The sequence below is a fragment of the Molothrus aeneus genome, chromosome 29 (assembly GCF_037042795.1).
Source record: "Molothrus aeneus isolate 106 chromosome 29, BPBGC_Maene_1.0, whole genome shotgun sequence".
Lineage (NCBI taxonomy): Eukaryota > Metazoa > Chordata > Aves > Passeriformes > Icteridae > Molothrus > Molothrus aeneus.
In genome coordinates this window covers 394247-516142 of record NC_089674.1, presented here as the reverse complement: position 1 = coordinate 516142, position 121896 = coordinate 394247, and the positions used below count along the sequence as shown (strand labels likewise).

The 121896-nt window shown below is 53.1% G+C and overlaps 4 protein-coding genes across 10 annotated transcripts; 2 read left to right on the top strand and 2 right to left on the bottom strand.

Annotated features, from left to right (window-relative positions):
• Positions 1-961: 961 nt before the first annotated feature.
• On the bottom strand, positions 962-59366 carry AAK1 (AP2 associated kinase 1). 4 transcript variants are annotated; one of them, XM_066567355.1, is made up of 21 exons: positions 59238-59366; positions 58848-59149; positions 39385-39503; positions 37590-37698; positions 34336-34478; positions 31010-31131; positions 29537-29618; positions 27773-27905; positions 26621-26724; positions 25651-25730; positions 24814-24968; positions 24455-24735; positions 24072-24275; positions 23316-23524; positions 22386-22543; positions 21650-21757; positions 20042-20137; positions 16030-16131; positions 15065-15166; positions 14225-14335; positions 962-5318 (listed from the first exon to the last, which is right to left on the bottom strand). In XM_066567355.1, the coding sequence occupies exons 2-21, from the start codon at positions 59008-59010 to the stop codon at positions 4243-4245; spliced, it is 3657 nt and encodes a 1218-aa protein (XP_066423452.1). In that variant the 5' UTR covers positions 59011-59149; positions 59238-59366; the 3' UTR covers positions 962-4242. The 4 variants fall into 4 exon arrangements, with proteins under 4 accessions (XP_066423452.1, XP_066423449.1, XP_066423450.1 ...); XM_066567352.1 differs by lacking the exons at positions 962-5318; positions 59238-59366 and adding exons at positions 9624-11663; positions 12713-12817 and having other exon boundaries at positions 58848-59145; XM_066567353.1 differs by lacking the exons at positions 962-5318; positions 15065-15166; positions 59238-59366 and adding exons at positions 9624-11663; positions 12713-12817.
• A 7487-nt stretch (positions 59367-66853) lies between these two features.
• Positions 66854-78134, top strand: ANXA4 (annexin A4). 2 transcript variants are annotated; one of them, XM_066567357.1, is made up of 13 exons: positions 66854-66936; positions 70215-70268; positions 71367-71442; positions 71819-71913; positions 72172-72285; positions 72431-72521; positions 73166-73245; positions 73715-73771; positions 74172-74265; positions 74731-74826; positions 75263-75321; positions 76284-76406; positions 76663-78134. In XM_066567357.1, exons 2-13 carry the CDS (start codon positions 70266-70268, stop codon positions 76720-76722), a joined length of 948 nt encoding a protein of 315 aa, XP_066423454.1. In that variant the 5' UTR covers positions 66854-66936; positions 70215-70265; the 3' UTR covers positions 76723-78134. The 2 variants fall into 2 exon arrangements, with proteins under 2 accessions (XP_066423454.1, XP_066423455.1); XM_066567358.1 differs by having other exon boundaries at positions 66888-66940.
• Positions 78135-79083: 949 nt separating this feature from the next.
• On the top strand, positions 79084-94955 carry GMCL1 (germ cell-less 1, spermatogenesis associated). Of its 2 annotated transcripts, XM_066567314.1 has the most exons (14): positions 79084-79275; positions 79651-79774; positions 82967-83063; positions 83773-83870; positions 84353-84465; positions 84942-85007; positions 85173-85257; positions 85432-85522; positions 85731-85871; positions 88295-88364; positions 91467-91542; positions 92217-92362; positions 92497-92584; positions 93654-94955. In XM_066567314.1, exons 1-14 carry the CDS (start codon positions 79100-79102, stop codon positions 93780-93782), a joined length of 1500 nt encoding a protein of 499 aa, XP_066423411.1. In that variant the 5' UTR covers positions 79084-79099; the 3' UTR covers positions 93783-94955. The 2 variants fall into 2 exon arrangements, with proteins under 2 accessions (XP_066423411.1, XP_066423412.1); XM_066567315.1 differs by lacking the exons at positions 79084-79275; positions 79651-79774 and adding an exon at positions 82371-82479.
• Positions 94956-95590: 635 nt separating this feature from the next.
• On the bottom strand, positions 95591-120879 carry LOC136567763 (hexokinase-2). Of its 2 annotated transcripts, XM_066567470.1 has the most exons (18): positions 120713-120879; positions 112946-113108; positions 107576-107724; positions 107348-107467; positions 106303-106398; positions 106088-106187; positions 105587-105770; positions 105161-105316; positions 104833-105066; positions 104154-104458; positions 103459-103607; positions 102657-102776; positions 102473-102568; positions 101599-101698; positions 101282-101465; positions 100878-101033; positions 100230-100463; positions 95591-99431 (listed from the first exon to the last, which is right to left on the bottom strand). In XM_066567470.1, exons 1-18 carry the CDS (start codon positions 120773-120775, stop codon positions 99287-99289), a joined length of 2754 nt encoding a protein of 917 aa, XP_066423567.1. In that variant the 5' UTR covers positions 120776-120879; the 3' UTR covers positions 95591-99286. The 2 variants fall into 2 exon arrangements, with proteins under 2 accessions (XP_066423567.1, XP_066423568.1); XM_066567471.1 differs by lacking the exons at positions 104833-105066; positions 105161-105316; positions 105587-105770; ... (4 more) ...; positions 112946-113108; positions 120713-120879 and adding an exon at positions 104741-104783.
• Positions 120880-121896: the final 1017 nt, after the last annotated feature.

Here is a 121896-nt window from a genome sequence, read left to right as displayed (position 1 = left end):
TGTGCCCGGGCACGGCGCTTCCGCCGCCACCGGGTCCGTACACGGCAGCACAGCAGGGGAAAACTGCAGCGCCTTGCGTGTATCCTTAACCGACAGCTGGTATCCCTCCGTGTTTTCGTCTTCCGCACCCCTAGCACCGAGTGGGACTACTTTGTGTCACGATTCGTCTGCACAGCCACATCCATGCACACAAACCGTGCGACGAGGAGGAGGAGGAGGTTGGAATATGACAGCTGCTTTAATTAATACAGGACAGAGAGAGAATTATTTTGCCCCTGCAAATGCCAGCCCTTTGATCCCAGCACAAAAGAATTTCCAAAAAGAACTGTTCCCAAATAGCTCCAGAGTCCCCCCAGTGTCTGGGACAGATTTCTCGACCCAAAATGAGACACCAAACCCTGAAAATTCCCCAGCATTAATCCCAAAATTAGAAAACTCACAAATATCTTTTGATAATTTTCAACTAAGAGACTGGGATGAAGTCAGAGGCCAGATTTGCAAAGAAGAAAGTCTAAATCCTTTAGCTATGCCTGTGCCATTCAGCCAGCGAGCCCCTGGTCCCAGAACACGGGTGGCTACCCCACCTCATGAGACGTGACATTTACACCAAGAGAGAAATTAAATTAACAAGTGTAGCAAAGCCCAATTAATATTTTGCACTTAAGAGAGTCTTGGCAGCTGAATGAGACCAAAAACCACGTTTAACCAGCACACAGCAAGGGCTCAGGGCTCTGTCCTGCCCTTGATGGGAAGGGTTCTCTCTGAAATATAAACTGGATACAAACTGAAATATCCTCTGCTTAAAGCAGCAAGATCAGTTTGACTTCACAGCTGCCAGGTTAAACATCCAAACCCAGTTCAGCACTTAGGTAGGAAGAACTCATTAAAACCCAGCTTCCCTGTGTCCAGCAGAAATATTTTCCCCGGGGAGGGGAGAAGGAAGGCACAGTGGAGATGGTGCTTGTCATCAGATATAGTTTTAATAAAATGTACATAAGTTTACAAGCGGAACATTTCTTCATGATTACCAGGAACAGACGATCCCAACCAGAGTGCAAAATTGGAGCCCGGGGATCTGCCAGGCATGGGGGGAACAGAGGGGACTGGGGGACACAAGTGTCTCATTGTGGGTCACTGTGGGGACCACGGACACCCCCAGCTCCTCCTGGACACAAAGGAGTTTTTCCAAAGCCAGCCTCAGCGTTTGGGATGCTCCACCAGCTGCATCCCACACCACAGCAAGCCCCCTGCCCTCCCAGCCCATCCCTTTGGAGGCGAGGGATCAGGAACGCTGATTAGCCTCATCCCTCTGACTGCACAGGGGGATTTCTGGGGGTGTGTGAGGGTATTCACCCACCGACAGCAGAAACTGCAGGCTGGGGTTATTTCTAGAAACGCTAATGCAGCTGATCATCAGGAATGTGTTTCAGAACTGGAGCAGGGTTTCAGTGTCATGACACTACTGTAAAAGTGCTTTGGGGTCTGTCAGTGTGCTCCAAGGCATTGATTTAACACTGTGAGGAAAGGAACAAAAACCCACAAAAATTCAACTCCCCAACACAAGAGTCTTTGGTGGAAGCTGAGTTAAAGTAACCGATTAGCACTTTGGAGTGGTGGAGCCCAGCACTTAAGGAGATCTCACCCGGTTTTGCTGCTGTGTCACACGGGGTCGGGGTCACAGCAGGAGAGGGGACACGGGGACAGTCCCCAAGTCCTGCAGCATTCACAGCAGTGAGCACAGAGCCAGCTGCTCGTTCTACTCACGCAGAAACTCTGATTGATCACTTGGAACAGAGACTTTAGTGCATTCTGTGGGTGAGAACCAGGAGCCAGCCCCTCTCCCAGGAGGAATCCAGGATTGTCACAGGGATGTGATAACCAGAGGACCCAGGGCAGTGAACACCTTTTACTACAGCATCCAAAAAGATGTGAAACCAGTGATTCTTTTCATAAAACTGATTTCAAAACACCCCATTGAGTCTGTATAAGTCTCACTTCATTAAGATCACTGATTGTGTGGCAAATAATTAGCATGATTCTTCCACATTCATTAAAACAGTAAGCTTCAGATGCTATGGAAATTAAATTTCCACTTACAACTCATCACGCTGAGGCTGCAGCAGTGGTAGTGCAGGATTAGGAGGAACACAGGCTGGAAATGAGACCGGTGTTAGCGTTAACAGGCATTGAAATTGAGTTTTCTGGCCATCACCAGAAGTCCCATTACCTTATGAGTCACATGCAGAGATACAAAGGAGCTGCCTCCACTCCCAGAAGAGATTTCAAACCGTTTAAGCACTGGATGTGTCTGCAGGATCAGGAGCTCTGGGCCACAGTCAGCCTGCTCCTGGTGTAAAGTGCATTCCAAAATGCCAGCTGGGAGCTGAGCCTGCCCTGGGCCCAGCAGGGCTGCAGAGGAGCCCGCACAGCTCCGGGCACCTTCCCTTTCCAGCAGGAAGGGTCAGGCTGAGGCTCCTCCAGCTGAGGCACCTGCACGCGGCGCCGGCAGAAGCTGCACTGAATCATTCAGAGGCAATTTTTCAAGTAAAAATGAAGAGAAGGAAGGAGAAGCTGCAGTGAGCAGAGGCAACACCTTGAACCCCCGTGGCTCACGCAGGAGCAAAGCATCTCCCTGTTGCACAGGCTCATCCCACAGCACCAAGGCCTGGCCTCCCTTCAGCAGCTTCTGAGCACATCCCAGAGCTCAAGGGCAGCTCCTGGCTCAGTGTGCCTGTGACCCTCACACTCGCTGTCCTTGAATTCACAGTTTGCTGTCACAGTCATTCTCTGTCTCTCTCGCTGATTCCAGCAACAACCGACTCGGGGGAGCACATAATTAGAACTAAAACCACCTTTCGGGTGTATATTTAAACAGAAAACTAAACAACAAAACAGAATAAAAGCGTCAGCTTTGCTGAAGAAACATCTCAAGGGAAACCCAGAAAGTTCTCTACAGTACTTCTGTTTTCAGGAGGTGGTGATGGAGGGCAGAGAGCCCCACAGCCACCACGATGCACCAAAACCACTGAAGTCATCAAGTGCTTTGACTTGAGGATTTGGTCTTACAGAAGTGGCAATGTGTGTCACAGTGAGAGTTACCATCTAAGGAAATACTGTATCTTGAAGAAGGGTATAAAAAGAGTTTGCCTTTCCTAATAAATGCCTCAGTTTCCGTGCCAGGCTGAGTCCATGCCTCAGTCATCACAGTCCTGCTCTTGGGAACAGGATAGGAAACATCACTTCAGAAGGAGAGCAAATGGATTCTGTTAGGGTTCATCCTTAACCAACAGCAAAGCAACAGGCAGAATTGACTTTGAAGCTCTCTGCCAGTATAAACCAGTCTAAGGGGGCCGTGGCCTCTGCTGAGCCACAGCACATGAGGTACATCAGGACAGTTATGGAGCTGTTTACATCACAAATGTCCCCGTAAGGTCTACTTTTAATACTGTAAATACACATTTCTTCTTCACCATAAGTAGATTTCCATGTCCTACACTTTGGCTTAGACCAGACAGGAAATACAAGTGTAAAAGTGAAAGCTCTGCCTGATTGTTTGCACGACCCTTTGATTTTCCAGCAACAGTAACAGCCTGATTGCTTCACTGGCTTCACAACACCCTCCCTGCCTCCAGCCCCGGGCAGCAGCACTGCCTGCTGTTCCCGTCCTGGGGGAGCAAAGCTGTGCTGCTGCCCTGGCTCTGCTCCGCCAGCACTGCCCAGACTGGCACCAGACCTCCCAGCACGGCTCTGGCTCTGTGGGCACGGCACCCACCTGCACACCCAGAGCTGCAGCAGGAATATCTCTGGGAGCAAAGGTCACAACAACCCTTTCACCTGTGAAATCATGTCCTTTCCAGAGCATTAGCAAGTCCTGCTTGACTCGCTCTGTAATTAATAAACCTTTGTAATTTATCTTGTAGTGCATTTCTCCACCCGGGACCAGAAAATATGGAATACTGCTGGTTTGAGAAAAGCATCTAAAAAAAAAGAAATAAATGGAGTGAAGACAGTGAGAGGAGGAAGGTGAGAAGCAACTGGAAAGGATACGAGGATCCTGAGAGCCAGGCATTCGGACAAACATAACTTAAATGCTTCACCTATGTATCACTGCAAATAGAGTTCTGACCAAAAATAATAATTACTTTATATATATATATGTATATATTGCTATGTCATTCAGTCCAGCTCAGAGGTGTGAGGTCCTCACGGGGTGCTCCTGCAGCCAGCACAGCCCCCAGCACGTCAAGGCTTCTGCTTGGCTGCTTTGGAAGGGAAGGGCGCCGAGGCGAAGGGATCCGCGCCGGGCAGCTCCGTAGTCCTGGCAGACAGAGGGACAAGAGGGACAGAGCCCGCTATGGCCTGCCTGTTGGTCTGAGACACCACTTTGTAAGCAGCTATGGGCTGGGCCTCGGGCCCGGGCCCATCCTCGGGGCTGTAGTGCCGGGAATACTTGGACAGGGCCTGCGGACGGAAGGGCTGGCTGGCCACGCAGCCCAGCGCGTCGCCCTGCTCCGGCAGCGCCGCCTTGCCGGGGCTGCCCTCCTGGGCCTCCACGGCTCTGGCGGGGCAGGGCTGGACATTGCCTGGCTGAGCAAAGCCAGCACAAGCGTGCGGGGATCTCCCAGGGGCCACGGGGCCGTGTGCTGCCGGGTCCAGGCCTGGGAACGTGGGCTGAGCTCGGCCGTCGCCCCCCTGGCTCAGGAAAGCGGGCGCTGAGAACGGCTCCTTGTGGGGACTCAGCTCCTCCACGCTCTTCTTCTTGGTGAAAGGGGCCCTCAGAAACACATCTGCTTCCTCTGGGTGCCGCAGAGCTGCGTTGCCCTTACAGATAAAAGGAGCTTTGGTAAAGACATCCACTTCATCGGGGACCTTCCTGGAGCTCCGGAAAGGAGCCGTGGCAAACACGTCGGGTTCGTTGAAAACCTCCCCGCTGTGGGACTGGAAGGCCGGGAACAGCGGCTCCCCTGCCCTGGCCTGGGGCTGGGGATCCTCTTTGGAGGCCTCGTGCCTGGGCACAGGCTGCAGGAGCCCTGGGCACAACCTGCTCGTCTCCTCCTCCTCCTCCGAATCCATCAGCAAAGGCCTGGAGCCGCTGCAGTCCAGGATATCTCCCTCGTGGTCTGTCCCCTCCCCTTCGCTGCTGTAGAAGGAGCTGTTGCTTGAAGGACCATCCCTGGCCAGGTACTCGGAGTTGTGCTGCACTTTCACCTCCAGCATCTCGGGCTGGCCCTTGTACGAGGTGAGTCCATCAGCGCCAGGATCTGCTTTGCAGAGCTCGAGAGCCACGGCTGGGAACCGGCCCGGATCCCTCTGCACACCTACAGACACAAGAGAAGGGAGTTACTGAAGCAGCTCAGCAGCCACAGCAAGGTACCCTGCACAGGAACGTCACGCTGCTCAGATGGAAACCACCACCATGAATGGAAAATGGGCAGGAGAGGGAGGGCAAATCAATGTAAAAACAATGCCAGGGAAGTGTTGGCAACAGGGGTACCACTGCAGAGAGGATGGGAGATGTCTGACACACGCATGGGCACACACAGCACCCTCAGCACCATCCCACCAGGTTTCTCTCCCACCCACCCCTGACAACAGCCACCAGCACGGAGTTTTTCCCTTCCCAATGCTGCTGCCCGAGGGAAGCTCCAGCAGACAGACAGGTCCTGTCCTTCCATCCTGCACTGCTGCTCCCCAAGCACATCTACTGCTTGGCCTGGCCTCTCTTCCTGTGGGCCAGCCCACAGATACGTGGAATTGCTGGTGGGGATGCCCCAAAACCTGCTGAAACAACAGCCCCATTTCAAGGACTGAAGGTCAGCTCACAGCTTTCAGTGAATCCTAAGAAGCAGCTGTTTTAGTAGCAGCTACTCTTTTTAACCACTGCCAGACAAATGGTTTTTAAGCACTCCATAGCATGACTTCAAATCAAGGATCAGAGCTCCCATGACCTGGCTGGTTTCTGCATTGGCATAACCAGGCAGTGCAGGGAGAGGCTGCCCTGCCCTTCCCCAGCTCCAGGAGCCACCAGGAGGCCGGGTTTGCCTTAGGACTCACACAGACAAAACAGAAGATCTCTTACCTTCACAGAACTACTGGCAGCTTAGAAGTGTCATTGGACTCGTTAGCAAGAGGATAGGAGAAAATCACATGAAAACTAAAACAGCAGGAATTGCAGGAAGAACGAGGAGGGTGAGGAGGCTGGTTGGTACCCAGGGTCAGCAAGGCACCAACCAGGACACCCTGCAGTGCCAGAACCTCACCCAGGGAAACCTGCCCGGGTTAACTGTGCATGTTTACACCCCCACGACAGCCCTCGGGCACCACAGACACCAAACATCCCCTCCTCCATGGCTGCTCACAAGGAAAGACACAGCAGGCACTCGTGAGGCATCAGAACCAGCATTTATTGGGCACTCTTCACCCGGTACAGCACACTGCTAAGGAAAGGCAGCGCAGGTACGAGCACATTGGGCCAGTCACTGCCCAGAATCCCCGCTCTCTCTCCTGCAGCCCTGCTCTCCACACTGCTTTTCCCCCAGGGGCCACTCGGATTCCAGGAGCAGCACAGCTGCCAGCCTGGCCAGGGGTCACTGGGACACCCTGAGAGCCAGGCTGAGCCAGAGCAGCACCAGCTGCCCCTGATGACAGCAGGGCAGCCAGGGCCCGCGCTGCACAAGAACGGCACAGCTGGCTGCAACCTCCTGACTGTGCCAAAGCAGCCCTTTGGGACAGAGCAGGAGAGGCAGGACAGCATCTGAACCCATCTGCTGAGCAGCAACAGCTCTCAATGTGGGGACACTGCACAAGAAGCAGAATGCCCTGTTCTGGGAAAAATCCCTTTTTCTGATGTTCTCTCTGCCCACTGATGTGAAAAGGGCACCAAATGCTCACAGCAGTTTTCTCCTGCACAACACCAGTGTGTGTAATATTTGATTCCAGGGTCAGATATACACACTAAAGAAGATTCCAAACTACACCCAGGCTCTTTCTCAAGAGGGAGAACCTTTAAAACCCTCTGATCACTCAGTACCCCGGGAACACACTCTGCAGGCATCCAGACAGCAACCTGAAAGAGCTTCACCCCAGGAAACCTGGAGTTTCCCCAGCTCCCAAGGAAAACAGTGCCCTGAAGTGGCAGAGCACTGAAATAGCCAAGAGGAAAACTAGAAAATATTCACTCCCTGTTAACAAGAGGCAGAGCAGTCACCACAATGGTGATGATCTCACTTCTGGAGCAGAGCCGAAAAGAAAAGGTCAGGGGAGACAGAGAAACTCCCAGAGTCCAAAGCTCCCCTTCCACCAGGAAACTCCCCTGATTTCATCAAGGCAGGGTCAGGCAGGACTCAGCATCCGGGAAAGGGCAGCTCAAGACCAGCACAGTTACCAGCAGCAGAATTACTAGTTTGGAATTTTAAAGGGTCAAAGGCTCATCACTCCTGCATCCCCGCACTGTGCAGGTTTTCTTTCTACTCCAATTCCCAGAGCAACCTGTTCCAGTTTCTAGAAGCAATCCCATTAAACAAGAGCCCAGAACTGTCCCCAGCCAGCACAAGGAGGAACAGCACAGCCCCAGAGGTCGGGGACACCTGTGGCCCTGCACAATTGGCAGGATCAGGTGTCTGCTCAAAGCCACTCACAGTGGGACACCTGGAGGCAGATCCAGAGCCTGCAGTCCCAGAGGATGGGGAATTTAATGCTGCAGTTCTGGCAGGAGTTCAGCACACCAACCCACAGCCCAGCAGGGATGAGCTGCCCTGACCCTGCACACCAGGAGCAGCTTCACTCTGGGACACGGCCCCAGAGCAGGGATGTCCCCAGAGCAGGGATGGCCCCAGAGCAGGGATGGCCCCAGAGCAGGGATGTCCCCAGAGCAGGGATGGCCCCAGAGCAGGGATGGCCCCAGAGCAGGGATGGCCCCAGCACAGGGATGTCCCCAGAGCAGGGATGGCCCCAGAGCAGGGATGGCCCCAGCACAGGGATGTCCCCAGCACAGGGATGTCCCCAGAGCAGGGATGGCCCCAGCACAGGGATGGCCCCAGCACAGGGATGGCCCCAGCACAGGGATGTCCCCAGAGCAGGGATGGCCCCAGAGCAGGGATGTCCCCAGAGCAGGGATGGCCCCAGAGCAGGGATGGCCCCAGAGCAGGGACGGCCCCAGAGCAGGGACGGCCCCAGCACAGGGATGGCCCCAGCACAGGGATGGCCCCAGCACAGGGATGTCCCCAGCACAGGGATGTCCCCAGAGCAGGGATGTCCCCAGCACAGGGATGTCCCCAGAGCAGGGACGTCCCCAGCACAGGGATGGCCCCAGAGCAGGGATGTCCCCAGCACAGGGATGTCCCCAGAGCAGGGATGTCCCCAGCACAGGGATGTCCCCAGAGCAGGGATGGCCCCAGAGCAGGGATGGCCCCAGAGCAGGGATGGCCCCAGAGCAGGGATGGCCCCAGCACAGGGATGGCCCCAGAGCAGGGATGGCCCCAGCACAGGGATGTCCCCAGCACAGGGATGGCCCCAGAGCAGGGACATCCCCAGCACAGGGATGTCCCCAGCACAGGGATGTCCCCAGCACAGGGATGGCCCCAGAGCAGGGATGGCCCCAGAGCAGGGACGTCCCCAGCACAGGGATGTCCCCAGCACAAGCCCAGCCAGCAGCCCCTCCTGGTTCCCCAGGGCCAGCACAGTGAGTGAATTTTTAAATAAGGTGGTTTTGCACAGCTTTTAGGCCAAAGAACACCATTATGGCTCCTTTACAAGATGCTCCCTCTAAAAATGATTTTGCTCCACACAGATTGGCTCCAGCTGCCCTGGCCTGTGATGAGGAGGCTGGAGGAGGATGAAGATCTGTCACAAAGCCAAGACTCTCCCACCCACTGTCCCAGGACGTTGCACAGCACCTGAAGCCCTGGCCAAGGAGGCCCCAGGGATCCTGAGAAGACTTGGACAGTGCAGAGCCAGGGAGCTGCAGCTCCTGTTTTGGGACAGGTGCTCCCAGCACAGTGGGTGGTGTCAGAAATGAGGAGGCTGACTGAACTCATCTGGTTAAAAATGAGCAGGAGGATTCCAAAGGCAGGGGCCCTTCCCAGCCTGAGCCCCTCAGAGTGACCAACACCAAAATTCCAAGCATCCCTTTGAACCTCTGCCACCCAAACCCAGAGCTTGCTCCTGCACCCAGAGCACGACCCTGAGGCGAAGGGAAATGGCTGCAGGTGCTGTGGCTGTGTGTGACCCTGTCAGGAGAGCACCAGAACAGTCCCTGCCATGGGCAGAGCAGAACAGCCCTGAGCCCTTCAGAGGGGCCAGGAGAGCTCCCCTGGCTCCAGCCAAGGCTCCAACCAAGCCGCAGCACTGATCCTCCCCAGGGACACCAAACCTGTCCCATGGGACAGGGGCGAGGCTCTCACACAAACTCCTCAGCTCTGAGCAGCACCAGCACCAGCCCAGAGCCACAGGACACTCACGGTTTCTGGAGTTAAAATGAATCCCCAGTCTCCACTCATCTCTCAATTCCATTCGCTCTGCAAGCACATGGTGAGTATTTGCTGATGAAGGAGGTCTAAGAACAGTCTCTAAAATATCAGATTTCCACCCACACCCAGGAACAGCTACTTGAAAAAGCAATAAAATAAACATTCACATCTGCTTATTTAATAGCATTATTAACAACCCAGTGCATTTGTCATTTTTTCCAGAACCCTTGAACAAGCGCCATTAGATTTAAAATCTTAAACATTCTTTAAAAGTACTTTAATTCACAGAAATCTTTGTTTCTAATATACAGTAGATGGTTACTTTTTAAAATCCATTCTCTTTTCATATAATCTCAGTATCTGACTATACAATAACTTTCTATCTATAGCATCTTCGTGTTTTCCAGTCCAGCTCGCCTGTGCTTTAGGAATATAAAACAAAAAAATAATAAAGTTCTATCCACAATTTTACTAAGGTCATTTCCATAGTTCTCATGTAAAGCTTCTCTTGGAAAGTGCAGTATACACATGTAATGATACAACACACGTAAGCAATACTTTTATTATTAAGTGTAGGTTTTAAAAGAAGAGTAATGTAGAGACACAACCGATGGGAGCTCTATGTACAGAATTTGTTCAACTAAGTGTTGGGCTGGGGGAGGAGATGGAGAGAGGAGAGGAGGAGTCACAAACGTGGGGTTCTTCCCTTCCCAGCGAGGTCAGCACAGACACATTCAGTCGCTCGCACTTTCGCACGGGGGAACTGCACCGCTACTAATACAGCTACAAACACAAACACGGGGAGCAGGAAGCTGGGGAGAATTCCACTACAGAGAGAGTCCTTCTGCTCAGAGAGGGCTTTCAAACACGAGATAGAAATTCCAGACTCGGCGGGAAGCCAAGGAGAACGAGCTGAGCGGATCCAGCTACGGACAAACCAAGCAAGGGGGGAGGAAAAGGGAGAACCCATCGAGTTGTAGCAGCACTGATTTCAAACCACCTGAACCCAGGGCATGCGTGGTCACAGAGACTGGGGTGGAGAGAGGCCCACAGGAATCTTTGTCTACTGAAACAATGGCTCCATACTGAACTGGGGGCACTATAGCGGTTACAAGAGAAAATGGAGAACCCAGAACAGATACCAGATGCTTGACTAAAACCAGGATTAAAAATAGACAAACAGCCGTAGGACAATTTGTTTCATACACCATTTACAGTAGGTTGAGGGGAGTTTCTTTTTTTCCAGTCAAACACAGAAAAGAAGTCACAGAAAATACATCTGCTGCTGCCACAGCGCCCTTTTCACCCCAAAAAAGGTCAGTGAAACACTGGTCACAGCCATACTCACATGGATTTGCTTCAAAACCTCGTCACGCTTCACTTAGGGTCATTTCTGCAGCTTTAACAATCTGGGTTTTTTTTCTTTTTCCTTTTCTCTTTTTTTTCCCCTTTTCTCTGTTTTCCCTCCCCCAGGAGGAGCAGTTTGATCCCAGCAGGATTGTCAAACAGCAAACCATGAGCTGGGGGCAGCTGGAAAACTCTTCATGTGCACCATCACCAGAGTACGGCCGGGAGGAACCTGGGGCTTCCCCCTCCTCTGAAGCAATTCAGAGCCACCAGCTCTCCTGCCCCGTGTCCTGCAGCTCAGGATGGCCCTGCCACTGTCCCCTGCCCCTGCCCAGCCGTGGGGACCAGAACCAGAACCAGAGCCCAAAGCACAAAGCAAAGGTGGGGCTGCCCTGCTCACGCCCTGCTCGGGGACAGGAGGCTGGGGCAGGGTCACAGAGCAGCCCCAGCTCCCTGAGCAGGGCCAGGGGGGCTCTCAGGGGGCTCCCCTGGCCACGGGACAAGGCAGAGGGAACCCACAGGGCCCCACCAGGCTGCCTGGAGAGCTGAGCCAGAACCTTCCCCAGGCCACGGGAGGACAGGCAGAGAGCTGGGTCACTGTCTCCTGTTGGCAGATTTTCCTCTTAATTAAAGGAGAAAAAAAGAAAAGAAAAGAAAAGAAAAAAAAAGCCCCAAAGAAGCACAAGGAAGGAAACTCTTCTGGCAAGGAAACCGGAGGTGTGGGTACGTTACAGAAACTGCTACTGTGTCACTGCTACAGGTCTATGAGCTGATCCACCAGCAGCAGAGACCTGGCTATGTTGGGAAGACTGGACTCAGAGCTTCCACTGTTGTTTCTAGAATGCCCACCTGAAAGTGTGAGAGATAGGAATTCAGTATTGAGCAGGACACACACACACACACATGACAGTTTCAGAAGTTCAAGATCAAGAAAGAAAGAAAAAAGTCAAAGCAAAACAGAGAATTTGCTCAAGCTCTTCTCGTTATTTGTACCAGCACAGCAATGAATCCCCTGCTTGCTGCTCACCCTCTCCCCCCAAACCAAAGCAGAACAGCAAATCCCTACAAACCCATTCTTTCCACAAAGCTTATCCAGAACCCTGTCCTTGCTAAGGGATCTCTAAAACAAATTCAAGGACTCCCACAGCCCACAGAAAGGACAGGCCAGAATTTTAAATCCTGAAATCTATTTTAGGAGCACCTTTGGGCGCTTTGAGCTGCTCCCAGGAGAACTGGGCTATCGTGGGACTGGGACTCGGGTACTAAAGGAGAGACCCAGGGAATGCTTTGGGTTGGAAAGGACCTTAAAGTCCATCTGGTTCCAGCCCCCCAGGAGGGGCCTGTCTTGGCCCAGAACTGGGAGAAATCCCTGACTTCCAGAGGAGTTGGTAATGTCTGAACTGTTCCTAACAAGTGTCAGCCTCTGAAAGCCAAGACTGGTGCAGAGCAGGGTTCAGCACATTCCTGCTGAGACCAAAAATGGGACTTAGGGAAGCCAAAAGGTTCTGTGACCAAACTGACAAAAAAAAAAAAAAAAAAAAAGGCAAAAAAGCCTTTAAAAAAAAAACACAAAAAAAGTCGTGGATTTGTCTTTACACCTCCCCAGGTACATCAAAGGCTGAAATCACAAAATCCTTCCAGAGGGGTGACTGCAGAGAGGGGACCCAGCCCAGTGATCCTTCCCTGGGGAATGAGGGCTGCTCTGTCAGCCCAGCAGCGCCCACTCCCTGCCCCACAGGCCCTGCCCGCCCAGAGCTCCTCAGGGAGGTGGGACAGGGACCAGACTCCCATTTCACAGACTGGAACCATCTGCTGCAGCACCACTGCCCCAAAACTAATTCATAGATCCACTGCTTGCCTTTTTTCCTTCCCTTTTTCACTCCCACATCCTGGCTTACCTTGTGAATTTTTGGATATCAACACTGGAATTGGGTCAAACTCATCTTCTGTCACTTTTTCAGAGCCCTCAGGAGCATCAAAGCCTGATATCAGGTTAGTATCTTCTGCAGCATAGGAGAGAAATAAGGGTAAAGAAGCAAAGACAGCAGAGAGGCTGGTTAGAATTGCAGAAGTGTTAGAACACCTTAATGTTTTCAGAGACAGCGTTTAGAAGCAGGAGTTCAATTTAAAAAGTGGAATGAAGTTGGTAAGGCTGGGCAGGAAAGAAGAGAGGCGATGAAACACAGACGTGGAGGGGATCAAAGCAAACCAGGCAGGACCCAGAACAGAACCTGAGCAGTCCGAGGGCTCCGCTGGAAGCTGTGGCAGAGGCCTGGGTAAGCTGCCAGAGACTGAAGGTGCTCTTGGTCATGGGCATGGCGAGAGCTCAGGCTGGCTCTCATGCACAGGGAGAGGAAAAGGGCTGGGGAACAGAACAAACCACAGAGGAAACCCCAGTCATCTACCTGAGACAAACCCGAGCAATGAAACAAGAAGGGCAACATGAAGGCAGATTTCCAAGGAGCTGACCTGCCTGGAGAGTGCCCAGATGCTGTGAGAGGCCTTCCAGAGGCCCCTAGGGCAGTTCTGGGAGATAATTCCACTGATTCAAACCACATCAGCTGCAGTTCAACACGTGGGAGAGGCACTGCCAACCATCTCCAGAGATGAGATGATTTATGCACCTCATCAGGCAATTACGTGTTTTCAGAGCCTCTCACACTCCCTGGGCATCACTCCTTGTTCCTTCAGACACCTCAAATACCCTCCCAGATCTGCTCCTCAGCTCCTGCATGAAATGTTCCTGAAAGCCCAGCAAGGACACATCAACCCAACAGTTTCCATGAACAGAACATTCCTGTCTGACCAAGACTGAACAGGTCTGGGGAGAGGTGAGGCAACAAAGGACTTGTGGAGCTGCTCTGGGGGATCAGAGCCAGGGAAAACAACCCTGAGGGAACCCCCTGGCCTTCCCCTTTAGGCTCCCATTCACATTTGCTGTGACACCACAGCTGGACTCAAGAACTTCTCCTGATAAGGACAACGTCCTCTAGGGCTGGAAGAGCTCATCAGCCTGGGATGCCAACTCCAAAAACCACAGAAAAATTCCTTTTGTTCCAAAACCTTGTGCCAGATGATTATCAGGCTCCCTTCTGGAATGAATAATGCAGAAAAACCCACCAGTCTCAAATGGCACGTGGAAAAAGCAAACCCAGAGTGCACTCAGTGAGGAAGGGCTGCACACAGAGCCCACCCCCATGGAAAACAACACCACTTTGCACAAACTCTGTCTTTACAGTCAAGCTGAATAATTGATTTTTTTCCCCTCCCTTAGTACATCAGTGCACATGCCAAGTTTGAGCAGCTTGGGAAGAAAACAAAGCAGTGCCTTGGGGACAATAAAGCACCAGAACGGGTCAGAGCAGCTGTCCCTGTGAAGCAGGAGGGCCAGGGCTGAGAGCAGAGTTTACCTTTGTGAGGCTGAGCTGTGAAAGCTACAGGAGCAAACTCATCCAGGAGGTCAGCAGCAGGGTTAGAGAGCAGAGAACAGTCAAGCAGAGAGTCTTCCCCAGTGAGAGAGTCTGCATCCAGGTGAGCATCCCAGGGTGGCATTGGACAGGACACAAACAGTGTTAAGCTCTCGTTGTTGCCACATTCCCCTCACCCACAGGCGGGGTGGGAGCAAAGCCAGCACAGAAAGTGCCCTGCTCGTGATGGAGGAGATCCCACTGCTCCCAGGGAGGGCACAGAGCCCCCCCAGCAGGGCTCTCTGTCCCTCTGGAGCTGAGCAGGGGAATCCCACAGAGCCAGGACAGGGCAGAGAGGGGCTGCAGGCCCAGGGCACTCCCAGCAGACACCTCTGGGCAGAGCTCGAGTCCTCCTGCTGTGGGAAGGGGCCCAACCCAGGCTGCACAAGGAGAAAGGGCCAGGGGCTGTTTTGCTCCCCCCTGGGACAAACCAGGGACTGCTCCTGAGCTCTGAACCACTTCATGGAGCACGGCACCAGCACCTCCAGCTCTGGGAGGGTGGGCTCAGGGAACACCACCACAGAATCTCCTGAGTGGGAAGGGACCCACAGGCATCAGAGCCCAGCCCTGGCCCTGCACAGACACCCCAAATCCCCACCCTGGGCATCCCTGGGAGCGCTGCCCAAAGGCTCCTGGAGCTCTGGCAGCCCCTGGCAGCCCGGGCAGTGCCAGCACCCTCTGGGGAAGAACCTTCTCCATCCCCACAGGAGAGGAGGAAGCCCAGAGCAGCCCCAGTGGCAGAGCAGCCCCGAGGGGGCAGCCCCAGCCCCAGGCCTGACCAACCTGTCCTGTTGGAGGCCACGGAGTCGCTGTGGGACACGAGGCGCTGGGCCAGGGGGGCCTCCAGCCCCGGGATCAGGCTCTCCACAGCCACGGCAGCTTGGCCTTCCCACGGGCACAGCAGCCAGAGGTTGGTTTGCAAGGAAAAGCACAAGGAGGAAACTGAGGCAGGAGTTGTCTGAATCCATTACTGACCTGCAGCGAGTGTCAGCTCAAGGGTTTGGTTGGTTTTGAAGCCTGGTTTCGGCTTTTGCTTGTTTTGATTTGTACAAGCCCAATTTGAAATACCCAGAGAGTGGAACAGCAGGTGCTAACACCTGCCCTGCAGCCGAACAGGAAGGAAATATCCACAAGATCCTTGGCCAGCAAAAGGAAAGCAGTGACCACTGGAGTCCCCTTGCATTCAGAGGAGCTGATCATTAAAATTCAGACAACTGCCAGAAACTGCCAAAGCAGAAGTTTTACTGTTACAGGAGTCATGTCCTTCCTTTCTGTCAGAGCCCCAGGTCGCACCTACCCCACAGCAGCAGCTGATGGCCACGAGCTGCAGCCTGCACTCCCTGTCTGCAGGGCACCAGGCAAGTAAAACCAATTCTGCAGCACCCAGAGCCCTGCCCTGCCTGGAGCTGCTGCTGCCCACCTCCACCCCCAGCACTCCCAGCTCCAGGGAACCCTCCCCTTCCTCCTCATCCTGCTGAGAACCAAGGGCACAGCCCAGCTCAGTGCCTGGGCCATGCTTAAACACCAACTCCTGAGCACATAAAGGCGTTTTTGCCATCCTCAACCAGCAATCACCTTCTCCTCCCAAGAGAACACCCAAGACCCAGCAGAGCAGAGCAGCCACAAACTCCCCCTGCTCAGTGCCCACCCCAGAGGGAAAAGGCAGCTCGGGCCCAGCACCAGCCAGGGGCTGCTCTGGGAGCCAGGGGAGCATGCAGGGGGCACGGGGGGCACAGGGGGGCAGTTACCATTGGCAGGGTCTGCCGTGCTGCCGAAGGGGTCAGCCAGAGGCAGCAGCTCGGGCAGCAGCAGCGCAGGCTCGGGAGATTTGAGGCCCTCAATCAGTTTTTCTGGGGCAAGCAGGAAAAAGGAGGAAAGGAGGCAACAGTGAGAAAAGCAGAAGAAAGAAGAAGACACCATTAATGAGGGCTGGCAGTGCTGTGTGTGAGCCCCAAAGCAGGACCTGCACCACGGGTGGGAAATGGCTGCAGCACAGAGCCCTGAGTGTCCTGGGCTGCAGAATCAGAGCTCTGAACCCTGAGTGCCCTGGGCTGAGCAGAACCCTGAGTGCCCTGGGCTGAGCAGAGCCCTGAGTGCCCTGGGCTGAGCAGAGCCCTGAGTGCCCTGGGCTGAGCAGAGCCCTGAGTGCCCTGGGCTGCGGAATCAGAGCTCTGAACAGAGCCCTGAGTGCCCTGGGCTGCAGAGTCAGAGCTCTGAGCAGAGCCCTGAGTGCCCTGGGCTGCGGAATCAGAGCTCTGAACAGAGCCCTGAGTGCCCTGGGCTGCAGAGTCAGAGCTCAGCCACCCCTGCCATGCCAGGGTCACCTCCCTCGAGCCTCCCTGGCCTTGGGCACTGCCAGGGATCCAGGGCAGCCACAGCTGCTCTGTGCCAGGGCCTCACCTGGTTCACTGCAAAGATTCTCTTTAACCCAATCCCCAGCTCCTTCAGCTCAGCTTTTCCTTCAGACCCTTTTCCAGCACATGCACACACCTGATGGAGTTTACTCAGTCAGTTTGCTCAGACTTTGCACCTGCAGCCTCCAGTGCCACAGACTCTGCTGCCATGCTGCTTTTACTGCTGCCCACACACCCCTCCAGCCACACACACTCAGGAAGCAGTTTAGGAAACACCAGAGTTAGGGAAAAACACCAATCAAGGTAATATCAGTAATATCAACATCAGAAATACCAATCAAGAGATGAGAGAGGCAAAGGGGCTTGGGGTTAGAGCAGGCTATTAGAAAGAACTCCTGACCACGTTAAAAGGGAGCAGAGGGCAGAGCTGTGTGCCAAGGGGAGGACGCAGTGCCCAGCAGGCACGGGGGGCACACACAGGGCTGTACTCACTGCAGGGCTGGCACCCACTGCAGGGCTGCCCTGGGCAGCACGCCCAGCTCAGCAGAGCACACAGCAGAGTCCTTTCCTCTGGGGGCCGGCTGGGAGAGAGAGACACAGCTGTGAAAATCCTGCCAGGGCAGGGCATCGCCGCTGGGCAGGGACCTGGCACTGCCCAGGGCTTCTGCCACGGACTGATGGAGTCTGAGCAGGGAAAACGGCCCTGCCTGGTGTCCAGCCCATGGCCCAGGCCAGGGAAGGCACTGCACCCCCTCTGGCCTGGGAAACAGGGCAGGGACAGAAGGGGAGCAAAGGGAAATGGAATCACAGAGCTTACAGGACAGCACTCAGCAGCTGTGCATGTGGCAGCCTGCTCAGAGAGTGAGAAAAGTTTCCCAGAACTGGCCTGGGAGACTTCAGGGAGCTGGAGATAAACAATGATAGCAAATTCTGATAACCTGCAGGTGTTGTTTTCCTAATATCTGTTTTCTTGTTATTCTCAAAGATTGTTTACAAATGGGCATCTTGTAACTTCTTCAATCAGGTGAAATGCATTGAGTAAATGACCAATCATACTGTTAATTATTCTTTCAGGTGAAATGCATTGATTAAATGACCAATCATACTGTTAATTATTCTTTCAGGTGAAATGCATTGATTAAATGACCAGTCAGGCCCACCTGTGCAGGCCAGTGTACCAAAGGAGCAGTTCAGTGCAGACTGAGGCCCTTAGGCCACTCAGCCTTCTGATGGCTCTGTGTCACTGCTTTTTAAACAGTGACAAACAGTGGCTCCTTAAGAGAGCAAAACAAGCAATTTCAGGTTCACGTTCAAGACCTCAAATATTTGTAAAACAGTAAATTCTCCCCTAAGATCAAGCTGAAAGCCCAGGCAGAAGAACACTGGATGCTCTTTACACTCATTTAGCTGGATTCTCATGGTCTGCTGGCTTTGTGGCTTTAAATCATCACACCCCCACCTTGTGCTCCCAGTGAACACAGCAATAAATCCACCAGGCTCCCACATGAGCAGCTGCCCTTCTGCATCTTCCCAACTCGAGATGCAAACTCAGATCATTAGTGCACACCCACAGCTGCTGTGCATGCCCAATGGAGCATGTGCAATCACTTTATCTCAATGTGTCATCTTGGTGCAAATAAATCCTCAGCAGCAATAGTTGTTTATTACAGCTCTTCTAAACACCCAGGCAGAGCTGGGCACCCAGTTATCCACTCAGAATTTATGGGCCTGGAGCAGAGTTATGGTCATTACAAACATCTCATCCAGTGTTGTGTTCCCAAAAAAGTAAAATACCCTCCCTCCATCAGTCAGTGACCCAGAGAGAGCTCCCCTGACCAAGCCCAGGATCAGTCAGAGCTGAAGCCTGAAATCAGCTCATTAAGAACAACTTGGCTCATTGTCCTGCACATACACAAGGAAATATGTTTTCAGCATGAATATTTAATTCTCCCTTGTTTTAACAGATGTTTTGCCATATTCTTACATCCCTCTTGCCAGCTCCTCTTCCTAGTTACAGTTCCATGAAGAGCTGCAGCCATGACACAGGGGAGGAAGAGGAGGGACACAGTGACACCAGCCCTGCAGCTGTGCCTCTGCAAGGCCTGACAGGCACTCAGGTGATGCCACCTGCACCTCCAGCTGCCAAGGGGAGGAGGTTGGTGGCCTGAGCTGAGCTTTGGCCAGGTGAAAACCTGAGCCCAAACCCAGGAGTTTGGTCCTTTCTGCTGAATTTACAAGCAGACCCAGAGCAGTTCCCAAGCCAAGGACTGCTCTGTAGCCCCAGTCCTTGGAAATATTCATGAGACCTCAGGTTTTCCTTTAAAAAGAACAAACAAACGAAATTGTCTCTTTTGGGTCCTCCAAGACCCAGGGCTGGGCTAAGGATGAGGATGGGAGCTGCAGTTGTGCTCTGGGGCTCACACGTGGGACCTGCCTCACACCTTCACAGAGAGAGGCTGCAGGATAAAAACATCCCCACATTCCCAATCCCACTGATTTGCAAATAAGCTCCTAAGCACTTACATAATCTGTGCTAAAAAGTGTTGGCTGCTGCAGTCAGAAATGTGCACAGAAAAGGCTCAGAAGCAGCACTGCAAAGTAAATGAAATAGCACCAACTGCACTGGAAAACCTTGCCAAATCAGAAAAGGTCACATGTAACTTGTGCTTCTCAAGATGCTCAGATTTGCAACAGACTTTGGAAGCCAAAGAAACACTGACTCTTAGAGGAAAGAAAGATTAACAGTAATAAAACCTACAATTCCACGGTTGGAAGCCATTTGAAAACAGCTTAAGTCAGAGGCAGGTAATTAATCACCTGGGGATCATTTCTCCCAGGGTCCTGGAATGGTTTGTGTTGGGAGGGACCTTAAGGCCCATCTCACCATCATTCCATCCCACCCCAGCCATGGCAGGGACCCCTTCCACCATCCCAGGTGCTCCCAGCCCCAGTGCCCAGCCTGGCCTTGGCCACTCCAGGATCCAGGGGCAGCCCCAGCTGCTCTGGGCACCCTCAGGGCACAATTCCCAATTCCCAGGCTCCCACCCAGCCCTGCCCTCTGGCACTGGGAGCCATTCCCTGGGTCCTGTCCCTCCATGCCTTGTCCCCAGCTCTCCTGGACCCCTTTAGGCTCTGAGGCGTCCCTGGAGCCTCCTCTGCTCCAGACTGAACAACTCCAGCTCTCAGCCTTCCCTCCAGGAGAGGTGCTCCAGCCCTCCCACCCCTTTTGGGATGCTGAGCCCCTGAAGGGACCCACCCCCAATTCTGAGATCAGCCCAGGCCCTGCCGTGCAAAGCCCCAGTGCAGTGAGGCCGGCAGAGCCTGGCAGTGCCCAGGGGTGCCCAAGAGAAGCAGGAGCTCCAGAGGGCAGAACAAAGGGCAGGACTGTGCCCCCAGCTCGGGTTACCTGGGGTGTCGGATAACGGGAGAGGAGTGAAAGGATCAGGCACAGTCAGCAGAGGAGGGCTAGAGTCCAGACTCAGAATGTCTTTCGTTTTCTCAGCTGGGAGAGAAGAGGGAAGGAAAAGAAAAGAAAAGAAAAGAAAAGGCAGAGTGAACAGAGAAAAGGAGAAGGCACAGAACAAACCCCAGCACAGGCACAGCCACACACAGGCACACTCTGACCAAGTGTGCCACTAAAAAGAATAAAAACCCAAACAAAACTCCTGTTACCATGCAGCTGTCCAGCACAGCTTGACCCACAGATCTCAGAACATTTCCTGGCAGGGAAGAACTGTTATCTGCCTTCACAGCAGCACAAAAGGTGAAAGGTTTCACAAAGGACACACAGTCTGCAATAAAATCTGCAGCAAAATTGTGCAGCAGCCAGGCTGGGACAGGCTCCTGTCTCTGAGGAAAGAAAGAGAAGGGCTGGAAGTGCCCAGCCCCAAAATTCCCAAGGTTCCTTCCTATGCCAAGCCCCAGGACTGGGAAGCCAAGGGGCACTGCAGGAACTGACCATGGTACAGCAACCACAGAGCACACAGATGCTCCTCAGGCTTTGCAGAAGGTGCCTTACAGCTCAACGTGGAGCTGCTGCAGCTCAGCATCACCCACACAGGCTGATGGAACACCAGAAACTGCTCACAGCTGGACAAACCCAGAAAGCAACTCCCCAGGACTTCAACTCCCTCATTCTCTGGTAAGAACCAACACACCAGGCTCAGTTATGAGCTCCCCTGAATCTCCTTTCTTAAACAGAAATAAGCACAAATGGATTTGTCACCCCTTGCCCCACAAAGGATTCTTCAGCCTTTTCCCAGGCTCCTCTCACCAAGAGTTGTTTTGTTTCAGTGGGGAGGCATCAGCCAGGAGTATTTGTCACCAGGGGAGGATCCCTGGCTTCTGGAGCTCCTGGAAGCAGCTTTCCACCTGTGCTTGGCAGGTCTGAGCTGCCCCCAGCGAGAACTGAAGCTGAAGCAGTAGAAATGAGCAGCACTCACCAAGGGTGTTTGGCATAGAAGGGGCTGCTCACAGCAAACCCTGAGACACAAGGGCCAAAGGAGAACCAGACAAGGCCCCACAGGCAGAGAAACTCCTCAGAGCAGCCAAGGTGGAGCCACACAGCCCAGCCAGTGCAGAAATTACTGCCTTCATCACGCCACGTGTCAGTTATGGGGCTGTGCTCCCCTCCAAGGGCTTTCCCTGCTGCAGAGGTGTTATCCTTGTTCCTCTGCTCCTGCAGACAGAGCAGCAGGCCTGGCCAACGCCTCCCAGCCAGCTCCCTCACTGCACATGGCAGGTTTTACTCCTTGTGATGAGCTCCATGGAACCTCCTCACACTAAGAACCTTCCTTGGGAACTCAGGGCTCAGCTTCTTCCCTCACCACAAGCCCCACCTCTGCCTCCACAGTCTCTGCCACCCAACTGTGTCATTCCCTCCTCTCCTGAAGTGCCAGCCCCATTCCCTGCAGTTCTCAGTGCCCATACACTCTGTTTGTACCAGTTTTCCTTCCCTTTCAAAGAGGTTTGACCAGGAGCTGCCCTCCCATGCCGTCCATGCTCCCAGACTCACCTGGCCCAGCAGGGAAGGAGGAGCCACCGAAGGCATCCGTGGGGGCTGCGGGCTGGAACCCTGGGAGCAGGTTCTCTGTGGAGCTGCCTGCCTTCTCTGGAGCTTTTCCTGCAAAGCACACCCAGAGTTAGGGGGAAACCTCGATTCGGAAACGTCTGTTCTTCTGTTCTGTTCTATTCTGAAAGCAGGCTGCTCATCTGTATTTCCAGGACACTGTTCCACAAGTGCCTCAAGGTCCTTGCTGCAAATCCCAACTTGCAGATAAAGCAGAGTTTAAACTGCAGCTTCCACAGGCACCTGAGTACCAGTCAAAGCAGCTGGTACCTCTGCCTTGGAGGCACCACAGAACTGCAACCACAAAGCACCTGGAAGGATTCAGCCAGAGGGTTGCAACAATATGGAGCACCTGAGCAGTGCCTGCCCAAAAGCATCCCCAATAATCCCTGAATAGTCCCTGCCCAAAACCATCCCCAGTCCCTGAGCAGTGCCTGCCCAAAACCATCCCCAGCCCCTGAGCAGTGCCTGCCCAAAACCATCCCCAATTCCTGAGCAGTGCCTGCCCAAAAGCATCCCCAATTCCTGAGCAGTGCCTGCCCAAAAGCATCCCCAGCCCCTGAGCAGTGCCTGCCCAAAACCACCCCAAATAATCCCTGAGCAGTGCCTGCCCAAAAGCACCCCCACCCCATGGCACCTTCCCTTCCAGAGCAGGCAGGTGTTACAGCACCCAGGCACCTACCATCCCCCAGCTTGGCAAAGTCCTTGTTCAGCAGCTCCTCAGCTGTCAGCTTGGAGAAGTTGTCATCATCAAAGGGGTTCCACGTGGACACGTCAGGGGGGTTGTAGACGTTCTGCTGCGAGGTCCTTGGCGAGCCCGAGGGCGTGGTGGAAGCAGATCTGGATGGGGTCACCCCAAACAAGAGCCATTAACCCACCTGAAACCCCCTGGCCAGCACCATCAGCTGGTGCAAGCCACTACACTCTGATGACTTCTGATGGCTACACTCTAATGGCTTCCCAATCAAAACATGCAGTGTAGGTTACTGCAGTCCCCGCTCAGAAGCCTGGGAGCACTGAGGCTGAGCACCAGCATCTCAGGGGTTAAAACCAACAGCCAAAAGGCTTCTTGCCTGTAGACACTGTCAAAGTGACCTAGCAAACACTCCTAGGGAATCAGAGCTCCATTAAGATCTCCAAGACCATCGAGTCCAACCTTCAGAAAGTGCTGGTGTCAAGCAGTGAGACTCAAGTGCACACCGGGGCTGTGGCCCTTTGGGAGCCAGAGAAGGGCCTGGTCACCCAAAGCTTTTTGGGACTTCAGGCAACTCATGAGGGGCAAACACTTCCCAGTGCTTCCTGCCAAGCCCTAAACTGAGGTCTTGAAGGCAAAGATTCACTCAGAGTTTTGTGCCTACCTCCATTCAGAGCTTTGCATCCAACACCTCCCAGAGCCTGACCCAGCCTTCACTCCACACCCCACACGGGGCCCTGGGACTACTCAGACTTGCTGAGGCTGAGCCCCAAAAGCCTGGGCACCTACTTGGATGTCTTGAGGCTGAGCCCCAGGCCCTGGCACCTCAGACTTGCTCAGGCTGACCAAGAGCCGACCCCCCAGGCCCTGGCACCTACTCAGACCTGCTGAGGCTGACCCCCAGGCCCTGGCACGTACTTGGACTTGTTGAGGCTGGCCTCAGCAGCTGCAGCCTGCAGCAGCTGGGTGGATTTGCTGGCGGGCACGCCGAACACGGCGCTGTGGGTGACGTCGCTGAGGATGCGGCGGTGCCCCGCGCGCTGCGCCTTGGGCGACGAGGGCGGCGTCAGGGAGCCCAGCTTCTGCCCCTGAGCCTGCTGCTGCTGCCTCTGAGCCTGCACCTGCGCCTGCCAGGGGAGGAAAGCACAGGGACCTCGCTTAGAACGGCAGCCACGGGGAGAAAACAGCTCCTGGTGGAGCACCCAGTGTCCCAGCCATGGACTGGGGAGAAAACAGCACCCAGTGTCCCAGCCATGGACTGGGGAGAAAACAGCACCCAGTGTCCCAGCCATGGACTGGGGAGAAAACAGCACCCAGTGTCCCAGCCATGGACTGGGGAGAAAACAGCACCCAGCGTCCCAGTCATGGACTGGGGACAAAACAGCACCCAGCGTCCCAGTCATGGGCTGAGGATGGTCTGGAGGGGAAAAACCAGATAAAGGGGTTTGTTGCTCTGCAGTGTTTCAGGATTAGTGCACAGGCAGTCTCTCCCCTTGCTGTGGTGCAGCTCTGGAGGTAAAACCTCCATTAGGACTTGGCAAAGGCTGGCTGAGCTCAAACCTGCTCAGGGGTAGTGAGGCTGAGACCCGGAGCAGAAGCGGAAAGGCTCAGATCAGCATTCAGGAGCTGGCAGAGGAGCATTTGTACCCAAGTCCCAGTGCCCCAACGTCTCACCCCCTGCTCCTGTGGCTGTGCTGGGGGTGCTGTGCCAGCCTGGGCCTGGGGCTGCTGCTTCTGCTGAGCTGCTGCTGCTGCTGCTGTGGTCTTCTGCTGCATAGCTGCCTGCTGGGCCAGCAGCTGCTGCTGCTGCTGCTGCTGGTAGTAGTTCTGCATCAGCTGCTGCTGCTGCGCGGGCGCTCCTTGCTGCATCACTGGGAACTGGGAAACAGTTGCTGGTTGAGAGGCTGGAGGTGTGGAGGACCTAGAGCAAATCCTGCTAGAGGACTGGGGACACACAGAAAATTCCTACAAGCTGCACCCTTCCCCCTAAAAGAGCAGGAAACGCAGAGCTACAGCCCTGCAGACACAGATGTGATGAACCCGGTGCACACACCCACCTGCTGAGCCTGCATCATCTGTGGCTGCTGCTGCTGCTGCTGCTGCTGGAAGAAGGCAGCCTGCTGCTGCTGCTGCTGCTGCAGGAGCTGCTGCTTCAGGAAAAGCTGCTGCTGCTGCTGATGCTGAGGGGTGGCCTGGGGCTGCGTGGAGGGCACCTGGGGCTGTGCCTGGGGCGCTGCTGCTGCCTTGGCCTGGGGCTGGGCTGGAGGCTGCTGGGGGGCTGCTTTAGCCTGGGGGGTGCTGGAGGGCTGGGCACTGCCCAGGGCAGCCGGGCCTGCAGCTGGCACAAGAACCAAAGGCAGGGTTAGCTCAGTGCCTGAGGCACACGGGGCAGGGAGCACACGGACACATCACTCACCCTGGGGCTGAATGGCTGCCTGGGCTGTGGCTCTCTTCCTGGGCGTCAGGGCTGGCTGGATGGGCAGAATGCCAGGGTTGGGCTGGGTCTGGCCTGCTTTAGGCCTCTGCCGGGGTGCTATGGACGTTTCTGTCGTGGGGATGGGGTCTGTGAGCCTGTCAAGGAAGGAGGAGGAGGAAGGGCAGTGAGCACAGAATGTGTGTCTGGGACACAGAACACACAGCAGGGGTAAACGCTCACCCACACCTCAGCTGGGTGTGAGTGACAAAGGTAAAACACTCGTGGGCACCCAGGCACAGCAAAAGCTCCTGCATGCATTCAACACAATTAATCCAACCCTGTCATTCTGGCTTCTCTGCCAGTCGTGGCATCTTCTGCTGGTGGACAGCTGGGACTTGTCAAAACCACTCAGCTTACATCCAACTATTTCCTACAACATATTGCTTGAAACCACCCAGACTTCTGAATGAGCACATGAAGGACACCAATCAGCTCATGAGCGGCTGGTCCCTTTGGGCAGAGTTGTCTGAACTGCCATCTTTAGATGCACTTTAACTTTGGTACATCCACCCCAGAATCAGGCCACTGAACTCTCCTGATCAGGGTTTACTGAGCTCCAAAAATGCACAGCAAGAGAGAGGAGCAGCCATGCCCCCAGCTTTCTGTGGTTTGGAGATACCAAACTGATAACTAATGAACCTGATATCAGATTGTTTCCGAGTCAGGGAGAATAACTTGGCAACTGAAGTCCCCAAGGAAGCAGCTGAATCCACCTTTGCTAATAAACAGCAGAGGCAACAGGCAACAAAAGAGGGAGTAAAAAGCAGGTGGAGTTACCTGGCCTTTGGTTGACTCTTCTTTGCAGCAGCTTCACTTGCTTTAACTGGGTCTGGGAGTTTAGCAGGGATTGGAGAGTTCTGCAAATCCCAAAAACGCCCAATTCGGTATTTTGAGGGCAGAAAACAGAGTCAGAAATAATGTGCAAAAACATCACAATAAAACAGAGACATCTGGGGATTCCCAAAGCAATTACTCCTCAAGGGGACACATAACAAACACCACAAGGTTTCATGTCATGGGAGACAGGAGTCTGGGGGGAAGAAAAGAGGGCTCAGCTTTTTGACCACTGAACATGGAATATGAACACAAAGCTCCACAGCACAAGTTGGGCGTTTTTAAAAGACAACCAGGGGACAGTAGTGACAAAATTTATTCATGATGCTATAAAAACACAGGCATAATAGAACCCAAACTACCTCTTATTCATAAAGACCATAAATAAGCACCTGAACATGGGGGAAAAGCCCTGATTTCTATTCATGATAAAACAACATAATAAAATGCCTGTCACAGCGTCCATAACAATGTAAGAAAATAATCGTCCACTGCATTTTCCAGCTGAAGTCTCTGAAGACACACCAGGAAGGGGCAGATGGTTGTGTAAGGGCTGATGCTGATGCAGTTCAAATGCCAAGTCCCAGAACTGCTGCTCAAACCCAAGTGCAGGCCAAATTACACAGGCTATGATCAGAGTGCCTGGAAATCAAATTGCTTTCCCAAGCATGGCCTAATTTTCCATGTTCACATGCACAAGATCTCTTGGTTGGCCTCACACTGGTGACTGGGTGAGGAGGTAAATCAGGGACAAACAGAATGAGACACCCTGATTTCTGACACAAAAATCCAGACCAAACTGTGCTGTTACAAACAAGACCCTCCTGATTACAGGACTGGGGAACAACCAAGAGGACAGGGGCAAATATGGCTCAGTGTCCATCAGCTGCCCCTCAGGCCACCCCCTGCTCACCTGGACATTCTGCACTGGGCAGTCCTTCTTGGCCAGCTTGAATGCAAAGTAGGAGACCTGATAAATGTCAGGCCTCTTATCAGGGTCTGGCTCGAGCATGTACCCTTGAAGAGATGGAGATGCAGAGATCAGAGCAGCAGGACCACAGAGAGGGCAGCACATCACACTGGACACAACACAGGAATTGTCTGTGCTGCCAGGAGCCCCGGCAGAGGTGCCCAGAGGAGCTGGGGCTGCTCCTGGAGCCCTGGGAGTGTCCAAGGCCAGGCTGGAGTCACCTGGGACACTGAGAGGTGTCCCTGCCATGGCAGGGGTGGCACTGGGTGGGCTTTGAGCTCCCTCCAACCCACCCAACTCCACATCTGGTACAACCAGGAGCTAGCAGAGTCCTGCCTCCTTCAGAGCAGTGCAGCCAGCATGGACCAGGACAGAGCTTCCACCAGAGCTGGGACCCCCAAGGCTCTGGGGCAGGGAGGGGAAATGCTGCCTGGCCAGGGAACAGCACTGGGTGGGACTGGGCACTTCCAGGTGAAGCACAAAGGGCTGATGCTGGAGTGCCAGCAGGGCAGGGAGACAGGGCAGCCACAGGCACCACTGCAGACAGCCCACAGCAGCAAAGAAAATACCAGCCTGCTCTGCAAACACATCCAACCCTGTGTGAGTCAAGGCTGTGGCTAGGGAAAGGAAAAAATCAAAAGCTGTGCTGGAAACAAGAGAGCTGCCCCAGCTTTGCCAAGAGTAGTGCATTGTACACTTAATTACACACGCACTCCAGTCAGTGGGATATTTATAAATCATTTCAGTTCTGTTTCCCAGTTCACAGGAGATGAATTCTTATCACTAGCCTAAGTCCCCGTGGTCTTTTCAGTTCCTTATCCAAACAGATTTATTACAGCAGAAATACATTTCTGCACCAACGGCTGACTGTGCAAGCTCCCGCAGGACTCACACCAAACAGCTGTGTGTGCTCCTGCCCTTCCACCGAGCTCACTCCAGCCTGGCCAGACTGAAATCTCTGTCATGACCACTCCAAGTGATCTCCTAAAGCAGCCCAAGATCCCTGAAACCGCCCCTGTGTGCAGGAAAGCCCTGGAAAGCAGAGAACTCCTAGTCTGGGGCAGGGTGCAGGAGCAGAGCCCCGCAGACACTCACGGATGAGGCAGTGCATGTCCTGGGAGTGCCTGGAGTTGTCTGGGATGGTGAAGTTGCCATCACAAATGGCCACCTGGCTCTCCCCAAAGGGCAAGGTGAAGTAGCACAGCTTGTACAGCAAACAGCCCAGGGCCTGCAGAGAGAGAACAGGGCAGGGATTCACCACGCGAGCACGGCAGGATCCGGGGTCCTGCTGCTGTCAGGCCTGCCCCAGCACCCTCTGAGGGACCTGGGACAGGCTCAGCTGCAGGGGGAGGTGAACACAGGCAGAGCTCTCCTCTGTCAGACTGGTCTGGGGGATTGCTCATCATCACACGACCCCGAGAGTCAGTGAACAGGCAAAGCCTTTCTGCCACACACTGGGAGCAAAGAGCAAAGCAACAGCACAAATAAATGGCAACCATCACCATTAATACATCCATTGTGACAAAGAGAAACCCAAACTGTTTCCAAGATTAAGTCCAAACAACCTTTCAGCTGCTATAAATAAATGCCAGGGAAGTACAGCTCATTCTGCAGGCTGCCAGGTTCTGCCACCCTTCCCTCTACTGCCACGCTGCTTTTGGCACCAAGAACCACCACCCATTGCAAAAGAAAACTGTTTTTGCACAAAGGGCTAATTATGAAACACTCCCACCACCTCAGAGGGGGGAGCAGGAAACATTTCCTAATCCTAAGAAACTCACCATCAGCTCATCTCTTTTTGTCACAGGATTTCACAATGAAACTGCAGGCTGGCTCAAAACAACCTCGGTAAGATTTCAGGAAGAGGGAGGTTCCCAGCAGGACAAGCACTGGAGCAGGCCTGGAAGCTGAGGACCCAGCACCATACGCTGCTCTGGACATGCTCCAAGTGTCACTGGAACACAGCTCCAGCCGTGCCAGGAAGAGCAGAGCCTTTGGATCTCCTCAAGCAGATCCTGGTTCTGCTCTGGCTGCCTCTGGGCCCTGTCCTTTCCCACTGGCACAGCTGTGACCTCCTGCCCAGTCCAGGGCTGACCCCACAGACCCCTGGTTCAACCTGCTCCCACCACAGGAGCTGCTCACTGAGGGCACTTCCAGCAGATGTCTCACCAGCAATTCTCCCCCTTGCAGATGCAGAACTATTGAACACAGGTCAAAACTCTCTGCTTCTACCATGTTACCTCCTAGATCAGGGCTTCCAAAAACACAAAACAAGCTCCCAGTTAGCATTTTAAACACCTTTAAACACAGGTGCTGAACTGGCACTCCAAACAGCACAGACTCTGCCTCACGTGTGTCCCACCAAAGGGGACCAGGTGAGGCAGGAATGGATTCCAGCACAGCTGGATTCTGTTCCCACCACGAGGGAAGAGCATGGCAGGATTGCCCTGATCACCAGAAACAGTGCAGAGTTTGGCCTCTGGCCAGTTTGACACCTCAGCCCTGTGTTACACAGATCTGCACACTGCTGCTGCTGGGGCAGGGCCATTTTCTCAGGTTTGTACTCAGTTCTGACCAGAACTTTGATTCCACACACCAGCAACCCAGCCCAGGCACCACGAGCCACAACACTCTGAATTTTCTGGTTTAACTCTTATGATATAAAATCAGGTTTGCCCCATTCAGCCCTCTAAATTCAAAGCACACAGGAGGAGCACACACATCTGCTGCAGCAGGAACTCATCAGACACATCATCAGAGGAATTGTGCCTTCAGGAACTGCCCAGGCTCCCAGAAAAGCAGGCCAGCCCTGTTTCCCTGCCCTGGCAGTGAAAGGATGCCCAGGGGTCCCAGACTTACCCAAATGTCTGCCTTTGTAGTGATGAGTTTGCCACTGTACAGGTTCACCATCTCTGGGGCTCTGTAGGACAACGTCGTGTACCTGCAGGGGAAGGTGGGTCAGGGGTTCAAAAGGGGGGTAGCAGCTTTGTCACATTGCCAAACAACTCAAAATTCACTTTTTCCTTACTCATTTTAAGGAAAGAGATGCTAAAGATACCTATTGGAAAAATGTTCTAAACAGCATCACCTGCTACACACCTCAAACAGTAAAACACCCCTCAAACTGCCCTGGGAAGTAACCACAATCCTCCCTAAAGCACAGAATTAAACAGTAACCACAATCCTCCCTAAAGCACAGAGTTCACCACAAAATGTGCAGTCATTTTAAGAACAGAAACATTCAAGGATTCAAAGCATTAACAAGGTCAGTAATCGAATGTCCTCTGCAATGCCCTCACTGCAGGGCTGTGCCCAGCTGTATTACAGAGATTGTAACTGGATATGGGGCTCCCAAAAATTACATTTCCACACCAGGAGTCCTGCTCAGAGCCACTGTGGCGAGGGATGGGTCACTGTGTACCTCAAACCACAGTGAGAATCTGCCTCATCTTGAGAGATCACAACAAACAGGAAAGCTGGAAACTGCTCCACAGATGATGAGGCTCCTCTGATGAGATTTCCTGCCAGCAGGTGTCTGTCACTGCTGCCTGCTGCTTGCCCTGAGCACAGGAAAGCACTGCCAAAGGCAAAGGTTTTGTAGGCTTAGGTGTACAAGTAGGGCACTCCAGGGGGACTGCAAGGCTGGATTAGGAGCACTCTGAAAACTCCATTCAAACAAACCTAGGAAATCCAGGCAGGTGTAGCTGAATCCCAACAAAAAAAGAGGCATCTGTAGCCATTTTTAAGTGGATTAACAGGAGTGGCCAGTCTGCAGCAGTGATGGTGTTAGAACTAAGGCAAGGCCAAGGACCTGGAGTGTGCTGCACCCCTGGCCCAGGGCTCACTGAACTGCAGGTGAACCCCTTTTAAAAAGCACCAAGGGGCACCAGGGATGCTGCCAGGACAGCTGGCAGTGCTGGGGCAGGAGGAGGAGCTGGCCTGGACCCCTCCAGGGGCTGGCACTCCCCAGATCAGCCCCAGTCAGCGCCCAGAGCCGTGGGGAGCGGAGCTCAGCCAGGATGGGACCGTGCCAGCCCAGCCTGGAGCTCAGAGAAGCCAAGACAGGTGAAGGACAGACAGGCTGACCCTGCTCAGGGCAGAACAGGTCACTGCCTCGCCGAGGAGGGGCTGCTGCTCTGCATCAATCTCAGCTCCAAAGCAATGACATCAAGCTCCGTTTACTGTCTCACCTTGCCCCGGGCACTCGCTCACCTGCAGCAGCAGCCACTGCCATGCAGCACAGGCAATCTGCTGAGCACAACCAGCCCAGCACAAGGGAAAAGCACCCTTCAAACACCATCACAGCGGGCTGGAAAGGAAAAGCACACTTACTTCTTGATCTCCTCCTCAACTGCGTTCACCCCCTCTGTCTGAGGGTTCTGGAATTTGTTGGTAGCACTCCCAAAGTCACACAGCACGTAGTGGCCACGGTCATGCAGCAGGATGTTTTCAACCTGGGAGCATCACAGACAGACACAGAATCACTCAGACAAAAAAATATTCAGGGTTTGGCTTTTTTTTTTTTTCAGATGAGTCAAGGTTTTAAGTGCCTGAAGAGATATCAGACATATCTGACACTGAAGTCTAAAAGTGACAGCAAAGAAAACAGGCATCAAAACTGTCACATCTCCTAAAATAGACATCAAATCATGGAGGCACTGCTCTAACACTGCCTTCCATCCTGCCACCCCTCCCTTCTCCTCCTGCAGGCACATTTCCCTGCCTCTTGCAAGACTTCAGTGTCCCAGTGCCTTTGGAGCTCAAGGTTCCTGAGCTACTGTGGCCCTGCTCTGGCACCTGAACTGGGGACAGGAGATCCAAACTGCCCCAGATTTACCAAGTAAATCTGTAACTGTAACTCCTCACAGTCCATGGGGCAGGCAAACAGTAACACACACACTTCCATATTCATGAAATTAAAACACATCCCCAGGTCTCTGCCTGCATCTTACCTGTCCCTGAGGGTCTCACTCAAAACAAACCTCAGCTCATGCTCACATTGATTTGCTTGGTTCTCAGAGTCTGCTGGGTGCCCACAGGCCCTGAACAGGGGCTGTAGCAGCAGAGGCTCCCCCAGGCTGCTGAGACCCCTTTCTTTCAAATACGATTTGGCACCTTCAATCAGGCAACAGAAACAAATGAAACCAGCAGAAACCTTCTCCTGTGCATTAACAAAACTCTACCTTGCACCCACCTAAGGAAATTGCCTGTTCCACCACTGAATTTAAATGCGTGAAACCCCGTGTTCAGATCTTTGCTTTGGCAGAGCATCCCTGTGCTCCAGCTCCTCATCTGTGCAGCAGCACTAACAGCATGTTCTCTGGAGGGAACACACCATTTTTCATGTCTTTATCTTCAATCAGTGTCAAATGCTCAGATACAACAACGAGATAAAACATACTGCTCATAGAGCTCAAAATAAAAAAAAAATCACCACATAAGCGTTTGCTAACAAAACCCTTTGGAAGCAGAGCTCCCCATCAAGGATGGTCTTTACAAGAAGGAAAGAAAAAGAAGGAGTCAGCATTTTAAGCATCAGAAAACGCAGCCAAATTAGAGCAGCTGAGGGGGAGAAGGCTGGCTCGAAACCAAGGGTTAAACACGCCCCTTCCCCTGTGCCATCCATCTGCTCTGAATCAAGCACTGCACACAGATGTTCTCCCCAGCACAGCAACACTGGCCCCGTTATTCCCTGCTCCCTGCAAGCACTCCTCCAGCATCTCCCACTCCATCTGCCTGAGCAGGCTGATTGCTCACTCAGACACCCTGAAAGGTTGGTCAGGCATCAGCACGGGACCGTCCAGCAACCGGGTCTGATCAGCAAATGCCAGGAGAAGGAAAAAATAATCACAGCAAAAGGAATGACTGCTACCACTGCCAGGCCAGAGAAAAGTGGCTTTAGAAGGAGTATGAAGGTGCCTTCTTCTGGTGAAACACTCAGGAAGCTGCAGCCCCGAGCACAGCCAGGGGTGACACAGGATCCTCACTCACAGTGCCATGTCCCCCTTGCCTACAGAAATGCTGGGGAAAGGCTGCTGTCCCCAGCTGTTGGTCACCTCCCACCAGCTGGGGACTGTGCCAACAGGAGGCTGCTCTGCTTCAGGCAAAGCCTCTGGGTTAATTCAAAATCAGAGCCAGGGGCCACTGAAACTCCTCCAGCTGCACTTGTGTGAATGGCTGAGAGCTCATTCACAGCCTCCAGCTCCAGAGCAGCATCAAAGAGCTGCAAGGCAGAAAAGGGCTCCAGGGCCCCCAGCTGCCTGCAAAGCCAACATCTGCCCCCTCTTCAGCAGGGTGACATTCACCCCAAGAAAACATCTACAGGTTCTTCCTTACACACAGAACTTGTACTAAACCTCTCTGGCCCTTCATCTCTCTTGGCTTTGCAACTGCCCCTTGACAATATTACATTTTAACACAAATAAAGTCAAAATATATATAAATATTAATTCTGTGCTCGTGCTTAGATCCCCAGAGGTCACCATGACAGAAACAATACACTACCCAAGCAGAAAACATCTCCAAGCAGAGAAGAGCCAAGCCTGACTCTGGGCACAGCTTACCCAGAGTCAGGCCTTGCAAAACCTGGCCTGGCCTAGGCAGGCAGCAGAGGGCTGGACACCAGCCCCAAGAGCCCATTTCAGCTGCAACTCAGGCAGAAAGTTACACCACAGACCAACTCACTAATCCAGCACACATGTCCCAGATTTACTCCCCTGCAACACACTGAGTTTGCTCTGTATTAACCCCCCAGGGGCTCACCAAAAAGGTGAGGGCAGGGTTAATGTCAGCTGGGAGGCTCCTGGTCCTCACCCTGCTTTCCTGACCTCGACAAACTCCTGCAAGCTGCCCACAGACATCACAGCCTTCAATCCAGGCCTACTGGTAAGAGATCACCCCTGGGAACAGACACAGAGCTGCTCCTGTACCCAAACTGACTGAGAGTGGCTCCACTGTCACTTCAGACATGCCACAGCACATCAGACCCTGAGGAGGTTCTCCCCTGCTCTACCTGGCTCTCCTTGGTACACGTGGCATGTCAAACAATGGCCAGTGGCACAAACAAACATCTGTGAGGGCTCTGAAAATAGAACCTGCCCCACAAAGCACATCTAAATTTCAAATGCACACAGCAGCCTCCTCCCTGGCTGAGTGTTTCATTCCAGCTCCTTGAGAGCAAAGGGAACATCTTTTTGTTTGTGGGATTTTCCCCAAGCTGGCCCAGCTCTGCTCCCAGCTAAGCACACAGAGCTTTACAACACTCTTTCATGGTCAGAGCTCCAGAGGCCACTTTCAAAAGCTCCTAAGGATTCCTGCCCCAAGGCCAACACTTCTGAAGCAGCTCCTTTTAATCTGGAAACAATTCTGTGAGCTATCTTAAATAAGTTTCAGGCCACTGTGAATAATTCATCAGGTACATTCTGGCACGTGTGCAAGCCACAATTATTCACAAACATTTGTGTTTAAGTAGATCTATAGATGGCAAACATATGGTAAGCAGCAGTGAGAGGCTCATTTCTATTTTAATCGCCCAGCAGAGAGGTGTGTTTGTGCCCACTTTCCCTCATTACCAGCAGGAGCAGCACAGCGTGGGCAGCTGGCAGACAGGCAGGAGGATGCCAGCAGCTCCCTGCTGCACCCCTGGGGCCACAGCTCACCTTCAGGTCCCTGTGGATGATGGGGGTCTTGCACTGGTGCAGCCTGGCCACGGCCTCGCAGGTGTCGCAGAAGATCTGCAGGACCTCGCTCTCGGTGAAGCCGCTCTGCAGGCGCTGGTTCATCAGGTTCACCACCTGCCCCCCTGCAGGACACAGAGCAGGACAGGGAGGGGTGGGGTGACAAATTAGAGCAGGGACAGGGAGCTGTGACCATCCCAAACCACAGCAGGGACAGGGAGCTGTGACCATCCCAAACCACAGCAGGGACAGGGAGCTGTGACCATCCCAAACCACAGCAGGGACAGAGCTGTGACCATCCCAAACCACAGCAGGGACAGGGAGCTGTGACCATCCCAAACCACAGCAGGGACAGAGCTGTGACCATCCCAAACCACAGCAGGGACAGAGCTGTGACCACCCCAAACCACAGCAGGGACAGAGCTGTGACCATCCCAAACCACAGCAGGGACAGAGCTGTGACCATCCCAAATCACAGCAGGGACAGAGCTGTGACCATCCCAAACCACAGCAGGGACAGGGAGGGGTGACCACCCCAAACCACAGCAGGGACAGGGAGCTGTGACCATCCCAAACCACAGCAGGGACAGAGCTGTGACCACCCCAAACCACAGCAGGGACAGAGCTCTGACCATCCCAAACCACAGCAGGGACAGGGAGCTGTGACCATCCCAAACCACAGCAGGGACAGAGCTGTGACCATCCCAAACCACAGCAGGGACAGAGCTGTGACCATCCCAAACCACAGCAGGGACAGGGAGCTGTGACCATCCCAAACCACAGCAGGGACAGGGAGCTGTGACCATCCCAAACCACAGCAGGGACAGAGCTGTGACCACCCCAAACCACAGCAGGGACAGGGAGCTGTGACCATCCCAAACCACAGCAGGGACAGAGCTGTGACCATCCCAAACCACAGCAGGGACAGGGAGCTGTGACCATCCCAAACCACAGCAGGGACAGAGCTGTGACCATCCCAAACCACAGCAGGGACAGGGAGCTGTGACCATCCCAAACCACAGCAGGGACAGAGCTGTGACCATCCCAAACCACAGCAGGGACAGGGAGCTGTGACCATCCCAAACCACAGCAGGGACAGAGCTGTGACCATCCCAAACCACAGCAGGGACAGAGCTGTGACCATCCCAAACCACAGCAGGGACAGGGAGCTGTGACCATCCCAAACCACAGCAGGGACAGAGCTGTGACCATCCCAAACCACAGCAGGGACAGGGAGCTGTGACCACCCCAAACCACAGCAGGGACAGGGAGCTGTGACCATCCCAAACCACAGCAGGGACAGAGCTGTGACCATCCCAAACCACAGCAGGGACAGAGCTGTGACCATCCCAAACCACAGCAGGGACAGGGAGCTGTGACCATCCCAAACCACAGCAGGGACAGAGCTGTGACCATCCCAAACCACAGCAGGGACAGAGCTGTGACCATCCCAAACCACAGCAGGGACAGGGAGCTGTGACCACCCCAAACCACAGCAGGGACAGGGAGCTGTGACCATCCCAAACCACAGCAGGGACAGGGAGCTGTGACCATCCCAAACCACAGCAGGGACAGGGAGTTCTGGGGTCCCCACACCACAGCAGTGACACTGAGCCCTGGACTAATTTTCTTATTTTTCTTCCAAATAGGATTTCTTTTGTCTGACTAGAGGAATAAAAGGCTGGATTTGGGGCACCCACAGTCCACAGATTAGTCTGCCTCATGTAAGCAAGAGGAGGGAGGAAGGGAGACACTCAGAAAACCCACAGGTTAAGTGGCTTGGCTGCAAAGAATTAAAAATCCATCTGTAACAAGGGAAACTCTGGACAAACAAAAGCAAGTTTTCATGAACGAGCCCTGGATTTGTCTCAGCTTTGGGGTTTTGTTGCTGTCAAGGCCTTTCCAAAACAATCCTGAGGGTTTTTTCTCCTCTAAATGCCCTAGACAGAGAGAAAAGCTCCTTTCTGAAGCTCTGGTGAAGCAGGACTGCATCATTCCACATCACAAGTGCTGGAAAACTTTCGTGGTAGGAAAGAAAAGCTCAGTTTAATGAATACTACAGCTGTGAACATTTTAGACCCAAAATGAATGCAGTTCTGCACACAAAGGCACTGATTTGGTTTGGAAACTGCTGGCCACAAAAGGAAAGTAACAAGGGAAAATCAGTGTGTAACAAGCATTGCAGGGGGAGGGCTGCCACGTGAGGAAAGCCACCTCCCTCCAGATGGAAGGAAACTCCTCAGAAAGATGGGCTTTATCCATCAGCCCAAAATGTGGGTCCTGCAGCTGGGGTGCCTGTGGAGAGCTCAGGTTTGTACCTCCCTCACACTGGGCTCTGCACATGGGGCTGAGCAGGGATTTGCCAGCACTGCTAACAGCAGCAGCTTGAAGCTTAAAGAGATATTATGGGTGATTCCTTCAGCAAAACTGCCCAAAAAGTTCCTCCTCTCACCAGCAAACAACCCAGGGCAAGGCAGGCCAGACTCCTGCAGCAAACAAAGCAGCAAAGAGGACGTGGCAGAGCAGAAGCCTGCACTGGGCCTGCTCACACACATCTACACGTGTGCAAATGCTATAATGCTTTTGAGTTCAAAGCCAGACGGGCCCAAAAATACCCATTTCCATCAGCTGCCACCACCCAAACCAGCCACAGGCTCCTGAAGTCACCTGGCCAAAACATTATTTTTGCTGAACACTCTTCTGCGAGAAGACAGAACTTGAGCCCAGCACATGCATCATGTTCCAAACACCACATCCCAGCCACAAAGATCAAAGCTTTGGGACAGATGGAACAGCCTGTCTGGCTGCAGACAGCCAAGCAAAAAGGTCAGAGGTAAGAGCAATGCTTTTTGGCCTCCCATTATCCATGTCCTGCTTCTTCCAGAACACTCCTAGGCCAGGCCGATGTGGAAGAAAGCTTGCAATGAGATTAAAGTGAAGAAAAATTACATTCCTGACTGCTTTAAGAGGAGCCATTTCTTGTGTGGAGCATTCTAAAGACAACAGCAAGATGTATTTGAGGGTTCTCCTTCACAACAGAGGGGTCCAGGGGTACCCTGGGCAGCAGCAAAGATGGCACCAATCCCACTGGCAGAGTCAGCACAGCCCTAGTCCTGGCTCTGCCCAGCTCAGAACAGCTTCCTGGCAGCTCAGGGACAGCTCTTGCTTCCAAAGGAAGATGTGCAAGGCCCCTGCAGGCACAGAAGGACAAACCCCCCCTGCCCAGCCCCACTCACCCCGGCAGAAGTCCATGAGGATCAGCACCTCCCACACATCCCCACTGCTGACGGAGTTGATGCTGGAGTCGATGTAGCCCACAATGTTCTTGTGGCCAGACAGATCCCGCTGCAAGACAGACAAATGGACACGTGCAACAGCCAAATGTACCCCTGGACCAGCCAAAATCACCCATGGACCAGCCCCATCTACCAGCCAAAATCACCCATGGACCAGCCAAAATCACCCATGGACCAGCCAAATGTACCCCTGGACCAGCCAAAATCACCCATGGACCAGCCAAAATCACCCATGGACCAGCCAAAATCACCCATGGACCAGCCAAAATCACCCATGGACCAGCCCCATCTACCAGCCAAAATCACCCATGGACCAGCCAAAATCACCCATGGACCAGCCAAAATCACCCATGGACCAGCCAAAATCACCCATGGATCAGCCCCATCTACCAGCCAAAATCACCCATGGACCAGCCAAAATCACACCATGGACCAGCCAAATGTACCCCTGGACCAGCCAAAATCACCCATGGATCAGCCCCATCTACCAGCCAAAATCACCTATGGACCAGCCAAAATCACACCATGGACCAGCCAAAATCACACCATGGACCAGCCAAAATCACACCATGGACCAGCCAAAATCACACCATGGACCAGCCAAAATCACACCATGGACCAGCCAAAATCACACCATGGACCAGCCAAAATCACCCATGGACCAGCCCCATCCTCACCATGGACCAGCCCCACCCTAACTTTCCACTAACCACCATTGCAAAGGCACCAAAGACAGGCAGACAAGAGAAAGCAGCAGCAAGTGAACCCCAAGTAAACAAGCTGTAATGTGAGATCGAATCTCACCTTTTCCCTTAGCCCAAAGCTTCCCTGCACTATCACAAACTACAGCAGCTCACTTAAAAGGTATTAACCTCATTTACAGCTACTGCAGGAGTCACACACAGAACTGCTACAGGTGGGAGTTTCTGACATCCACCCCAAACCTGCACCTTGTGTGGTAAACTCACAAAATGAGGATTTTATATCTCCTTCCCCACCTGGCAGCTGCTCTCAATTCTTATCAGTATCTTTGAATACAACTTCAAAAGTGGCACTTCCACGTTTACCACGCTGCAAACAAGATTAGGCAAATCTATTTGGATCATCTCCATTTTGGCTTTGTTTAGGGAAGCTAAGTTTGAAACAGCTATTAAAAATAGCTATTCCATCATATAAATCCTTGTGTCCAATAATCTAGAGAAACATCCCAGAGCTTATTGCAAATACTTTACATTTCAAAAGCCCTGGCAGCAGCTACCCCACAAATACTGCTTTAATCTACCAACCTCAGTGATGCAGAGATGACCTTCATCCCAACCCAGGGTTAGAAGATGCTGTGATACAGATTTATCTCAGGATGGAGGTCTGCCATTCATGCACTGATTGCAGTTCAGAGATACCAGAATCATCAGCCTTTTCTCATCAAGTTTAAAAGCTTGAGGTCTTGAGATCTCAAGATTGTGAGACTGAATTCCAACAACCCCAGCCACGCTCACATCTCCTGCCCTTCCTTTTCCCAATAAACCATGCAGTTCTCCCCTGGGTTTTTCAGATTTTCCTTGTCCCCTGAACAGGAACTTTTGAAATAGTTCAATATTAGATTTTCACGCACTCCAGAGGTGAGGATTTCCCACACAAAAGCCATTTTTGCTAGGAGAAGGCAGGGCTTGTGAGCTGACGGCACAGAGCTCACGAGCAGAAGGTGCCCAGGCTCCCAGCCAGAGCAGGCACTCACCATGATCTGGATCTCCCTCTTGCAGACCTGCAGGTCGTACTCGTTATTGACATACATCCTCTTCAGGGCACACTTCACGCCATTGCTCGTCCTCACCAGGAACACGATTGCAAAGCCACCTGTGCAGGACACAAAAGCACCTGCTCATTAACCAGAAACCTCTCTGCTGCCAGCCCTGTCCCTGCCAGGGGGTGCAGCAGGGGCACGGGGGCACTGAGCAGCTCCCACCCTCCACAGTGGAAATGCTCCTTTTGTGCCCCTCTGCCTGGACACTTATCCCAGGGACTCACAGGGATCCAAGGGAGCAATCTCCAATTAATGGCAACCAAGTCAACACTTAACATCTCCATAAAAACAAGCAATTACACCAGTTCCTGCTCCTGCCAGACACTCCCTCATTGCTCCATTAATTCCCATTATGAAGAAGAAAGCTGAAGGACAGCAATACTGCCTTGGACAGAAATCAGAGCTACAGATCACCCACTGAACCACCAAAGGCCTAAACTTAAAAGGCTCTGCAACTTTGAAGCATCTCAGTTACATTACAAAGCTGATTTGTGCAAGAAGCAGAAGAAACATCTCCCACATGCAGTTTGATGTTAATGCTTTTAAATCAGGACAGAAGAACAAGGGAAAAACCCACAATTCATTCTGTGGTCATTGCTATTGGTGAAGTCAGGATTCCCAGGATAAATTGACTTGTTTCAGATGAAAGCCTTTAATCTCTGTCAGCTCTCCATCCAAACACACAGGTTTGCATTTGCAGTCCTGGCAGAAATAGGAGCTGAAGGAGGATGGAGGTGTAGAGGCATCAGGAGTTTCACACCTGGCTCTGGAGATGGGATGGATTTGGGCAGAGTGGCACAGATCCAGCAGCCACAAGTGCTGCACACTGGTGAAAAGGGAGGCACAGTGACACTGCTGATGCCACAGCCCAGCAGCACCTTACACAAATTCCTTCATGTCCAAGGACTCATAAAGGCCCAGCCCAGGGGTGATTTATGTGTCTCCAGAAGCCCCGCTACCAGGGGAGCAGCAGCTACACACTACAGAAGCCAACTCACACCCCAAAGAATTGCCCTTTTCTTCACAGGGTGCCAGAAAGCAGCAGGCCCAGCACACACAGCTCCAGACGTGTTTGTGCTCACGGCTATCCAGCACTTGCACCCATCCCATGACAAACAAAGCCACGCTCGGGTGAAGTTTACTGACAGGAAAGAATGAAAAGCAGCAAATGGCCAGACAACACTGCTGTGTGTGACGTACGAGCCTCCCTGCTTGTTTTCAATGCTTTTTTATGACATTGCAGCTCCTTCTTCCACAGGAGCTACACACACGGGTAGCTCACCTGCCAGCACGGTGCTCAGCAGGAACCTCTCCTGGCAGGCCAACCCCAGTCTTACACAGCAGAAAGATGGGACAGAAAGAAGAAACAAACCAAAAATGACTGCTCCTCCCTGCCCCCCCACAAAAAAAATATAATCATCATCAAGACTTCAATTAAAGGTCCTGAAATCTAGAGCCAGGCTGCACAATGGACACTCAGAGTGAGCCAAGTGGGCCATGGCCCTGGCATGCAGCAGCCACAGCTGCTCAAGCCCCCGTGCAGCTCTGGAGGGGCCTCAGTGCAAAGTGCTCGATTCAGACCCAAAAATAACCCTGACTCTCCCCGAAGCTGCTCCAAGTTGAGGATCTCAAATTACAAGGCGTTTTTAAGAGCTCCTGAACCCACAGCAGTAGCCTCATTGTTCTGCCCAGCCACATTTGTGTCGTTTTTGGAGAGCAAATCTGCACATCCCGCTGTGAATCTGCAGCCCAAAGGGTGCCTGTGGAAAAGAGTAACACAGCATTGCCCTGATTTTTCTTCCCCCTCTTATAACCCACAACGGAGCCAAGAAGAAATAAGGGACCATAACCAACATAATTTTCCCAAACCCTACTTTGCTAACAGCTCATATTTTTCAGAATCATCGGAGAGATCAGGAGGCTTGGAATCCTTTTTTTTTTTTTTATTTCTGTACAGTATTTCCATGGATCTCAGAAAAATACTAGGGGAAAAAAAAACAACCAAAGAAAAATCCCGCCCAAAACAAAACAAAACAACCCCCAAAGAGTTGCTTTTTCCAAGTTTATTACAGTCTCAGTTTTGGTTTTGTTAATAACAGCACTTTTGGGTTTCCCTCCCCCCAGACTGAGCAGCCACCCAGAGAAGCCCCTGCTCCAGCCCAGGGCTCAGTTCCCCTTTCCCAGCTCTGGCCAGCAGGAGAGGGGATCTCTGTTTACAGTGCTGTGCTCAGCAGAAACAAACACGAGCTGAGCAGCAAAAATACATCAAAAATACATTTACCTTATCTTTTGACTGCTGACAGCTGCCTAACCCTTCCTCCTTGCCCACTGCACATCTACACCACCACCAGCACCTCCTCAGCCTCAAGGGCTCCAGACCACAACCAATTTCTCCCTCATTATTCCAGTCCAATCCCCAACTTGGCTAAATCCTGGTAAAGTTGAAAGGAAACAGATCAAAGACAAATTTACAAGCAATTATGATGGAGCCCTGCCAGCTGCACATTACAGGACCGTTTCCTTCTCAGAGAACAGCAAGACAACAGCAGGCACTGCCAGCTCCAAGGCCAAGATGGTGCCCCTGGGATCTGGGCAGCCAAGGTCGGCTCAGGAGCTGTGCTGCACGTGCCAGGGAGGCTGGGTCACACTCAGGCACAGCTTAAAGTATTCCAGGCACCAGGAACATCCCCGTCTCCCTGCTGCTAAAGCCTCTTTGCCAGTGCACGTGGGGAAAGCAAAGGCACGGGACCAGTGCAGGCTTCAGCTGCGACAGAAGAAATAAATCCAGAGACTTGCGAGTGCCAGAAGGGACAGGAGCAAGAGCTGAGCCTGAGAGTCACCTCAGAGGACAGCCTTCCCCTGCACATGTGCCTCTGATTTAAGGGTCTGAAGGAAATTCAACTCTCGTCTCACACCAGCCAGCAAAAGCTAAAATACCCATTCTGAAACGTGGGAAGTTATTTCTGTGTTCACCCTTAGGACATATGAATATTGTTGAGCAGGCAGCACACAGCCAGCACTGGGATCACCATCAGCTCAGAGCCAGCACCAGCTACAGGGGTCTCTCTGGGGAAATTTTTTTGGGTCTCTTTGGTGTTTTAGGCCTGCCTCAAGTGCATGGAAACATGGTTATCAAGCTACACACTGCTGCCTGACTGTTGTTCTTGCTAAAAGGCTTTAGGATAAGCTGAAAAAATACTGGGAAGTTCCAATTATCTCCAGTCAATAGAGATGCCAGAGCAATTTTCCATGCAGGTTTGTGTCAGGGCACTGGCCAGCTGCCAGCTCTGGTGCTTGTGTTTTCAGCCCTTCTGTAATTTCAGCAGGATGCACAACTCCCCACAGCCAGGCAAGCACTGCTGAACCAGGTGAGAGCAGCTGCAGGTGAGCACAAAGCTGTGCTGAGGCCAAGGGATTCATGTGGATTGCAGATGGAATGCTCCTGCAGCCAGCAATGCCAACCAGGCCCAGCACTGCTGCTGCAGCTGATCCCCGAGTGCAGTGCATGCCCACAGCCCAGCACTGCTGCTGCAGCTGATCCCCGAGTGCAGTGCATGCACACAGCCCAGCACTGCTGCTGCAGCTGATCCCCGAGTGCAGTGCATGCACACAGCCCAGCACTGCTGCTGCAGCTGATCCCCGAGTGCAGTGCATGCCCACAGCCCAGCACTGCTGCTGCAGCTGATCCCCGAGTGCAGTGCATGCACACAGCCCAGCACTGCTGCTGCAGCTGATCCCCGAGTGCAGTGCATGCACACAGCCCAGCACTGCTGCTGCAGCTGATCCCCGAGTGCAGTGCATGCACACAGCCCAGCACTGCTGCTGATCCCCGAGTGCAGTGCATGCACACAGCCCAGCACTGCTGCTGCAGCTGATCCCCGAGTGCAGTGCATGCACACAGCCCAGCACTGCTGCTGCAGCTGATCCCCGAGTGCAGTGCATGCACACAGCCCAGCACTGCTGCTGATCCCCGAGTGCAGTGCATGCACACAGCCCAGCACTGCTGCTGCAGCTGATCCCTGAGTGCAGTGCATGCACACAGCCCAGCACTGCTGCTGCAGCTGATCCCCGAGTGCAGTGCATGCACACAGCCCAGCACTGCTGCTGCTGCTGATCCCCGAGTGCAGTGCATGCACACAGCCCAGCACTGCTGCTGCAGCTGATCCCCGAGTGCAGTGCATGCACACAGCCCAGCACTGCTGCTGCAGGGATTGGCACCCCCTGAGTGCAGTGCATGCACACAGCCCAGCACTGCTGCTGCAGCTGATCCCTGAGTGCAGTGCATGCCCACAGCCCAGCACTGCTGCTGCAGCTGATCCCCGAGTGCAGTGCATGCACACAGCCCAGCACTGCTGCTGCAGGGATTGGCACCAGTGCACCCTCTCATCCCCCTCCATGCTCTGCATGCACACCTCACTGTGCTCCAGCACTGAGGGGAAGCCAAGTGCTGCTCAGATGTCCCCAGAACTGCCCCAGGAACATTCAGCCTCCAGGGACAGCCAGCCAGGCATTTTAAGCTCCAGCTGTACCAGCAGGCACTTAATTTTAAGTGCTCTGCTGAAGCAGGCACAAAGGCACTCCATTTGCACAATTCCAATACTCACTGATCCTTATCCATCAAGAATGATGTCATATTTTGCCTTATCTCACCAGCCACAAGAACTTCCTTAGCACTTACCTTCCCAAGTACAAGGGCAGGCTCGCTCAGGTTTTGTTTTCTCCCCCCCAGTCAGGATGCTGTGGTGCAGCTGCAGGAAAACCACAGTGACTCCCTTGCACGGGGTGCTTCCAGCTCACCATCCCCAAAGCTTTACTAAAACACTCGGTGATGTGGTTTTCCCCCAGTGACAGCCACAAGCAGCTGTCACACAGACACTGCACATCACCCATCACTGGGCAGCACCACCTGAACCATTTTCTCTCTGCTGCTGTCCTGAGGAAGCCATCCTGCACCTCTGGCTCTTCTAACTGGAGCACATACAGTCATTAGAAAAGAAAAAAGCTTTTCCCCAAGTTGTGTACACACAGTAGTCACTCCTTTCAACCCAAATCATTCTGTGATGTGATTCTTGATCCCAAAGCACCAATGGTTTTGGGCATCTTTTCCAGAGATCCATGTGCCCTGTGATCCTCTGAGCAGCTGAGCTGCAGGGACCCCAAAAAAGCCTTCCTGTGAGAGCTGGAAGTGGCACTGGGACCCCAGCAGGAGTCTGCAGAGACTCCCCAGCAGCTCCTACAAAAAGCACCAGAGCCCCACAAACCCAGCAGGGCCAGGGAGGAGAGCCAAGGGAAGCAGCCCCACTGATCCTGCCTCGTGCCACGCTCTGCTGTGACCCTCCACACAAGTAAATATTTGCTGCTGCATTTTAATATGGGCTTTTTATTTCAATAATAGCTCCCCATGATTTGCATCAGGATTACAGTGCTATTTTTGTGGCTATTAATCTGCACCAATGTATTCTTTCTGCTGCCTTTATTCCACTGTCCTACTGCCCAGCAGGAGGGTACTGCTGCACACACCTGCTGAAAACACACCATTTCAAATCCCATTTTCCCCACTTTTATGCCACTTCTGAGCTCTTTGTTGCCAGGACAGGATATTTCACTCCAAATTAAGCTTTCTGTTCCAGCATTATTCCTTGTTATTACTAAATGTGCCCACAAACCAGAGGCAGCACTGTGGAGTGTTCTGCGTGATCCAGAACGAGGGGTTGGAATGAACAGGATCACTGCACATTGCTTTTTCTGCTTTATGAAGCATCTGCAACACCTTTCAAGTCACAGTGTGTCAGCATTAACATCTTTACAGGAAAATACAACTGCCTCATTTTGTTTTGAAAGTCATCTGAGGCATAATTCAGAAGGCACAGTAATGAGGCAGACTTTGCATTAGGGCTGCAATAGCCAACATCACGAAAATACCAAAGGAAGGGAAGACAACACTGGTACAATCCATGATTTACTGAGTTCAACCTGGAACATTATCTCTGCTCCTCCTTCCTTTGGATGGAGACAGTCAGAAACACGAGCAATTTGCAAGTAATTTCTCTGCTTTTCAAGCCATGCTGTTAAAAAGGATGTTACTGGGGTAGGAAAACCTGTGATTAACAGAAGAGGGCAAAAAACTTAGAACTTGACCAGAGAACATTTGGGTCAGTTTGCCGACACCACTGAGAGCAGCAGGGTGAGCTCCAGGCCCTGCTCCCCCAGACCTCCTCTCCCACAGGGGCTCTGCAGCCTGGCTCCAGAAAGCAAAATCTGCACCTCCAGGAGGCTCCAGCCCAGAGCTGACCCCCAAACCACAGCATCTCCTGCTGAGAGACAGCAACAAGTGATCCCAACAGGATGGGACTGAAGGTTCCCCTCTCCTGACACCTTGGCCATGGCAGAACGTGTCACCCACAGGGAGAAACGCTGTGGAGGATTCCCTGAATCCACAAAGGATTGCACCTGACCCAGCCCCTCTGGCAGGACTGGCACTGCCCACAGTCCCTCCCAGCACCTGCTCTGAGCTGTTCTTCCACCGCTCTCCTCACACTCCCCACGTGCTCTGCAGCAATTTATTCCTGGCTGCTGTCACCCTGTCACCACCAGGTCTCACCAAAATCTCCTCTGGATCTCAACCCCAAGTTCTTCCCCACATGCCAGGGCAGCTGTAACCCATCTTTCCTCCTGGAAGGATGCTCTCCACTCTTTCCCAGATGATCCAGCACCACAGGGCTGGAAGGACTCAAAGCAGTGTGGTTGTACTAATGCTCTCCTTTGTGCTTGCATTTTGTTGTTTTAGTACTACATGTTGGAGAGACACGACACTTGGGCTTTGGGATTTAATTAGTGCCTGTGACTCACTCTCCCACCCAATTCCATAATCCTCTGCTTACAGTGGGGTATTTACATGCCATTTTATAGCCATATAAGTGAAGATTATTCACCCTCAAGCTGCAGGCACAGAAAACACACAGTCTGTCCCAAGGCACAGGCTTGCATCACCTCTCAGGAGTACACAGATAAAATAAAGATAAAACCAGTGTTTGCTCCCCATAACCCAGGCTAAAAAAAACAGGATTTTCTGCACCTGGGGTAAACTGTGTCAACAGTCAGCACACTGAAGCACAAAGCACTGCCAGGATGTGTCTGTCACACAAACCCACAGCGGTCAGGGGTACCTGCACAACTGTCTGAAGGTGGCAGTGGGGACAGAGGTGACACTCAGGACACACCCCACACATAACAGCAGCAGCAGGCTCTGCTCCAGGAGGGCCTGAACGTGGATCTCCTGCTCTTACTGCACCCAAATGTCTGTAAACAGTGCATGTGTTTGTGTACATGTGTGTTATAAACCAGAGTCCAGTTCTGAACCAGAACAGAACAAACCCTCGTGTCTGCCAGCAGCCTCCCCAGCTGAGCAGAGCAGATAATAGCACTAAATTAAACAGGGCCCCTCTCAGCCCAGACTTTCTACCTCAAAGGAAATAACAAGCTCTACTTAGTTGGTTTTTGTTGCATTAAGTCCCTTTACTTATCCTAGCATAACAGTGCCACGGTGAAGGGACTGCTTCAGGCTGTCCCAGCATCTCCCAGAGCAGAATTTCAAGGAGCTCTCAGTGCCTGACCTGACCATACTCACCTGAACAGAGAGTCAAACACACTAAAACCAAACAAAAATCTGGGTGGTTCACTGAGCTTTCAGCTGTGGCTTCATCTGCTCCTTTGGGCTGTTTCCATGCCCCTAAACAGCACTTTAAAAGGTTTCATCCTGGAGTGGAGATAGAACAGCTCTGGGAAACTTATCAGATCAGATCTTGAAACATCAACCGCCAATTAAATAGTCTGAACATTTGAGTTTTATCTTGAGGGCAAAAAAGAAAGGGCACACCACTAACTCCAGCTGAAAGAGCTTCGTCTGTGTAAGGAGCAATGGTCACAGTAACTCAAATTTCAGCCCTGTTCTGACCATTTTAATTGGCTGTAGGAGGCAATCAGAGCTCCAGAACTGCAGGGAAAGTAGATAGCACCTAGATAAAGCAGCGAGGACATCTAGTATTTCATGACAGGAAACCTGAAACGTGCACGGTATCAGGAGAATCAGCTGAATCCTGCATCTCCCCAAATGGAAAATGAGCTCAAAAGGTATTTTTGCAACAAGATCAGGAATTTAATAGTGAACATATTCTACAGAAGACTGTAACAGTTACAACTGTAAAAAGTCAGGAGAGCTCAGAGCTAAAGTGAACATACAGGACACGCAGCTATTTTGTGAGTGGTTCTAGTGATGATACTTCAGCGCAAGAAACACAAGGGACACGGATACAGGTTGTGTGTCAAGCCAGCCAAAGGCACAGGACAAACTCTTGAAGAATACTCCAGCTTTGCTGGGCAAACCACCAGCTCCCCTTCCCTCCCTGCAGAGCAATGTGCTCAGCTTGTTTTTTCCTAGCAAATGCTGGGGCTTCCCAGCCTTCATCCTGCTGCCAGAGGAAAGCAGTGCTGGGAACCTGAGGTGGATCCTGTGCTCACCCAGTCCATATTCACAACAGCAGCAGCTCTGAGCAGGGCAGGTAAGCACTCACTGCTTCATGGTGCATGAAGAGAAATACACGTCAGCCCCACAGCTCCCAAAGCTGGGCCCTGTCCTTCCAATAGTCACCATTGCACGCAGCCAGAAATTCTCCACACATTCCCTTCGAGCTGGGAAGAATCTGGCCTGCACAAAGTCCATCTGCACAGAAGCAGCAAGCAGAGGAGCCCAGGCTGGCCAGCAGAAACCCCTGAGCCAGCCTGAGGCTGCGTGAGCTCCCCAGGCACGGAAAGCCCAGCACCTGCCCACACAAAATGCAGCTGGGACTCAGTGGGAGGCAGGAGGAAAAAGGGAAAAAACCTAAAGAACCAGCTTCAAAGATTCCTCCAGAGTCCATCAGACAGCACCCATCACCAGGGCAAAGGTCTGATGCCAAGAGAGCAGAACAGCCCAGGCAAAGCCCTGCTGATCACAAACCCTTCCCACTCCAGCCCCAGAAAGCTGCAGCTCTTCCAGCTCCAGCGCTGCTTAAGCTTTAGCCTTTAAATACCACCAGGAGAACTTTAACAGAACACCCAGCACATCTGAGCAAAGGACTTCTCCCCAGGTAAAACAAAGGCTTAAGCTCACACAGAGCTCATGGGTCACTCTCAGCCAGGGGAAAGCAGGGCCACAGTCAGCCCTACACAGATTTACCATAGCTGAGAATCCTAATGTGATTATCCAATATTACCAACATAATTATAGGGCCCTTGCTTAATGTCACTGCTGCAATATCTAGGCCATGACAGGACAGATTTAGATTTACAAGCTCCACCCTCTCCTTTTAAATAGGCAGGACACATCACCACGGTTAATGTTGGTGTGGCAGCCCCAGCCAGGAGTGCCTGAACTGTGCAAAATAATACAGCCAGAAACCCCCACAACACCAGCACAGCCTCTGCCTGTCCTGATTCCAGGAGAGCAAGACTGGCTGTCTAGGGATTGTGGCAGTTTTGGCAGTGAACATTCAGTCTATCAGCTGTGATGCTCACAACCACAAACAGACACAAAATAATTAAACAGTCACAGGCATTTTCACTGCATGGACAGCATGGGAAAAGCATAACTGCCTCTTGTCACTTCTCTGGGGCTGCCTTAAAACCACCCAGCTTCGTTTCTTTGCATGTTTCAGGACCCCAACTCATTACAGACCTCACTCCCCACACAATCCTCCTGCAACTCCCAGCCAGGCCCATGGAGAAGGACAAACAGGAAGCTGTAAATCACAACACAGCAGAGAAAGGAGGGGAAGGAAATTAATCTCTGCCATGCAGCAGCATTTTAGAAGCCTAAAATAATCACTGGGCAAGATCCAGGCTGTGCATTAAAGCCACACTGTTGTCAGAAGCTCCAGTCCAAGGGCAGCAGGAGCTTGGCACTCCCAGAGCAGCCCAGACACCCCAAGTCAGGGGCATTAAAGTCTCCCAGTATTTGCAGTATTTGTGACAGCAATTTCATAACAAACAGCAGCTCACCGGAGGCTCTGGCCCCGTGCTGGCTGCCACAGCAGGAAGCACGTTTAGGTGTTCACGTGGGGGGATTTGCTGGGCATGTGCTCTGTGCACAGCCCTGTGCATCCACTCCATGACTCCCTGACAGGCACACTTGCAAACCCAAAGCTGATAGAACAGTGTTTTATTACTATGCAGCAAGACACGCTGCCTCCAAATAGATTACTTGGCAAGGCAGGCTCAGTCCCTCTCTATTGTAACAATTTTAGTCCCTGAACTTCCACTGTAAGCCCGAAAAAAAATAAAAATTAATGGGTCATGAATAACTCACGGCTTAAAAAAAAATTTAAAAGAATCATTTGTTTAGTTACCAGTCAGCCCTTTAAAAAGCACATTTCAGCTGCTATTATTCCCAGCAGCTGCTAATAGCATCTGAGCCCTTGCTCATCTCCAAGTGAAATTAGCACTGGCATCAACATGCTGTGGAGCATGACGGGCTGAGCGAACACGGCTGGAACTGCAAAGCCAGCAAGAAGCTGCAGCAACTGCAGGCAGCTCAAGAGCTTCCCTGGAAAGGCAAGGAAGCCGTGAATCACATCAGGAGAGCGGAGAAAGAAGCAAAGCCAGCCAAGCAGAGAGCAGGCTGCAGCTGGAGGTGAAGAGCAGGGAGAAAGCAGGATGAAGGGCTGGGACTCACTGGGCTGGCTGCAAGGGCCAGGCAGAGCAGGCCGTGGAGGGGTGTCATGGAAACAGCACACTCCATTTGGGAAGCAATTATGCAAGGATCCTAGGACAGCTCACAGCAACACACAAGTCAGGCGTTCAGGAATTCTGGTTCCTGAGGCAGCACCCGGACAGGCTCCTGAGCACAACTCCACACGTGCCAGGAAGAGCCTGAGCTCACAGCCCACAGGATCCTGCCAGAGCTGCACAGCAGCTCATGGAGGCTTCCTCTCCTCAACGCCAGGGATGCATGGCTCACCTCTCCAGGAAGGGCAGATAACTACAGGTCACCTGTGTAACTACAGCTCACAGGTAGCCCTGGGCCACCGAGTGCCACCCCCCTGAGTAACAGGACAGCACAGCTGAAGGACACATCCCATTCCTCTGCAGGCAGATGCCAATCCAGCCCCGGAGACAGCAGTGAACTTGGCAACTCCTGAGTACACGCCAGGCGTGCAGAGAGGTATCCACCATCCCACCGGGCAGCCCCAGGCACAGCCAGGAGCACAAAGGATTCATCATTCAGCATTTAATGGGAAAAAATATCAGCTCTACATGAAACAGGGCTTTGAGATCTCCACACATGCACAGGTGAAGAGGGAGAGACACAAACTATTTGTCTGTTCATTTGTCAGATGTCCAGGAACAGGAAAAGTTGCAGGGGTCCAGAACCTGCAGTCTTGTGACTGTTACTCACCAAGCCTGGAACCACTGGGGATTGAATTCATCAGTTCAAATGAACTTAAATAACTGCTTTACTTATTTATATCCCAACTTAAATAATAAATATATCACTAAATGCATCAGTCGCAGAAAAACTTTCAAAGGCCTTCTTATGTTAAGTTTAAAACAAAAGCAAAAGGTAGAAAACAACCACCTGTTCCCCTTCAAAATTAGCATCATTTTAATTTTTTAAAAGTCCAATGCATTTGATCCTGTCACATGTGCTGCTGAAGGCTGGGTGAGCAAGGCTGAGTCTGTGTGTTTCTGTGGTCTCTGAATAATACCAGTCTCCAGAAGCTGCTGTGTGTCAGCTCTCACACCATGATGAGCTGTACCAACCACCACAGCTGCCTGTTCCTCACACCCTCTCCGAACAGGCAGAGAAGCAGCAGCACACCAGTGTGCTCTGGTACCAAGGGAAGGGCCAGGAATCCCCAAGGAGCAGGGACAGGCTTTGTTCTGTATTTGCATTATGTGACACGGGGCCCTGGTCCATGATAAAAGTTCCTGGCTACTATGGCGACATGAATATTAATGACCCCGTGATTAAAACACCAGGCAAGGAGTTCTATTTGCATTTAATACAAGACTGTCCCTGCTCTGCTACACAGCCCTTATCAAATGGCTTCATCTTCATGGGCTTCAGCTTCTCATTTGTGAAATAATTTGATAAGCATCCCTGGCACCATCTGTCTGTCTGCTCTGCTGGGGCACAGAGGCACAGGCTGGGGCACAGAGGCACAGGCTGGGGCACAGGGGCACAGGCTGGGGCACAGGTTGTGTCACAGAGGCACAGGCTGGGGCACACCTCACTCCCAGAGCCTTCGTGTTCTACAGAACAGCTCAGCACTTCAAACTGCAACTGGTAATGCAGCACAGAAACAGCAGGTTTCACATTCCCAAGCTCACATTTCCACGTGAAATGTTCACATTTCCAAGTACATCTGCTGACTCAGAAGCAACAGGTAAAGGCTGAAAGAAAGGCTCTGACATTCAGCAGGTTTGCTCTTCCCAGAAATGTCCCCAAGGATGACAGGACAGTGTGACCTGCCTGTCCTGCCCTCCCTCCCAGCCCTTGCCACCCCACCTCAGGGCCCTGTGATGCATTTCTTCATTTCCTTACAAACACAGCCAATCAAAGCCACAAACATAGGAACCAGCAGGATCCCAGCAGCTGGGTGAAAAGGCAAGTGTGGCAGCACCTGAGTCCCTGCACACACACACAGGTGCTGTCACAGATCCTTCCAACTCCAGAGAGTGTTTTCTTTAACAATCTCAGGGAATTGCCCATGCCACCAGCCACCTGCATACCCCTGGTGTCACACACTCCTTGCCAAAGGTCATGAAGAGTCATTGGAGCAGAGCCCTGGACCAGCAGCAGCCACAAAGAACCTTCCTGTGGCCAGAAGGGAGCATCTCCCATCGATCCAGCTCCCTCCTCACAAGCAGCAGCTCAGTGCCAGAGAGGTCTTTATGGCCCAAGCCAGAGGCCATTAATCCTCCAGAGGGTCACAACAGGTAACTGAGGTAACACTGAATTAGCAGGTAGGTCATGCAGAGAAGGCACAGAAGGCAAAAGGTCTTAATTTCTGTGCTTCTCACATCAGCACTGATTTCTTGTGTTCCTTTTAAGAATTTCAAACCACTCTGGAAGTCCACATTTTGCATCACTCTCATGAACACCTGAACAGCACCCCTCCAGGACCTGGGATAGCAGTGAAGTCACAAAAACACGTATAAGACACCAAACCAAGGGCTCCTCCTGCTTGCTCTGCTGCCTTGGAGAGAGACTGATGTTCAGTGACAGCCACAGGAGCCAGGCACATCGTGTACTCATGGAGCATTCTGCACATCTTGAGACAAGCCCGAGTTTATTTCGCTGCTGCCACTTGTGCAGCAAAAGCACACACCAGCTCTGCAAGCATCGTTGTGCTTGCAGAAGGAGAAACAAGCGAAGATGATATCTGAACAACAGCTGTGCAATTAGAGAGCCTCAGAAGATCTTGCATTTTGCTCTCACACGCTCGAGAACAGCTTGTCAGATTGCTCCAAGCTCACACAGGCACATTCTGGGGCCCCCTACCACAGGCCCATGTGAAGGGAAACTGGAGTGTGACTAACAGTGAATGGAGATCAGCTCTACCTGCCCTCATCACAGCACCAGGCAGCTTCCAGCTCAGCTGTGAGGGGATGCACACGCAAATCCCTGCTCAGGGAACTCAGCTGCTGATGGCTTTTTTTATTTTTAATCTATGAGATCACCCGTCACCGGTACGTAATTTCTTTCTGCAAAATCATGAAGCAAACCAGATGCTATGAGCATCTTGTTCCAGAAATGTCTTTAATCCAATCCTGCAACACATGGCCCAGGGTCCTGGTGTCAGCAGGGGTTCTGCCACAGAGCAAGTGTGAATTCACACCCAAATCACACGTGTGCCAAGAGCTCCAGTGAAACCACAGCGAGGCAGCACTTGAGAGGAAACACAGACTGCAATTCAAGCACCCAGTCTGGAAGGGCACAGATCAATTCCTGACTTGGCCACACATGCTCTGCATTGCTTCAGCTCCCTATCTGAGCTCCCAGCAGCCCTAAAAGGGGTGGAAGGAGACATCCACAGGCTGTGCCAGGGCTCAGATTCTCTGGGTAGTGAGAGCTCCTGGCATTAGAGGAGCTGCAGCAGCTCCCCTCTGTTTCACTCTGCTGCATCACACTGAGGGCAGCTAACAATAACCTTCATTTCATTTAGTGGCAATTCCTGGACCTCCTACAAAAGGAGAAAGTTTCCATAATGACAAAAAGCCACAAATGGGAATTACCTTGCAGTGCCTCACTTGAGCCTTTCCAAATCCTCTCCTTGTGCTTGTAAATCACTGTCAGTATTGTTCCTGCTCTCAAGAAGCACAGCAGCCAGTATCTGATGCAAGGAGGTTTGTTTCCAGCACGATACCACCACAAGGACAGCCTGTGCTTCCCCCACCCAAGGAAGGCAGCACCCCTTCCTGGGAAACTCACTCAGTCACCTCTTGTTATCAGCAGATAACTCCTCCATAAACCAGTTCTGCTTATGGCATGCTCTCCTCAGAGACTCCTGTCTCCTTCCACATGTAGAACACAAGTAAACACTTAGCACAAGAGAAGGCAAATTGGTTGTGACTTTCCAGAGAAGCAGCACCAGCCCTGCAGCTGGCACACTGCCTTCCCAACGGGCACAGCCTCAGCCTGCCCAGAACATCTACCCTGAATAAAGTCACCTTCAAGGGAAGCAGCTCCCAGCCCCAACACAAGTGTGCAGCACCCAGCCAGGGCTGACCCCTTGTTAGCCATGATTAATGCAGGTGGGTCAGCCTGGAAGGCAAGAAGTGCTAAATGCAGCGTGGATTCCAGCTTGTCTTCAGCACATTTGTAACTTCCCACCTGCTCTCCTCGAGCTGCTGACAAGCTCCTGCACAAAGGGGAGAAGGCCCATGCCACCATAAAAACATTATGCACATGCAACCAGAAGTTAGCAACCTGTTCCTTTGAAACTACCAGAACACTTCTGCAGGACCCCAGCTGGAGTTAAGCCATGTATTACCCCAGCCAGAATCCCACAGCTAGGCTTTCTTATACTGACAACTTCATAGCAGGACTGCTGAAACAGAAACTCCCCTGGTTTCCCATGGAAGCTCCTCCCTGGGATGGTGCCTGGCTGGGCCAGCACTGCCTTTAAACCAGCTTTTAGCAGCCATAAGGGACCAGCCCCACAGGCACAACCCAGACCCCTTCTGTGACAGCCCCACAAAGCCCAGTCTCTGGCCCACACAACTTCTTCCACACTTAAATCCACCAACACCTGCTTTTCCTCCCTGATTACATCTCAGGACACAGCACGCCCTGTCCCAGCAAAAGCTGTGCTGCTAAAAGCACCAGAACACTTGGGATACCTCAGCATTTAGCAAAGAACTCCCTTGGGATTCTTCACAAGTTCCCCTGGCTTCTACTCTCAGAAAAACAGACTGCTGGAACACAGAATCAAACATCCTACCTGGCAGAGCAGAGTACATGTTCTGCCTCACAAGAAACAGGGAAAAAATTTAAAAAATAAAAATCCCATGTGCCATTCCAAGAGGACAAACAGTTTAATTCCTAATCCAAATGTCCCTGCTCAGGTGATTAGCAGCTGGCCCCTGGCTGAAGCTGGAAAGCAGTAACTCACAAAATACACTTCAAAGCAATGTCTGGAACCCAACCACACTGGAACTGGCTTGAGGATCACATAAATCTGCAAAACGTTCCTCAGATGGGGTTTGCTTTGAAGTGAAATTATTTCAGAAGAAGCTCACGTGTGTTTTCAGTGACCTCAGGTGATGGTGCTGCAGGGGAAGGAGGTGCCAAGGGAGAGCAGGGCAGGGGTCAGCAGAAACCCTCTGCTCTCAGGGCAGCTCAGGGCACAGCCTGGGCATCCACAGCCTCTCCCAGCTGCTTGCACGTGCGCTGCCCTGCAGGTCTGCTAAGGAAAGCCAAGGTGCATCCCACAACGTCCTTCTTGTCAAAACAGAGGAAAAAACACAGCTGGCAAATGTAGGATGATTCTGTGACTTTGCACTGGTTTGTAATACCAACCACCAAATGCTTCCAAATCAACACTAGCTACAGCACACAGGCGTGTACCTGAAAAACTCCAGTGAGATATCCAACAATTATTAAACCTGAACCCCTTACACACTTGAAGGGGGAAAGACCTTAAAAAAAGTAGAACTCATTTTAAAAGTAACTTTTCCCAGGCCTGCAGAAACTCAGCCTGTGCTTTTTGCTAGAAGCAGAGCAAGATAAACAAAACCCTGCTCAAACATGTGCCCCATCAATGTTTACACACCTTGGCTCAGCTCAGCACTCTCCCACAACACTGGGAGTAAAGTCACAAAACACAGAGGCCCTCAAAAATGGGACACTGGGACAATCCCCAAGCTGGTTCAGCTCCCCCGTGCCTTGTGGTACCTTGCCTCACACACGGCTCTCCCAAACTCCTCAGCAAATTCCTCATTTATGGCAACATCCTTCTCAATGCTCCTGCTGCTTGGACCCCCATCAGAGGGACACCAACCTCCCCAGAGCTCCAGCATGGGGCTCTGGGGTGGGGATCTGCTGTTTTGGCTTTTCCCCTACACACAGGCAGAAACAAAGAGCAGTATCTGATTTGGGCCAGCGCTGTTTTGGTTTATTTTCAGAAAGAAAACAGCAAGACAGCAGCCTGACTCAGCTCTGTGAAACACCATTCACCCCAAAAGCAGTCACAACACCCCTTGGGGCACTGTGTAACTAAACCTGGCCCTGCAGCCCCCCAGGGCCAGCAGCACTGCCCTCCCACCACAGATAATCCTTGTGCAAACTTTGGGGGGAATTGTTCAAGAGATTATTTGTGCTATTGCATAGATTAGAGCAGGAGCTCCAAGGACCCAACTAGGAACCACCTATTGCAACACCCTGTTTGTAAAGAACCCACTGCTTCACCATGTCCTAACGCCACAACCAGCCCCTCAAATTCCTTCTGCATTACTCCCACCTCCTTCCTTCCAAAAGGAGGGGATGTTCCTCCCTGCCCAGGCAGGCAAGTATCCAGACAGAACTATTTTTCAGGGGTGCAGGAGTTAAACCGAGCAGGTTTACCAGCAGGTATTTTGGGGGATCTACACCAGAGGCCAGAGGCACGTGGAGCCATTTGGCAGCTGGCACAGGCACTGCTGCAGCCAGGGCACACTCCCCACCAGCAGGGTTGCTCAGCAGAATTCAGGGTGACCAGGCACAGCTCTGACAGGAAGAGCCAAATCCCAACACCTCCATTCCAAAACTTCTGGTTCGACTCAAGTCTCCTCTGCACCATCCATCACTTCATTGGTTCTCTCTTTTAAGGCACTTTTACAGCTCATTTTTTTTCCAGGTTTCACAGGCTGCACCTAAGCACAGCCCTCCCCATTCCCTCCTAAAGCAAGGGGATGAGAGGTCCTTCCTTCCCAGACAGGATACTCCTCCTACAAAGTGCTTCCCAGGGGACTTTTCCTTTCAGCAGAAATAGCCAGGAGTTGCCTCTCCAGCACTGCTGAAACACCACTGCAGATACAGAGAGGCTTTGCAGCCGAGTTTCAGACGTCAGGAGTGCAGGGACTGGGCTGCCCACGAGCTCCCCAGGTCTCCAGCTGAGTCAGGGAGAAAGGGCTGTTTACCAGCACACCCAGAGCTGCAGCGCTCCTGAGCCACGCTGCTCCCCAGCACAAAAACCCACAAAACAGCCTGCAGACCAACACACTGCCTCGCTCGTGCCCCTCGGAGGCCCCACTCTGCACACAGAAGGATTTCACAGTGCCCACAGCAGAGTCTCAACAGGAGAGAGACACCCGGGCACCACCTTTCACCAGAACAACTCCCTCTGTGCCTCACAGCAACTGTTTCCCAGGGCTCAGCCTGCATGCAAGGCACCCAGAGCTGCAGGCCACGCTCCACCCCACAGACGGGAACCAGGAGACGCAGGGAAAAGCCCCCAGAATCAGCAGCTCCCCCAGGACAGGGAGGCTCTTCCCCCCCAGGCAATCTGTGCTCCCACCTCCACCTCTGCAGCAGCAGGAGAGCCCGGTGACACACGGCTCCTCTTCCCAGGGCAGAACCTGCCAGCACATTACTCATCAGCAAAAAAAGCCTCTGCCTTCCCATGTTACCAGGATGAGGCCATCCTGCATTAAAGGGAGACTGACAGCTTCTCAAGTTTAGCTCATGTAGGTCCTCAGCTTCCAGGGCCAAAAGGGCCATGGAAATACCAGTCCAGGCAAAGCTATATAGCAAATTTCAAGGGGGAAAAAAAATCACTGTAGTTGCTAGGTAAAAGCCTGGTTTCAGTGCTCCTCTCAGCAGGACACATCAGAAACCAAGTCTGAAAAACGGCCACAGACCTATTTTCTTGTACACCGTGGTGAATTCTTACAAATCTGAACACAGGCAGCGTACACAGAGTCCCTTTTCCATTTTAGGGCTCTTTCTGTAAAAGCCAACACAGGTCCTCCCACTCAGCTCTCTCCCAGCAGCTCTCCTCTCCCTCACCATCAAAACAAAACACTGTTTGGACTAAATCTGCCCAGGATGCTGCGCAGGAGGGACCAGGGGCAGGTCTAAAGAGGCCAACATCCCTCTGAAGGTCGAGGCTAAGGTTACCAGGCAGAGCCATTCAGGAGGCTCCTCACAGCCCCAACAAATGAAATGTAAAATGATAGTTCAGGCAGCAGAGCTGGCTACAATTAAACAAATGCCACCAGCAGCTTGCTCCACTGCAAGGCCTGCACACGTCATGAGTTCTGTAACCCCTAGGATTCATTTTTAGTTTTATTTGGGGAAAAAAAAAAAAGAAAAAAGGCAATTGGGATCACCACTTTGCCTTGCAGACATCCCACACAGAGAGAAATCCCTCATCCCAGGTCACAGCCAGTCCTGCTCAGCCTACCTATGTGCATAACATAGCTACAAGGAATTTACTCCAGTGTTTTAATCCTCTCTGCTTGAGGTAGGAAAGGAGGTAACAGCTGAAGAAAGTTTAAGAGTGAAGGACACTGCTTTCTTTATTTACAGCACCTTGTTCTGCACCAAAATATTTCACAATTTTGGTTTAGGTGTTTCTTTTGGTTTTTTAACTCCCACTTTAAGAGAAGTGGGAAAAACCTTCTGAATATTCCCCAATTTCTAAAGCATTAAAAAAAGTGCCAAATCTAGCAAACCCACACTGCATTTACAGATGGGAATACCAAACACATCAGCTTACAGACACCACTGGACTGCAATTCTGCCAAGGACAATGAAATATTCAGGAATCTGGGGGTCAAGGAGGAGGCTGGGTGCCCGGGACAGCGCAAGGCCTCCCTTCCAGCTTGGGGAGGGAAAGCCGCATCCGTGGAGCGCTCAGAACGCACCGGGACCTTACCTTCCGCCAGCACCTCGTCCACGGTGACCTGGTGCCGGCCGATGCTGAAGACCCGGCCGATGTAGCCGCTGCCCGGGCCGCTGCTGCCGCCGCCGCCGCCGCTGGTGCCCGCCCCGGGCCCGGAGCCGCCCTGCTCCCGGCGAGAGTCGAAGAACTTCTTCATGTCTCAGGAGGCGGCAGTGCCGGCCACGGGGCGATGCCGGTGTCGGTCCCGAGCCCTCCGGCTCCTGCCGCGGCCGCTGAGGGGGCCCGGGCCGCTGACCTGGCGGGGCCGAGCCGCGCTGTCCCCCGGGGAGTCACACCTGCAAAAGCAGCGGGGATAACGGGCCTGCGGCGTTACCCCCGCGGGCCCCGCCGCGAGCCCCGGCCCGCAGAGACCCTGCCCGGTACCTCGCAGAGGGCGGCGGGTGCCTCCATGCGCCCCGCGGGGCCGGCCTGCGCAGCCCCAGCGGGTCACGGCGGGGGCCGGCTGCCGGCAGGGCCCGGGGCCCGCATCGCTGCCTGGCGGCGTCACCGGCGACCACCGAGCCCGTCAGGGACAGGGACCGACCCCGCCGCCGCCGCCGCCCCCCGCCGGCCCCATCCGACCAGGAAATGGGCCGTCACAGGAAGTCCCGGCTGCCGTCGGGAGCACCGCCCCCGCGCCTCCGCCAGCGGCAGGGCCCGGCCCCGCCGCCCCGGGCTGTCCCGTCCCGCTCCGCCCTGTCCCGGGATGTCGCGTCCCGGGATGTCCCGTCCCGCAGCCCTCGGAGCGCCCCACGGTGCGGCGGGAGGGGGAGCGGGGGCTCGGCGGGATGGCGGCGCCGCGCGCGGCACGCTGGGGGCGGTAGTTCGCCGTGGCGGGCGGAGGGGGGGCCATGCCGCGGTGGGGACTACAAGTCCCGGCATGCGGCGCGGCTCCGGCCGGCAGGGGGCGCTGTGGCGCGGGGCCCTGAGGGGGCTGTGGCGGAGCTCCCGGGCCGGGGTCGCCCCTCAGACCAGCCGGGACCGGAGGCCGCCCCAGGGACAGCGGAGGGGACCCGGGGGCTCTGCGCCCTCGTCGCCCTGAGGGATGAGTGCAGAAATCCTGCCCGTGAGGAACCACGGCCCACATTCGGGCTTTGCATGGTGACGGGTATTTATGTTTATCTTTGAAATAATACGCTAAATCGATGTTTTTGTGCTATAATAATAAAAGGCCACTGCTGTGACCTCTTGGGATTAACCTGAAGCACGAGGCTTATCTTCACACAGGCCCTGCTAGCGCCTGCCTTGAGAGCCTGAGAAAAAATCCTGAAAGCAGAGATATCCCAAGCCCTTAAAATATCTTTAGTGCTTTACACCTGTTAGCTGGTTTTGTACCAAACCTGTTCCTTGGATTTGCTGTTAAATTACAGCTTCCTCCTCCCTCCTGCCTGGCAAGATGCTCCTCAGGGGCACTGCAGCTCCTCCAGAGCCCAAAGCCATTGGGTCAGGCTTTGGAAAGGTTTAGTTTAGCTCAGATCTTGGGAAACTCAGTTTAAATGCACTTTGGATTCTTCTCAGCATTTTTTCCTCAGAAATGAGGAGATTTTCCCAGTTTATGGCATCCAGAGCTGCCGACTCCTCGTGCACTACTGAAGGCCGGAGCTGGGATTTCAAACAGCAGAGGGAAATGTTAAAGTGGCAAAATTTGGTTTTTCCAGAATGAAGCACCAGAATACAAAACCCAGGCAGCACTTGGCTGCCAAATTAATACCTCCATGACAGCACCACTCTCCTTCCTCCCCTCTGACTGGGATGGAAGAGGAAACCAAAGCATGGCCCATTTTCCCAATGACTATTATTTCCTGTATGATGGTAATAACTACAGCCATCCTTCTCCAGCCCCTGTCCCCAGGGTAGGCCAGGTCTGGTTCCTTTGGGGTGACAAAAATGTTTGTCCTTCCCACAGTCCTTGGCCTCACTTTGGGCTTCCAGCAATGCCAGCGAGATTGGATCAGCCTGTTGTAAATGGGTCTAATTGGGTTTTTCCTCACAGTGTTTGAAGGCTTTGAAGAGGCATATGGCTCTGAGAACAGGCAGGTAAAATTGCTGGTGGCAACATTTAGCAATACACAGATCTGACAGCACAGTTGTTGTTCTGTGCCTCTTCACTGGGGATAATGCTACACCTCTTCCCCATCCTCATCCTCAGCAGGTCCTAAAGGTATGGGCTCACAAGCCCACCCTGCAGACCCCAAAGTCCTCCTTTGACCACCTTCAGTCACCCATAATTTGTAGGGTGGCTCCTGGCTGCCCCTCATTTCCAAGTACACCCCAATTCCACACAGCTGGAGCTGCAGTGATTTCAGCCAGGCTGCCAGCACACATGTGCAAACAGTCCTTTTTCATTTGCACCCTTCAATCTGCATGAAACATGCTTGGCTGTGCTTTGGGGCTCTGTGATGAATTAACTTCCAGTGCTCAGTACAGAAGGTTCACGTGCCCTTTGGAATAAATATGAACTGAGTAAAGTCTCAGTTGCTTCTGCCCATTATTTTAAATTACTTTTTTAATTCCTCTAACCTGTGAAAATCCCCAGGCATCTCTCAAGACAGGTAAAACACCCAGTGCAAAAACTGGGCCCCATCACTGGGGATTTCTGGGGACTTTGCAGAACTGAACCATTTCCAAGGAAATTGGGCATCTCTGTACAGTACAGGGAAATGAGTCATTTCCAAGTAAAGAAGATAAAAGCCACTGCATGCAGAGAGCTGCAGATGCACTGCTGAGCCTCCTCCCTGGCTCCTTTTTTTAACCGTACCTGCAGTGCAATGCAGGCGGTGCCAGACCCACGCGCGGCTCAGCCCACGGCACACAAACCCCACCCATGACCGTTCTGGGGAGCAGCAGCACCGCAGGGGCCATCCCCGGCCGCAGACGCTGGGGAAATTCTTCATTCCAGCAGGCCCCGGGCTCGGCTGCGCTGCTGCAATCCCAGTGACCTTCACAGGGATCAGAGGGAACTGAGCCTCAGAGCTCCCACTGGAAAAGCTGATCCGTGGCCACAGCGCACACAGGGCCTGGGGCTTCTCCCGTGCCACAGCGACTGCAGAGCGCTGCCAGGCTCGTCGTGCTGCAGAGAGGAACCTCTGACTAATGCACTCAGTCCTAGACACTGAATTTTAAGCTGCTGAAATCCCATGACGCGAGGTTTAAAATATCCGAGTGTGGTCAGCAGAGCTGCTTCCCTGCACTTTGTCTCCCCGATCCCTGCTCCTCCTGCGCTGCTCAGAAAATGCATTCAAATCCCCAGGAAGAAGCACATTAATACAGCTGCATCCCTCTTCATCAAACTTTCCAGACAGCTCAGCATTTTCTAAATAAAAACACAGGCCTGGGCAGGTTTCCTGCGGCCCCCGAAAGGCGAGGGCACACTGGCCCCTTCTGGAGAGCTCGGGGAGAGGCAGCGACAGAGAGCAGAGCTGGCGCAGCTTCCTGTGCTCGCTGTCACTTCACCGGCCAGGGGAAACACAGCCACGGTCACATTTTCCTGAATTCACCCCATGGTAATGAGGTCTTAATCACGCGGTAGTGTTTATCTTGATGAGGATGTTGGGAGAGCCCTTTTTACGCAGTGATAGGGGTCACTGTTTCAAAGTAAGGGAAGGGATATTCAGATTGCATGTAAGAAAGGAATTGTTCCCTGTGAGGGGGATGAGGCCCTGGCACAGGTGCCCAGAGCAGCTGGGGCTGCCCCTGGATCCCTGCAAGTGCCCAAGGCCAGGCTGGACAGGGCTGGGAGCAGCCTGGGATAGTGGGAGATGTCCCTGCCATGGAGCTTGGAACAAGATGAGCTTTAAGGTCCCTCCCAAGCCAATGCATTCCACAATCCTATGTTTCTTTAAATGTACATTTACTGCAAAAAACTCTGTTAATCTTCTCACCAGCAAGGAATAGAGCCGCTGCTCAATCATCTCTCTGCTTGTGATTTTCTGGATTTCTTCCCAAGTGCACAGTAGTGGCCCCCAAACACTATTAGTATGACCAGAACAACCATCACTGATCTCCATCACCCCCAAGAAAAGGTCGGTTCTCAAGCACACTATCATGGAGCTGGGCAGTCATGGCTCTGTTTCCATCCCCTAGAGCTGGGTCACAGCCAAATTACAGAGCAGCTAAGTGAGATTAAACTACGTGGAGGCAGATATTAATTAAGAAGAAAAAAGTGAAAGCTACTCGTTTCCTCTTCAGAACGATATCTATGCTAATTAAAGTAAACATTCGTTAAGCCCCCTCCCTCTCTGGAGGTTTTTGCTGACTCCTGCTCCCCTTTGGGCCACAGGCAGCCCGTGAAGCCATCAGACCACCGATGGCCCGGACTGCTTGCATTCCCTGCTGTTTATAGCTTTAGTGACTAAAGAAAACAGCAGAGTGAGCCCGTGGCCAAGTGCAGGCCTCAGTTTCTCAGCAGGAGAAAGGCAGAGTGGGTGGGCATCTCCGAGCAGTGTCAGCACAGCATATGCTGGGGGACAGCCCTGCGGAGAGCCCCCGGCGCCGAGCAGCTGTGAGAGCTGTCAGCGTGAGGAGCTGCGAGAGAGCTGGGATCCCCTCCTGTGCCTGCAGAACGCGAGCATCCCCACCTTGGGAACCTGCTGATTGCAGCACGCTTGAAAGGCAATTCGACTCCTGCCTGCCTCATCCCTGCAGTGCTCATCGCTGTCTCCCCTTACAGCTCATTGTCTCAGCCGTGTGGGCTCCCCCGTGTCCAAATGGACTCTTGTTTTAAAGGTTTTCTCAAATCAGTTCTGCTCCCCAGTTCCTTCTCGGCCTTGTGTGACATTTATGTTTATGTAATCCACCCAGAGAGCCTTTGACTTGCATAGCAGTGCTGGTATGCTGTGCTCAGGGCTCTAAATCCTGCCTGGATTGCTGAAAGGGAGAGTGCTGCGCATTCCCCTGATAATGCTGAGTGCACAAGCAGTGTTTCTAGTGGTTATGAAGAGTTAAGAACACTCCAGTTTCTTATGTGAGTGGTAATAGTTCAGTTTTCCCACTCAAATAAGCACTGCTTACCTAGGTCTGGGAGTGTTTCATCTTCCTTCCTCTCTTTGTGTTAAAAGGGCTCTACTCCAGTCATGGATCAACAGCTCCAGGCTGCCTCTTCCTGAGTTCTTTCCCAAAACACCTCAGACTTGTGCTGTTTCACCTTCCACAGTGCTGAACAGCAGGTAAGGACACACCCCTGCTCTAAGGGTCAGAAGTGCCCCTCGATGTCTGCAGTTCACTTTGGGACTATTGTGATATTAATGCACAGAATGAGAATTCACCCTCCTAAAAGCACACAGAACTCAGTGCTTGGGAAAAGCAAGGGCTGGTTTTCAGCCTCCACCCTACCTTTGGGTACTGCTGCTATGGAGACAACACTGACTGAGCTACAGCATCCAACACACTCCCACAGCCCTTGTGCAACCCTTAAATAACCCCATTTTCAGGGGCTGCTTGCAAACTGCCAGTGCTCAGGTATGAAAATGAGCACTTCCCTTGTGGACCTCCTAAAAACACTGGCTTAATCCCCAACGGGCCAGATTCTGACCCTCTATTGGTGAATGGCTTCATCAGTGTCAGAATTTGGAGCTCAGTGAGTGAGGTGAGGCTGCTCCTCTAGAGCTAAAGGCAGGTACCTGCTGATGAAAGGGCACACTGAAATCTCTCCTCCTGGCACAGGCTCCTTTGCTCTCTGAGATGCAAATTTAAAAGGTCAGGTCCTTCAGGCAAAAACAAGTGCTGCCATTTTCTAGAGGTTCAGCTCTGTTCTCATTGTGGGACCGAAGAAATACCCCTACCTGAGGGGCTGCTGCTTGAGCCCAAGTTATTTACTTCATGCACACTGCCCTCCCTGTTTTTCTGTGACCTTTAACTTTCATTAGGTCTCTTGTAGATGGGAGAACAGCAGGATGGAATGGGAATAGGAAGCATGTGTGTAACTGAGTAAAGTCTGGGGGATCGAGGGCTTTAAACCAAGGCTGGTTAGAATATTGACAGGAGAAATGAAGTATCTGTGAACAGAAGAGCAACGTGCCCTGTCACTGCACGGAGAGGGACTGTGGGCTTGTGCCCTGCTGTCCCTCTTTTCATGCAAGGACAGCAAAGCTATGCCAGCCAGTGATATCCTTCAGCTGGAGGTACTGGAGAATAACCACAGCCTTTCCATCCTTTCAGAGATGAAGACAAAGCTGAAAGTTGAGCAGACCCTGCACAAAGGACCCCTGGAGAGACAAAGCTTTGTCACCTGAACCTTGTCTAGGAAAATACAGCACCAACCCTTCACCTTCCTGGAGGGAGCAGCTCCTGGAGCAAGGTACAGCTGAGTTCCTTAAACCCCCTGTCATTCTATCCACCTTCCAGAGAAGCTCAGACAGCTCTCAGCATGCTCAGAAGCTTTTGTGCCTTTTTCTTTTCCTTTCTGGTCCAAATATCCGTGACTGGATCAGATGGCTTTGGAGCCAGCACCCATAACCAGCCATGATTACAGGGAACTTGGCTGTGTGATGTGTCAGGATCTGGCTGCTGCATGGAATACACCTACATGACTAATTCCAGGCGGCCAAAAACGTCCACACAAACACTTTGTATCTTCAAGTATTCCTCCTACTTGGTGCCTCTCCCAGGGGGAAAGAAAAGGTTAAACTGTGAAAATAATGAATGGGAGGATTGCTGCAATATTTAACTAATTTGTAAAGAAAATTAATAACTTATGGTATTAAATAATTACTATTGCATATACCAGTGATTGCAGTGACAGAGCCTTCCAGTCCTGAGGGCTGAGGAGACTGGGAAGCAAACAGAAGGATGAAAATACCCAGGCTAAAAACATCCCTGGCAATGTAAGATGGAGAAACACAGCAATTCTGCTGGGGGATTAAAATGGGCCCAAAGCAGGGACTGCTGACGTGAGAGGAAGGGCTGAGAATGGAAACTTCCACAGATGTAGGAAAGAGAAAAGTTTCTCCTCAGCAAGAGTTTGTATGGGCTGGTCCACACCGAATCCTGGTCAGGGTCAGGTGCCAGATTCTGCAAGGAAAGAGGCTCTGCAGTGCACAAGGAGGGGGCTTGAGGCTTGAGCCTGGCTTTTCTGTCCCCCTGGTCCATCCCCTTGCATCAGCAGTAGGTGCTGGGCTCTGTGGAGCTGCTTTGGGAGCTGAGCTGCAGCAGGAGCTGTAATAAATAACCCACGCAGACATGCTCACTGAGGCACAGCCTGCCCACATCCAGGCTGCTAAATTTAGGTCCCTTCCAGCAAAGGAGCATGGGCAGAGAGGCACAGGGATGAGACAGAGCTGTCCTATGAGCTGGAAAAAGCTGAGAGGCTTGGCTTACCCATGATAATAACAGCACGTTTGGCATCAGAGGAGACCAAAGGTGCTGAGGATAACACTTGAAGACAAGGAATCTCTATTGCAAGGCTGATTTCCCTCTGTCAGCCCTGTGACCATGTCCATGGCTGACCCTGGAAGGGTAAAACTGAAGTCCCTTTGCCTGAAGGGGTTTGGCTTGAGGGCACTGCCATTTATAGGGGCAAAATGAATAATTGTTGTGCAAAGACCCATCCTAACTGAAACCATGGCTGTTTGCAATGCAGAGTTCTTAGACAAGGAGTGAAGGTGTTGAAGAGCCAGAGAGGTGCTGTGGGAGCACGGGGGGCACGATACAGATCAGGGATCCCCACAGACAACACCGGGGGAGGGACAGGATTTCTCGCTCGAGGGTTTTGCTGCCCGTGTGCCCCGCGGCGCCGTGGCCATCGCTCCCCCCTCGGCCGTGCCCTGCTGCAGGCAGGAGTGAGAGACCGGAGCCTGCAGGCACAGCCCCTCGCTGCGGGGACTCGGACAGGGAATCCATCCCAACCCGCCAGCCCTCCGTGTAACCCCTAAAGTGCACTTTGGGGGTGCATCCCGAACGTGCGGGGCGAGTGAGGCTTCCCGGGAGCTTCTCCCCGCTCTGGATCGCACCCAAGGGCGCAGGGATGGGCAGGGCAGGGCGGGAGCTCCCGCACGTCACTGCCGCGTGTCGCCAGGGCGGGGACTTGGCCACCCGGGACAGCCACCGCGGCTCTCCCCACCCGCGCCAGGGACCCGCGGGACAGCAGGTGGGTGAGTGCCAGGCGTTCTCCTTGGCGTGGGCACGGGGCTGCCCGGCTGGCGCTGCCCGGGAAGGCGCCGATCGCCCTTTGCAGCGCGCACTGACGGCGCTCGGCCCCGGGCGGGCGATGCCAGCGCTGCCGCGGGGCTGGGGCAGCCCGGGCCGGGCTGAGCAAGGACAGGGGGCGGTTTGGGATGGAGGAAGGGCTGACCTTCCCCGGGCACAGCGAGTGCGGGCTTTGGTTCCTGGTGGGCGCCGAGGGCACGGCTCGGGGGGCGCGCACAGGCTGAATGGGGCTTACAAAGCGGTAAGAATCGTGGTTTTATTCCTTCTGAGGGCGGTGGACAGATAAAGGTCATTGTGTGGGAGGCGCTGGGATAGCTCAGCTGTCTCGGGGCTCGTGGCAGATCCTGTCCTGGCTGCGAACTCGGGGTCCGACCCTGCGGCGAGCCCCAGCCCCAGCCCGGGCACAGCCCCAGCCGCAGCCCGGGGGGCTCGTCCCGCACCCCGGAACAAGCAGGCAATCACCGAGCAATCACCGAGCAATCACCGAGCAATCACCGAGCTCTGGAAAAGCTCATCCGGCGCTGGGTGTGGGTCGTGTTTGGGTAAACGCGCACCCAACGTGGGAACTCGTCGGACAGGTCCAGGGTTTGCCTCACAAGGAAAAGGGTCGCCAAGCGGTGGGTTTCCATCCAGAGCCGAGGTGTAGGACTGGCAACGCTGCAAGCTCAAACTGGGAGGGGAAACGCCTGTGTTTATATCCTCTTAAGCTGTTGGAACTTTCCTTGGTTGTTCTGTGTGTGTGCTCCGAGCATAGTCAGGAAAACCTGACTGTGTGCAAGCCCAAACTTGAACTGGCCAGCACATGTAATAGTGTCAGCACTTTCCTGATAAATCAGGTTTATTCAGCTTTTAGACAATGTTTGATATGGACTTAAAACTGGCTGTTTAGCTGATAAATCCTACCAGGGAAAGATCATCCATGGAAAAAAACATTGAGTAATGGGAGGGATGCCTCCCACACTTGCACTCTGTCACCTGGGCATGGTGTTTTGAGCTTGTTCTCTGCCAGCTTTATTGTACCAAGCCTTTATTCTGGGGTGAAGCAAATAACATCAGGACCATAGCACTGGCTGGCTGACTCTTGCATGCACAGTTTAATTCTTCAAAACACAGAGTGAAGTATTGTTCCTGTCCTGGAGCTGGTTTTCCCTGACTGTGCTGCACACCAGGAATTGTGTTAAGCTGCTGAGCACTGGCAAATCTGCTGAGCAATTCCCTCTCTCTCTGCTTGCCAAAGGGTGGCTTAGGAGAGTTTCATTCATCTAAAGCCCCAGCATGAGCAGCTCCTGCAGAGCCCTTCAGCTGTGAGAGGGTTACAGGGGCCACTGCGGGACAGCCTGGCTGAGCTCTCCCACCTGCAGCCTCAGTGCTCATTCTCACACAGAAATGCACCAGGAGCAAACCAGCGCTTGCAGACTGAGCAGTGGCTTTGCACTGCTGCCTTGCCAGTGCTCTGCTCTTTCAATTCCCAGTGGTGTTCCCAGGATGAAGAAATCAGAGTCTTGCAGTCAATATTCAGCAGGGTATTTCTGCTGTTAATGGATGTTGTGAGAGGATTTGCCTTGAGTGCAGTGCATGCAGCCTCTCCTCATGGTTTGGTTTCCTTCTGCCAGCTCAGAATTTCCCTGCTTCCCTTTCCCTTGACCTTTATTTTGCCCTCTAATTGACTTGCTAAACCAGCCTGTCTGATATTCCTGCTTCTGTGTACAGACCAGCTCCATCACAAAAACAGCAGTGAAATTTGGAGCCCATCTGACTAAAGCAAATAAAATTGGCTTTTTACTTCTGTAAAAAGATTAGAGAAGAGCAAAGATGACTTTTCTGAGGTCTAGGTCATACCGTGATAGCTGGAATTTATGATCAGTGAAAGAAAGCACACTCAGCACTAATAATTGCTACATGTTGCCTGATTGCAGAGGGTGTAGTGAGGTAGAGGTGCACCCAGGAGAGTTACCTGGCCTGAGCAGCTCTTACCTAGGGCCTGAGCAGCTCGCCCTGTGCATTCCTGGTCTGTGGGAGTCCTGTGGAGCAGGAGCAAACACTCTCCTGGTCTTGCACAACTCTCTGGGCTGTGGAGAGCACCACGAGGAGAATTAGGGAGAGATGTCATTCACTGCTGGCACCTCTGCTTCTGCTTCAGGACTTTAATGGGAGAAATTGCCCAACCCTGGAATAAAACCACACATTTGGTGGGTGGACTTGACTTGCTGTCACCGTGTTTGCATCTTTTGAGTTTATTTTTTATGAATTCAACCCTACTGCACTCTTTGAGTCTGCCTTTCCAACTCCTCTGCTGCGATGCAGAGGAAGTGAACCTTGTCCTGGTACATCCTGCCAAGGGATCAGGGACTCAGGAAAATTTGGGTGTGCTCATGCAAAGGCTCTCTGATTGCAAACAAAACTGTGAACAGAACTAATAACCCTGGGCAGATGGCAGGGAAGCTTTGGGGGTTTTGGAGGGTTTTGTCAGTTAAAACTACAGCCCTACAAGGAAGGACACAGTGCACCAAACTGAGAGGATGTTGAATATAAAATGTCCTATTAAGATGAGAGGGAAAGTCATTCTCCTGCCCAGTGCTCAAGTGAGGTTATCCTTTGTGTGCTCACCTACACCAGGGTGTCTCTGCCTCCCAGGCAGGATCCATGAAGGGTTAGGGCCATGTGGGCAATCTCAGCCTGCTTGTTCCTCAGCCTGCTTCATCCTCACCCTGCTCCATCCTCACCCTGCTCACCCTCACCCTCACCCTGCTCCATCCTCACCCTGCTCACCCTCACCCTCACCCTGCTCCATCCTCACCCTGCTCATCCTCACCCTGCTCCATCCTCACCCTGCTCACCCTCAGGCTCTCACCTGCCAAGGTCAAAGCCATGTATTTTGGAGGACATGGGAATCAAGTCTATTTTCTTTGCTCCAGGACATCACTGTCTGCCTCTCCTCATAGCCTCAGCCAGGCTGTCACACAGGCAATAGAGAATACCATTAAATTAGCAGTGCTAATCACATCCCTCCCAGCCTGGCCCTGGCCCTGTGCTGTGTGATCAAAGCAGGGCTGGACACTCTGGGAAGCTGCCCTGGGCGTTCACTTGGGCTGCTCAATGCTGCTTTATTTCTCAAGGAATTAGATGGTTATTTAACCAGCCTCATTAACCTTCGAGGGAAGGTGTATTCTATTAATAATTTGCTAGAAAACTAACACTCCCTGTGTTTTATTATTGCAGCTGTCAGTGCCCTGGACACAGACAATAACAGATTGAGCAGATCTGAGCAGGATGGTGAGTGAGTGTGTTTGCTGTGCCAGGCTGTGCCAAGCCTTTGCTCTGGCCTGATAAACGTGGGAGTGGAGCTCAGATAAGGACACAGCAGGAAGAACAGTCACTGTCTGCCCTTCATGGGGGTGAATTTATCACTTCTCTCTGCTTCCTCATTGTAGAGGAGAATGACCCACACATACAGGCTTTTGCCTTTGGGGAGTTAATGGAAAACCAGATCAGATATTCAAATAATTCAAAGAACATTAATTTCTCCAGATAAGCTTCCTAGGCATATTATTCTTTCCAGGTTGAGCCTACAAGGCAGCCATTTCTATGGTTGTTATTACAGAATCTTGGAATGGTTTGGGTTGAAAGGAACTTTAAACATCATCCAGTTCCATCTCCAGCCATGGGCAGGGACACCTCCCACTGTCCCAGGCAGCTCCAAGCCCCATCCAGCCAGGCCTGGAACACTTCCAGGGACAGGGAAACACTTTTTGCCCATTGAATGTTAAGTGGTACTTTTACCACTGATGATTTTCTTGGGAACGTGAAGAGCTTTGCAAGAAAAGTGTATTTCCCCAGAAATTGCACTAGACCAAAGGCAGGAGAAATCTGTTTGTGAGTCACCATTTAGGGTAAAACACTGCACTTCCTGGTGTGTTATTTAACAAAATGATGGTCCTTGACTGCTCTTAGAGAAGCCAGGAATGGGGCTTTGCTGGGAACAGCTTCTTCTGTGATTTACATGGAAAACTGCTGGGAAGAAGCTGGACTGAACAGAGATATCTGGCAGTGCCCTTATTTAGCTGGAAAACAGATTCTGCATGGGCAGCCACATTAAGGTATTTTCTCTTTTCAGTTGTGTCCCTGTAGCTTATTTCTTATGTGGCTGGGAAGTCCTGCTGGAACAAACCATTTCATTTTTGGAATGGATGGAACCTGGTATAAAATCACTCATGTTTGGAGGGTAGACTTTACTTGCTGTCACTTTCCAAAAGAGATGATTGCATCTTTTGAATTGTCTTTTTTTTTGTTTGTTTGTTTTTTAATTCAATTCTACTCTGTGAATGTCTCACTTTGTGACTACTTTTCATAACTCCTCTCCTTTGGCTTTAGGCAACAGTCAAGGGTGTCTCAGCTTTCAGTGCTGAGCAAGAAGCACAGGCACTAAGGAAGGCCATGAAGGGCCTTGGTAAGTTGTCTCCCTCCACTGCTGAACTTCCTTTTTTAGCTCTGCTGGTTGGGAAGGTTTTTACTGGTGGTTTTTTTGGAGGGGAAGTTCAGCCATTTGCATCACCTCACTGCCTTGTGAGGGCACTGGAGGGAATCGGGCAATTGAACCCCTTGGAAATCCAAGTCTTGGCCACAGAAACATCTTCAGCCAGGCTCTTGTTTTCTCTGTCTGTGCTGTGGTGCTGCTGGGCTGAGGCCCTCGTGCACAGATGAGACCCAGGTTGTGCAAGCACGTGTGTGAGGTTGTGTGGCCAGTGGCACACCCTGGGCAAGGCCAGAGCAAGCCTCTGGTTCTGCTACAAGCAGCCTGACTGGTTCTATTTGGTTCCTTCCAGGCACGGATGAGGACGCCATCATTGAGACCTTGACCAAACTGAACGTTTCCCAACGTCAGCAAGTTCTGATCACCTATAAGAGCACTATTGGCAGGGTAGGTGCTCTTCAGAGATCAGTGTGTGCCTCTAGTTGGGAGATGGGGATTTTTTTGGTTGTACCACTCAGGTGAAATGTGAAGAACATCCCAGTCTCCACAAGAACAGGACTGGCACTGAGCACAAGCTTTCCTTGGCCAAGATTTTTTGTTCTTGTTCACTGCAGAGTAACTGTTACCCAAAAAAAGTATTGAACGAGTTCTTCCTCTTCTCAAAGGCCCTGTCTTTTTCTCCTTTCTTCTCTTTCTGATTTCTAGGATTTGATTGATGACTTGAAGTCTGAGCTGAGTGGGAATTTTGAAAGGGTGATCATTGGTTTGATGACTCCTACCATCATGTATGACGTGCATGAACTGAGGAGGGCTCTAAAGGTTTGGAAATCCTTTTTTATGTTATGACTTACAGTCAATTCAGTATGCAATGCCATCATTGTATATTAATTATTAATTTCTTATTAAGCCATAGCTAATAAACAGGAGTCCTGGCTGTCACAGTGTTGTCTCTGTGATTCCCTAGGGAGCAGGGACAGATGAAGGCTGCCTGATTGAAATCCTGGCTTCTCGCACCAACGCCGAGATTCGGCACATCAACGAGAACTACAAACTCCGTATGTAGCTGCTCTGCAATTCCTCACTGGCTCAAAAGCCACCTCTGTGTGTGTGCAGGGCTGTGTGGAGAGGCAGGAGAAGGGTCTGTCAGCACCAAGGACTAGAATTACACCCAGGAATTGAGTTGATGTCATGGGCTGGGGTGGTTATGTCTGTCAGCCGGAGGGCTATGCATGGTGCATCTTTTGCCAGTTTTATCCTGGCTGTGCTTCTGAATTTTGCCCTGCACCACTCAATATGATGGCTGGATTGCTGTGATGAAAGCCAAGAAGGGCAAGGGCATCCTGGCTTGTCCTAGTCACAGTGTGGCCAGCAGGACATGCCTGTCCCCCTGTGCTGTGCTGCTGAGGCAATTCAAATCCTGGGGACAGTTTAGGATGTTAGAAGAAGGTTCTTCACCCAGAGGGTGGCTGGGCACTGGAACAGGCTCCCTAGAACAGTGGTCCCAGCAGCAATCCTGATGGAGCTCAGGAGTGTTTGTACAACGTTCTTGGGCACATGGTGGGACCCCTGAGGATGGTTCTGTGCAGGCCCAGGAGCTGGACTTGCTGATGCTTGTGGGTCCCTTCCCAGTCAGCAAATCCCAGATCCTGTGAGCTGTTGGTAACAGATGTGCTCTGTGTGTGTGTGTGTGCTCTGGCAGAGTACGGCTCCACCCTGGAGGACGACATTGTCTCTGACACATCCTCCCTGTTCCGCAGGGTCCTCGTGTCCCTGGCCACGGTGAGTCCAGGGCAGGGCAGTAACAGGGGTCAACATCTGCTGGGCATCCCTCACTCATTTCTTACCTCAGCGTTTGCATACAGATGCACACTTTGTGAGCCTTCTGTCAGGCTTTGAGGATCTTCTATAAATCCATTTCCCACAGAGGTGCTTCAGGCTGGCTGCTGTTTCACTTCCCTTGTACTTCACCTTGCCAGCACTTCACCCCAGCTTCTGCAGGGAGAGCAGCCTCACTCTGCCATGCCTTAATGCCATATGCTCTTTCTGTTAAAGTGGATGGCTGCCTGTTCCAAAAAAAAAAAAAAACCAATCACATCTGAATTATGTTTTGCTGTATTTGTAACCCATTACTCAATGTTAAGAATCCCATTATACATCTCCAGTAACTGGTTTTGAATGGGGAATTTGCAGGACTTACTTCCATTAGTTGCTCTGTTGAAATGAGTTTTTCATCCTTGTATTACTGCAGGGCAACAGAGATGAGGGAACATTTGTGGATGAGGCCCTTGCTCAACAAGATGCTCAGGTGTGTAGCAATTTGCTTCCTGGTGAGAACTGTCTGGGTTTGTATTTGTGATGTGTGGTGAATCCCTGCTGTTTATAGACCTCTTTTTCTCAAGGTAGATGAGTAAACCTGAAGTTGTGCTAGTCAGCAGAGCCCCAGGTGAAGACTTGATTGGATATTAGGAAATATTTTTCCCCCAAAAGAGTTGTCCAGCTCTGGCACAGGCTGTCCAGGGCAGGGGTGGAGTGCCCATCCCTGAGGGGATTCAACAGCCATGTGAATGTGGCACTTGGGGACATGAGTAAGGGGTGAACTCAATGACCTCAGAGGGCTTTGCCAGCCCAAATGGTTCTATGAAGTAAAAATCTCATTATATACACCTGGTGTCCTCAGTTAACCCCGCTTTGTTCATGTCTTGCAGGCCCTGTATGAAGCTGGGGAGAAGAAATGGGGAACAGATGAGGTGCAGTTCATGTCCATCCTCTGCACAAGGAACAGGTGCCACCTGCTCAGAGGTAGGACCTCTCTGGTGTCCTGGGCTTTTCCCTGCTTTCAGGACAGTGCTTTTGTAGGAGCTTTTTACTTGTTCATTAGCTGGTTGTGATCCCTTGCTGAGACAACAGATACTCTCAGGGCCAGTTGATCCAAAATGGGAGTTGAGTAAAACACCCATCCAGCTTCCTCTAGCCTGTGAATTGGAGATAATGAAGTGTGTCTCCCATGGGACAGAGCTAAGCATGGAAACTGTCTGCATTAAAGAGCAGCTCTGGAAAATCCTTGCAGCAGTGGTGGGCTAATTAGCAAGACAGCTGATAATTAAAATGAATTATTTCTGAGGGGCAGCCCTGATTTAGTTACAATGTCAGGGTAATGGTGCAGTGTTTGTACAGGCTATGAGGAGCTTGATCTTGCAAAGTGATCCTCGGGGGCTACACACTGAAGCAGCTCACGGGGCTCTTTTATCCAACTCTTCCCCCTAGTTTTTGATGTGTACAGAGTGATTGCTAATAAGGACATCACAGACAGCATTAAATCCGAGATGTCAGGAGACCTTGAGGATGCTCTGTTAGCTGTGGGTGAGTTCCCTGCTTTTAATCTTTGTCTACAAACTAATTAAATAATTAAAGATACTGTCTCTTGCCCTGACTGTTTGCACAGCTTCAGGAGGCACATTCTTTTTCACTGTTTTACAAGCCACAGTGTTTTAATCTTTGCAGATGCAAAGGCCTGGTAAGAAGGCTCTGTGCTTTATATTTCTCTGCCAAGGGATGCTTTGGCAGAGGGCATTTGCTGTGTGGAAGTTTTAAATCCTTACAAATATTTTATTGCTGTGCACTGGGCATGGAGACATCAATTGACATCAGGTCACTGACTCTGATGTCTGCACTGTGCTTGTTGAGTTGCATTTTTACAGAATAAATATCTGCACTGAGAAAGTGCTGGAAGGGTTTGGAAGACTTTATCCTTCAGTGTTTATTGATTTTAATTATCTTGTTCTTGTCTCCCTTACAGTAAAGTGCATGAGGAATAAACCTGCTTATTTTGCTGAAAGATTGTACAAATCTATGAAGGTAAAGAGATTTTGCTATTTTCCCCCCTGCCTCTCCATGCTTACGTCAATAGCATGACAGCAGTTGGACAAAAAGAAACTGTGTTAATTGGGGGGGAAAAGAAAGAGGTCTGAGGTTTTCTGTGGAGCTCTTTTCCTTCAGGAAGCTCAGAGGTTTTCTGTGGAGCTCTTTTCCTTCAGGAGGCTCAGAGGTTTTCTGTGGAGCTCTTTTCCTTCAGGAAGCTCAGAGGTTTTCTGTGGAGCTCTTTTCCTTCAGGAGGCTCAGAGGTTTTCTGTGGAGCTCTTTTCCTTCAGGAGGCTCAGAGGTTTTCTGTGGAGCTCTTTTCCTTAAAGAAGCTCAGAGGTTTTCTGTGGAGCTCTTTTCCTTCAGGAAGCTCAGAGGTTTTCTGTGGAGCTCTTTTCCTTCAGGAAGCTCAGAGGTTTTCTGTGGAGCTCTTTTCCTTAAAGAAGCTCAGAGGTTTTCTGTGGAGCTCTTTTCCTTCAGGAAGCTCAGAGGTTTTCTGTGGAGCTCTTTTCCTTCAGGAGGCTCAGAGGTTTTCTGTGGAGCTCTTTTCCTTCAGGAGGCTCAGAGGTTTTCTGTGGAGCTCTTTTCCTTAAAGAAGCTCAGAGGTTTTCTGTGGAGCTCTTTTCCTTCAGGAAGCTCAGAGGTTTTCTGTGGAGCTCTTTTCCTTCAGGAAGCTCAGAGGTTTTCTGTGGAGCTCTTTTCCTTAAAGAAGCTCAGAGGTTTTCTGTGGAGCTCTTTTCCTTCAGGAAGCTCAGAGGTTTTCTGTGGAGCTCTTTTCCTTCAGGAAGCTCAGAGGTTTTCTGTGGAGCTCTTTTCCTTCAGGAGGCTCAGAGCTGGCAATGGATGCCTGCATTAATGCAAAAATGGTCTTGTCAGGAGTGGATTGCAGGGCAGGCCAAGGCTCAGTGCCTGTCCCTGCGTGTCCCTGTGTGTCCCCAGCTGCTGCTGTGTCCCCTCAGGGCCTGGGCACTGATGACAGCACGCTGATCCGGGTGATGGTGTCCCGTGCTGAGGTAGACATGCTCTACATCAGGAGGGAGTTCCTGGCCATGTATGGAAAATCACTCCACTCCTTCATTAAGGTGAGCTCGGAATCTTACACACACCTGGGTTTGCTAAGCAGCACCAAGGAGACCCTCAAAACAAGAGCTGAGGATTTTAGAGGAGGTGGAATTAAGGAGACTTTACATTTATGTACTGAAAATCTTCCTGAATGTTCTTGGTTATTAAGTTGTCAAAGAGGATACAAACACTGCAATAAGTCATTTATGGTGAAAGGAATCCTGCTTTCCATGGAGCTGCAAAACTAATGGTGTTCCCTTTTTCTGCTCTCTCTAGGGAGACTGCTCAGGGGACTACAGGAAGGTTCTGCTCAGGCTGTGTGGTGGGGAGGATTAAAGGAGGCCTGGGGAACCTGCTGGGTGATGGGAAGCAGCTGATAACAGAATGGTTTAGGTTGGAGAAGACCTTTAAGATCATCGAGCCCAATCATGATAAAGATTTCTTTCTTTCTTTCTTTTTTTTTCCTTTTTTTCCCCAATGCCTTATTAATTACTCTGATTATTGACTTAGGTTAGTTCATGTTCTGGTTAGATAGTGGCCATTCTGGTCGACCCTTTTGATACACTTTTATGCTTGGAACACCCATTTGCCTACTAACTGGGCTGGTGAAGCCCAACTTGCACAGAATGCTGTAACCAAAGGTATAAAAGTTGTTTCCTGAGCAGCTGCCCCTCTGCTGTTGTGCTCACCAGCAAAATGCATCAATCAACTAAAGCAAACCTGAGAGTGAGAGGCTGCACAGGAAAAAAGCCAACCTCATTGGTACATGGAGACTGCAGAACTGGGTTTGCTCCAGTTTTTCAGCAGAATTAAAACACAAAGAAACCAAATATCTAAAATACAAACACGTTTACATGTTAACTTGCCTCTGTTAGTGTGGAGCATTAACAGCCTGGCTGTGCTGTGTGTATATATTGCCTGTAGGCCTGTAAGTGGGGAATTGTCACTGGTGACACGAGAAAAACCTTTTTCTGCCCTGGTTAGAGCAGCCCTGTGTTTTTGGTCTGTCTGCTGGATCATGGGAGTATAAATAATGTGGGTTATATTATAAACCCTGCTCTGGATAAAGTGATGTCATTGGAATGGTGCCTTTTAAGGAATGACCTGACCCCAAAACCCCACATCGCCTGCCTGGTGCTGGGGCAGCTCACTGGATTTTCCTGGGACGCGTCCCCAAATGTCCCTGAGGTGACTGCCCAGAGCCACCTGGGACACCTGCCCCCATCTCCCCACACTGACTGGCACCTGCCCCATGGCACAGCCCCAAAGGGGACCCGTGTTTGTGCTGGGCCTCACGTGGGCGTCCCCATCAGAGACTTCTCCCCCAGACCCTGCACACTGCTCACTGTTTGCACTCCAAAAATGGGACCCTGCTTTGGCTTAGCAATGTATTTTTTACCGCTGGTGAATAATCCTGTTCTGAAGGATCATCCTGAGGCTGCACTGGCAAAGCTCCAACGCTGAGGTGGCTACACCCCAATTCCATCCCTCCTTTTCCTCTAAAACCGGCTGGATTGGGAGATGCCTCTGTGGCCTCCAATAAAATAATTTTCTTCTTGTTCTGTGGGCTGCCTTTGGAAACACATTCCTGAGTTTTGCCAGCAGAGGAGGCAGAGCTTTATCCAGTTCTTCTGAAGGGGAAAGCCCAGCACAGCAGCTGCAGAGGTGCTGCCTGGGGTGGGTTTCAGTGCCTTGGCTCAGGTTGGGTTTCAGAGTGTTGGAAAATGAATAAAGAATTTGTTTCTGTATTTCCCGTTGCGATGGTGTGTTCTGGGAGGGGACACAACGAGCTTCTGGATGGGGAGTGGCTGCAGTGCTGCTTCTTATGCTAATTCATCCATGGTTTTGGTCTTCTTTGTATCCTTTTCCTCTGGTAAGGACTTCCCAACGCATAAACTCAGTCTGTGTCTCTGCTTTATCTTCTGGTTTCTGGAAATTGTCCTTGTCGTCCACACATTCTCCAGTCCAGATGTCCAACCTCAACAATACGTTTCTTTCCCAGGTTTTGTTCATTGAACTCCATCAGAGTTTGTTTATGTTTCAGTGAGTTTCAGTGAGTTTCAGTGAGTTTCCCGAGCTTTCTACTAAAGCAGCTTATGGGAACTTTGCTAAACGCTGGCTAAGAGTAATTTAAGAATAAAGCTAGATAGATAGATATAGATGTAGATATATAGATATATGTAGTGCTTTATTCTTAAATATATAGATATATACTATATATAATATAAAAATATATAATATAAAAATAAATATTTATAATATATATGTTATATGTTATATTATATATATATAAGAAATATATATTTCCTAATATATTTCTTAAATAGATTTCTTCATATTTCTTAAATATATATTTATATTTCTTAATAATCACCTATCTATATAGACATACATAGGTTATGAGTGTATATAGATAGATAGATAGATAGAGATATATATAGATATAGATCTCTATATATATAGGTGATGATTGAGAACATTATGATTAAGAAAAGCCAGGCAGAATTCATTTAAAGCATTAACTGCAGTGCTGGCGGGGCAGTCCCGCTCGCTCCGCTCGCGGCGCAGCAGAAGCGCCCGCCCGCGTCACCGCGGCCCGGCCGGGCCCGCCCGCGCAGGCGCGGAGCTGCGGGGCCGCGGAGCTGCGGCCGCCGCCGGCCGGGGCTGCTGAGGCGCCGCCGCCGCTCCGGCCCCATGAGGCGGTGGAGCGGCCATGGGCTCGCTGGGCAGCCGCGTGCTGCGGCGGAAGGCCGGGCTGCCGCGGGGCGAGGCGGCGGCCGCGGGCAAGGGCGGCAAGAGGAAGCGCGGCGGGGCCGAGGGAACCGGCGACAGCGACAGCGACGGCGAGGCCGAGCGGGAGGAGCGGCTGCTGCACCTCCGGGGCCGCAGGTCTGAGGGACGGGCGCTGGGGGAGCTGCGGGGCCGGGCTGAGAGGAGCTGGAGGGATGCGGGGCCGGGCTGAGGGGCCGGGGGATGCGGGGCCGGGCTGAGGGGCCGGGGGATGCGGGGCCGGGCCGGGTCGCAGCTCCCTGGGGACCCCGCAGGGCCCGGCCCGGCCTCCCCTCGCAGCCCGCCGGGGAGAGGTGTCGGGGTGAGGCCTCATGGGGCGCCCCGGGTCGGGGGAAGGCCACGGGGGACACGGCAGCCGGGCCGGGCTGGGCAGGACCGACCCGCCGAGCGCTGTGGAGCGACTGTTGCCGCTGTAACCGGAGAATCTTAGGGGTGTGTCTCACTGTTTGTGGTCTGTTGTTTTGTTTTTACTAGGAAAAAATTGAAAAGCACGTCAAAATATATTTATCAGACACTGTTTTTGAATGGGGAGAACAGTGATATCAAAATTTGTGCTCTGGGAGAGGAGTGGAACTTGCACAAGATTTATTTGTGTCAGGTAAGTGGCTCCTTTCTAACTCCCAGTAGGCACTGAGTTTTTAATAAAAGGATGTCTGAGAACTCTGAAGTATGACTGGTGATCTTTCTTTTTTTTTTTTTTTTCCCACTTTATATTTAGGACTTTAACTCTTTCTGTAGATGTTAACAGTTATGCAGCTCCTGTTAGCAGCAGGAGTTCCTCTTGGGAAGCAGAGCTGTAGGTTCATATTCCAAAAATTTTTTTGTTTCTCATACCGCTTAGTTATGTTGTTTAATTTATTTTATTCCTAATCTTGGTGCATTGTCTGTGAAAACAGTCCTGATAGTTGTCTTTGATGTCCTGAGAACATGTTCTTGTTTGCTGAACAAGTGGCTGAGAGACTCCTGTGATGTGAATGTTCTTGCAGGGCAAAGGAAGGATTCCAGAAGGAGTTTGTGGTGCCCCAGCTCAGTTTTATTGTCCTGCAGGGAAATTGCTGCTGCTGGGTGTCTGCAGGCATTAGGTGATTGTTAGAAATCACAAAGGGGTTCCTTGGAGCATCCCTGCTGCTGCAGGAGCAACGTTTTCTCAGGAGCTCTGAAAAGCAATAAACCCTAGTGCATAGCCCAGAAAGGATGCTGTTTCCACAAACATTTCCTGTTGGGCTCGTGTTGAGGTGCAGTCCTTTGTGTCTGTGTTGTGGGAGCTCAGAGCTGCTGGTGGCTTCCCTGTCTGTGCTGTGTCACAGGGAGGAGCCCTGGCTGTGCCCTCAAACACCAAATTCACTTGTGCCTGTGTCTTTCAGGGGTTCTGGCCTTGGCAGGGGTTGGTGTGGAGCCCTCAGGTGCTGTGCCTGGACAGGAGGGCACTCGTGACACTGTGGCACTGGGAGCTGCTCCTTCTCTGGTGCAACAAGTGACAGGAAGAGCCAATTCTGGGGTTTTTGTGGCTGTTGCTGTGTCAGTGCCCGAATTCCAGAGCAGCTTCAGCAAACACTTGCGTGGTCCCAGCAAGGGGAGTGTTCCTTTGCTTTCTTGTAGGAAAAAAGCCTTTTCTTTTTGGAGTGTGAGAACCTTTTAACAAACATGAACAGCAGGCAGGAGAGTCCTTTGTGTGAGGCAGAGTGGGAGCACTGAGGGGCTGTGGGGTGTGTGACAGGAGCAGAGATGACACTGAGGGGCTGTGGGGTGTGTGACAGGGGCAGTGACACTGAGGGGCTGTGGGGTGTGTGACAAGAGCAGAGATGGCACTGAGGGGCTGTGGGGTGTGTGACAGGGGCAGTGACACTGAGGGGCTGTGGGGTGTGTGACAGGAGCAGAGGTGGCACTGAGGGGCTGTGGGGTGTGTGACAGGAGCAGAGAGGGCACTGAGGGGCTGTGGGGTGTGTGACAGGAGCAGAGGTGGCACTGAGGGGCTGTGGGGTGTGTGACAGGAGCAGAGGTGGCACTGAGGGGCTGTGGGGTGTGTGACAGGAGCAGAGAGGGCACTGAGGGGCTGTGGGGTGTGTGACAGGGGCAGTGACACTGAGGGGCTGTGGGGTGTGTGACAGGGGCAGAGAGGGCACTGAGGGGCTGTGGGGTGTGTGACAGGAGCAGTGACACTGAGGGGCTGTGGGGTGTGTGACAGGGGCAGTGACACTGAGGGGCTGTGGGGTGTGTGACAGGAGCAGTGACACTGAGGGGCTGTGGGGTGTGTGACAGGAGCAGTGACACTGAGGGGCTGTGGGGTGTGTGACAGGAGCAGAGAGGGCACTGAGGGGCTGTGGGGTGTGTGACAAGAGCAGAGGTGGCACTGAGGGGATGGGGACAGGCAGCCTGGGTGGTGCAGGGTGGGCACAGCACTGCTGTGGCTGCTGTTTCCTGTCACTGTGGCTCTGCTGTTGCTGTGTCTCAAGTTGGTGAAGCTTTTCCTGAGGCCTTAGCAGGTGTTGGTGACTGAAATTGGGTGTGAAATCCCTTCTGTGGGTGCAGCTGTGTGGAGGGGTTTGAAAGTTGAGACCTTCTCTGTAGAGCCCTTGTAGGAGCAGTGTTTTTGGGACATGAGCTTTAGGGGCAGTTGACCATTCTCCTCAGGCAGGTTCTGTTCCAGACACACTCCTGCATTGCAGTTGTGTTACTGGAGGTAAAGTGGAGTTGGAGGTCAGGAATAACTCCATGTAAATGACTCTTAATGCCACTGTGTGCCCCCAGGCAGACTCAGCCTGGCTGTTTCTGCTCCCCTGCTCTCCCCAGGCACTCCCTCAGGTTCCAGGAAGGACAGTCAGGTGCTGGTCACAGCAGCTCTCAGAAATGGGGCATTTCTTTCTCATGATGCTGGTACAAAAACGATAAATCCTTATGAACCTGGGGAGGTGATCTCTGCGGCAAAGCTGAGGCAGCCTCATGAGGAGGACAGAGATACCTGAGTGAGGCCCTGGCTTGGATAGGAGCAGGTTGTGGGTTTCAGAGTTAGGGATGCACCAAGGGTACAGAAATACTGACCTGGTCAAATGAAATCAAAAGTGGGTTTGGTGTTATTTGCTGCCCTGTGCTGAAATGCTGAGGGAAGAGGTCAGGGAATGCGGTGCTGTACAAATAGACTTTATTTTTTTGATCTCTCAGGTAAACTTCATTGATAGCATCTCATAATGGGCACATCTGCTGCTGGGAAGGAAAATCAGGAACCCTAGTAGAGCATTATCTTTCCCTTCCTTTGGATGGAAACCTCAAATTCTAGTTTTATGTGCTTTTCACTTAATAATAAAGGTATATTGCCGTAAATGGTGTGTGTGTCTGTGTCCTTGGTATGAGGCTGCAGCCTTGTACAGTAATTTGTATGTCTTGCATGCCTTTTTTTTTTTTTTTCACCCCTAACTGGCATTCCCTAATGCCTGCAGGATTTGTTGTTTGCCAGTAACCTTAAGGACTTCGTTCTTGGACTAATTCTGTCCCCACTGGTGATGTGGTTTGTGGGAAAAAGAGCTTGTGTAGCTTTTCTGGCCTTTTCAAACTCTTTCCTTATTCTGGTTACACACACGTAGCCCAAACTTTCCTGTAGGCATTTTGAGTGTCAGAAACAGCAGCTACAGTCAGCCCCTCGAGTCTGTCAGAACCTTTTAGCTTGTGAAAGCTCCCTTAATATATTTTGTTCTGCATAAAGGTAAATATTAACCGTGTTTGGTGCTGCTTTTGGCAGTTCTAAGTGGGATGAAATCTCTTAGTTGAGTTCTTTTTTCTCTCTTCCTTCATACAGTCAGGCTACTTTTCCAGTATGTTCAGTGGCTCTTGGAAAGAATCCAGCATGAATGTCATAGAGCTGGAGATTCCTGATCAAAATATTGATGTAGAAGGTAAGTGGGAGCCTTTTATTTTAACAAAACCCTGAAGGGAGAGCTTAAGTTAAACCTGGTGATGTTCAGAGAAGGCTCATGAGGTTCAGCTTCTCTTTGTGCAGTTTTTTAACTCTCAGGGGTGCTGGAGAGTTTGTTTAAATCCTGGGAGCTCAGAGCTGTGGCCGTGTTCACAGGGGTCTGAGGATGAGGGAAGAGACGAGGATCTGACTCCATGTTCCAGAAGGCTGATTTATTATTTTATGATATATATTACATTAAAACTCTACTAAAAGAATAGAAGAAAGGATTTCATCAGAAACCTAGCTAAGAATGGAAAAAGAAAGAATGATAACAAAGGCCTGTGGCTTGGACTCTCTGTCCGAGCCAGCTGGGCTGTGATTGGCCATTAATTAGAAACAACCCCATGAGCCCAATCCCAGATGCACCTGTTGCATTCCACAGCAGCAGATAACCATTGGGTACATTCTGTTCCTGAGGCCTCTCAGCCTCTCGGGAGGAAGGATCCCAAGGGAAGGATTTTCCATGGAAGATGTGTGTGACAGTCACCCCGTGCTGTGTTTTCAGTCCGGTCAGTTGCCGTAGATAGAGAACCAGCACCGAGACACAGAGAATGCGTGCAGCGGGGGCTTTGGTTGAGTTCAGGGACTTTAGGGCTGTGTTTAAGGCTGTGTTTAGTGTCTGCGTGTGACTCGTGTTCCCTCTGCAGCCCTGCAGGTGGCCTTTGGCTCGCTCTACAGAGACGATGTGCTGATCAACCCCAGCCGCGTGGTGGCCCTGCTGGCAGCAGCCTGCATGCTGCAGCTGGTGAGTCAGAAACGCCTCGGTGCCCTGCTCTGTCTCCACCTGAAAAAGGAACACAGCAGTTCGGGGGATCCTCGCCCGCGTGGCCGTTTTCACCCAGAGGAATGAATCAGCTTTTTGGGCTGACTGGGGAAAAAGCCAAACGCAAAGCAGTGGGGGTTTATTGAAAAACGCTGTGACTAAGGTTGAGGTGTGAGATTAAGTGATTTGTGAGTGATACCTACAAGTAGATTAAATAGGTTTTGGAGCTCGCTTGCTATACCCTGAAGGCATTCAGTACCCTTTCCTTTCATGGGAAATACTCTTTAGGAACATATGAGTTTCTGAGGAATGATGGTTTAAATGGTTTGAACAGTGTAGCACCAGTCACTGTGGGACTTGGGGGATGGCTCAGGCATCAAAATCTGTGTGAACAGCACGGTGTGTGACATTTCCTGTTGGGAAGTGAACACTCAGAATGTCTGTGTGTTTTTTCCTCCCTGCAGGATGGCTTAATCCAGCAATGTGGTGAAACAATGAAGGAAACCATCACTGCCCAAACTGTGTGTGGTTATTACAATTCTGCAGGGACATATGGGCTGGACTCCGTGAAGAAAAAGTAAGAATTACTGTCTCCAAACTGCCTTGCCAATTAACAGTGAATTGCCAATTAACAGTGAATTTACACACAGTACTTACATAATGACCAGGTTAATTGCTTTAATATGTCTTTAGAATAGAATCTTAGAACATCAAAGTTGGAAGAGACCTTAAGATCATCCAGTCCAGCCACCCACCCAGCACTCCCACTGAAACCACTAAACCACATAATCCAGAGCCAGATTCACACCTCCAGGGTGGAGATGTGAATCTATTCCAATGCCTGACCACCCGAACAGGGAAAAAAAATCAAGTCCTAATCTGAATCGATTGAGTCTGTCCAGCTCCTTCTGCAGAACCCTTCTGCCTTCCACCAGATCCACAATCCCACCCAGCTTAGTGTTGTCTGCAAATTTACTGAGGGAGCAGCTCTTGCAGCAATGTTGACACAGAGAAGGAGCAAGCAGAGGTCCTAACTCCTTGCTTTCCTTGCAGGTGCCTTGAGTGGCTCTTGAACAATCTGATGACTCACCAGAGTGTTGGACTCTTCAAGGAGCTCAGGTACTGGGGCTGCACTTGCCTGGCAGGGATGAAGGACAGTCCCTGCCCAAGGCTGGAGCCCACTGCAGATCACTTTCTGGCCATTGCTGCTTGCCTGTTCCCTGCCTCCCCTTCTCCTTTTTATCTTTTGTGTCTCACTGACCTGTTACAATTGATTTTTTCCAGCATAAACCTCATGAAGCAGCTGATCAGCTCCTCCAACCTGTTTGTGCTGCAGGTGGAGATGGATGTGTACACTGCTCTCAAAAAGGTACTTGCCTGGGGCTCAGTGCAGTGCAACCTTTGTGGGGTTGACTGGAAGTATTTAATAGAATAGCAGAACTTTTATAGAAATGAGTGCACTGTGGAAGTGTCTCTTATTAACATGCAGATTTCTTACCTGAAACCTTCAGCTGACTCACTAGAATTTACTTGTTTTGCCCAGTGGATGTTCCTCCAGCTCGTGCCTTCTTGGAATGGGTCTTTCAAGCAGGTGCTGACTGAGGCTGATGCCTGGTTTGCTGAGCGCAGGAGAGGTAGGAGGAGCTGGCCAGCCCTTGGCTTGGGCTTTGAACACCAATAATTTCTCCATTTTAATGCCAAAAGCCATTCAATAACCATCATAAAATAAAAGACATTATTCCCCCTAATAACTCTCTCTAACCAATAAGTAAAACCTGCAGTACAAACAGGGTCTGGGAGGGATTTGGGGAGGCAAACCACGGTGTGGGTGCTGTGTTGCAGAGTTTGGGGGCGACGTTGCCTTCCTGGAGTCAGCGCAGGGCAGCGCCTTCGCGCCCGTGTTCGCTCACCTGAGGCTGCAGTACATCATCAGTGACCTGGCCTCGGCCAGGATCGTGGAGAGGGACGCCCTGCTGCCCTCAGGTGAGTGAGGGAGGGAGGGCTGGGCCAGCTGGGGCCTCGCCTCCACTCCTGCCTTCGGCTTCTTCAGCCCGGGAGAGACAGGGAGGGGCTGGGCATGTCCCAGAGGGACTGAGCTGGGGAGGGGTCTGGAGCACAGGGCAGCTGGGTGGCACTGTGGTGACAGGGAAAGGGGGTACAGGGCAGGGAAAAGGGGCACAGGGCAGCTGGGTGGCACTGTGGTGACAGGGAAAAGGGCACAGGGCAGCTGGGTGGCACTGTAGTGACAGGGAAAAGGGACACAGGGAAGCTGGGTGGCACTGTGGTGACAGGGAAAGGGGCACAGGGCAGGGAAAAGGGACACAGGGCAGCTGGGTGGCACTGTAGTGACAGGGAGAAGGGACACAGGGAAGCTGGGTGGCACTGTAGTGACAGGGAAAAGGGACACAGGGCAGGGAAAAGGGGCACAGGGCAGCTGGGTGGCACTGTGGTGACAGGGAAAGGGGGTACAGGGCAGGGAAAGGGGGCACAGGGCAGCTGGGTGGCACTGTGGTGACAGGGAAAAGGGCACAGGGCAGCTGGGTGGCACTGTAGTGACAGGGAAAAGGGACACAGGGAAGCTGGGTGGCACTGTGGTGACAGGGAGAAGGGACACAGGGAAGCTGGGTGGCACTGTAGTGACAGGGAAGAGGGACACAGGGCAGGGAAAAGGGGCACAGGGCAGCTGGGTGGCACTGTAGTGACAGGGAAGAGGGGACACAGGACATGTGGTGCAGGGAAGGGGACACAGGGTGGCACTGTGGTGACAGGGATAGGGGACAAAGGGCCTGTGATGTAAGGAAAGGGGACACAGGGCACGTGCTGCATGCAGGAGGATCTCTGTGCTGGGATCTCTGTGCTGGGAGGTGCTGGCACAGTTTGGTCCTTCCTGCCCCTGTAATCTGCCCATGCCAGGGTGCAGCTGTGTTGAGATCAGAACTTTGGCTCTTCATTTACAAGCAGGGTGAGATAAATCCTGGGCTGCACTTTGGAGCAGGCTGGTGGCTGCCAGCATTCAGAATTGGAGGGGATGCTTTGTACCCCAGGGGCTGCAGGCAGGGCCTGTGCTGGGTGCTTTGTGCTCTGCTGGAAGGTTATTCCACATGAAGTTGTTCTCAAGGAGGTCGAGAAGCAAGTCACACTCAGTAGTTTAAAGTAGTACTGTGATTATTTATTTATTTTTATACTCTGGTGTGTAGGTCCTGGGAGGGGAGAACTGAAATTCTGTGTCAGGAGTTCCCAGCAGTCTGATCTTTGTGCAGAAAAGGTGCAAGAGACAGGAGAACACAACGTGTCCGTGTGGGCACAGTGTTTGTTGTTCTGTTTTATTGGTGGCTTGTGAGCATTTCCTCAGCTGTGCTTTCCCTTTCCATAAATCAGCAGATGAGCTGCAGCTGAAATGTGAGGTAGGAAATGGATACCTGCAATACACAAATAGAGAAGATGCTCTCCCTCCTGGTATTTCTTCCTTCCCTTCTAGCACATCCATTCTCTGTTCCTTGCCTGTGCAGGTTTCCTTAATTGATTTTTTATTTTCAGTTGTACTTTGGTTGATGCCCAGTTTCTCCTATCACAGTCTGTACTTTCACTCTAGAGTCAGTGGGACAAAGGCTGGTTTGAAGTTTTCCATCCATGGCCTGGCCTCTCCTCCCTTCTGTCCCATTCACCAGCTTCCTGGGTTGGTTTTGCTCACGTTGGCTCTCCCTGTTCTCTCACCCAGCCCATTTCCCAGAGGTGGCTCTCATTTCTGACCTTGCCCCCTTGCCCCATTTGTTATCTTGACTAAGAACTTCTTACACCCTGTGATGTTGGGATCCCTTTTGTGTAACTGCCTGGCAAACCACTGAGTTTTGTTCTGTTTTATCTCTTGGTTGCAACATTAAATTTACACAGCCAATAAAATCTTTGTGTGTTCTCCAAGGAAGACATGATTTATGTTTATTCTTAGCAGGGTACAACTCGTGTTTGTTTTGCCATATTTGTGTTAAGTCACTGTTTTCTTTTATCCCTTGACTGTGTTTTCTTCTTCTTTAGCTTAGGTAGAGTTCCCCGGGGGTTCAGAGCACAGCATCTTCTCCCCAGAGCTTGTTAACAGCTCCTTGGCTGAGCAGAGCTGTGTGTGCTGAGAAAACATGTGGAGTTGCATCACTCGTGGCAGCAGTGGGCGTTGGGGAGATGAGCACAGTCTGGAGTGACTGCTCTTAGCTGTGGATGTTTGTCCCTGTGCTCGGGGCTGGGAGCTGGAGAGCGCAGGGAGTGACAGGGGTGGGGTGCATACACTTGTCCAGTTCATAAGTGTAACTTCATTATTTCTATCTGATTTCATTTCTCTGGCTATAATGTATATGACCATCCCATTCCCAGCTCCAAAGACAACACCAAGCTCTTTTTTTTTTTTTTAATTTTAGAATGGCTGTCCTCTGTTTACAAACAGCAGTGGTTTGCCATGCTCAGAGCAGAACAAGACAATGATATTGGGTAGGTATATTACAGGCTTTATTTCTCTCTTAAATTAGAAACCTTCCTGTCATAGAAATTCTGACATGAATTATTTTGGAGCTCACATTAAAAGGAGGGGGGAAGCATACTTCAGTGCTTTTGAGCCCTGTGGAGCTCTCTGTTCCCCTGGGCTGGCTGCTCTCCCCTCCCTCAGCCAGCAGAACTCTGGAAAACTGATCTGGTGGGACCAGAGGGAGATGCTGGGTGGGGGACACGAGTTCTGTACTTTCCTTCATGTGGGTTAATGCTTCTCAACAGCACTTCACCTGGAAATCTGTGCTGAGGCTGTGAAAGGGGGATTTCTGAGCCTTCCATTTTAAGGATGCTTTGGCCATCAAACTGTTCCTCTCCCTTCTGTTTGCTCTTGGCCGTGCTGCAGTGAGGCAGGTCCTGGATTTAGCACCAAAACGATGGCCAAATGTAGCTGGGGGAGTTGGTCCTGCCTTTGTCTCCTCTGCTGGCTCCTAGAGTGCTTTGAGGAGGAAAAAAGCCAAGGCAGGCAGCTGCAGAATGCCTGTTACCTCCCCAGACCCAGCAGGCTGGCTTGCTCCTTTGTCCTGTCACCCAGCAGGTGACACTGTGGGCAGGGACGGGTTGGGTTGTAACAGCAGCTTCAAAAAAGCCCCAGACTCTGCTCTGAGCAATAGCCAAGATCTTTAGAAAGTTGTTCTCTCAGGCAGCAGTGCTTTGGGAAGTGGTGGAGGTAAGGTGCAGAGTTGAGGCTGTCACATTCAGCTCCTGCAGGTGGATTTTGGGTGGCTGTGCCCTGTTTCTGATGCTGCTCTCTTGGGAAGGCTTTTGCAGCGCTGCTGTGGCTGTGGCTGAGAGCAGAGTCACCTCCTGGCTCGTGGGGAAGCAGGCTTCATGGGGAAGTGAGTCACCAGAGGCAGTATTTGCTAATTTTGGTGTGTTTTGGTACTTCAGTGCAGTGGGAGCATTGGAACTGTCAGCCACTACATACACATGCTTCTGGAAAAGGAGTTCCCACAGAGTGAGGATGATGGGGGTCATCCAGCTTGGAAAAGAGCAATTTCAAAATTCAGCTACAGCTGAGGATTTCAATGGCTCTCGGAATGGGCACAGTATTTTTCCACTTTTTTTTTTTTTTTGCTAGTTTAGTTTTCTCTTTTGCAGTATGGGTTGATTATTTCTTTTAAGACAGTGAAAAGCAAAGGTCTCAACCTCAGAAGGGCAGACATGCAGCTGTTCCTTTGTGTTAGTGCAAATGTTTTGGCCATTTGACCAACGTGTAGCTGCAGGAAAAGAATTCAGGTTTTATAAGCCCATGGTTTATCCAGCTCTGCTGCTCTTCCTCTCACACCTCCTGCCCGTGTCAGCATCAAACACATGTTTTCCCTCAGGGGTAAGGAGGCAGACTTAGGAATCAGAGCAAGACAAGGATCTGACTCCTCGGAGCTGAAGTAAGGCTCTATTTCCATATCCCACCTGGTGCAGGGCATAATTGCACCTGCTTCTTCCAGCACTGCCAGCATGGAAATGGCACTGCCTGGAAACTGTGATGTGCCTTTAGAGAGAGGAGAAGAAAGTGTTTCCCTTCTGCTTTGAGTTTGCATTTAAAAGGATTAAACACCTTATTCACTCTTCAGAATTGGAGAATTTTTTAGTGTTAGGAGTGGAGTTTGTGGCTTTGAACTGTAGCTGCTCAGGGTTTACTTGTGTTAAAGTGGATCACTTTTTTTTTAAATTAAACATGTGTTTTGTGGCAGAAGCCAGACAGATCTTTCAAGCCTGGGACTGGAATCACTTCTGCTCTTTGGCAGTGTGTAAGAAGGAAGCAGAATGGCTCCACTGTTCACTGTGTGGCAGCTGGTGGAAGTGGTTCAAGCTGAAGTTCTGCATTGTCTGAGGCTGCTCGAGGGATGGAGAGGGGAATGTTAATGTCAGTCTGAGCATTATGGACTAATGTTTGTGAAATTTGTCACTAATTAAACAGAAATAAATCCTTTATCACCATTACTGCATTTAGGTCAGCCACAGAACCAGTTCAGCTGGAAGATGTGGAAAAGCACACGGGAGGTTCCTGGGTGAATTTGTTGAAGTGTGATGAGTTGTATGCATAACCTGTTCTTGGAACACTTCACCTCCCAGGACTGGGTTTTACAGAGAGACCTGGGCTGAGCTTATAAAAGATTTAGCTGTGACTTCTGTGGAGTGAGCAAGGGGAGGAGAACAGAGGCTGCATCTCTTCTGCCTTGGAGGGCCCTGCTGGGTCTTGTGGCTTTGCAGTTGAGGCTGTGGGGATTGATGTCACTGGGATTAATAAAGTTCACTGCCAGCCCTCAGCCTGGTGTAACTTGGACGCTTTCTGGCAGTGGGTGTTGGGTTAATGCTGTCATGGTGAGTGGAGCAAAGTGAGTAACACAACTGTGGAAAATCAGGGCTGATCTCACTCGTGCTGGCTCTGCAAGGCTGTTCTACGTGCTGGACATGGGGGAGGTGTTGGGTGAGAGGAGCTGCTCTTGGTGTGGGATGACACAGCCAAGGGCTCTGCGTCTCAGGAGCTCTCATTTCTTGAGCACTGAGGGGAAGTGGGTTTTTTATGAGCACTGGGGGGAAGTGGTTTTTTTTAGTCAAGTTGCATAACCAGCCCCTTGAGAAACCTCTCCCAGTGTCTCGTGGCTGCTGCTTCATAGCACTGCTCTTGTGCACAGCCCTGCAGCTGTGCCCCAGCACTTGTCTCTGGTTGTGTCTGAGAAGTCAGCCTGCTGTGTTTAAAAAACACTTGGGTTTTCACAAGGCTGCGAGAATGTATTGCATTGCAAAAGCTATTATTTTATCTGGAGAAGTTTTTTTGTAGAAGTCCTGCCTAGCTGAGGTGTCACAGCCTGGTTTATATTGCAGTTTTGTAGTTTATGGGACAGTTTGGGATGGAAGAGGCTCTGAGAGCTCATCCAGTCATGCCTCTGCTCAAAGGGTCAGTTGTGAGTCCCTTCCACCTCAGGGTATTCCATCACTGTGTGGTCAGACAAGTTTATTCCAGTCTGTTCATCTTCCCCACATTAGGGTATCATACAAAGCTGTTGAAGTGTCCTTAAAGATGCTGGTTTGGGTTTTTTTCAGGCCTCAAGAAATCAATAAGGAGGAACTGGAAGGAAACAGCATGAGGTGTGGTCGCAAACTGGCCAAGGATGGTGATGTAAGTGTGGCACGTGGCAAACTGCAGGGCTGGCGTGGCTGAGACAAGTCAGGCATTTCCAAATCATCTAAATCCTCATTGGCAAACTGCATCAAAAGGTGTCATGGAGAAAGACACCATTTTTTTTCTCCCCAGAGAGATGGAAGTCATGTCTCAGCAAGGAGCAAGGAACTGGAGTTTCATTGTGCTCTTGTGCTGTGAGACTGGGAAAACTTAGGCCAGGCAGTTAAATAGAGCTCTGATCACTTATCAGCTGGAGAAGGAAGTTCTCTAGATAAAATGTGTAACATTCAGAGCTAGGGCCCCTTGGTGACTTTAGGTAACAGGTCTTGTGAAATGAACTGGGAGCATTGACTTTTCCCATTGAGGTCACGTAACCCAAGGTGTGCTCCGGGCATGGCTGTGGCTCACAGATCAGCCCCAGTGCTGGTATTTGATAGCCACTGCTGTGACGTGTGTCCTGCCTGTCTGGGAGGCAGCTGACCCTCAGCTGCTGTCACACACACCGTCCCCTGCCGTGCCCAGTTGTCCCCACCGAGTTCTGTGTCCCAGGAGGTGCTGGCAGGGGTCCCTGAGCGCCCCAGTGCAGCTCCGGGGTGGCCCCCCTGCTGCGTGTCACAGCCCGTCCTCAGGCTCTGTGTGTGTGTCCCTGTGTGTGTGTCCCTGTCCTGCAGTACTGCTGGCGCTGGACCGGCTTTAACTTCGGCCTGGACCTGCTGGTGACCTACACCAACCGCTACATCATCTTCAAGCGCAACACGCTGAACCAGCCGTGCAGCGGCTCCGTCAGCCTGCAGCCCCGCCGCAGCATCGCCTTCAGGTGCAGCCTGGCCCAGCTCCCTCGCTGCCGCCAGCCCTGCTGGTTCTGTCACAGCGCGTTCCCCACCCTGCCTCCTCCTTCAGGGAGCTGCTGAAACTGGGGAGGCTGAAGCGGCCTCGCTCTTGTGCCCCCAGGTTGCGCCTGGCCTCGTTCGACTGCAGCGGGAAGATGATTTGCAGCAGGACAACGGGCTATCAGATCCTCACCCTGGAGAAGGACCAGGTGTGTCTGTGGGCTTGAGTGCTGCAGTTCAAGGCATGAAAAAAATGCTGAGAGGTCACCGGTGCTTTTGAAGGGGAGTTGCTGTTCCTGTTGGCGTTGCTTATGTGGAATCTCAGGCATTCCTGTTAGAAGTAGTGGGTAATTAAGCTAATTTGTGAAGTGGATCTAGAGTAAGGTAATGTGGGTTTCATGAGTGTTGATAATATGAAATTAGTTCCCATATTAGTGAAATGAGCGCCTGTGGTGCTGCTGTCTGCTGCCAGTGTCATGTTCAGCTGCTCTTCAGCACTGCTGGCATCACCCTCTGCATAATCTGGCCATCAGACTGCTCATTTAGAGGCAAATTCAGAATGTGAAGACTCTCATAAACTGAGGAGTTAAAAGAATGTCTGCATGTTGTTTAAGGGTTGAATTTATTACTCTATTAAATAAATTGAAGAAAGCCCCAGAGAGGAATGGAGTTTTCTTAGAGCAAGTGCCCTTTTCCACCCATTGCAGGATTTAGTGATGCGTGTGTGGGACTTGTTAATCAAGTTTCTCAAATCCCAGCCAGCAGTGATACAAAGGTGATGAGAACACAGAAAACCTTTTCTTGTCAGTGCCGTCCTCACTGGAGGGTGAAGTTTCAGTTTTGAAGTTTCAGTTGTTTTGCATCCTCACGAGGTTGAAGTTTCAATTTTGCTTCCCTAAAACCCGTTCCTAGAGTAGAACCAAAAAAATTCCTGCCCACAAACTGAAGTTTGCTTTCTGTTGTGGAATACTTGGTTGGTGGAATCTCCCAAATCTGAAAACTGTCCCTTTCTCCCCAGCATGCTGGAGGGGAAGTTTGCTCCAGCATTTCCCTGTGGCTGTCCCCTGTGCTGCACAGGGATGGGAGCTCTGGGGTGGGAGCTGTGGGCAGGCTGAGAATGTGTCAGTCTTATAAACTTGAGGTGAAGGGGAGCTGTCTTGGCTCTGTGTTTATATTCTGATTTCAGTCCGTAGCCACGAAGCTGTGCAGAGTGGGTGCTGTGTCAGTATTGTGCTTTCTGCTCCCCCTCCCCACACAAATATCCTGTGTGTGCTCCAGGAGCAGATCGTGATGAACTTGGACAGCAGACTCCTGACCTTCCCCCTGTACATCTGCTGCAACTTCCTGTACACATCCCCAGAGAAGAGGGCAGACAGCGAGGCCCAGCTGGATCATCCGGAGCCCTGAGACCTCCCTGGGGCCTGGGGCAGCCCCTCTCCACCCTGGCTGCTGCTCCAGGCCTTACACTGTGGCAGCAGCCCTGGCCTTAGTGCTCTCCTATGCAGCTCTGACATTAGGTAGGCCAAAACCAGTCATCCTTTTTAATTTTTTAAAATTTCATTTCTGTTCTGCATCGTCAGGCAGGAGCCATTCCACGTTTGAGAAGCGTTGTCACACTTGGGCTTTTCTGGGTGAAAACTGAGCCAAATTGGAAATAGGGAATTTGTGTGGATGACAACTTAGGAAATTACCTGTTGGACTCTGAGCACACGTTGTAGGTTGTGTGGGTTTTGTTAGTGTTGGTTTTGGTTGTATTATTTGTTGGGTTTTTAAATAACTGATCTGTAAATACCAGATCCATATTTTGCTTTTTTTTCCTGGTCCTTTTCTCTTAGGGCCAAATATTCTCTGTAAATGTGGCATCTCAACTTTGGTTATTTAACTGCACAGCCTTTCCCACCTGGTGGGCTTAAGCCTTTTTTTGCAGCTCACACACACACATTTCATTCTTGGTGTTGTTCTAACACTGCAGCCAATAATTCTCTGTCTTTTAGCAGGTTAATTTACTAATAGGAATGTTCATAAATGAATTATCTTTTCCATGTACAGCAAATACTCCAATGTCCTCACCATTGCTTGAGTCCTGTCAGCAGCAGCAGCTCTCAGCTGGAGCCTGCTGAGTGCTGACTCTACTCACACAAACCAAATACCAGTTTTTACACATTTTCTGTGGCTTGTTTTAGCTGTTACCTTGGGAATACATCCCATGTTAGCTCAGGAACTTGTGACTTTCGAGTGCCTTTTGAGTTGTATGTGTAACACCAATTTCACATCAGTTCAGCAAGGTCACAGGATCCAAAGGCAGAGCTGGGAACAAGAGATTCCTCTCCACTTGGTGTGATGGATGAGTCGTGCCATGGTACACTCTGTTCAGTCTTTGTTGGGTTTTATGTTTGTCTCTTACAATTTTCAATTCTTAGAGCAGGATTTTTTGATTCAAACTGGGAATTTTTGCCTCGTTAGCCTATTTTTTTAATGTCAGAAAAATATAAAACCATTTGTACTTTATAACAAGGGTAAAAATATGCTGAGCGAGATAGAAGAACATGGCAACGTGTCAGTAAATGATTTCAAGTGGAATATTTGTCCATGTGTGTCCTTTCCTGCTGGGAATAGCTTTTTGTGCTGGATTCACCCTGTGGATTCAGCACCTCACTGTGATCTTGGGTTGTGTCACAGCTTTGGCAGCAGAGAGCAGAAGCATTTTCAGCTGCTCAGCCCCTGCAGCATGGAATTACTTATAGAATTAACTGTATTTAGATGCTTAACTCTGGTTTTAATTAGAAGTACACACTCCTTAGATTGATTCCGTGGAAAGCAGCAGGGGCAGCTGTCAATGGCAGAGGGAGCAGGTACCTCAAACCCAGGTGGGTTTGTGCAGCACAGCAAAGCCTGAGCTGGGCAGGGCTGTGCACCCCTGCCAGGGCCTGATCCTGCTCTGCCCTCTGAACGCCAGGGCTCCCCCCCAGCTGGGACCTCCCCAGTGTCACCAGGGTGTGGGATGTGGAGCAGGAACCTCATCTTGGTATTTACTGGCCAGGCAGCAGCCCCGTCCCTTGACCCCTGGCTGCCCTGGTGTCCCTGTGCCCTCCTGGCCGCGGGGCAGTGCCAGTGCCAGGGGCCAGCAGCAGCAGGGATTTGGGGTGGGCTGGGACTGCTGGGGGGCACGGGGGAGCTCAGGGGCGCAGACACACGACACTGAGCCCAGCAGTGGGTGGTGGTTGTTTTTCTCTGCTTTATTGTCACTGAGGAGCAGCAGTGGTGGCCGAGGGGAGCTGAGCAGTACAACACCACACTCAGGTATGAAAAGTACAAAAATAAGGAAGCCTATGTATAATATCATTGCAGTCAATTGCTAAAATAAATATTGTAAACACGAGAGAACAACATCAGGTGAATCTACAGCACTCGTTTCTGCCAGCAGCCACACAGTCTTTGGCTTTAGGACTCCCCTGCCCGCACAGACCCAGGCCCACATCCAGGTGCATTTTCTTTGCTTCAGGCCAGAAAGATTTCAGGCTGGTCAGGGATGTCACAAGAGAAAGAATTTTCCTCTCTCCAATTTACCTTGAGACAGGAATTGCCTCTTTTTGCCTTCAGTGCCCATTTTTATGACAGAGCAAGCGACTGATCTGCCCAAAGCAGGCATTTTCCTTGTCTGGAGGGGACTGGGCTGAGGGCTCCCCAAATTCCAGGTTATTTTGGTGTAATCTTGTACCGACAGCCCCCGCACAGTGCACTTGGCACCGTTCTGCACCTCTCCCCTGCTGTGCACTTGGACCTTTCACCCCCTTATCTCTGTGACAGCCAGATGGGTTTGGATTGCCTGATAAGGGAGGAGAGGAGGCACCGAGTTATCTCGGGTCAAACTGCACCTGAGCTGCTGCCAGGCCAGGGATCTGTGCCCCTCTGATACCCTCGGGCCACGGAGCTTCTCCTCCCAGCCTGGGCTCCAGGAAGGGAACAGGCAAATTCTGCTTGCAAGTCTCAGTAATTTGCTGATTGTGTTTATATAGATGTACACATATTTTAGAAGCCCAATAAAATCCTGTCCAAAGTACCAAGGAGGGGAGATTTGCCAGGGAGGGAAGGGCAGAGACTCTGCTCCCTCCTGCCCGCGTGGCCAGGGAACGTTCCAGCACCCCGGAAAGCAAAGAAAATGCATCCAGATGGGAACAACCAAGCAAAACAAAACCATCCTAAACCCACAAAGCGGCACTTCTTGCTGCAGGGGAGACAAATCAGGCTGAGCAGTCTGTCTGTCTGTCCCCACAGATAATCATTTGATCTTCCCTTCATATCAGTAATTAGGATTTAATCTTCCCTTCTTCATTTTAAACACATTCACAGAACATCCCATGGCGACGTTTTTGGCGTGAGGTTCTGCTTCCAGCTGGGCTGGACATCCAACCCCTGCAGGGCTGGTCCCCCTGGGGCTCCCAAACCCCTCCAGGGGCTCCCAAACCCCTCCAGGGGCTCCCCAGACCCCCTGCAGCCCCAGGGAGGGTGGGCCTGCACCCACAGCTGTCCTGCCACGCTTTGAACCAGGAGCATTGCAGACCCTGCTTGATTCTGAGCCTAAGCAGAAGCTTCCCAGCCTTGGGGGAGCCTTGGGGAGCCAGGGGGTGTCCCTCTGACCAAGCCCAGCCGAAAATCCAGCACCCACAAGGGTGATCCTCCTCCTCCTCCTCCTCCTCCTCACCCCTGTGAGCTGCAGCCCCTCCTTCAGCCCAGGCAGGTGAGGGGACTGTGGTGCTCCAGGCCAGGCACCTCAGCTCCCCAGTTCCCCTCTCACCCTGGCCTTTCCCTGCTCAAAGGCAGGGCTGCTCGGATCCCCGCCCTTTCCATTCTGCCCCCAAAACTGTAAAATTTCACTCACTAACAGATGAAAACACTATGGATTTCAGCAGGGGCACAGCTGGCTAAGAGTAAAAACAGCCACTAATGCAACTCTGCACAGTGCAGCAGCTAAAAAGATTTCTGGTTTGATTTTTCAGTAGGCAAAATTCTGGTTTTCTGAGGAAAAAAAAAATCACACAAAACTGCTTGGTACCAGATTAGAGGATTTCTGTATCATCCTTCAAAGATTTATTTGACAGCTTCTAAAACTTCCACTAAACTTGGTTTCTTACATCATTTCTATACACAGGTTTTATTTGTTATAATTGTCTTGAGGCTTATAAAAAAATAAGCATTTAAAATGCCCAAAAGAGTAATTTTCCTTTAAAATTGTGCTACTGAACTTTACCCCCAACACAGAAGAGAGACTTTTGGTAATGAGGTTACCCCAAGCAGTATAAAAATATACATAAAAATAGACAAAACTCTATCCTCCAATCTGAAGGGCTGTTTGTGGGGTTTATTAGTTATATTTTTTTTTTGTACATCACTGAAATTTCATTAACTTCTGCTAAATATTTACAGAAAATCCCCCCCACCCTCCGTCTGCCTCCTCTCACTGCAGCTTTTAGTTCATCCAGAGTTTCCTGTTGGCAAAAACGGATCCCTGCACTGGGCCATGGCACACAGGTGATGCTGCGGGCACAGGGGGACCTGCAGGGCCCTGGCTATGCCACACCCCCGTGGATGTGACCTTCCAGAGCACAGCTGGGGAGGGCAGGGGACAAAACAAAACCTCTGCTGAGGTTAAACCCAGCCTGAAGCCACCAGCATCACCGCAGGGCCCCTGCACGCCCTGGCTTCCTGCTGCTTTCCCTTTTGTCCTGGTGATAAAGTCAGAATGCCCAAACCTCTTGTACAACAGTTCCTCAGGTATTTGGGTCTCTTTCTCCAGTCTACCCCAAGAAAATTTTAAATTAAAAAAAAAAAATTACATGACAGAAGAAAAAAAAAACAAAAAGAAGAAAATAATTACTCTGTACTCTTCTTCAACAACATGAAAAGGTGACATTAAAACTAAGTGATACAACCCCCCCAAGACTATGTACATAAAAAGACATCAGATCTCTTAAAACATAAATATACAGTGTATAAATCAGGTGCCACCTAAAGGCTGCAGCCGCAGAACTATTTCACAGACACAAAGCAAACCAGACTCTCCACGCCAAGGGCAGCCACGGCCACGGGTGTGGGGCTTGGCAGGGCAGACACTGACCCGTGGCTCCTGGAGCCCACGCGTGCAGCAGGGACGGGCTGGAGGTGCCCGGGGGGAACACGACCCTACACACGCCACATTCCTACACACTATTGTAGGGGGAGAGGTCAGGAAATGGGATCAGACCCTGAGTCCCCAATTATTTCCAGGCACGTGCTCTGCTGGGGTGGCTGAGGGGCCCTGCAGCTCCCCTGGGGCCGCTCACCAAGGGAGGTACGCGGTACCTCCAGTGCAGCCACAGCCACGCCCGTGGAACTCTGCACCCTGTGCTTTAAGAGTTACCATGACTTTCATGGAAATAATACAGCCTTGATCAGGGTAAAAGACTAGTGGAGGTCTTTAGCCCAATCTTAGAGGTTTGCTTCTACAGCACGGACAGCTACGGCTCCGACACACATAAATAGGTTCTGTTAAAGTGACAATGCAGTGTCTGAATTATCCGAGTGTTATCCCTACTGCTGCTAGGGGAGGGCCAGTGGTGGGAGGAGAGCTGGGGTGTGACGGAGGTGGGACAGCTCCAGCTCCACCTGGGAATGCAGGGAGAAGCCAAAGGACACTGTGAGCTTTACTCGACAGCTGGTTTTATGGCATGCAAGGAAACTCCTACGACAACACTTGGTACAGAGCCCACGGCGGCGTCTCCAGTCCCACCGTGGTGCCCCGGAAAACGAGTAAAGCTACGAGTCTGCTTGGAGGGGAGGGGGTGTGTGAGTGTGTGCAGAGGGAGGAGGGAGGGGTTGGGTGAGGAAACGTCCTGTTCTGCTGAAACCAAGCTCTGGGGCAAACCTGCTTCCCTCTACCGCTGGCCGGCCTCGCGGATGCGGCAGGCCACGGCCGTGATCAGCGCGGCGCCTTTGCCGCTGCCGTCCTCCGACTGCAGGAAGGTCACTTCACACTTGGGGGACAGCTCCTTCACTGTCTCCTGCAGCACCGTGGAGAAGCTGCGGGGCAAGGAGAGGGAGAGGCTCTGAGTTGACCAGCCACAGGGTGAAGGTGTCAGTCCCAACCCCTAATGTGCCTTCACAGAGCCTCGAAAAGCAACGCAGACCCCGAGGGGAGGGACGGGTGGATGGATGGATGGATGGATGGATGGATGGATGATGGATGGATGGATGGATGGATGGATGGATGGATGGATGGATGGATGGATGGATGGATGGATGGATGGATGGATGGATGGTCAGGGATGAAGCTTAGAAAGCCCAAGTGTCCACACTTCAGCCCAGGCCCATGGTTACAACACGACTGTGCTGTGCCTTCACTCAGGACTAAACCCAGCCCCATCTCAAGGCCCACCAAGCCCTGGGAGCACTACTGAGCCTCAACAGTCCTGACCAGCCCCACCTGGGGGGAGTTTTCAGTGCCTCCCTTTGCCCATGGGCTCCTGAGCCTTATTTAGGCTCAGCTCAGTGCCTTAGTCCCTGTCTGAGCTCCAGTGCCAAGCAGCACCAGCCGGCCAGCTCTGGCATGGGCCATTTGTGTGGCCATGAACCTCCATGACCCATCCCCATGACCTGGAGCCCTGGCTGAGCCTGGTCGCCACGTCTGGGTCAGGCCCAGTGGGACTGGAGGAGCCCCTGTCCTTAAGGGAGCAGCTGACTCCTGCAGGGCCTCAAGTTTGGGTCAGCGAGCTCCTGGCATCCCTCAAGCCCCCAGAACACCTCAATCCTCCCTCATTACCCCCTGAACCTTCCCCCCGAGCCCCCACCTGCCCGGGGAGCACAGCCAGAGGCACTCACTGAGGGTGCAGCTTGTAGAGCGTCCCGTCCACGCCCACGGTGACCTTGAGGAAGTCCAGGCCGCGGTTCTCGCGGATCTTGTCCACCACGGCGGCCATGCCGGCGCCGCAGAGCTGGGCCGCGCGCCGCGCCACCACCGTGCACACCTCCTTGACGATGATGCTGTCGTCGCACGTGGACTCCAGGCCCAGGTGCTGCAGGATGGAGCGCACCTGCAGCAGGGCCAGGCAGTCGCTGCGGGGACACGGGGTGGGGGCAGCGTCAGGAGGGAGCGGCTGGGACGTGCAGCCTCCCCTTCCTCATCCTCGCCCTGCCCAGCAGTGCCTGGGGTGGCCCTACAGCCCCCCAAAACCTCAGCTTTCAGACCTGGACGTGGCCTGGTGTCACATCCTGGTTGGGGAGGCTGTTTCAGGACAAAGCCAGCAGAGTGTGACACCCCTGCAACCCTGCCCAGGGCAGATAAAGAGCTATCTGTGCTGCCAGCCCCAGGCAGCCTCTCCTTGTCTCTGCACACAACCAACCACGTGGGCTCTGCTGATTTATCTGTGGGGCACCATCCTGTATTGCCCTGGCTCCACACCAAGCACGGGGGCACGTCCCCCACATTCCATCCCTGCTCTGAGTGACTGGCAGCGGGTGCTCGCTCACCTCTCTATCTGGGACAGGAACTTGGTCTCAAAGATCCCTCTGGTCTTCAGCCTCTCTGAGATCCGTCCCCGGAAGAGCAGCCCTTTCTTGGTGAAGTCCATCAGGATGTTGCGGACGATTTCCCCCAGGTACATCCCACTGATCATCTTCTCATACCTGGGCAAGAGAGGATGAGGCTGGGCATCAGCACAGGAAGGGACACTGGGCTGGCTGGGGATTCCAGCTCTGCCAGGTGGCCTCTGTACAATCCCCTCAGCAGCACGGCCCCCACCCCGGGCAGGGGACAAGGGACACCTCGGTGTCCTGCTCATCATGCCCTGGATCCACCAAGGAGCTGCTGGGGCAGAACTGCTCAGCCCTCAGCCCCACTGGGCCCCTTCCAGCCCCCCAGAGCCACCACCCACCTCTGCTTGCCAGGGTTGAGGGACAGCTCATCCACGGCCACGTCGAACTCCGTCCGGATGTCATCCAGGCAGCCGCTGTCCCCAAAGGCCCCCCACTCCATGTTCACACACATCCTGCCCTCGTCCCCTTCCACCAGCTCCACGTTCCTCATCTCCTCCATGTAGCAGGCGTTGCTGCCCGTGCCTGCGGAGAGGAGCGGGATCAGGGGGACACCTGGGACACCTCCGGTGCCCCCCAGGGCAGGGCAGGGCAGGGCAGGGCAGGGCAGGGGTGGCACCACGGAGCAGGAGCTGCACAAGGAACGTTCAGTTCTCACCGACAATCAGCCCAACTTCACAGTAGGGATCCTCGTAGCCACAGGTCATCATGGTGCCAACGGTGTCATTGACCACTGCCACCACGTCCAGGTCGAATTCCTGCAGAGGGATGGATTGCAGGAGTTATTCCTGGAGGGTTTGGAATTCCTGCTGAGTCTGTTCCCATGGCTGGGAAAGCACCTGGCTGTCTGGTGAGTGTGGCAGTCACAGAGTCACAGAATCGTGGAATGGTCTGGAAAGGTCCTTAAAGCTCATCCCATTCTCCCCCTGCCATGGCAGGGACACCTCCCACTGTCCCAGGCTGCTCCCAGCCCTGTCCATCCTGGCCTGGGACACTGCCAGGGAGCCAGGGGCAGCCCCAGCTGCTCTGGGCACCCTGTGCCAGGGCCTGCCCACCCTCACAGGGAGGAATTCCTCCCTAACATTCAACCTAAGTCTCTTCTCTTTTAGTTTAAAACCGTTCTCCCTCGTCCTCCATGACCATCCACCTCCACGGACACAGAGGCACCCACGGCCTTGCCCCAGCCCCAGCTGCCTGCAGGTAGAGCTCAGAGCTCAGACACCTGCAGCTGGGTCAGCCCTGCCAGGAGCAGCCCCTGGGCAGGAGCTCGGGGTGGTCTGTGCTGAGGAACTGCGCCGGTGTCTCCTGAGCTCAGGGCCAGACAAGTCTGCTCCAGCCCTGGCCAGGAGCCAGCCCGTAGCTCCAGGGTCTGAAAATCCAACCTCAAGTGATGAGTAAGGGCGGCTGTGAGAATTCCGACACTCATTACGCTGAGCTCAGCCCAGTAATTTGTTTTACAGGCCAATTAATGATGCCAAAGAGAGCCAGGATGTGGGAGCAGCCCAGCTTCTCCCAGCCCTGTGGCTGCTCACCTCTCTCCTGTGAATGGCCTCCTTCAGCAGCCCCACCACGTCCTCTCCCTCGCAGCCCGTCGCCTTGAAACCTTTTGTCCACTTCAGGAGAATTCCCTGGTGTGGGGAAAAAGCCCCCAGTGAGTCCCCCTGAGGAGCAGGTGGGAGGCACAGCCAGGGAAGCTGCCAGGAGGGGTGGGGTTACCTCGTCCAGGTTGTTCTGCTGGCAAGGGAAGGAGAAGGTGAATCCCAGCGGCAGCGACACGCCCTTCATCCCCATGTACTCCAGGAAATCCGAGATGCAGTGGACAATGTGGTCAAAGAGCTGGACGAGCAAAGCCAAAGAGAGCAGTTACCACCACAGCCAGAGCCCAGCTGGAAGCCAGATTTCTGGGGATTCTGACCCATTCCCAGGCCTGCTGGAGTGTTCAAATTGCTCCCAGGACTTGGAACAGAGCAGGACGTGGGAGGTGAGCAACCCCAAAAAGCTCAGCTCTCCCTCTTCCCCACCCACAGCGTGGCCAAATCCCTGCATTATCTCCACCCACGGGTCCCTGGAGGGCTGGGGGCCAGCAGGGAGGGGACACAGGAACCCAGTCCCTCTGCAAGGGATCCCCAGGGCCCTCCAGCCCAGTCTGCTGGGATACTCCCAGTCCCCAAGCACTGCCTGGAGGGCTTTGCAAAACTTTCCAAACATCTCACTGCTTGTGTTGTGGTTTCCCTATCTGGGAAATGGGGATGATGCTTATCTGCCCTTGTGGAGCGTGTGGGATTCAGGGAGGCTCACTCATGTCTGGGAATAACACCATTTCTAACCTAAAAACCAGGCTCCAGCTTCCCAAACTCCAGAGCCTTGGGCACAGCTGGCTGTTCTAAGGCCAGGAGAGCACCAGCCCTCCCCACTCCTGGCTTTTCTCCCTGCAAAGGCAAAACCAGCTCCGTGGTCAGCCCTGCTGCAGCCAGCCCAGGGAAGAGGCCCCTTCCCCTCTCCGTTTGCCCACACTGACCTCCTCTCCCGTGCCCTGCATGATCTCCACGGGGATGGAGTAGATCTTGTTGTGCATCTCCACCCCGCGCCGCATCCCGTTCCTGACGCGCACCAGCAGCACGCGGAAGTTGGTTCCTCCCAGGTCCAGGGCCAGGAAATCTCCCTTTTCTGCAAGCCAAGAAGGATCATCAGGAGAGATCCCAGCACGGGGCATCCAGGGCGGGGCACGGAGCAGACAGGGACCTGCCCTCCTCCAGGGAGAGGGATGGAAATGCAGACGTGACTGGGGATAGGCAGGAACAGGGGCTGCAGGTAGGAGGAGGATGGAGAGGTTTGCTCCACACTCGGTGATGGTGAGGCTTCAAATCATAAACCTGAGTTGGAAGGGACCCACGGGGATCACTGAAGTCCAGCTCCTGGCCCTCAGCACCAGTTTCAAGCCAAGGCCAGGCACTCGCCCAAGCCACAGGAAGAGCCAAGAGCACAACCCGGGATGAGGGTGGAGGGAATGCTGTGGCAGGATTTGTGGCCAGGCTTTGTGTTAAATCAGGTGCAGAACGTCCCAGAGGCTCAGTGCTCTGCCCAGTACCAAACTGGAGGTTTGTGCCACTCCCACCACAAAGAGGAACCGGCCACAGCAGAGGATCCAGCCCCTCCCAAGGATGCAGGACCTGCACAGGCTCACGCACAGGGGCTTTACACAGGACACATCACCTGTTCCATCGGGAGTGGAGCACACGTAGGTGGGCAGCATCTTCACCGTCGCCTCCGCGTGCGTCTCCTTGCCCAGCCCTTTCTCCATCTCTATCCTCATCCTCTCCTTCACCTCCAGCAGCTGCTCGTGGCTCAGCTTGAGGGGCTCCAGGATCTTCTGGCGGGCCTGGTGCTGTGCAGCCAGCCTGTAGGCCACGGCGGTCACCATGGCCGCCCCTTTGCCGCTGCCGTCCTCGGAGCGGATGAAGCGAATCTCGCAGTCGGGCAGCAGCTTCCGCACGGTCTTGTGGAGGCGGCGGGCAAAGCTGGGCAGGAGGAGGAGAGGGGACCTCAGCGTGACCCTCTGGGGACACCCTGGGGTCCAAACGAGGGGCCCGAGGGGATATTTGGGGGCGCTTCTCTTGTGCCGAGCTGTGCGCACTGCTGGCAGCAGCAGATCCCTGTCTGTCCCTGTCCCCAGCACCCCAGAATCCATGGCCCTGTCCCTGTCCTCAGCACCTCCAGATCCCTGTCCCTGTCCCCATCCCTGTCCTCATCCCCATCCCTGTCCCTGTCCCCAGCCCCTGCTGTCCCTGTCCCACACTCACTGAGGGTGTTTCTTGTACACAGATCCATCCACGCCCACGGTGGAGCGCAGCCTGTCCCTGTCCCTGTCCCCAGCCCCCTGTCCCACACTCACTGAGGGTGTTTCTTGTACACAGATCCATCCACGCCCACGGTGGAGCGCAGCCTGTCGCCGCCCTTGTTGTCGCGGATGCGGCGCAGCACCGCGGCCAGGGTGGCCCCGCAGAGCGCGGCCGAGCGCGTGGACACGATCTGGCAGATGCGCAGCGTGGCCACGCAGTCCTCGTGCGACGGCTCCAGCCCCAGCTTGCTCAGGATCTCGTGGGCTTTCTGCAGCCCCTCCTTCTCCCTGGAACCACAGAAAGGGAGTTCGTACCTGGCAGCGCAGCTTCTGTGAGCGGCAGCCCGGGCTGGGACACAGGAAACCCCTGGGTCCTACTTACTTCTCAATGGCAGACACAAATCTGGTCTCAAAGTGGCCCGTGGTGAGCAGATCTGGCGTGAGCCTTCCCCCAAAGAGCAGCCCATCCTTGGCCATCTTCACCAGGATGAGCCTGACCAGCTCCCCCATGTACATCCCGCTGATCATCTTCTCAAACCTGCCCATGAGGAGGCATGGGGTGGAATCAGGGAATGGTTTGGGCTGGTTTAGGACAGTCCTGGCTTAGTACAGCTGGCTTAGTACAGCCCTGCTTTGGGACACAGCCCCGCTTTGGGACACAGCCCTGCTCTGGGACACAGCCCCTCTCTGCACCAGTGACAGAGGACACGCTGACCCAGTTAGCTGGGCTGACCTCCCCGGTCCCAGTAACTGTGGGAGGATGGACAATGCAGAGCAAACCACGAGCCCGAGCCAAGAATGTGCTCACAATTGTTTGCCAGGGTTGAGCGAGCCCATGTCGATCTCGCGGTCGAACTCGGTGCGGATGTCGTTGAGCACCCCGTCGTCACCAAAGGCTCCCCACTCCATGTTGATGCACATCCTGCCCTCGTCCCCCTCCACCAGGTCGATGTGCCTCATCTCCTCCATGTAGCAGGCGTTGGTTCCAGTTCCTGGGCCAAGCAGGGGCACAGGGTGAGCGGGGACACTGCTTTTCCTCACTCCCATTATTCCTTATTCCCATTATCCCCCATTCCCATTATTGCTCATTCCCATTATTCCCCATCCCCATTATTCCCAATTTCCCTATGGCCACAGCCCAACACACCAAAGCACACAAACTCTGGGCAATGCTGGTTTTCCAGCACTGATATCCCCCTCTCTTTTTCCCCCCAGAGACCCTGAGGCCTGCAAGAAGCAGGATCTCCCTCTGGCTCTGCTGGAGCCCAGGAAACACCCCCAGAACGTCTTTCTCCTTGCTGCAGCTCACCAACAATGAGGCCAACTTCACAGTTGTGGTCATCGTAGCCACAGGTCATCATGGTGCCCACAGTGTCGTTCACCACGGCCACGATGTCGATGTCAAAGTCCTGACGTGGTGGAAAGGAGAGAGGTTGACCCAACAGAGACAAAACTGACCAGAACACCTCCAGGGAGCCCAGGTGTCCCGGCCAGGAGCCGTGTGCCCCCAGCCCAGGCTCTTACCCCTCTTTTCTTGATGGACCTGCGCAGCAGGGACACCACGTCCCTGCCCTCCACGCTGCTGCACTTGAACCCCTTGGTCCACGTCACGAGGATGCTCTGCAGGGGAACAGCAAGAGGAGGCTTGGAGGTGACCCCTGGCTCCTGGCACGGGGCACATGTGGCCCTGCAGGGGGGGAGCTCCCCGTTATCAGCTCACCAGCTGCGCTATCAGCCGCAGCTTCCGTGCCAGATAAAGTTTATGGCCACCAAACAACATGTGAGCTGCTCGTTGCTGCCCCAGCAGCAGGAACGTGCTTCCCATGACCGGCTTTGATTGAGCCCTGCAGCAAAACTTGTTCACGAGCCCAAGGAATGCTCCTTGACCCAGCCCTGAGGGGCGGATGGCTGGCTGTGCCTATGGAATGCTCCTTGACCCAGCCCTGTGGGGTGGGGGGCTCTCTGTGCCTTTGGAATGATCCCTATGGGGTGGGGGGCTCGCAGTCCCCTGTGGCCAAAGGCACCTGGCCGGGGGCTGAGCTGAGCCCTGGGGGGAGGAAAAGAGCTCAGTTTCAAAGATTTGAAATCTCCAACCAATTCCAACTCAATTTCAAAGATCTGAAATCTCCAACCCTATGGCCACAGCCCCTTAGGGAGGCAGACACCCGCCCAGCCTTAGAGCTGGGGAAACTGAGGCACTGAGCGCTGTGACCCCAAGCGGGGCCAGGGGGCACAGACCCTTCCTCCTGCATTTCTGCATTTCCCCATCCCCGGGCCCGCAGGAGGAGAGCATTAATCCCCCCGGAGCCACTGGGGCTCCATGGAGTGCCAGGAGAGAGGACAGGGGGACGTGCTGGGGCTGCCGAGCTCCATGGAGCCACCCCCTGCCCTTCCTAGAGGGGAGACAGAGAGGCAGCATCACCCCCAGCCCCTGCAGATCCCATGGGGGGGATAAGGGCAGGGAGAGCCAGCATCACCCCCAGCCCCTGAAGATCCCATGGGGGGAATAAGGGCAGGGAGAGGCAGCATCACCCCCTGCCCCTGCAGATCCCAGGAGAAAGGGACCCACCTCATCCAGCTTGGTCTGGTGACATGGGAAGGAGAAGGTGAAGCCCAGGGGGAGCTTCTTGTCTTTGATTTGCAGCTTGTCCAGGAAGTTGGCCAAACACTCAGCAATGTGGTCAAAAAGCTGGAAAAAAGGCAGAGAGTGACAAAGGGCCCCACTGTGAGGGGATGCCACATCCCTCGTGCCCAGCGCTGGCTGCCGGGGATTCCCAGGAGCCCCCCAGGAGCCCACCTGGACCCCGCTGCCCCTCATCAGCTCCTCGGGGATGGCGTAGATCTGGTTCTCCATCTCCACCTTGCGCAGCCCGTTGTCCGACACCTTCACCCGCAGCACTCGGAAGTTGGTGCCCCCCAGGTCCAGGGCCAGGAAATCGCCGTCCTCTGTGGGTCAGGACAAGGACAGCCCGTTCATTCCTCTGTGCACAGAGCCCTGAGCTCGCCACCCCCTCCCAGGCACCAGGAAAAGGTCAGGCTTTGAGTATATTTCAGTATTTTATCCATTATTCTATTTTTTCGCTGTTTTATTGGAGCAGTCGCTGCATTCCCTGCCCGCACAGAGGATCAATATTTTGACCATCACTGATGCTTTGGGGCATGAATCCCACCCAGAAATCCCAGACCAGCAGGGATCTGAGGGAAGATGAGCCCCAGCCTCAGGCTCCAGCAGAGCCATTCCTGACCCCACTGATGCTCCTGGAGGCTCCTAAACCTCCCTCCCAAGGGGTTAAACCCTGATGGCAGCTGCGGGAACTCCTCAGCCTGGTTTTTGCTGTGCTAAAACCCCTCAGCCCAGCCCAGGCTCCCTCCCTGCCCCAGGAATGCCACACGCCCGCGGGAAACCAGGGAGGGAGAAAATCCCAAAGTTCTGGGGCCTCACTGCTGCCTTCTCCAGGGAGAGCTGCTGTGGAATCTTTGCTTCTTTTTTGGCCAGGGCTGGGGTTAAACGTGCAAGGCAGAGTTTCTTGTTGGGACTCAGATGTTTATTGGCTCTTATCTCTGTTACACTCTCACAAACCCTGAGCTCTGCAGCACTTCACTCCAACAAACTAAAAATGGAGCCCTGTCTCTCCCTCTCCAAGGCCTTTTAAGGATAAGCTGTCCAATTAAGAAATGACACTGAAATTATCTTTACTTTTAACCCAATAACCAACCACCTGTGGCCTGCAACGGGGACTTTTTTATAAAATTACACAAAACCACCCAAACCCATGGGGAAGGAGGTGAAGGAGAAGAAGGAGAAGGAAAAGAAGAAGAAGAAGAAGGGGAGGAAGAAGGGGAGGAAGAAGGGGAGGAAGAAGGGGAGGAAGAAGGGGAGGAAGAAGGACCAGCCTCCACCCTAAGAACTCCCTCTTGCTTTATAGATTTTCCTATATTCTAAAATCTTAAACTCAAAGGTTTTTTTTTTGTGGTATCACACACTTCTATCCAAACCCCACACCCCCCACAATCCCAGTGCTATCACTCAGTTTTGGAAGTTTTCCCCACAGCCTCAGCTCAATGCAGAGTTCTCCTGGGGGCCAGAGGAAAATCTGAAATTCCCAGTCCCCAGGGCTCCAACGAGGCTCCTCCAAGGGCAGCCCCAGGGCTGTCCCCTGGCTGTTCTGGGCAGGGAAAAGAGCCCAGCTGGCTGTTCTGGGGCAGGGCAAAGCCTCTCTCAGCACTCAGAGCCCCGAATGTGCTGCGCTGGCTGCCGGGGCCGCTTTGTGAGGCACAAAGGGAGCAAAACCCTCGGGCCATCGGTGCCATTGGTATGCAGAGACCAGCAGCACCTCCAGGCACTGCGGCTGGAAACAGCCCCGGGCTGGAGAGGCAGCCCCGGACCCAGCCCAGCCATCGGCACCACCGGGGACTGCAGCTGGAAACAGCCCCAGAATGGGCATCCCAGAGACCCCAGCTGGAAACAGCCCCAGAATGGGCATCCCCAGAGACCCCAGCTGGAAACAGCCCCAGAATGGGCATCCCAGAGACCCCAGCTGGAAACAGCCCCAGAATGGGCATCCCCAGAGACCCCAGCTGGAAACAGCCCCAGAATGGGCATCCCAGAGACCCCAGCTGGAAACAGCCCCAGAATGGGCATCCCCAGAGAGCCCAGCTGGAAACAGCCCCAGAATGGGCATCCCAGAGACCCCAGCTGGAAACAGCCCCAGAATGGGCATCCCCAGAGACCCCAGCTGGAAACAGCCCCAGAATGGGCATCCCAGAGACCCCAGCTGGAAACAGCCCCAGAATGGGCATCCCCAGAGAGCCCAGCTGGAAACAGCCCCAGAATGGGCATCCCAGAGACCCCAGCTGGAAACAGCCCCAGAATGGGCATCCCCAGAGGCTGATCAATACCAACAGGGCACATGGAACACCTCAGGGGGCTGATAAATCCACTGGGGATAAGAGGAGCAAAGAGGGGCACAAGGCCTCGGCTCCTTGGGGGTAACCCAGCAGGATCCCAAAAAAGGGCAGTTTGGGGGAAATTCCTGGGTGGAATTGCTTTGCAGGAGGAAGAGGGCAGGGAAGGCTCCCTGGGAACATTCCCAGCCATGCCTGGAGCGCGTGGTGGGTGCCAGGTGCGGGCACTGCCCCCAGTTTGGGCTGCCAGGTCTGTGATAAGGTATCAGCCCTGGTGCTGAGCCCACAAGCCAAACAGGCAGGGCAAACACAGAGCCCTGGGCCCAGGGGCTGTTTGCTCTTGGCAAAGGGTGAGGGATGAGTGCCTGGGGAGCCTGGTGTGCTCCTGGTCTGGGGGATCCTGTCCCAGCACCTCAGGGATCCCCCCTCAAGGCTTCCGGCCCAATTCCACTGCCTGGGAATCCTCTGGCAAGGGGGATTGCTGAAAAACAAGAGGAAGGGGAAAAGCTGGGAGGCCCAGACTTGGCCAGGGAGTTGCAGACCCTGACATCTCCCACTGCAGCTCCAGATAATTCATGGCATCAGGGAACGGGACCCTAAGGAGCACCCAGCTCCACTCCCCTGCCCTTCCACCGGGCCTGTGGCCCATCCAGCCGGGCCTTGAACGCTTCCAGGCAGACACAACTTCCTTGGGAAGCCTTGCTGGGATGTGGGAACCCCCCATGTTTCCTGGGCATCAAAACAGAATTTTCTTCCAAGCCTTTCAAGGCTCTGTGCCACAGGAGCAGGGAAAGAGCTGAGCCCCCAGGCAAGGGAAAGGTGCTGCCAAGAGCCACCCTTTGGAGAGCCCACAAATCCTGCAGCATCCTCCTGGAAGCTCCAGGCTGGGGTTATCACATCCCAGCAAGGCTGGGGCTCAGCACAGGCTGCACCACAAGGTCCTTAAACCAACCCCATTGAGGAGGAATGGAACCCAGAGCAGCCTGGAAACACCAGGGGTGCAGCAGGAGGAGGGTGCTGGTGGCACTGAGCAGGGCAGGCCCTCAGGAGAGTCGCTGGGCCCCAAGGAGAAGCTTATTTGGGACCTGTCTCCCCATCCCCTTGCTGCCAGCAGGGCATGGAGCTGCTCCAGGGGGTGCCAGAGCCAAACAAAGCAAGGAAAGTTGATTTTAGAAGAGCTTCTGCTTTCAAAGCAGAATTCCCCCCTCTTATCACCACAGTGGAGTGGCAAAGCCCCCGAGAGCCAGGGCTGGGCTTTGGCTTAACCTGCAGGTGTGACCTTGTATTTCCATAAGCCCCTCTCATCCCCCCAGAGCTGGGCATTAAACGGGGTCTAATCCCAGCCAGGGACATCCCACAGGTGAATGTCTGGGAGCCCTGGGGCACAGCAGGGCAGGAGCAGAGCAATAACCCAGCCTTGGACTGGGAGCAGCCCCTGGCACCTGGCACGGGTGCCCAGCCCAGGCCAGACTTTGCCCAGGAGCTTTAAAAAGGGGGAAGGAGGAAGGACACAGCCCTGGGCACTGAGATCCTCCCCAGGGATCTGGCACCAAGCCCCCAGCCCCGATTTCCCCCCTCCCCAAAACCCAAGGGGATGCCACTGATGCCACTCAGAGCTGGGTCCAGGGAACCCCAGCTCCCATTTCCCTGGGATTTGCTCTAAACTCCCTCATTTTCCAGCCCCCTGGGCAGCTGCAGGGCCGTGACTGCCCCAGCATCCCTCTCATGTGACATTTTCCACGCTGCTGCTCCTCTCTCCCCCCTGCCCCGGGTGAGAAATGCCAGCTGGGGCACTGGAGAGGCTGGAAACAGGGAAGGGAGCCAAGGATCTGTCCTGTAAGGGCATGGGCAGGGGCTGCTCCCTCTCCCAAGGCGGGCCAGGCTGCTGGAAGTGCTGACACACACTCCACCTGCACCCAGCACCTTTGGCTGCACCAGTTCCTGTGCCCAGGGGCGGCTCCTGGCCGTGCCTGTAATTAAAAATATCCTCCAACATTTAAATAGATGGGAATCTCAATGCCAGGGCAGGCAGCCAGGCCCAGCTTCGGGGTGTAGGTGCAGCTGGGGGGCCAGGATCAGGGGATGCTCTGAGGATTAGAGGGGCTCAGAGGGAAGTGGAGACGCTTTTAGCAGGGCTGTAGAGGGACAGAGCAATGGCTTCACATTGGAAGTTTGAATTACAAACAACATTTAAATTGTTGGGGAAATTCCTTCATGGAAAGGGCAGCCCAGGCCTGGCACAGCTGGGTGCCCCAGGGTGTAGCCATGATATTTTCTGAAAAATCCTTTCCTTAGGATTTTTTTCTCCTGAGAAGCTGAGAGGCCTCAGGAACAGAATGTAACCAATGGTTATCTGCTGCTGTGGGATGCAACAGGTGCATCTGGGATTGGGCTCATGTGGTTGTTTCTAATTAATGGCCAACCACAGCCCAGCTGTCCAGACTGTCTCAGTCAGTCACAAGCCTTTGTTATCATTCTTCTATTCTATTCTTAGCCAGCCTTCTGATGAAATCCTTTCTTCTATTCTTTCAGTATAGTTTCAATACATATTATATATTAATTATAGATATTAAAATAATAAATTATATATAATAATTGTATATCAAACAATATATATAATTATAAAATATTAATAATGTTTTATAAAATATTATTTATATCATAAGATTATAAAATATTTGTAATGTATAATTATTTATAATAATATTTATAAAATATTCTTAATATTATACTATTATGAAATTATTGTAAAATATTAATAATGGTTATATGTTAAAATAATAAATCAAGCCTTCTGAAACATGGAGTCAACATTGTCATCTCTTCCCTCATCCTCAGAGCCCTGCAAACACCATCCCAGGAGGGAGCAGAGGAGGAGGATGTGCCCGGCTGGAGCGTGGCCTGGGCAGCTCGGGAGAGGCAGAAAGGCCACATTGTGAGGGCCCTGCAGCGCCCGGGGCCCTGTGGCACTCAGACAGTGCTGGCACTGCTGCCCATGAAATCTGATGAGCCGGACCCGTGACTGTCTCTGTCCTGCCAGCAAGGGCACGCGAGGGCGGCTTCCCTCCCTCCTCCTCCCTCTCTGCTCCCTCCTGCCAGCAGGAACTGGGATCCCCTCCAGCCCCAGCGCGGAGCAGGGAGCCAGGCCTGTCCCCACGCTCAGCCCCAGCAGGGAAGGTGGCTCTGGTGGCGGTGCCACCCCTGCCGCAGCGGTGCCACCCCTGCCGCGGTGTCCCCAGCCCTCCCTCTGGCCTCGCAGTACCTGTCCCATCCGGGGTGGACCTCACAAAGGTGGGCAGCATCTTCACGGAGGCCGTGGGGTTGGTGTCTGCCCCCAGCCCCTTCTCCATCTCCTTCTCAAAGCGCTGGGACACCTCCAGCAGGGTCTCGTCCGAGAGCCGCATGTGGTACAGGTACTTGTCCACCTGCAGGGGCACAAAGACATGGGGTCAGGCTGGGGACAGGGGATGGGACAGCTCAGGACAGCTCAGGACAGTGCCCAGCCCCTCCTGAGGCTGCTGGGGTGCACACAAGGAGCTGGGGCAGGCTCTGAGCCATCCCCAAGTGCAGGGCACAGCAGCTTGGCTGGATTGCTCATGGCAGGCACCACCCAGCCCTGCTCCAGCCCCTTCCCAAGGCCACCCTCATCCCTGCCCAGGCTCTGCCAGCTGGGAGTGCTGACCCACAGCTGCTCCTGCCCGCTCAGGCAGCTGCAGACACCCAAACAGGGGCACCCAAACAGGAGCCCCAGCTCAGGGGTGACTCAGGAGGTTCTCCAGGTGCAAAGCCCTTCCCAGTGCACGGCACCAGCACACCTTGACCTTGACCCCAGGGCCTCTCCTGCACGGGGATGCTGGGCAGGAATGCAGTGCCCTGTCATTTCTGCACTGCTGAGATCACCCCAGGAGCCCAGAGCCACTCCACAGCCTGGAGCAAACCCCGCTGCAGTGACAGAGGTGGCAGCTGCAGTGACACAAGCCGGGCTGGGATGACACAAGCGCGTGGCCGGAGAGGGAAGAAACCCACCCCACCTCCCCGTTCCTGGAAACTGCTCTCCCCTTGAGCTGATGGTGTGCAGAATGCTTCTAAAATCGGCATCAAAGCCTCCTGTCCTGCTTGGGAAGGTGTGGAAAGGCTCCTCCCCAGGCAGCAGCAGCACTGGGCAGCCTGGCCGGAGCAGGGAGCGGGGCAGGCGGACACTGCCCGCTCCCAAACCGTGCCCTGCTCCAATTAGCTCCACTCAGCACTAATTAAAGGGCAGCTGCAAGCCCTGAGAAGTCAAGGAGGAAAGCTCCACCCCGCGTGCTCACCTGCGTGCAGGCACGTAAGGCCGGGTCACCGGAACCGGGCCCGGGCTGCGCTTTATGGGGCTGAGCTGCAGGAAATGGGCATTTTGTGGGCAAATAATTGCACCAGGGCCAGGCTGACCTGGCTCAGGGACGTGCCCTCCCACCCTGGGCTGGACACAACAGCCCTGCTGCGGCTTTGCCTGCCTGTGCTTCAGGCTCAGGGTGCTCCAGCACATCCTTTGTTCCCCCACCCTGGGTTCTGTTGGAAATTTGGGAGCTGAGATCCCCCTGGGGAGGTCAGGGGATGGAGGAAAGCCCAGCACAGCGCATTCCAGGAGTGATGCTGCATCCCCTGATGCTCTGAGTAAAACCTCCTGTCCCTTCTCCTGGTGCTCCCAGCTCCTTCCCAAAACCAGGAGCTGAACACGAGGGAAAGGCCAAGGAGAAGGAAACCTGGAGATTTCCTGGCACCAGGTGTTTACCAGCCTCCCCTTATCCAGCAGGAAGTCAAACCCTCTCCTCCCTGCCCTCCTGTTTGCTTTCACCTGCTGGAAATTCCCTCCCGTGTGCCGAGGCTCTGCTCACTGGCACCAGTAAGCTCCATTTACTGCTCAGGAGGTGGCTCTGGGGCTCTGCTCCATGCCAGCCCCGGGGTGGGAACCTGCCCTGGAGCTGTGCCAAGGTCATCAGCCCACGCCATCCACCCAGAGCCCACAGTGCTCACCCCAGGGAAGCTGGCTTGAAGAGCAGGGAAGGCCCCTGCCCAAAATTCCCAGTGCAGGGAAACCCCCTGGGCTTCAGCCGCTTCCCCCAGGGCAGGCCCTGCTCAGCACGTCCCCCATGTCCTCCACACCAGAATAACCCCAGCCTGAGCAGCAGGGCGACCTCCCCCTAATCTCCAAAGCCCTTAAAACCTGGATCATCTTCTCCCAAGGTGGATCTCACCCCACTTGGCAGCTAAAGCAGGTCAGGGCGTACAGCAGGGCTCCTTCCCCACTGAATCCACCCTGGCCCCACCAAGGACTGTCCACGGCCACTGGCCTCCCCAAAACTCCCTGTGGCATGCTTGGTTATCCCAGGAGAGCCCCTCAAACTGCTACAAAGATGGGATAAAATGGGGAATTCAGCCTGCAGTGCCAGAGCCTGAGCATCTCTCAGCACAAAACACCTTCCCAGTTGCTTAAAGGCTTCTGAAGTGCAGGGAACATTTTAGGTCAGGTTGCCAATTCCAAACAAACAAAGCCACTAGGTTGGGATCCTGAAGGGGGCAATTGAGTTTCTGGAAAGCTTCCAGCCTAAACAGTGGCGTTTCCTCGAGAAAATCCAAACAAACTGAAGAGGGAGGGAGGCAGGGATTTAGGAATTTAGGAATTTAGGAAGGAAGGAAGCGCCAGGAATGCCCCAGCCCAGGACGCCGCGTTAAAGCTGCGGATCACGGAGCAGCTGTGGGTGTAATGAGCTCAATGCCACGTTTTTGAAGCGAACCCCAGCAAATCCCCATCCCCTGGCTCAAGGCTGTCTCCAAGGTTCAGCTCATTGCCACGCCGGATGCTGGAGCAGAGCCCAGGGTCGCCTGTCCCGGCTGCACCGCTGGGAAACCTCAGCCTGCCCAAACCCTGCTGCTGGGGCACCGGGCTGAGCCAAGCCGAGCTCACAGCACCCCAGAGAAACAGCTTTGGTTGCCAGCCTCACCTCCCGGGCACGTGGGGCTGGGCTGCTGAGGGGGACAGCCCTCCTGGCACCAGCAGGAAGGGGAAGGGGAAGGGGAAGGGGAAGGGGAAGGGAGGTTTGTTCCTGTGGGTCCCAAAACATCTTTCCCGCTAATGACCCCGGTTCTGGGATAGAGGAAGCTGTCTGCCTTTTGTTTTCCTTTTGATCTGGACCCTGTCCCAGAGCCACGTGGCTGCCAGGAAGCTGGGCAGGAGCACGTGCTCCCCATCCCTCAGCATCTCCCGATGCAGTTCTCAGCTGGATGTGGCTGATTCCTGCAGATTTTGGAGCAAAAGCAGAGCACTGGGAGAGGGTGGCGGCTTCCTGGGACAGATAGATTCTTTACCTTTTTGGCAACCAAGCCAAACATTTGTTGACTGCAAGATGACAGAGCAGTGTTCAAACCTGGGGAATGCTGCAACACCCCCAAACCCACAGCATGTGCTGTCACCCCTCTCTCCGGGGAAATTTGTGCTGGGAATTATATTTCCTTTAAATTACTTCCCTCCCCATGCCAGCCTTTAACTTGGAGCATGCTGTTGTGCAAGAATCCCTCAAGTCTGAGGGGATGCTGTCTCCCTGGGAGGGGGATGCTCCCCTCCACCACCCCCCAGTCCCTGTGGGACGTGATGGATTTGGGGAAAGCCGGGCAGAGGGAGCAGGGGGAAGGCCTGGGGGATTCACCCCCTGCTCCACATGCCCAGTCCCTGCCGTGCTGCCCATGCCTGTCCCCATTTCCCACCCCTCAGGGTGACTCAGGGCAGGGAACCGGCTCGTCCCCTTGCCCGGGTGACACAGGGGTGATGCTGGGCTGCCCCCACCCTGCTGGCACCCACGGCCTTCCAGGACAGCTCCGAGCCCACGTGTGTGCCCTCCTCCCTCCCTGCCTCGCTGCTGCCTGGGATGACACACGCCCGCCCGCCCGGAGTCATCCTCACTGCGTGAGTCAGATGTTTCCTGCTCGGCCGGTTCCTCCTCATCCTCAGCCCCGGGCCAGCAGCTGGATCCAGGCCGGAGGAGGAGCCGGGTGCTGATGGTGAGGAAGTGACACCAGGGAGCATCCACCAGCCCATCCTCAGGTGACCCCGCTGCCCCAGAGCCCCAGTGAAACCCAGCTCAGCCAGGGGGATGCTCTGCCCTCTGTTCTGCAGCTGGAACCACCCCAGTGAAACCCAGTTTGGCCAGGAGAACACTCTGCCCCACAGTTCTGCAGCTGGAACTACCCCAGTAAAACCCAGCTCAGCTGGGAAAAGGCTCTGCCCTCCAGTTCTGCAGGTGGAAACATCCAACTACCCCAGTGAAACCCAGCTCAGCCAGGGGGATGCTCTGCCCTCTGTTCTGCAACTGGAACTACCCCAGTAAAACCTAGTCCAGACACAAAATGCTCTGCCCCACAGTTCTGCAGCTGGAACTACCCCAATAAAACCCAGTTTGGCCAGGAGAACACTCTGCCCCACAGTTCTGCAGCTGGAGGCATCCAGCTGCTGCTGTCCCTGCCCCTCATGGTCCTTGCTAAACCCACAAGGTCCTTGGGATGCCTCGCTGGCCCCAGGGCCCCCCTGGGATGGTGGGAGCGTCCCCTGTGCAGGGGAAGCTGAGGCTGGGGAGCTCTGGTGGGGAAGGAGAGCCAGGGTGGCTCCCCCAAGGTGGGACGAGCTGTCCTGGCCTGGCTCCTGCCCCCGGCCTGGGCAGCCTCGGGGGGAAGATGCTGAGTTGGTTTTCCAGGAATTTGCCAAAGGTGCCCCTCCCACACCCACAGAGGCAGCCGGCAGGGAGGAATCAGCTGGGTAAAACTAATCCCTGGGCAAAGGAATAATAAATTAAAAAAAAAAAATAAAACCAACACTAAAAAACTAAAAAAACACCTAAAAACGAACTAAAACCCTGCCCCTGCTTTCCAAATGCAGGAAAATCAATTCCATCCCCATTTTTTCTCCTTTTGAAGGAGGGATGGGGGAGAGGAGAGGCTCAGCCCCCCCTTCCCAGTGACGAGGATGAGGATGAGGACGAGGACGAGGATGAGGATGAGGATGAGGAAGGCCAGGGTGAGCTGGCACATCCCAGGGCAGCGGCGGCAAACTTTCAAGCTGGGATCTCAAAGGACGCTGCCGAGGTTAATTAAAGTTTGCACAATCCCTTGGGGCTTAGATAAGTCTGGACAACTCACTTTGCAGGCAGGAAAAGGGCAGGAGCTGGGGAGGGAGGGAATATGCCCCCAGACGGGTGACAGAGCAGGCAAAGCTGCTCCATGGCAAGAATGGGGGAAAAAAAATCCCATTTTTGAGGCTATTTTCAAGGCCTTGATGTGGACACAAACCACAGCCATTGGAAAAGGCACTTTTCTACCCCAGCTGAGCTCCTTTTCTCCCTGACCCAAAGGGAAAACACATCCCAGGCTACCACCTACAGTCTTTTGTCCCAGATACAGGGGGTTGATAAGAAGACCCAACCAAACAAATTGCAGCTTTCCAAGAATTTCACCCCCAGTGCTGGGGACTCCCTGGCTTCTCCCTTTGCCTGGGGAGCTCTCTATAAGGCAGGAGTGATTTTTCCAGCCCCGGTGGAAGCAGCCAGGGCAGACAGCTGGCTTCTCCCCCCTCTCCCCCAGCTTCGCCTCACGGGAGGATTCACGGGAATTTGTTTAAAAATATCCCAGAAAATCCAGTTGTGGAGGCGGCCAGGAGGGCAGTGCCGTGTCCCACTGCATCCCCAGCTCCTGGATATTTTTTTTCTCTCCCTCCCTCCCATCTCAACCTTTTTTAACCGGGGTTTGGGAGGCGCGAGGGGCGCGGAGCCGGTTCCTGAGGCTTCTCGCAGGGGATAGGGAAGGAGAATTCCCCATCCCGGCTTTGCCCCTGCATCATTCCCAGCCATTCCCGATAAGGAAGGCGTGAGCTGCGCCGCTGGCCTATTTCTGCCAGGGTTACACAACACAACCCCGTCCCTACCCTGGATGTGGCTGTTGCACAACCCCGGGGCCAGCGGCGAGAGCAGGGAGAAGCCGAGCCCGTATTTCCTTGCGGATCGCTTTGCCCTGGGAACTTTTCCCTGCACTTTGTTTAGGTTGGGGCTGGGTCTGGTTGTTTGTTGTTTTTTTTTTTTTGGTGTTTTCTTTTGGTTTTTTTGTTTTTGTTTTTGTTTTGGGGTGATTTTTTTTGTTGTTTGTTTGGGGTTTTTTTGGCCTTTTTTTGGGCTTTTTTGGGGTTGTGGTTTTTTTTGGTTTGGTTTGGTTTTCTTGGTGGGTTTTTTTTTTTTTTGGTTGTTGTTTTTTGGTTTTTTGGTGGTTTTTTTTTGTTCGTTTTGGTTTTTGGGTTTTTTTTTTGGTTTTGGCTTTTTTCTTTTTGTTTTTAAAAGTTCTGCCTCGGTTTCCTTCCGATCTCACCCCGCTGAAGGGCCAACGTGGCAAGTTTCACTTCCCCGCGAGCATCTCCAGGGTTATCCCGGGTCTGTCTCTCCAAGCATTTCCCTCGGTTTTTTTTTTTTTACGGCGATTTTTGCAAATCCCGACCGCCTCACACTCTCGGACCAGCAAATCCCAGAGCGGGGAATCACAGGCAGCTCCTCTCTGCCCTATACCCAGATGCCAGCAGAGCACGGCAGGAGCGGCCTGAGCCTCCCACCCAGCATTTCTCCTCCGGGAATAATTTATTAAGCCCGGCCTAAGCGCTGTCCTGGCCAGACAAAGGCCGGGGCCATGGAGAGCAGGAACACCCGAGCTTTTCCTGTGCCTGAGCTCCGGGACGGGGGGTGACCAACATCCCAAGGGCGGCCACTGTGGGAACGGGCTCGGGGAGCTCCGGACCCCAGAGCAAGGATCCAGAACCCCAAATCCAGGATCCAGCACCCCCAGAGCAAGGATCCAGCACCCCCAAAGCAAGGATCCAGCACCCCCAAAACGAAAGGAACGGGACACGAAAGGGCGTTTTCCACCCCTGTCAGTGCGGGGACGGGGGCACACGTGCGCCTTGGGGACACCGCGTGGGGAAGGGGACCCGAGGGACAAGTGCCACCTCCGGGCTGGTGGCCCGGGCTGACCCCGCTGCCCGCGGGGCTCGGTGCCCCGGTTGGGTGTCCCGGCCCGGTGTGTGCCCCAGCCCGGTGTGTGCCCCGGCCCGGTGTGTGCCCGGCTCGGTGTGTGCCCCGTCCCGGTGTGTGCCCGGCTCGGTGCCCCGGTGCCCCGGCTCGGTGTGTGCCCCGGCCCGGTGTGTGCCCGGCTCGGTGTGTGCCCCGGCCCGGTGTGTGCCCCGGTGCCCCGGCCCGGCGGGGAGCGGAGGAGCCGCTGCCGGGGATGCTCGGCGGGAACGGCGACACGTGGAGCGCGGGGCGGCCGCGGGGTCCCGGCTGCGGCGGGCAGGGACAGGCGCGGAGACCCCCCCGTTCCTCCCCTTCCTCCCGTTCCTCCTCCTCCTCCTCCCCCTCGCCGCCCGGCCACGCGGGGTCCCGCGGCACGTACCGCACGCGGCCCCGGCCGGGCAGCGCCGGGGCCTCCGCCCGCCCGGCCCCGCTTCCCCTCCGCCGCCCGCTTATCTCGCCTCCTCTTCCCTTTTGAAAAGTTTTTTCGGTTTTCTTCTCCTTTTTTTTTGTTTTTGTGGGTTTTTTTCCCATTTCGCCTTCCCTTCTTTTTTTCCACTTTCCCACTTTCTTTTTGCTCTATTTACTCCTTTCCCCTCTTTTATTCCTTTTCTGCTTTTTTCTTTTTTTCTCCTTCTACTTTTTTTTTCAACTTATTTTCCTCATCCTTCTTCCTTCCCCACTTATTCCCCTTTTCACTTTCCTTCCCTTTTCTTTCTCTCTTCTTTCTCCCTCTTCACTCTCCCCTTCTTTTCCCTCCTTTTTTTTTTTGTTTTTACTTTTACCCCTCTTTTTTTTTTTTTGTTTTTACTTTTACCCCTCCTTTCTTTTTCTTCCCTTTTTCTCTCCCCCCATTTTGTCCTCTTCCCCCCCTTTTTTTTTCCCCTTTTTCCTCGTCACTTTCCCCTTTTCACCTCTCCTCTCTCCACTCTTCCCGCTCCCCACGGGACCCCCCTCACCTTCTGCGCCTGGTCATGGTTGAGCTCGGTGAAGAAGTAAGCGAGGAGGTGCGATGCGATCATGGCGGGAGCGGCACGGCACGGCACGGCACGGCTCGGCACGGCACGGCTCGGCTCGGCACGGCACGGCACGGCACGGCTCGGCTCGGCTCGGCTCGGAGCGGTCGGAGCGGAGCGGCCCCGGCAGCGCCGCGCGCTCCCCGCGCCAATCGCGCTCATTGAGGAGCTTCCCCCGCGCCCGTGACGTGGCCGCGCCGCCGCGCCCCCATTGGCCCAAAGGCGAGGGTGTGTGCCCGGCGCGCGCGGGGGGCGGGGCCTGGCACCGGCGCGGGGGGGGTGAGGGGGCACCGGGGGGACACCGGGGGGACAATGTGGGGACAATGGGGGAACACCGGGGTGATACTGGGGGGGACACTGGGGAGACAATGGGGGATCAATGGGGGGACACCGGAGGGGACAATGGGGGGACAATGGGGGAACACCGGGGGGACAATGGGGAGACAATGGGGGATCAATGGGGGGACACTGGAGGGGATAATGGGGTGATACTGGAGGGACACCGAGGGTGCAGTGGCATTGTTCCTCGGGGGGACAATGGGGGGACCATGGGGACATAATGGGGGGATAATGGGGGGACACGGGGGGTGCAGTGGGGTGATACTGGGGGAGGGCACTGGGAGGACACCGGGGGGATAATGGGGGAATAATGGGGGGACACCGGGGGATCAGTGGGGGGACATTGTGGTGATACTGGGGGGACATTAGGGTAATAGTGGTGGGACACTGGGGGAGACGGTGGGGTGATAATGGGGGCACAATGGGGTGATACTGGGGGGACACCGGGGGGGACACTGGGGGTGTATTGGGGTGACAGTGGGAGGGACATTGGGGTGATACTGGGGGGACACTGGTGGGGCACACTGGTGTGATACTGGGGGGACACTGGGAGTGCACTGGAGGGGTGCATTGGGGTGGGTACAGAAGGGGCAGGGAATGCACTGGGAATGCACCGGGAATGGACTGGGAGTGCACTGGGAATGGACTGGGAATGGACTGGGAATGGACTGGGAGTGCACTGGGAGTGCACTGGGAGTGCACTGGGAATGGACTGGGAATGGACTGGGAATGGACTGGGAGTGCACTGGGAGTGCACTGGGAGTGCACTGGGAATGGACTGGGAATGG

Bases quoted from the DNA above. Each gene is read 5' to 3' on its own strand.
- GMCL1 (XM_066567314.1), top strand. From the start codon at position 79,100: ATGGGCTCGCTGGGCAGCCGCGTGCTGCGGCGGAAGGCCGGGCTGCCG. The intron at 83,871-84,352 runs GTGAGTCAGAAA...TCCTCCCTGCAG, and splicing joins CAGCCTGCATGCTGCAGCTG to GATGGCTTAATCCAGCAATG. The intron at 84,466-84,941 runs GTAAGAATTACT...CTTTCCTTGCAG, and splicing joins CTGGACTCCGTGAAGAAAAA to GTGCCTTGAGTGGCTCTTGA.
- ANXA4 (XM_066567357.1), top strand. The intron at 71,914-72,171 runs GTAGGTGCTCTT...TCTGATTTCTAG, and splicing joins ATAAGAGCACTATTGGCAGG to GATTTGATTGATGACTTGAA. The intron at 74,266-74,730 runs GTAGGACCTCTC...TCTTCCCCCTAG, and splicing joins CAGGTGCCACCTGCTCAGAG to TTTTTGATGTGTACAGAGTG.
- LOC136567763 (XM_066567470.1), bottom strand. From the start codon at position 120,775: ATGATCGCATCGCACCTCCTCGCTTACTTCTTCACCGAGCTCAACCAT. The intron at 105,067-105,160 runs GTAAGTAGGACC...CTGTGGTTCCAG, and splicing joins TTTGTGTCTGCCATTGAGAA to GGAGAAGGAGGGGCTGCAGA. The intron at 99,432-100,229 runs GTGAGTGCCTCT...CTTGCCCCGCAG, and splicing joins CTCTACAAGCTGCACCCTCA to CTTCTCCACGGTGCTGCAGG.
- AAK1 (XM_066567355.1), bottom strand. From the start codon at position 59,010: ATGAAGAAGTTCTTCGACTCTCGCCGGGAGCAGGGCGGCTCCGGGCCC. The intron at 23,525-24,071 runs GTGAGACGTTGG...CTCCCCTGGCAG, and splicing joins CACAGCCACAGGAGCAGGGG to GCGCAGGTGCAGGCTCAGAG. The intron at 5,319-14,224 runs GTAAACTCTGCT...TTGTGTCTGTAG, and splicing joins CACAGCTCAGCCTCACAAAG to GTGTGCAGAGGGATCCGGGC.